The 104,760-nt window shown below is 45.0% G+C and overlaps 1 protein-coding gene across 7 annotated transcripts; it reads left to right on the forward strand.

Moving 5' to 3' along the window:
* Positions 1 to 9,401: 9,401 nt before the first annotated feature.
* On the forward strand, positions 9,402 to 88,343 carry LOC108703559 (disks large homolog 4). Of its 7 annotated transcripts, XM_041588988.1 has the most exons (23): positions 9,402 to 9,447; positions 9,846 to 9,962; positions 12,426 to 12,499; positions 56,626 to 56,790; positions 71,880 to 71,933; positions 72,661 to 72,711; positions 72,826 to 72,950; positions 74,288 to 74,457; positions 74,811 to 74,947; positions 75,074 to 75,218; positions 76,092 to 76,230; positions 77,239 to 77,395; positions 77,735 to 77,837; positions 79,545 to 79,665; positions 80,118 to 80,288; positions 80,771 to 80,801; positions 81,457 to 81,481; positions 84,140 to 84,187; positions 84,807 to 84,908; positions 84,995 to 85,167; positions 87,091 to 87,200; positions 87,323 to 87,414; positions 87,565 to 88,343. In XM_041588988.1, the coding sequence occupies exons 1-23, from the start codon at positions 9,429 to 9,431 to the stop codon at positions 87,669 to 87,671; spliced, it is 2,436 nt and encodes an 811-aa protein (XP_041444922.1). In that variant the 5' UTR covers positions 9,402 to 9,428; the 3' UTR covers positions 87,672 to 88,343. The 7 variants fall into 7 exon arrangements, with proteins under 7 accessions (XP_041444922.1, XP_018095238.1, XP_041444923.1 ...); XM_041588991.1 differs by lacking the exons at positions 9,402 to 9,447; positions 9,846 to 9,962; positions 12,426 to 12,499 and adding exons at positions 46,638 to 46,969; positions 48,241 to 48,923; XM_041588990.1 differs by lacking the exons at positions 9,402 to 9,447; positions 9,846 to 9,962; positions 12,426 to 12,499 and adding exons at positions 47,899 to 48,126; positions 48,241 to 48,923.
* The last annotated feature ends 16,417 nt before the right edge of the window (positions 88,344 to 104,760 follow it).

Genomic DNA, 104,760 nt, shown 5'->3' on the forward strand with positions numbered 1-104,760 from the left:
GATTGGCCAAGGTCAATTTTTTTGACGCGAGTCTTTTTTTTTTTTTTCGCACGACACCATACAAGTCTATGGGCGTCATTTCTGTGGCAAAAAATGTGCCCATCCCTAGTTCTAAATATGTTCTGGTACCTGGTTCTGATTGTGCAACCATGGGGGTTGTTGCAGTAAGGTTCTTCTCCGTGGTGAGGTCTTTTCTTCACAACCGTGTTGCCAGAGGAACTCATGGCCAGGCTGCAACAGAGGCTGGAGCTGATATAGAGCACATCGATTCCTGAATGCATCAGGCTGACCCGGAGGCTGAACAGCACATTATGCGGCAGGCCGGTCTTAGTGCGGCAGCCAACGAGAAGACTGAGGAGGTGACAACTCCAGATATAGAGGATACCCCTAGCATGACGAGCAAAATTAGGATAAAGAGAAAAAGTGCTTTAAATCGCTGAGCTTCACAAAACACTGCTAAAAGGAGAGTGAAATGGGCAGTTAAAACTCTAAGGGCAGAAACACACGTTCAGATTCAGGGAGATTAGTCACCCGACAACAAATCTGCTCTTCTTTGTGGCAACTAATCTCCCCGAACTGCCTTCCCACCAACTAGAATCTAAATTGCCATTGGGATGCCGATTCGCTTTCCGAAGTCGTCCGAAGTTTCCACATGAGGCAGGGGAAGGCAGTTCGGAGAGATTAGTCACCCCGGAGAAGAGGAGATTTGTTGCCGGGTGACTAATCTCCCCAAATCTGACCGTGTGTCTCTGCCCTAAATAGTAGGAGTTTTGGGCCACATATGTCTCCTCCTGTACCCAGTACTAGCAGAATATTGCAGCGGGAGTTATCAAGGCATGTTAATTTAAATGAGTCATTACACACAAATATATCATCATCCCCTTCACTGTCTGTGCAGCATGTACAAAGTGATACTGAGAGTCTGAAGTAAATGAATAAAACACAAATAAAGACGTTTTGGCATCCTTATCAGGAATGTTTAACAAGTTACAAGATAAAGAAGTGACTGAGGAAAGAGTATTGTCAAAAGGAGTATCTGAGAGCAGTTTAAAGGATGTAATTACAGGTGAATCTACCCATTAAATGCCAAGGAACAAATGGCAAAAAGCAACTGGCAAACTGGGAAAAAATGTTGCCTTGGCTAAACATATCTCCAAACAAACTGAAGGCAGACGTAGATAGGGCTGGATTTCAGTGTGGGCTTTGGATACCTACAGATAGAGTAAGAGCATCAGTAACTGTACCAGATAACTTACACTCGGTTTATGAACACCCGCAGGTTATTAGGGACAAAATTGCCAAAGAATTAGCATTAGGTAGAATAGGCCCTTTCCCCGAGTTCCCAGTTGAATACTTCAAGGTTTCACCGTTAGGTGTAGTTCCAAAAAAAGGAACCTGTTAGTTTTGTTTGATACATCACTTCCAGCTAGGAACTTGGTGAATGAAGTGTAGGGGATCAGACAAATCCTTCTCCTGTTTATCTGTCTATGACATCATCCAGCCCAGTTACAGGCTGGAGAGCCATCCGATTGGCCGGGTGCCCCAGTGCCTCCTTGGGAGAGAGGGAGTGCCTGACTTTGGAGCCTTTTGTACAGGGTCTCCAACAGAGCTTAACAGGGTTTGTATGCTGCAACATCCTGCCAGAACCAGTTCTTGTGAGACTGTCCAAGCTGCTGCATCTGTAGAAATACAGAGACAGCCCATTCCCTGCCAAGCTGCTAGAGACTCAGGAGGTGAAAGGTGCCACTGGTGAGATTGATCCTGCTGCAGAGCTGCCTGTAATCTCCAGTGTGAATTCCTCTGAGAGCACCCCGGTGAGTGAGCCACCCCAGGGAGGATACTGGCACGGATACAAGTGTGGGGCCCCAATTTGAGGACAGGTCTTGTGTATTTACCTGCAACATGGGAGTGGCTGCTAAGTTCAAAAGGGAGCGGTACTTTTGGGAAAGGTAATGCTACTGTGTGGTTCCAGAGTATTGGGACTTTGATAATAAAAAGGACTATGTTGGAGAAACAGTAAGGTACAAAATAGTGAGTTCGGTAGGTCCCACGTGTCCCCAGTGCAGGAGTGTATTGTGTATTGTGTTGGGCAGGTGTGGGGCTGCATTTGTACATTAGTATTGTGTATTAGATTGACCAAGTTCACTATTGTGTTTATATAAAGTTTAGATCTGTTTCATTTGCAAACTGTGTGTTTTATTTGTCCTGGTGGAACCCCCGCTGAGGTGTGCTCCTCAGTATCCCCTAGGTGGAGGCATTGCGCTGTAATTCCAAGTTCCCACTACTTTTCATACACAAAAGCAACTCAGAGCCCCTGGATTGCCAAGGGTTAATTTCTATTTAAAGAGACAGTAACCAAATAAGGGTTACAGAAGGAATTGATGTTGACCTCTGTACAGTTTTTTTTTCATCACTAGATGAGGCAGTAAAGTTACTTTGGATATGTGGTCAAGCAGCTTTAATGTCCAAATGTGACATACAGTCTGCCTTTCACCTTGTTGTTATTTATTGGGCTTTCATTTTGATGATGTTGGCGTGTGCCTATGGGGTGCTCACTTTCATGTTTTTATTTCAACGTTTTCTACTTTTATTGAATGGCCATTGAGATTTGAGTCTGGTTCCCATTTCGTCATACATTATCTTGATGATTTCTTATTTTTGGAGCCTGAAGGTACTGACACCTTCAATAGACTTCTTAATACCTTTAGGTGGCTTACGAGTCAATTTGGAGCTCCATTGGCCCCAGAAAAGACAGTAGAATCTACTACTGTAATACATTTTCTGGGAATAGAATTAAATTCAGTTCTCATGGAATTCAGATTACCCCCAGATAAAGTAATAACTAAGATATGTAAATATAACACTAGCTACATGGGCATCTGTCCAGCAACGAGGGAGATCTGGAAGTGTAGTGAATTAAAGCCATAGGGGCACATTAACCCATAGGATATAAATTTACCCATAGTATAGTGCGACATAGTATAGTGCAAACTGAATTAGGAAGGTCCCACCAATAACCAAACTTTATTTCAGCAGCATACCCCCCCCCCAATCTCCCATCAGTCAGTTGAGAGGTAGAATGCATAATTATGCTACTCAGCGAGTAGATAGTGGTAGAATGCATAATAAAGATGCTACTCAGTGAGTAGATAGAGGTAGAATGCATGATAAAGATGCTACTCAGTGAGTAGATAGAGGTAGAATGCATGATAAAGACGCTACTCAGTGAGTAGAAAGAAAGCATAATAAAGATGCTACTTAGCGAGTAGATAGAAGTAGAATGCATGATAAAGATGCTACTCATTGAGTAGATAGAGGTAGAATGCATAATAAAGATGCTACTCAGTGAGTAGATAGAGGTAGAATGCATGATAAAGTTGCTACTCAGCGAGTAGATAGAGGTAGAATGCATGATAAAGATGCTACTCAGTGAGTAGAAAGAAAGCATAATAAAGATGCTACTCAGCGAGTAGATAGAGGTAGAATGCATGATAATGATGCTACTCAGCGAGTAGATAGAGGTAGAATGCATGATAAAGATGCTACTCAGTGAGTAGAAAGAAAGCATAATAAAGATGCTACTCAGTCAGTAAATAGAAGTAGAATGCATGATAAAGTTGCTACTCAGCGAGTAGATAGAGGTGGAATGCATGATAAAGATGCTACTCAGCAAGTAGATAGAGGTAGAATGCATAATAAAGATGCTACTCAGCGAGTAGATAGAGGTAGAATGCATGATAAAGATGCTACTCAGCGAGTAGATAGAAGTAGAATGCATGATAAAGATGCTACTCAGCGAGTAGATAGAGGTAGAAAGCATAATAAAGATGCTACTCAGTGAGTAGATAGAGGTAGAATGCATAATAAAGATGCTACTCAGTGAGTAGATAGAGGTAGAATGCATGATAAAGTTGCTACTCAGCGAGTAGATAGAGGTAGAATGCATGATAAAGATGCTACTCAGTGAGTAGAAAGAAAGCATAATAAAGATACTACTCAGCGAGTAGATAGAGGTAGAATGCATGATAATGATGCTACTCAGCGAGTAGATAGGGAGGTAGAATGCATGATAATGATGCTACTCAGCGAGTAGATAGAGGTAGAATGCATGATAAAGATGCTACTCAGTGAGTAGAAAGAAAGCATAATAAAGATGCTACTCAGTCAGTAAATAGAAGTAGAATGCATGATAAAGATGCTACTCAGCGAGTAGATAGAGGTAGAAAGCATAATAAAGATGCTACTCAGTGAGTAGATAGAAGTAGAATGCATGATAAAGATGCTACTCAGTGAGTAGATTGAGTAGCATCTTTATCATGCATTCTACTTCTGTGAGTAGATAGAAGTAGAATGCATGATAAAGTTGCTACTCAGTGAGTAGATAGAAGTAGAATGCATGATAAAGATGCTACTCAGTGAGTAGATAGAAGTAGAATGCATAATAAAGATGCTACTCAGTGAGTAGATAGAGGTAGAAAGCATAATAAAGATGCTACTCAGTGAGTAGATAGAAGTAGAATGCATGATAAAGATGCTACTCAGTGAGTAGATAGAAGTAGAATGCATGATAAAGATGCTACTCAGCGAGTAGATAGAGGTAGAATGCATAATAAAGATGCTACTCAGTGAGTAGATAGAGGTAGAAAGCATAATAAAGATGCTACTCAGTGAGTAGATAGAAGTAGAATGCATGATAAAGATGCTACTCAGCGAGTAGATAGAGGTAGAAAGCATAATAAAGATGCTACTCAGTGAGTAGATAGAAGTAGAATGCATGATAAAGATGCTACTCAGTGAGTAGATAGAAGTAGAATGCATGATAAAGATGCTACTCAGCGAGTAGATAGAGGTAGAATGCATAATAAAGATGCTACTCAGTGAGTAGATAGAGGTAGAAAGCATAATAAAGATGCTACTCAGTGAGTAGATAGAAGTAGAATGCATGATAAAGATGCTACTCAGCGAGTAGATAGAGGTAGAAAGCATAATAAAGATGCTACTCAGTGAGTAGATAGAAGTAGAATGCATGATAAAGATGCTACTCAGTGAGTAGATAGAAGTAGAATGCATGATAAAGATGCTACTCAGCGAGTAGATAGAGGTAGAATGCATAATAAAGATGCTACTCAGTGAGTAGATAGAGGTAGAAAGCATAATAAAGATGCTACTCAGTGAGTAGATAGAAGTAGAATGCATGATAAAGATGCTACTCAGCGAGTAGATAGAGGTAGAAAGCATAATAAAGATGCTACTCAGTGAGTAGATAGAAGTAGAATGCATGATAAAGATGCTACTCAGTGAGTAGATAGAAGTAGAATGCATGATAAAGATGCTACTCAGTGAGTAGATAGAAGTAGAATGCATGATAAAGATGCTACTCAGTGAGTAGATAGAAGTAGAATGCATGATAAAGATGCTACTCAGTGAGTAGATAGAAGTAGAATGCATGATAAAGATGCTACTCAGTGAGTAGATAGAAGTAGAATGCATGATAAAGATGCTACTCAGTGAGTAGATAGAGGTAGAAAGCATAATAAAGATGCTACTCAGTGAGTAGATAGATGAGGATAAAGATGCTACTCACACTCATCCCAGACTGACACTCACCTCAGACCGACCCTCACACACTTCCTGTCCCACAGACTCACCAGCTGGGGACACAGAGGAGTTTACTACAGACTTTCATGTTGATTGTCACAAGGTGACGCCACTCTCTGACCCACGTGACCAGGAGCCGCTATTGGATTATGGGAAATGTAGTGCTGACAAACACGGAAGGAGCAAGTTACGTGATCCAAGGCGTCACTTCCAAGGGCTGCGCTCACACTTGTCACTCTTGTCATGTGACCCAGAGGCGTGTCCATTCCCGGGCAGCCAATGGAGCGCTCTTACTGACGCCTACGCGTGTGCTCTGTGTGTCTCCCGGGCATGAGGAGCAGTAACACAGTGCCACGCCTATAAATATACAGTGACACGCCCTCTGCTACCGAGGCCGTTATAAACAACGTGTCACGTGACAAGTGGCTGAGAGAAACCTCCCCATCCTGCTCAATGAACCTCTCTGGCTTTGTGGGAGGAACTATGTGGTTAGGGAAGCGGCTGGGCGGGGTTGCTTTGAAGAACCCACTGCGCTTCTATAGGACACTCTCACATAAGAGGAGTGCTCTTTCCCGAAACTCCAACCAATCAGCATTCTGCACTTCTGCTCCCTGACCACATCTGCTCTCTGATTGGCCCGCGCGGGTACCGAATGATAAAAGCGCTAACTAGGGATAGGGGCGGAGACTTCAGGACTTGGTTACACGGGGCGCTGTGATTGGTTCCCCCTCTCACCTGGGAGTACTGCTCTTAGAACTGACATTATTCCTGTCAGACTCAGCCCCGCCCTCCGTGTCACTGTCAGGCTTTATAAATGCAGCTGCTTCCTGCTTCCCTGCACTTTATTCTGACTGACGCGCTGCGCATTAATGTGTCTGTCCCACGCTGTAATTATATAAGTTCGTCATTATCTCTACACAAATATGTGTCCCGCCTTTATCCCCTGAGTATGTGTCACTTTGTGCTGCTTCCCCTCCCCCAGACTCCTCTCAGCCAGTCACAGCTGCCATACTGATTCCCCTGTCACACTCGTCTCACACTTCCTACTGCTGCTGCTGCTGGAGTCACAGTGTGAGGCGTTTATTGTGTTGTTTGTCAGTGACGATATGTCAGTCAGGTTACTGTCAGGTCTAATGTACAAATGCAGACCAACACCAGTCCAACACTAGCCCAATATCAGCCCAACACTAGCCCCACACTAGCCCCACACCAGCCCAACACTAGCCCAATAGCCCAACACCAGCCCAACATCAGCCCAACACTAGCCCAACACTAGCCCAATATCAGCCCAACACCAGCCCAACACTAGCCCCACACCAGCCCAACACTAGCCCCACCAGTCCAACACTAGCCCAATATCAGCCCAACACCAGCCCAACACTAGCCCAATATCAGTCCAACACTAGCCCAATATCAGCCCAACACCAGCCCAACACTAGCCCAATATCAGCCCAATATCAGCCCAACACCAGCCCAACACCAGCCCAATATCAGCCCAACACCAGCCCAATATCAGCCCAACACCAGCCCAACACTAGCCCAATATCAGCCCAACACTAGCCCAATATCAGCCCAACACTAGCTCCACACCAGCCCAACACTAGCCCCACACCAGCCCAACACTAGCCCCACCAGTCCAACACTAGCCCAATATCAGCCCAACACCAGCCCAACACTAGCCCAATATCAGCCCAACACTAGCCCAATATCAGCCCAACACGAGCCCAACACTAGCCCAATATCAGCCCAACACCAGTCCAACACCAGCCCAATATCAGCCCAACACCAGGCCAACACTAGCCCAACACTAGCCCAATATATGCAGTTAAAACAGTCTAATTACGTAATTTTTTCAACTTTTCATTGTTCTGCTAATGTTCCCTTGAAGTAAAATGGGACAGATTCACCCGTCACCAGGGGGGTAACTAGAGAGGGGCTGGGAGCTATAGGGGGTCCCTAATATATATATACAATTTCAATAAATATTGGGAAAACGGGAGGCCAGAAGATTTTGGCCCCAAAATTGTCTGAAAGTGAGGAAAGTCAGTGGAAAATATGAGACAGACGGGAGACTGGGGTACAGAGGCCAAAATCTGGTAAGTGCCGACTCCTACACAATTCAGTCCCATTGCATGCTGGGTATTGTAGTCTTACATTCAACTTGGCAGTGGGCAAATTGTTAAACAAAAACTACATGACCCAACATGCACTGGGAGTCACCGGCTTGGCACCAAAAAACTTTGGTTTCCAAAGTGCAAACCAGCCAAAGGCCCAAACAGTAGCCCAAATCTGTAGCTTGGCTAGTTTGTACTTTCCAAAACCCGCCCGGGCTTTAAATTAGTAGCCCAATTTGTCTGGAAACCCTCCAACCTGGCAACCCTGATGTCAGTTACTGTATGTTGTATCAGCATTCTCTTGCACCTCTGTAGGTGGAGCTAGAATTGTGGGCGTGTCTAATTAGGTTTAGCCACACCCACACCTGGTCCTGTATTTATTTACCTGCCGTATCCACTGCTACTCACTGTCCCCATCCCAATATATAATATACAGTATGAGTGTCTCATCCTTCATTCTGCCATTTAACTTTTAGTGTGTAATAGAATGGCCAATTTGTCGCAACCTTTCAATTGGTCTTCATTATTTTATATACATGTTAGATTATGTACCTTTTTTTCTGACTCTTTCCAGCTGTCAAATGGGGGTCACTGACCCCATCTAAAAAACAAATGCTCTGTAAGGATACACATGTATTATTATTGTTACTTTTTATTCCTAATCTTTTTATTCAGTCCCTCTCCTATTCATATCCCAGACTCCAGCATGGTTGCTAGGGTAGTTTGGAACCCTAGCAACCAGAGGGCTGAAATTACAAACTGGAGAGCTGCTGAATAAAAAGTTAAACCACAAATAATAAAAAATGAAAACCAATTACAAATTGTCTCAGACTATCCCTCTCTACATCGTACTAAGAGTTAACTCAAAGGTGAACAGCCCCTTTAAGAAGATGTCTGGCCAAAGGAGCATGCTGGGAGTTGTAGTCCAGTGTACAACGTGATATCAAATTGCCAGTGCTCCCTGGCGCTCTCTGCTGGTGACTGACAGTCATTGTGCCCGGGGGCAGCTGACCCTTCTATTAGTAGAAAAGGAATAAACACTATGAATATTATTATTATTATTATTAATAATAGTTATTATTAATGCACACAGCAACCTCGCATGGCATCTGGCCAATCAGCTGGTGGGCATGGTGCCAGTGCCACAATGATGTTCTATTAACTCCCAGAAACTCCCTGCCCGCTGTGTCCATCCCTGGGGTCCCTGTTCCTTATACTCCGGCTGAGCCCCTATTACATACATGTGGCACGGGCCCCGGGGCCCCAGCATTATATTGTATATGTATTAATAATCCTGCATTACTATTGTACTAATCAGGATCAGCATGTGCAGCTTGCGGCCCTCCTGCATCTCCCACAATCCCAACAACATTGGGGTCTTCCCAAAATGGCTTCTGCCCTCACTCTCTAGGGGGCACAAAGATAGGGTAGAACTACTGGGGAACAGACTAATAAAGGGCCCCACATATAAAAAGGACATAAAACACCCTAATACCCCACCCCATGGCAGAAATGTAACCCCCTGCACAGTGTATAGGCCCACCCTATGCTCCAGAGAAGCCCTTCCACCTCCCATCAGTGTTGTAGTCTCACAGGGTCACGGGAGTTGGACCACATTACCCAGAAGGCCACGGGGCCACAATCCGGGATAATGGGATTAGGGGCCCAGATTTTCCTGGGGGATTAAAGGATTACAGCGAGTCCCAGAGAGAAGCAATGTCTGCTAAAAAGCAAGGTACCTCCCTGCAGCCTCCTTCCTCCTTCTCCCGCCCCAGCGTCACACCCCAAAACACCTTATAGTCCAAAAGGCTGGGACCCCAAGAGCAGGGCTGGGACCCCGGGTGCTGTCACTGTTCCCCTTGGATGGGAAGGGGAGCCTCAATAGGAATCAGTAGGAAGAGCAGAGATTCATGCTGTATGCCGGGGGCGTAGGGTATCAAAAATCTTATTCTATGGGGATTGGGGTTCAGAAAGGGCAAAGGGGGTGAGGAGCTCAACTGTCGGGGGAAGTTTATGTTGTGGATTTTGTGTAATAGACTGTTCATGTGCTGTTGCTGTATTTTGGGGTCCCTATAAAGGAATTTAGGGGACAATTCTGGTGCTGTCTCAGTATGTGATTATTTCCCCCGGCAGATACAGTGACTTTGCTGCAGCTCATGGAGCCCATTCTCAGCCACGAGTCCAATCTCTATGTCAGAACCGAGACTCTCATCAACGTCTTTCAGAGCAACTTGTTTCAGGCTTTACTGGGTAAGAGAGTGGGGTGCATGGGGAGAGGTGTAAGAGAGTGGGGTGCATGGGGAGAGGTGTAAGAGAGTGGGGTGCATGGGGAGAGGTGTGAGAGAGTGGGGTGCATGGGGAGAGGTGTAAGAGAGTGGGGTGCATGGGGAGAGGTGTGAGAGAGTGGGGTGCATGGGGAGAGGTGTAAGAGAGTGGGGTGCATGGGGAGAGGTGTGAGAGAGTGGGGTGCATGGGGAGAGGCGTAAGAGAGTGGGGTGCATGGGGAGAGGTGTGAGAGAGTGGGGTACATGGGGAGAGGTTTAAGAGAGTGGGGTGCCTGGGGAGAGGTGTAAGAGAGTGGGGTGCATGGGGAGAGGTGTAAGAGAGTGGGGTGCATGGGGAGAGGTGTAAGAGAGTGGGGTACATGGGGAGAGGTGTAAGAAAGTGGGGTACATGTGGAGAGATTTAAGAGAGTGGGGTACATGGGGAGAGGTGTGAGAGAGTGGGGTACATGGGGAGAGGTGTAAGAGAGTGGGGTGCCTGGGGAGAGGTGTAAGAGAGTGGGGTGCATGGGGAGAGGTGTAAGAAAGTGGGGTACATGTGGAGAGGTGTAAGAGAGTGGGGTACATGGGGAGAGGTGTAAGAGAGTGGGGTGCATGGGGAGAGGTGTAAGAGAGTGGAGTGCATGGGGAGAGGTGTGAGAGAGTGGGGTACATGGGGAGAGGTGTAAGAGAGTGGGGTGCATGGGGAGAGGTGTAAGAGAGTGGGGTGCATGGGGAGAGGTGTGAGAGAGTGGGGTGCCTGGGGAGAGGTGTAAGAGAGTGGGGTGCATGGGGAGAGGTGTAAGAAAGTGGGGTACATGTGGAGAGGTGTAAGAGAGTGGGGTACATGGGGAGAGGTGTAAGAGAGTGGAGTGCATGGGGAGAGGTGTGAGAGAGTGGGGTGCATGTGGAGAGGTGTAAAAGAGTGGGGTACATGGGTAGAGGTGTAAGAGAGTGGGGTGCATGGGGAGAGGTGTGAGAGAGTGGGGTGCATGGGGAGAGGTGTAAGAGAGTGGGGTGCATGGGGAGAGGTGTGAGAGAGTGGGGTACATGGGGAGAGGTGTAAGAGAGTGGGGTGCCTGGGGAGAGGTGTAAGAGAGTGGGGTGCATGGGGAGAGGTGTAAGAGAGTGGGGTGCATGGGGAGAGGTGTAAGAGAGTGGGGTACATGGGGAGAGGTGTATGGGGTACATGGGGAGAGGTGTAAGAAAGTGGGGTACATGTGGAGAGGTTTAAGAGAGTGGGGTACATGGGGAGAGGTGTGAGAGAGTGGGGTACATGGGGAGAGGTGTAAGAGAGTGGGGTGCATGGGGAGAGGTGTAAGAGAGTGGGGTGCATGGGGAGAGGTGTGAGAGAGTGGGTACATGGGGAGAGGTGTAAGAGAGTGGGGTGCCTGGGGGAGAGGTGTAAGAGAGTGGGGTGCATGGGAGAGGTGTGAGAGAGTGGGGTACATGGGGAGAGGTGTAAGAGAGTGGGGTACATGGGGAGAGGTGTATGGGGTACATGGGGAGAGGTGTAAGAAAGTGGGGTACATGTGGAGAGGTTTAAGAGAGTGGGGTACATGGGGAGAGGTGTGAGAGAGTGGGGTACATGGGGAGAGGTGTAAGAGAGTGGGGTGCATGGGGAGAGGTGTAAGAAAGTGGGGTACATGTGTAAAGGTGTAAGAGAGTGGGGTACATGGGGAGAGGTGTAAGAGAGTGGGGTGCATGGGGAGAGGTGTGAGAGAGTGGGGTGCATGGGGAGAGGTGTAAGAGAGTGGGGTGCATGGGGAGAGGTGTGAGAGAGTGGGGTGCATGGGGAGAGGTATAGGAGAGTGGGGTGCATGGGGAGAGGTGTAAGAGAGTGGGGTGCATGGGGAGAGGTGTGAGAGAGTGGGGTACATGGGGAGAGGTGTGAGAGAGTGGGGTACATGGGGAGAGGTATAGGAGAGTGGGGTACATGGGGAGAGGTGTAAGAGAGTGGGGTGCATGGGGAGAGGTGTAAGAGAGTGGGGTACATGGGGAGAGGTGTGAGAGAGTGGGGTGCATGGGGAGAGGTGTAAGAGAGTGGGGTGCATGGGGAGAGGTGTGAGAGAGTGGGGTACATGGGGAGAGGTATAGGAGAGTGGGGTACATGGGGAGAGGTGTAAGAGAGTGGGGTACATGGGGAGAGGTGTGAGAGAGTGGGGTGCATGGGGAGAGGTGTGAGAGAGTGGGGTACATGGGGAGAGGTGTGAGAGAGTGGGGTACATGGGGAGAGGTATAGGAGAGTGGGGTACATGGGGAGAGGTGTAAGAGAGTGGGGTACATGGGGAGAGGTGTGAGAGAGTGGGGTGCATGGGGAGAGGTGTAAGAGAGTGGGGTGCATGGGGAGAGGTGGTTTAATTGGAGCTGCGGCTGTACCACATGTATAAGTTGAGGGGTGTACGAGTGTTAAGATCTGGGGCAATCGTAACCCCAACTCTTTCTCCCCCAGATATACAGGAATATTATGAGCTGATGCTGAGCTGCCCCCCTGTAGTTTCCGTGAGGCGGCTGCCCAGACAGAAGGTAAGGGGGGGCTGTAGCCCAGTAAATTGCCATGGGAAATACCTCTGGGGGGGGCAATTCCAGGGGCACAGGCTTATCCCACACTGTGGGTGAAATCAGTGGGAGTTGGGGCCAGGCTGGATGAGATGGCAGTGGAGGGGTTAATGTGTTACTGGCCCCATGCAGTTTGGCTGTGTACATTGTGTTTGTGGCTTGTTTGTGACTCAGGAGAGGTGCTGGGGTGCAACAATATACACTGGGAGAATTGCTGCCTCACCCCTTTAATCCCAGCCCTAGAGGAAATCCGCATGCTGCATGTATAATTGTGTGGCTTGCAGGACATATTAGTTTAGCCCACAGTCTGCAGTATGTCTGTGCCTGGATTGCACCCTACACGTGTCAGTCACTATGCACCCTGCAGCACCCGGCTGAGATCTGTGCAAGAGCTTACACTCACCGCTCCCCACTCGTTTGAATTACAGGCCCGGGGTAACTAGTGGGCAGTGCAGTCTGCAGCATGTAACTGAAACACCTGCTCACTAGTCATGTGGGGTTTATAGGAACTGGGGATTAAAGGGGAGACTAACAGGGGCCCCACGTGCTAATATTCCCTCTCCAACCTGGTCTACTGTGCTGACACTCAATTATATCTGGGCCTGACCCACTCTTGTAATGTTGCCGTATTGTGAATGTTGTAGGTACTGGAGGGAATGGGTGAGGGGCCCCGGTGTAAAAGAAGCAGCTCCTTGATCCTCTGCACCCCCAGGCTCTGGCACCAGAAGAGAAGTCATTGGGTTCAATGAAAAACAAGCAAAAGATGAAATTATGAGAGGGCAGGTCCCACCTACAATTATATCCTGCATCTACTAAACTGGGGGTGCTCAGCTCAAGGTTCCAATTGGTCATTTAAGCCCCGGATCCATGAGGGCAAGAGAAGTATGTGGCACTTCATTGTGCTGCCAGTATATTCGGGTGCCCAGACTGGGTGGGGTTAATAGTGGGAGGGCAGTAAGTGGCTGGGGCCCCCCTGTGACAGGGAGGGTCAGGGATTGAGGAGACTACATGGGGGGTCTAGACTTGCTGCTAATAACTGTCTGCTGGGTGTAAAGCTCCCCATAGACGCGACGATTCTTCTTGACCAATTTTAGGGAAGTCCGACCAATCCTTCAAAATTATCGTGCGGTTAGTGGGATTCAAATGATCGTACATCTTATGATTTTTCGGCCGACATCTGTCAGGAAATTGACGGGCAGGTTAATAAATCTTTGTGGGTCCCAGTGTATCTATGTCTGCAGCTCCCCTTTGTTTTCCTGACAAATTCCTGGTCTTTTTAGTTGATGGTAAATTCGTACGATCGTTGTGAGAAAATCGTGGTCTCACAATCAGGATCTGATCTTTTATAAATCTCAACATGTATGGGCAGCTCAAGTTCCTTGCACCCACTATGTCTCCGATAACACAATTCCCCCATCCTCACAACACTGACACTTGTGGCTAAATCTGGCGTCTGAGCTGAAGAGCTAGCACTCTCTTCCTATTGGTATAAAGACTGCCCTGTGCATGCGCCACTCATGGAAGAAAGAGGGTGGTGAGCGGGTGCCTAGGGTGGTGCCAACTGTGAATTCTGCTCCTGCCCAATTTCACTCATATCCCACTCTCTCTGTGACTCTCACCCACTCTCTCTGTGACTCTCCCACCCACTCTCTCTGACTCTCACCCACTCTCTCTGTGACTCTCCCACCCACTCTCTCTGTGACTCTCCCACCCACTCTCTCTGTGACTCTCACCCACTCTCTCTGTGACTCTCACCCACTCTCTCTGTGACTCTCCCACCCACTCTCTCTGTGACTCTCACCCACTCTCTCTGTGACTCTCACCCACTCTCTCTGTGACTCTCCCACCCACTCTCTCTGTGACTCTCACCCACTCTCTCTGTGACTCTCCCACCCACTCTCTCTGTGACTCTCACCCACTCTCTCTGTGACTCTCACCCACTCTCTCTGTGACTCTCACCCACTCTCTGTCAGTCTCACCCACTCTCTCTGTGACTCCTACCCACTCTCTCTGTGACTCTCCCATCCACTCTCTCTTCGATTCTCCCACCCACTCTCTCTGCGACTCTCACCCACTCTCTCTGTGACTCTCCCACCCACTCTCTGTGTGACTCTCTCCCACTCTATCTGTGAATCTCCAACCCACTCTGTGTGACTCTCACCCACTCTGTGACTCTCCCAACCATTCTCTCTGTGACTCTCTCCCATTCTCTCTGTGACTCTCTCTCAGTGACTCTCTCCCACTCTCTCTGTGACTCTCTCTGTGACTCTCTCCCACTCTCTCTGACTGTGTATGTGACTGTGTGTGAGTGATTAAGACTAATACCCGCAGTCATTGCCCCCCATTACTGTACAGCCGCTTGTTGTCCCATGTGTCTCCCCCTATAGTCTGTGACCTCCCTACAGCCCCGACCCCGACACGACCTCACCGGGCCCGACCCCACGGTAACTGCTCGCCGCAATCTCTGCCCCCACATCTCTCACCTGTCCCCCCAAACCCATCCCCCCGTGTACCTGTCCCCCTTCTCCTATCGGTGCGACTGTGCGACTGAGACTGAGGCTGCGGGTGAGTAAGAGCGAGTGGAAGAGAAGAAGAAGCAGCAGCAGTGAGAGTATCGCGTGGGCTCCGTGCGTCCCCTCCCCCCGCTCCTTCCCCGCATCTCTCCCTCCAGCAGCTGCAGCGCCTCTTCCCTCCCAGTCCCCCAGTGTCACCGAGAGCGGAGAGAGAGAGGCGGCCGGGCCCCGGGGAGGAGGAGGAGGAGGAGAAGGAGCTGCAGCAGCGACACTTACAGCACCGGGGCCATGGACTGTCTGTGTATTGTCACCACCAAGGTAATCGCTCCCTCCACTCACACTCACATCCACTGTACAACTCACACTCACCTGTACACTCATGACTGAGCGACTGCATATGAATTTATTCTATAGGCACACACACACACACACACACATATATATATAGACACACACAGATATACACACACATATATAGAGACACATATACACACATGCCCCAGTACAGACACACAATGAAACACACAGCTGATAATTAGAACCAAGAACAAAGGCAGTTGTGTAACAGATACATTATATACAAAGCCACACATACATCATTGCTACATATACACATATACACATATACACATATACACATAGTGCTCATTACTTCTATTTCCATGTTATCTGCCTGTGTGTGTAATAAGTGGCAGCTGTACAGTGTGTGTCTATACAATGGCAGCTTGGCTAGTGGATTTATATGCAGCGACTGAGAGCAATAGTGTATGTGGGGATTGTGTCAGGGCTGGGGCTTCAGCAGCAATAGAGCAATGCAGGGGCTACACACCGGGGGCTACTCACATCAGGCCTTTGTGTGTCCTCTGTCAGTGGGGCCACCAGACCTGCTTGTGCTTATAGCCACATCGGCTCTCATATGGCACATTCTTGGCAATGGGAAAATATGGTGAGTTAATAGCAGTGAGGAGATGTGGCAGGTAAGTGGCAGTTAGTGGGGAGATGTGGTAGGTAAGTGTCAGTTAGTGGGGAGATGTGGCAGGTAAGTGGCAGTTAGTGGGGGGTTGTGGCAGGTAAGTGGCAGTTAGTGGGGGGATATGGCAGGTAAGTGTCAGTTAGTGGGGAGATGTGGCAGGTAAGAGGCAGTTAGTGGAGGGTTGTGGCAGGTAAGTGTCAGTTAGTGGGGGGATATGGCAGGTAAGTGTCAGTTAGTGGGGAGATTTGGCAGGTAAGTGTCAGTTAGTGGGGAGATGTGGCAGGTAAGAGGCAGTTAATGGGGGGTTGTGGCAGGTAAGTGGCAGTTAGTGGGGAGATGTGGCAGGTAAGAGGCAGTTAATGGGGGGTTGTGGCAGGTAAGTGGCAGTTAGTGGGGAGATGTGGCAGGTAGAGCAGAGGTGCAGGGAGCTGACAATCATTGAGGCAGTAACACTTGGCTGCAGGGAGCCTGTAACTACCTGTGTCTGTACATCACACACACACATATATATAACACACTCGACTCACAATTGTAGCAAAGGGAGTAGGCACTGTGTCTGTATACAACTGTGTGTGTGTAGTCAAGGCTGGGCTTCTCACACTTACTGATGTGCTGTAATGGAGCCAACGTTTCTACTGCCAGAGATGTGCCTGTGTCATACTGTATAAGTGTGTGTATAAGTGTGTGTATAAGTGTGTGTATAAGTGTGTGTATAAGTGTGTGTATAAGTGTGTAGTTGTTCATCCACACTCCACCGGCAATTCACACCAGTCTGGCAAAATGTGCAGAAATATTATTCTTTTATTATTCCTAATATTGGGAGGCTCACCCTCATTCCAGTATCCCCTACCTGCTTGTGTCTATGTTCTATGGCTAAAATGTGTGCTGAGTTGTATTTGTCAATCCGTGTATTCTTAAATGTTACCTACCCTTATTGCTCCCTATAACTCCTTCTGCTCCATATACCCCTCCCTATAACTCCTCCTACTGCTCCATATACCCCTTCCTATAACTCCTCCTATTGCTCCATATACCCCTCCCTATAACTCCTCATACTGCTCCATATACCCCTCCCTATAACTCCTATTGCTCCATATACCCCTCCCTATAACTCCTCCTACTGCTCCATATACCCCTTCCTATAACTCCTCCTATTGCTCCATATACCCCTCCCTATAACTCCTCATACTGCTCCATATATCCCTCCCTATAACTCCTATTGCTCCATATACCCCTCCCTATAACTCCTCCTACTGCTCCATATAACCCTCCCTATAACTCCTCCTACTGCTCCATATACCCCTCCCTATAACTCCTCCTACTCCTCCATATAACCCTCCCTATATCCCCTCCTATTGCTCCATATACCCCTCCCTATAATCCCTCCTCCTGCTCCATATACCCCTCCCTATAACTCCTCCTACTGCTCCATATACCCCTCCCTATAACTCCTCCTATTGCTCCATATACCCCTCCCTATAACTCCTCCTACTGCTCCATATACTCCTCCCTATAACTCCTGCTCCATATACCCCTCCATATAACTCCTCCTATTTCTCCATATAACCCTCCCTATAACTCCTCCTATTTCTCATGGGTTGCCAATATGCACACCTATCACTGTATAATGTACCTGTGGTGCCAGTACACTCTGCCCTCACTTTTTATTGTGCAGGGGTTGCCAGTATGCATGTCTCTCACTGTATAATGTGGCTATGGTGCCAGTACACTCTGCTCTCACTTTTTATTGCGTTGGGGTAACCAATATGCATGTCTCTCACTGTATAATGTTCCTATGGTGTCAGTACACTCTGCTCTCACTTTTTATTGTGCAGGGTTTGCCAATACTCATGTCTCTCACTGTATAATGTGGCTATGGAGCCAGTTCACTCTGCTCTCACTTTTTATTGTACAGGGGTTGCCAGTATGCATGTCTCTCACTGTATAATGTGGCTATGGGGCCAGTACACTCTGCTCTCACTTTTTATTGTGCAGGGGTTGCCGATATGCATGTCTCTCACTGTATAATGTGGCTATGGGGCCAGTACACGCTGCTCTCACTTTTTATTGTGCAGGGGTTGCCAATACGCATGTCTCTCACTGTATAATGTGGCTATGGGGCCAGTCCACTCTACCCTCACTTTTTATTGTGCAGGGGTTGCCAGTATGCATGTCTCTCACTGTATAATGTTCCTATGGTGTCAGTACACTCTGCTCTCACTTTTTATTGTGCAGGGGTTGCCATTATGCATGTCTCTTACTGTATAATATACCTGTTGTGCCAGTACCCTCTGCTCTCACTTTTTATTGTGTAGGGGTTGCCAATATGCATGTCTCTCACTGTATAATATACCTGTTGTGCCAGTATACTCTGCCCTCACTTTTTATTGTGCAGGGGTTGCCAGAATGCATGTCTCTCACTGTATAATATACCTGTTGTGCCAGTATACTCTGCCCTCACTTTTTATTGTGTAGGGGTTGCCAATATGCATGTCTCTCACTGTATAATATACCTGTTGTGCCAGTACCCTCTGCCCTCACTTTTTATTGTGCATGGGTTGCCGATATGTGTCTCTCACTGTATAATTTGCCTATGGGGCCAGTACTCTCTGCTCTCACTTTTTATTGTGTAGGGGTTGCCAATATGCATGTCTCTCACTGTATAATGTTCCTATGGTGTCAGTACACTCTGCTCTCACTTTTTATTGTGCAGGGGTTGCCATTATGCATGTCTCTTACTGTATAATATACCTGTTGTGCCAGTACCCTCTGCTCTCACTTTTTATTGTGTAGGGGTTGCCAATATGCATGTCTCTCACTGTATAATTTGCCTATGGGGCCAGTACTCTCTGCTCTCACTTTTTATTGTGTAGGGGTTGCCAATATGCATGTCTCTCACTGTATAATATACCTGTTGTGCCAGTATACTCTGCCCTCACTTTTTATTGTGCAGGGGTTGCCAGAATGCATGTCTCTCACTGTATAATATACCTGTTGTGCCAGTATACTCTGCCCTCACTTTTTATTGTGTAGGGGTTGCCAATATGCATGTCTCTCACTGTATAATATACCTGTTGTGCCAGTACCCTCTGCCCTCACTTTTTATTGTGCATGGGTTGCCGATATGTGTCTCTCACTGTATAATGTGCCTATGGTGCCAGTACCCTCTGCCCTCACTTTTTATTGTGCATGGGTTGCCGATATGTGTCTCTCACTGTATAATGTGCCTATGGTGCCAGTACCCTCTGCCCTCACTTTTTATTGCGCTGAGGTTGTCAGTGTGCATATCTCTTACTGTATAATGTCTTTGTGGTTCCAGTACCCTCTGCTCTCACTTCATATTGTGCCAAAGTTGCCAGTTTGCAACATTTGCAGTTTCTCAATATATCATGTGTTGAGGGTTTTCAATGTATAAAGTCCAGGAATGCCGATACTCTTTGTGATCACTGTATATTCTATAATGTTCTTGGCGTACCCCTACTCCGTCTCTCACTGTATAATGTTCTTGGGATGTCAGCACTTGCTGCCTCTTCATGGCTAATGTACCTTTAGCCAATGGCTGTGTAATGTGTTGCAGGTACCAATACCTACTGCTCTCACCATTCTATTCTTCTGGGGTGCCGATAATGTCTGATCCCTTATGTTCTTGAGGTGCTTTTACCCACTGCTCTCCCTGTATTATGAGCTTGGAATAGCAGTACTCTCTTTCTCTTTCTGTATAATGTGCCCAGGTCAGGTCTGGAAGTGGCTGCTGTAGCTGTCAGTCCAGACTTAATGGGCTTCTACCCATTTATTTCAAGAGGGTTCCAGTACCCACTGTTCTCACTATATAAGATGATGGGGTGCCAATACCATATGATCCCATTGTATAGTGCATTCAGGGTTCAAGCAACCTCTGTCTCTCACTTTATAATGAGCTGATGGTGCGGGTATTCAGTCGATCTCTGTATGATATGAATGGGGTAGCAGCTCTTGCAGTCACAACAATGTGCAGAGTTGCCAGTACCCACTGCTCTCATTGTATAATGTGTTAGAGATCGTACTACTCACTTTATGTTACTACAGGTTTATTTCTATTGACTTCTCTTTCTCTATAATGTGGGGGTGCCACTTGCATGAAGCACGAGGTGCAAGAGGGGCAAAGTGCAACTCAATCTGTACTAGGGGTGCACCGAATCCACGATTAGGTTTGGGATTCGGCCTTTGTCGGCAGGATTAAGATTCAGCTGAATCCTTGTGCCTGGCCGAACCGGATCCGAATCCTAATTTGCACATGTAAATTAGGGTGGTAGGGATATCACATGACTTTACGACTCAAAAGAAGATTTTTTTCCACTTTATCCTTTCCTGCCCCTAATTTGCATATGCAAATTAGGATTCCGATTCTGTGCTGCATTTGGCTGAATTCCAAATAGTGGATTCATTGCATCTCTAATCTGTACCAAGGCATCTCTATACCCAACACCTGCCTATACCCACTGGTACATAGGGTTATAGTGTGTGTGTGTGTCAGTGTATAGGACACAGTCTCCCCATATATCCCATTTATACTATAGGACAGTTATAGGGTGTGTGTGTCAGTGTATAGGACACAGTCTCCCCATATATCCCATTTATACTATAGGACAGTTATAGTGTGTGTGTGTCAGTGTATAGGATACAGTCTCCCCATATATCCCATTTATACTATAGGACAGTTATAGTGTGTGTGTGTGTGTCAGTGTATAGGATACAGTCTCCCCATATATCCCATTTATACTATAGGACAGTTATAGTGTGTGTGTGTCAGTGTATAGGTACACAATTCCCCATATATCCCATTATACTATAGGACAGTTATAGTGTGTGTGTGTGTCAGTGTATAGGATACAGTCTCCCCATATATCCCATTTATACTATAGGACAGTTATAGTGTGTGTGTCAGTGTATAGGACACAGTCTCCCCATATATCCCATTTATACTATAGGACAGTTATAGTGTGTGTGTGTCAGTGTATAGGATACAGTCTCCCCATATATCCATTTATACTATAGGACAGTATATAGTGTGTGTGTGTGTGTGTGTCAGTGTATAGGATACAGTCTCCCCATATATCCCATTTATACTATAGGACAGTTATAGTGTGTGTGTGTCAGTGTATAGGATACAGTCTCCCCATATATCCCATTTATACTATAGGACAGTTATAGTGTGTGTGTGTGTGTGTGTCAGTGTATAGGACACAATCTCCCCATATATCCCATTTATACTATAGGACAGTTATAGTGTGTGTGTGTGTCAGTGTATAGGACACAGTCTCCCCATATATCCCATTTATACTATAGGACAGTTATAGTGTGTGTGTGTGTCAGTGTATAGGACACAGTCTCCCCATATATCCCATTTATACTATAGGACAGTTATAGTGTGTGTGTGTGTGTCAGTGTATAGGATACAGTCTCCCCATATATCCCATTTATACTATAGGACAGTTATAGTGGTGTGTGTGTCAGTGTATAGGATACAGTCTCCCCATATATCCCATTTATACTATAGGACAGTTATAGTGTGTGTGTGTGTCAGTGTATAGGATACAGTCTCCCCATATATCCCATTTATACTATAGGACAGTTATAGTGTGTGTGTGTGTCAGTGTATAGGACACAGTCTCCCCATATATCCCATTTATACGATAGGACAGTTATAGTGTGTGTGTGTGTCAGTGTATAGGACACAGTCTCCCCATATATCCCATTTATACTATAGGACAGTTATAGTGTGTGTGTCAGTGTATAGGATACAGTCTCCCCATATATCCCATTTATACTATAGGACAGTTATAGTGTGTGTGTGTCAGTGTATAGGATACAGTCTCCCCATATATCCCATTTATACTATAGGACAGTTATAGTGTGTGTGTGTGTCAGTGTATAGGACACAGTCTCCCCATATATCCCATTTATACGATAGGACAGTTATAGTGTGTGTGTCAGTGTATAGGATACAGTCTCCCCATATATCCCATTTATACGATAGGACAGTTATAGTGTGTGTGTCAGTGTATAGGATACAGTCTCCCCATATATCCCATTTATACTACAGGACAGTTATAGTGTGTGTGTGTGTCAGTGTATAGGATACAGTCTCCCCATATATCCCATTTATACTATAGGACAGTTATAGTGTGTGTGTCAGTGTATAGGATACAGTCTCCCCATATATCCCATTTATACTATAGGACAGTTATAGTGTGTGTGTGTCAGTGTATAGGATACAGTCTCCCCATATATCCCATTTATACTATAGGACAGTTATAGTGTGTGTGTGTGTCAGTGTATAGGACACAGTCTCCCCATATATCCCATTTATACGATAGGACAGTTATAGTGTGTGTGTCAGTGTATAGGATACAGTCTCCCCATATATCCCATTTATACGATAGGACAGTTATAGTGTGTGTGTCAGTGTATAGGATACAGTCTCCCCATATATCCCATTTATACTATAGGACAGTTATAGTGTGTGTGTGTGTCAGTGTATAGGATACAGTCTCCCCATATATCCCATTTATACTATAGGACAGTTATAGTGTGTGTGTCAGTGTATAGGATACAGTCTCCCCATATATCCCATTTATACTATAGGACAGTTATAGTGTGTGTGTGTGTCAGTGTATAGGATACAGTCTCCCCATATATCCCATTTATACTATAGGACAGTTATAGTGTGTGTGTGTCAGTGTATAGGACACAGTCTCCCCATATATCCCATTTATACTATAGGACAGTAGGGGTAGTTATTTTGGGGGTACAGGGCAGCGTCTCTTCACTTTAATATTGTGATATTTCCTGCATTTGGGACACAGACAGGAGACACAGGAATAAGAAGAGAATGTTACAGAGAAAAGCAGAAATACTCCCACGATTATCCATTTATATTCCTCCTTCACTCTCTCTTTCTCTCCTGGGTTTCTTTCTGTGAATTCCACAGGTCTCACTAATTACATTTAAAATGTGAAACAAATTAATTACTGTAACTGAGGAAGAGATAAATGAAGGAATAGAGAAAATATTATCACATAATTTTTTGTTTTTGATGAAATGGGATATAGGTCCCGCCCCCTGCAGGGTGATACAGTGACACAGACAGAAGGAGAGTCCCTCCCCCTGCAGGGTGATACAGACAGAAGAAGAGTCCCTCCCCCTGCAGGGTGATACTGTGACACAGACAGAAGGAGAGTCCCTCCCGCTGCAGGGTGATACAGTGACACAGACAGAAGGAGAGTCCCTCCCCCTGCAGGGTGATACAGTGACACAGACAGAAGGAGAGCCCCTCCCCCTGCAGGGTGATACAGTGACACAGACAGAAGGAGAGTCCCTCCCCCTGCAGGGTGATACAGTGACACAGACAGAAGGAGAGTCCCTCCCCCTGCAGGGTGATACAGTGACACAGACAGAAGGAGAGTCCCGCCCCCTGCAGGGTGATACAGTGAAACAGACAGAAGGAGAGTCCCTCCCCCTGCAGGGTGATACAGTGACACAGACAGAAGGAGAGCCCCTCCCCCTGCAGGGTGATACAGTGACACAGACAGAAGGAGAGTCCCTCCCCCTGCAGGGTGATACAGTGACACAGACAGAAGAAGAGTCCCTCCCCCTGCAGGGTGATACCGTGACACAGACAGAAGGAGAGTCCCTCCCCCTGCAGGGTGATACCGACAGAAGGAGAGTCCCTCCCCCTGCAGGGTGATAGAGTGACACAGACAGAAGGAGAATCCCTCCCCCTGCAGGGTGATACAGTGACACAGACAGAAGGAGAGTCCCTCCCCCTGCATGGTGATACAGTGACACAGACAGAAGGAGAGTCCCTCCCCCTGCAGGGTGATACAGTGACACAGACAGAAGGAGAGTCCCGCCCCCTGCAGGGTGATACAGTGAAACAGACAGAAGGAGAGTCCCTCCCCCTGCAGGGTGATACAGTGACACAGATAGAAGGAGAGCCCCTCCCCCTGCAGGGTGATACAGTGACACAGACAGAAGGAGAGTCCCTCCCCCTGCAGGGTGATACAGTGACACAGACAGAAGAAGAGTCCCTCCCCCTGCAGGGTGATACCGTGACACAGACAGAAGGAGAGTCCCTCCCCCTGCAGGGTGATACCGACAGAAGGAGAGTCCCTCCCCCTGCAGGGTGATACAGTGACACAGACAGAAGAAGAGTCCCTCCCCCTGCAGGGTGATACCGTGACACAGACAGAAGGAGAGTCCCTCCCCCTGCAGGGTGATACCGACAGAAGAAGAGTCCCTCCCCCTGCAGGGTGATACCGTGACACAGACAGAAGGAGAGTCCCTCCCCCTGCAGGGTGATACCGACAGAAGGAGAGTCCCTCCCCCTGCAGGGTGATACAGTGACACAGACAGAAGGAGAGTCCCTCCCCCTGCAGGGTGATACAGTGATACAGACAGAAGGAGAGTCCCTCCCCCTGCAGGGTGATACAGTGACACAGACAGGGCTGTAAGTCCCTCCCCCTGCAGGGCGTGAGGATGCCTCTACCCTTGTAGGGTGATTTCTCCCCAACTGTAGAGGTGGCAGTTGAAAGTGCAATAACAATTTGCAATTAGTCTTAAGTTTTTTATGTTTTGGGGTGTTATTAATATATAATATAATATTATTACTTCTGCAAGTTTCAGGCTTAGAAATGCAACCATCTGTTTTATAGGGCTTTATTACCCTAGCAACCAGTCAGCAAGCCAAGAAGATGAACTGGAGAGTGCCTAATAGAATGGGAAGAAGAGCAACTGGAGCTTTGCAGTCAGTGTGAGTTTTGGATCCCAAGCTCAGGACCCAAACAAGTAGGTCGTTTTCAGATGGAAAGAGGGTGAAGAGAAAGGCCAAATTATTTAGAAATCATTAAGAAAATTCTAATTGTTGAAGTGAAAAAGCAGAACTTTCCCTCTCAGTGTGAAAAGAAGTTTCTCCTCTGAAGGGACATTGCAATATTGGCTGAGGGTCCTTAAATGGAGTCTTGAAGCTCATCGAGTGGATCACATCCCCTGGTGCTGGAGATCATGGTCATGTAGAGGGACAACATCTAGAGGGACAACATGTAGAGTTAGAACATCCTTATTGGACTTGTTGCTTAGGAATGAGAAGGTCCTGACCAGTTGCTGCGACTGCCTGACTTGTGTCATTGGATCTGTGGGTATATTTGTGGTGTTGTATGGTCCAAAGCCCACCTAGAACTCATTGTGACACAGTAGGACCACTTCACAGAAGTGTTGTTCATTGGCTTGTTGGCCATGGCACACGTTTGGCTTGTCCTCCATAGTGGCCACATGTTCATGAGCCAAAGGTTTAAGCATTTAGAAAGTGATGGGAGCTCTTTTATGTGGTTGGTTCCACCCACATGGGTCTAGAAAAGCCTGATTGCTAAGGACTCTTGGGGGAACCTCCTCATTGACTTCTAGTAGGTGAAAAAGTGAGGGTTCAAAAACTCCCAGCGCTGGCCTGTATGGCTGAACTTCAGAGATGAAATGGTTTTAAGGCAATGCTCTTATGTCCATGCTGTTGTGATGGATGGTGGAGCAATTGGGACGTTGGTTAAGGCAGTCTCTCCCTCTTAAAAGCCGCTCAGCAGTTGGCGGGGGAGGATTTAGCACAGAGTTTGAAACCAAAGCACAGGAGATGTTTACATAAAGAATTGTTACTACACAGAGAGGTAATGTACCTTTTTTACTATGACTAAAGATAAATAAATTAGGGACCACCATGTGGGGTTTTACCTTGACGTGGTATGGTGGCTTATCAATATTATGATCATAACTTTGTAACAAAAAAACCCTGTTTCAAAATTACATGCACTTGTATATTTACTTGAATTACTTAGACAGGGCTTTATACTTTTTGAAATTGGCCTCAGGTGTGTACCCACAACCCCCCCATAGTTTTAGCAATTGGGACCAGAACATGGACTTTTTTATTGGCGAGGATTTCCAGTGGGAACCCCAGATAGTCCATCTCACCCAATATATTACAATTGTTGCCAGTTAAAGGGTCTCAGAAGTTGTCACTTTAATTGGTTAAACGATAATGGAAAGGCTTGGCTCATCTTATTTTAGGTTGTCCTGTTTAGTATTACCACCCACTCTAGTTCCTCCTGGGAAATTCCAAGATGTTATCAGGTTGTGTTTATATATATATATATGTATATATATATATATATATATATATATATATATAGCGCCCTGGAACTTGCCAGGGCATGCCCATTAGGGGAAAGGCCAATCCCCTTCTTCTGGACCTTCTTTCTCTGTGTTCATATATCTCCTGCATCCCCCATTATATCCCCCTTTCCCCCCATCTGTATCTCTTCTGCTTATTCTTCCTTCTTTGTCCCTATTCCAAAGCAGTTTGAAACATGTGCCCAGGGTAGGAGGCTTTTCTCTGAGGTCAAGGAGACTTTTTCTAAAGTCAAGGAGGCTTTTATCTGAGGCCAAGGAGGCTTTATATGAGGTCAAGGAGGATTTCTCTGAGGTCAAGGAGACATTTTCTAAAGTCAAGGAAGCCTTTATCTGATGTCAAGGAGGCTTTTCTCTGAGGTCAAGGAGACTTCTATATGAGGTCAATGAGGATTTCTCTGAGGTCAAGGAGGCTTTTCTCTAAAGTCAAGGAGGCTTTTCTTTGAGGTCAAGGAGGCTTTTCTTTGAGGTCAAGGAGAATTTCTTTGAGGTCAAGGAGAATTTCCTTGAGGTCAAGGAGGCTTTTCTTTCAGGTCAAGGAGGCTTTCCTTTGAGGTTGAGAAGTCTCACTCGGGAAAGAGGCAACTGATATATGAACTCCATTGAAAGCATGTACCCAATGTCTTAGTGTCCAAGAACTAAAACTTTGGTCTAACTCTAAACAAGAACAGCATACCATGACCCAATTGTTCAGGAACCACCCAAATTCAGATGAGGCAGTGCTGTGTGTGTGTGGCATTGAGTGTTCACAAACCCAATGAGCAAAGTACGGGGACAGTTTTTTCAGGGACCAATAGATATGCACCTGCATATTGGCAATAGGGTTTTACCTTCTACAATGAAATAACATGACCGTGCCCTGACCAGCACTTCTTTCCATTCCTCTACTCGCTGTTGTAGACATATTGTTATAGGGGAGAATCAAGGGGCTCTATAGGGCCCTTTCCCAGAGAACAGGGCAGGTGCTACTCTAGGACATCACAAAGGGTGGCACCACCTAGCTGTAGAAAAATAGACCAACCAGATAGTGTTGCCTCTCTGCTTTACCGCAATGTTGAACCTGATGCAGCAATAAGAACAGTGACACTGATAAAATAGAACATTTTAAAACATTTATAGCGATTCCATCTGCCCCAGGCCTATACAGTAAGTCCACCCACACAGGGAACGAAGCACGACTGCCCCCAAGCTCAAGCCTTGGAGATGCCTTGTGGATATTCTAGTTAACTGCTACTTGGGTTACCCGAGCATTGGCTTTGCTAAAGTTCTGCTCTTCTTTATTCCTTCACAACTGGCTGGACTTGTATATGAACAGTTGGACCAGTATATGAACAGTTGGACCAGTATATGAACAAATATGGACCGGGATGTTGAGCAGTTCCCAGGTCCAAAAGAGCCCAGGCACTGGTAATTCCCAAGTTTTCCACAGCAGGACCACTGATGCCATTGTGAGAATTGACAGGGCATTGGTCGTAATTATGAGAAATAGGGGCAGTTGTTTTTTCAGTTTTGGGGCATTATTTTGTGTTTATTATTAGGCAGATGAGTTGAACCTGCTAACTGGTCACTGCCCTATTCTATGATTGGGTGTAGGGCGGGGAACTGGTCTGATCTCCATGTTGAAAGGATTATTTGCCCTTTGTATGATAGATTGAAAGTAATAATGAGAACTGAGTACTGATCGGTCTCTCGCCCAACTCAGGTCGTATACTGTAGAACAGGAATTCTATGGGCAAAGGGCTGAACTTAATAGACCAGATGTGTTCCCACCTGTGTTATTAGGGGCCAAATTCAGTGGTCTAGTCCATCCTATGTCCCAGCTTCTTGTAACCCCAAGGAGGGAATTGTGGGTGTCTGAGGTGGGGCAGCAGTGAGGGTAGGCTGTGCAACAGCAGCAATGGGTGCTGAGTATGTTGGTGGGGCTTTGTGAGCATAAAATGGACTTGTAGGCAACATCTGTCCAAAATCTGATTCCATTGCTTAACATGCAACAAACTGTAATTGTGTGTAGCTTCCCCCATTGGAAACAATGGAACCCATTTTTACCAGGTGAGTATTGTTAGTCACAGTTGTGGCAAAAGGAGCTGTGAGTCTGCCCCTCCCTCTGACACAGAAATAGAAGTGGCCCCTCCCTCTGCAGGGTGACACAGAAATAGAAGAAGTTTCCCCCCCTCTGCAGGGTGACACAGAAATAGAAGAAGTGGCCCCTCCCTCTGCAGGGTGAAATGCCTGGAAGCAGAGGGACTGGTGAATTACCATAGAGAAGGGGGGGGGGATGTCTCGATGTTGTACTCAGAGTCCCTGAGGGGAGAGACTGTGGGTGGGGGGGAAGGGGACACTTCCGGGGGGAGCCCCATGTTCCCTTATTTTCCTTTCCTGTGTCTCTTCTGACTCGTGTCCCTATTCCTCTTACCCACGCTCCTCTCTTTACAAATCTCCCTCCCCCGCTCCCACCATCCTACGCCCCTCGTTGTCACTCTGTCAGTGTGATGTCACGCTGCTGTTGTCATGGATACTGCATCTCCTTTAAATAGCCAGACCCTGCCTCTCATTTAGTGCTCAGGATCTTACCTTATCTGTGCTTACTTCCTGTACTCACATTGTGACATCATCACCGCCTGTGATATCACCCCGGCTGTGGAACATGTGAGGTTACATAAAGGTGGTAGCCGTCACCTGAGTGCATGTGCTCTATCAGCCATGAGACAGCGCAACTCCCTGCACCCCCATCCTACCCCAAAACTAAGGAGAGACACCCAGGCTGGTTCCCAGCTATTCCTATTCCTGCAGCCCCTGCACTGCTGCCTGATTGGTACAGTCTGATTAAAGTGCTACTCCTGTGACTGCTCTGGGCTGAGATCATGAGAGACATCTAGAGACCCCCCGGTTGATGAGCTCAGAATGGTGACCCCCTCACTGCCTGGTGTTATGTCAAACTGTCAGAATAACTGCAGTGAGTGGATAGAGTGTCAGCCCCTGTGTCCCTGGGAGAGTGAGTCTAATTCAGACAGTAAGTCATGAGCTCATTGGGGTCTTTCACTAGCGCCAGACCCCGTCCCATTGTGACATGAGCCCCTCACTCTCTGCACTTACTCACAGCCCATTCCCTATAAGAGTCACTGAGAAAATCCATTCAACTTATTGATCCACGAGACCTCCAACAAACCTGAATTAACCCACTCCCTCCCACAATGTATTGACTAACTGAGACCTCCAACAAACCTGAATTAACCCACTCCCTCCCACAATGTATTGACTAACTGAGACCTCCAACAAACCTGAATTAACCCACTCCCTCCCACAATGTATTGACTAACTGAGACCTCCAACAAACCAGAATTAACTCACTCCCTCCCACAATGTATTGACTAACTGAGACCTCCAACAAACCAGAATTAACTCACTCCCTCCCACAATGTATTGAGTAACTGAGACCTCCAACAAACCAGAATTAACCCACTCCTTTCCACAATATATTGAGTAAATGAGACCTCCAACAAACCAGAATTAACCCACTCCCTCCAACAATGTATTGAGTAACTGAGACCTCCAACAAACCAGAATTAACCCACTCCCTCCCACAATGTATTGACTAACTGAGACCTCCAACAAACCAGAATTAACCCACTCCCTCCCACAATATATTGAGTAAGAGAGACCTCCAACAAACCAGAATTAACCCACTCCCTCCCACAATGTATTGAGTAACTTAGACCTCCAACAAACCAGAATTAACCCACTCACTCCCACAATGTATTGAGTAACTGAGACCTCCAACAAACCAGAATTAACCCACTTCCTCCCACAATGTATTGAGTAACTGAGTCCTCCAACAAACCAGAATTAACCCACTCCCTCCCACAATGTATGGAGTAACTGAGACCTCCAACAAACCAGAATTAACCCACTCCCTCCCACAATGTATTGAGTAACTGAGACCGCCAACAAACCAGAATTAACCCACTCCCTCCCACAATGTACTGAGTAACTGAGACCTCCAGCAAACCAGAATTAACCCACTCCCTCCCACAATGTATTGAGTAACTGAGACCTATAATTAACCCACTCCCTCCCACAATGTATTGAGTAACTGAGTCCTCCAACAAACCAGAATTAACCCACTCCCTCCAACAATATATTGACTAACTGAGACCTCCAACAAACCAGAATTAACCCACTCCTTTCCACAATATATTGAGTAAATGAGACCTCCAACAAACAAGAATTAACCCACTCCCTTCAACAATGTATTGACTAACTGAGACCTCCAACAAACCAGAATTAACCCACTCCTTTCCACAATATATTGAGTAAATGAGACCTCCAACAAACCAGAATTAACCCACTCCCTCCAACAATGTATTGAGTAACTGAGACCTCCAACAAATCAGAATTAACTCACTCCCTCCCACAATGTATTGAGTAACTGAGACCTCTAACAAACCAGAATTAACCCACTCCCTCCCACAATATATTGAGTAACTGAGACCTCCAACAAATCAGAATTAACCTACTCCCTCCCACAATGTATTGAGTAACTGAGACCTCCAACAAACAAGAATTAACCCACTCCCTTCAACAATGTATTGAGTAACTGAGACCTCCAACAAACCAGAATTAACCCACTCCCTCCCACAATGTATTGAGTAACTGAGACCTCCAACAAACTAGAATTAACCCACTCCCTCCAACAATATATTGACTAACTGAGACCTCCAACAAACCATAATTAACCCACTCCCTCCCACAATATATTGAGTAACTGAGACCTCCAACAAACCAGAATTAACCCACTCCCTCCCACAATATATTGAGTAAGAGAGACCTCCAACAAACCAGAATTAACCCACTCCCTCCCACAATGTATTGAGTAACTTAGACCTCCAACAAACCAGAATTAACCCACTCACTCCCACAATGTATTGAGTAACTGAGACCTCCAACAAACCAGAATTAACCTACTCCCTCCCACAATGTATTGAGTAACTGAGACCTCCAACAAACCATAATTAACCCACTCCCTCCCACAATATATTGAGTAACTGAGACCTCCAACAAACCAGAATTAACCCACTCCCTCCCACAATGTACTGAGTAACTGAGACCTCCAGCAAACCAGAATTAACCCACTCCCTCCCACAATGTATTGAGTAACTGAGACCTATAATTAACCCACTCCCTCCCACAATGTATTGAGTAACTGAGTCCTCCAACAAACCAGAATTAACCCACTCCCTCCCACAATGTATTGAGTAACTGAGACCTCCAACAAACCATAATTAACCCACTCCCTCCCACAATATATTGAGTAACTGAGACCTCCAACAAACCAGAATTAACCCACTCCCTCCCACAATGTATTGAGTAACTGAGACCGCCAACAAACCAGAATTAACCCACTCCCTCCCACAATGTACTGAGTAACTGAGACCTCCAGCAAACCAGAATTAACCCACTCCCTCCCACAATGTATTGAGTAACTGAGACCTCCAACAAACCAGAATTAACCTACTCCCTCCCACAATGTATTGAGTAACTGAGACCTCCAACAAACCAGAATTAACCTACTCCCTCCCACAATGTATTGAGTAACTGAGACCTCCAACAAACCATAATTAACCCACTCCCTCCCACAATATATTGAGTAACTGAGACCTCCAACAAACCAGAATTAACCCACTCCCTCCCACAATGTACTGAGTAACTGAGACCTCCAGCAAACCAGAATTAACCCACTCCCTCCCACAATGTATTGAGTAACTGAGACCTATAATTAACCCACTCCCTCCCACAATGTATTGAGTAACTGAGTCCTCCAACAAACCAGAATTAACCCACTCCCTCCCACAATGTATTGAGTAACTGAGACCTCCAACAAACCAGAATTAACCCACTCCCTCCAACAATATATTGACTAACTGAGACCTCCAACAAACCAGAATTAACCCACTCCTTTCCACAATATATTGAGTAAATGAGACCTCCAACAAACCAGAATTAACCCACTCCCTCCAACAATGTATTGAGTAACTGAGACCTCCAACAAATCAGAATTAACTCACTCCCTCCCACAATGTATTGAGTAACTGAGACCTCTAACAAACCAGAATTAACCCACTCCCTCCCACAATATATTGAGTAACTGAGACCTCCAACAAATCAGAATTAACCTACTCCCTCCCACAATGTATTGAGTAACTGAGACCTCCAACAAACAAGAATTAACCCACTCCCTTCAACAATGTATTGAGTAACTGAGACCTCCAACAAACCAGAATTAACCCACTCCCTCCCACAATGTATTGAGTAACTGAGACCTCCAACAAACTAGAATTAACCCACTCCCTCCAACAATATATTGACTAACTGAGACCTCCAACAAACCATAATTAACCCACTCCCTCCCACAATATATTGAGTAACTGAGACCTCCAACAAACCAGAATTAACCCACTCCCTCAAACAATATATTGAGTAACTGAGACCAGGCCCGGACTGGCAATCTGTGGGTTCTGACAAATGCCAGAGGGGCTGCTATAAGGTGCCATAGAAAGTCAGTATTTAGTGGGCTGGTGGGGGCTGATTGGGCCTCTGTGTACCTGAAATGCCAGGGCCTATTTTAATTCTCAGTCCAGACCTGACTTAGACTCCCTGCCAGAAGGTATTGAGGCACAGAGACTTCACACATAAAATTTAACCCACTCCCTGCCAGAAGATATTCTGGCCTTAAAACATTCCGCACATGGGAATTAACCCACTCCCTCCCACAACGTATTGAGTAACTGAGACTCCCTGCCAGAAGGTATTGAGGCACAGAGACTTCACGCATAAAATTTAACCCACTCCCTGCTAAAAGATATTCCAGCCTTAAAACATTCCGCACATGGGAATTAACTCATTCTCTGCCAAAAGATATTGAGGCCTTAAGAGTAGACATCCCCACATGGGAATTAACCTGAAACCTCCCCAGAAAGTATTGAACCACTGAGATCACCCCACATGGGAATTAACCCCTCCCTGTCAAAAGCTATTGAGGCACTAAGAGCTCTTACATAAGGGAATTCACCCTTTACTTGCAAAAAGGCGTTGAGGCACTCAGACCCCCATACATAGGATTTAACCCACTCCCTGCCAGAAGGTATTGAGGCACTGTGGGTGGGCTGTGTCCATCTACTCACCCCCAAACTTGCACATAAAGACACTCACAATTTATTGGGCCTGTCGGGGGCTGTTTTGGCCTCTGTGTACATGCAATGCCAGGGACTATTTGGAATCTCAGTCCAGACCTGTTGGAGACAAGGTGTTGCTAAACTATATCCCTCAGGTATAGACAGTAAGTTTGGCTGCCAGTGATTCTTGAACTTAAACCGTAAAGACTAAATCCATGATATTTATATATATACTCACAAACGCAAGCATTCAGCTCTATGTTTCTCAGGGTCAGACATTGAACAGAGAATTATTACACCCCCAGTTTTCAGGAGTCTTCTCAAGTGAACCCTAGACTAGTCCCTAAGTCTGTACTCTTGGTCCCTACTCTGGGCAGTAGCGCACCTAGGAATCTAATCCTAATTCAGTCTCCTCGGGGGAGCTCGGACTGCTCCACTAACTAGCCCTGCTCCTGTCTATCATTCCTATTGTGATCTATGTCAGGTATATCCTAACACTTACTGGGCTGTATTTAACCTGTAATCTGGACACAACTGCCTGCTCTATAGAACAGCAACACCCAGTCTCTCAACTGCCAGGAACATGCTTTAATATAGGAACTTTGCTCCCTTCTATACTAAGGACCCCCTAAACTGTCTAACGATTGACTGGAAAAAGGGGTAACTATTTTACCTGTGCCTTGCAAAACAATCTCTAGGCAGTTCCATAAAACTACCAGTAGGGGGAAGCAATGGGAATAAGAGTGAGGGGAGAGGAGAAAAGGGAGAGAAGCAGGGCCGGGCCAAGCCGATTGGGCCACCTCGGGGGTAGATGGGGAGGGCAGAGTTGGCTATCATGTCAGTAGCAGGGGCTGTCTGCCTGGGGCATTTCTATACTGCTTTTACAAATAACTCCCATAGTACTTATATTACATACAAGTACACTCATCTACAGTAGGTGCATGCTGCAGACACCACTGATTTCTGTGCAGCCATGCAAAATATATGAATTTATTTTGTTCACATTTGTGTCTGGTTGGAGGGTGATGGGACAGCCTTAATTGGCCTGTGTGTGTGTTCACCTTAACACAGGGCATTTGGCCAAACTGTCAGAAACAAAGACCCGTCAGGTCTGAGCTGCCACATTGCATTGTGCGGAACCAACAGAAAGCGAAATATCTGCCCTTGTCCGTCTTCATTGGCTGGAAATAACCATAGCAACAGTAACTAAATAAATCTATAAAGGCAGCTGACCATTAGACCACTAGATCACTAGGGCAAGCGATGAATGGGATCAGTGCTTGGCTCCTATGGATGGGCCAGAACAGCTGCTCATGGTAACACTACTGTATAATATATAATATTGATATATAATATAATGTATAACCCACATACATATGTATATATAGACTGGATCATGTGCCCTGGGCCCTTGCTCCTGTCACTACACAAACCAGCAAGGAAATGATCTTTTATTTACAAATAATCAGCATATGTTGTGTCGCTGTACATGTACTATAAATAAAGGTATTACATGGACAGATGGCTCTGCACACAAGAGCTTACAATCTAAAGAAGCTGGAGTGAGAACAGCATTGAAGAAAATGTCACTAATGTGAGGTGATTTTTATGGGGGGAGAGGGTGATGCAGTGGAGTGGGTGATGTACTGTAGGAATGGCTTGGGAAGTGGATGATGAAGGAGAGGGATGAGTTGGAGTGGGTTGGGAAGTGGATGATGAAGGAGAGGGATGAGTTGGAGTGGGTTGGGAAGTGGAGGATGTAGGAGAGGGATGAGTTGGAGTGGGTTGGGAAGTGGATGATGAAGGAGAGGGGATGAGTTGGAGTGGGGTTGGGAAGTGAGGATGTAGGAGAGGGATGAGTTGGAGTGGGTGGGAAGTGGATGATGAAGGAGAGGGATGAGTTGGAGTGGGTTGGGAAGTGGATGATGAGGAGAGGATGAGTTGGAGTGGGTTGGGAAGTGGATGATGAAGGAGAGGGATGAGTTGGAGTGGGTTGGGAAGTGGATGATGTAGGAGAGGGATGAGTTGGAGTGGGTTGGGAAGTGGATGATGAAGGAGAGGGATGAGTTGGAGTGGGTTGGGAAGTGGATGATGAAGGAGAGGGATGAGTTGGAGTGGGTTGGGAAGTGGATGATGAAGGAGAGGGATGAGTTGGAGTGGGTTGGGAAGTGGAGGATGTAGGAGAGGGATGAGTTGGAGTGGGTTGGGAAGTGGATGATGAAGGAGAGGGATGCGTTGGAGTGGGTTGGGAAGTGGATGATGAAGGAGAGGGATGAGTTGGAGTGGGTTGGGAAGTGGATGATGAGGAGAGGATGAGTTGGAGTGGGTTGGGGAAGTGGAGGATGTAGGAGAGGGATGAGTTGAGTGGGTTGGGAAGTGGATGATGAAGGAGAGGGATGAGTTGGGTGGGTTGGGAAGTGTGATGAAGGAGGGATGAGTTGGAGTGGTGGGGAATGGATGATGTAGGGAGGGATGAGTTGGAGTGGGTTGGGAAGGGATGATGAAGGAGAGGGATGAGTTGGAGTGGGTTGGGAGTGGAGGATGTAGGAGAGGATGAGTTGATGAGTTGTGGGTTGGGAATGAATGATGAATGAAGTGGAGAAGTGGATGATGAAGGAGAGGATGAGTTGGAGTGGGTTGGGAAGTGGATGATGTAGGAGAGGGATGAGTTGGAGTGGGTTGGGAAGTGGATGATGTAGGAGAGGGATGATTTGGAGTGGGTTGGGAAGTGGATGATGTAGGAGAGGGATGAGTTGGAGTGGGTTGGGAAGTGGATGATGTAGGAGAGGGATGAGTTGGAGTGGGCTGGGAAGTGGATGATGTAGGAGAGGGATGAGTTGGAGTGGGTTGGGAAGTGGTTGATGTAGGGGAGGGATGAGTTGGAGTGGGTTGGGAAGTGGAGGATGTGAGTGGAGGCTGGGAAGTGGAGGATATGTGGGAGTGGGAGTTAAAGATTGGGAGGTAGAGTTTGAATTAGTTTTACTGAAAAGGGAGTTGTTTGGGGAGTTCCACCCACTCCTCTAACTTCCCAAACCATTCTATTTCACCCCACACATCCTTCCAGTAACCTTATTTTTGACCTCTTCATGTTTTATAGGATGTACATAATTCCTGCTTTACTCCTCAAGGCACAGCTCCCAGCACTATCCTTAATTTGAGCCCATCACAAGCCCCTTTCACATCAGCCTCCATCCCAAGGCAACTGCTGCCTCATCACTGCCTCCAAGCTCTAAACCCTCCATGGCTGAGCTTACTCAGGGGCTGCGTACCCCAAGCCCTCCAGGGCCTCTCAGATTCCTCAGGACCATGGCCAAGCCCTAGGCACCCCGTCGGCTACCCCGTCCATCCCCTGTGTGCGCACGTACTCCATGAGAAGGGAGGGAGGGGAGAGTGATGAGGGGAGGGGAGGAGAGAGGCGAGAGCAGCAGGGGGGCAAACCCACCCAGACTAGGGGTTGAGAGAAAACTTTTCAACAGGTTCCTGCCCATAGCCCCCAAATCTTTGAGCCCTAGGCAGGTGCCTCTTCTGCCTAACCCCAGTTCTGGCCCTGCTCAGCCCCCTCACATCTTTGCTTCATTTACTCTCGCTGAAGTGAAACTGAAAGAAGAGACTGAGCACATGGCATCTCCACATTTTAAACTCCTTGTGCAACAGTGACACCTTCTGGCCAGATCTGGAATCTGCCAGGGGTCTCTGTACATGGGACACTCACTCCCCCTCCCACATCCAATTTAGGTCCAACACTGCCCAAAGCAGGGCATTTCCAACCATGTGAAGTTTTTTATACCATAGGGGAACATAACCCTATGGGTCCTTACATTCCCTTCCCAATCTATTAAATCTCAAACCCCTCCCACATACTCCACTTTGCAACCCACTTCCTTCCCACCGGCCTATACTCAGGAGGGGTGTGAGTTTGAGTGGTTGGGAACTGAACAATGTGGGGGGATTGAGTGTATGTGAATGGTAAGTGTAGGATTTGGGCGAGTAGGTGGGTTGGAAGTAGAGGGAAGGTATGTGCTTTGGTTGTGTTTGGTACAAGGAGACAGTAAGTGGTGGTTATTGAGAGCTCTGTGTGGGGATCACGGTGGAGGTAAAGCTGCCGATGGAAGTGGAGGGTAGGGTTGACTTGGGCAGAAGACAGTTGCAGAAGTGGCAGTTTAAATGAAGGAGAGTAATAGATGGAGCAGGTTGGTTGTTGCTTGTGGGGTCTTTGAGGTTTTTGCTGTTTTGGAATGGGGATTAGAACAAGAAATGAGAAGGTTTGGCTGGGAGCAAAGACTAGTGCTGGACCCCCTACAATCTGGTTTTAAGCCACAACACTCCACTGAAACTGCCCTGACTCAACTAACTAATGACCTTTTAACCGCTAAAGCCAACAATCATTTCTCACTACTAATACTGCTTGATCTCTCAGCCGCATTTGACACTGTAGATCACCCTCTCCTCCTCCAGTCCCTCCAGTCGCTTGGCCTTCGTGACACAGCCCTGTCCTGGTTCTCTTCTTACATCTCCAATCGTTCCTTCAGTGTCTCCTACAATGGAGTATCATCTTCTCCTCTACCTCTTTCTGTTGGAGTTCCTCAAGGCTCTGTCCTGGGACCATTACTATTCTCCCTCTATACTCCCTCCCTCGGCAAATTAATCAACACGTATGGTTTCCACTACCACTTCTATGCTGACGATACTCAGATCTATCTCTCATCTCCTGATCTCAACCCAGAACTCCTAACTCGCGTCTCCTCCTGCCTCTCCGCTATCTCTACCTGGATGTCACAACGCTACCTTAAATTAAACCTCTCTAAAACTGAAATGGTTCTCTTTCCTCCAACTAACACCAGTAACATCCCGGAAGTATCCATCATAGTTACAATTCCCACTATCACCCCCTCTCCCCAGGCCCGGTGCCTTGGGGTTATCCTAGATTCTGCCCTGTCATTCACTCCTCATATCCAGTCACTTATTAAATCATGTCACTTCCACCTAAGGAACATATCCAAAATACCATCATTTATCACCCAAGACGCGGCCAAAATTCATATTAACTCTCTCATCATATCACGTCTAGACTACTGTAACTCTCTATTAATTGGCCTCCCCCTCCAGAGACTGTCAGCTCTCCAGTCCATAATGAACACTGCTGCGAGGCTCATACACCTCAGCAACCGCTCCTCCTCTGCCTCGCCATTCTGTCAATCCCTGCACTGGCTTCCGTTACCTTTCAGAATCAAATTCAAATTAATGACACTGACTTTCAAAGCACTTCACAACTCTGCCCCACCCTACATCTCTGAACTCATCTCTATATACTCACCCACTCGCTTACTACGCTCCTCTACTGACCTGCTCCTCAACTCTTCTCTCATTACCTCCTCACATGCTCCCATTCAAGACTTTGCAAGGGCTGCACCCCTCCTCTGGAACTCTCTCCCACCGTCTGTCCCACTTTCTCCCAACCTTTCTGCTTTCAAGAAATCTCTGAAAACGCACTTCTTTCGAGAAGCCTCCCCTCACTCTGCTTAACTACCAAACGCAACACCACATACAGTACCACATTTCTCACCCACTTAATTCGATCTTGCCCACTCCCACACCTTGTGTATTACTCCCTTCCCTTTAGAGTGTAAGCTCTTTCTGCATAGAGCCTTCCTCACCTTTTGTACCTGTATTGATTGTGATGTTTGTTACTCCATATGTTCTATGTATAGAATTCATGTGATTTAGTTGTATAATCACATTTACTTTACAGTGCTACGCAATATGTTGGCGCTATATAAATACATGTTAATAATAATAATAATAGTGTCAAATAATAGTGCCATGTAAGTATTGTAGCACTGGTATCTTACTAAGTATTCTGTAGGGAGGAGGGAATAAGACAGGGGTCCCCAATCTTTTTTACCCGTGAGCCTCATTCAACTGTAAAAAGAGTTGGGTAACAACACAAGCATGAAAAAAGTTCCTGGAGGTGCCAAATAAAGGCTGTTGGTAGCCCCTGTGAGTACTGGCAGCTACAGGAGGTTCTTTATGTCAGTACAACAACCAAAACTTGCCCCCAAGCCTGGAATTCAAAAATAAGCCCCTGCTTTGAGGCCACTGGGAGCAACATGTTACTCAAGTTGGGGAGCACTGCTGTAAGGCAACCGATTGATATTTCCCTGTTGTGTTTATAGGGTCACAGAACTCCTGTAGGAATGAGCTGAATAGTTATTTTTATTTTACAGAGAAAAAACTCCCATAGATGGATATTAAAAAATGTTGCACAGCTTGAGAAATTGATGTGCGAAAAAACACCCAATGCGCTTGACACATTTTTTGATGTTTGGGGAAGCAAAATGGATCAGATTCTCCCATCACTACTCTTCAGTCATTTCCAATATCCTTATCATTTACAGTAGGGGGTACATTATCCCTTATAATACATGAGTGATACTCAGAGTTCCCTGTATAACTCAGCCTGCAGCCTTGTGCCTTTATATGGTCACAGAACAACCCCTCAGTGACTTCTAATATCCTTATCATTTACAGTAGGGGGTACATTATCCCTTATAATACATGAGTGATACTCAGAGTTCCCTGTATAACTCAGCCTGCAGCCTTGTGCCTTTATATGGTCACAGAACAACCCCTCAGTGACTTCTAATATCCTTATCATTTACAGTAGGGGGTACATTATCCCTTATAATACATGAGTGATACTCAGAGTTCCCTGTATAACTCAGCCTGCAGCCTTGTGCCTTTATATGGTCACAGAACAACCCCTCAGTGACTTCTAATATCCTTATCATTTACAGTAGGGGGTACATTATCCCTTATAATACATGAGTGATACTCAGAGTTCCCTGTATAACTCAGCCTGCAGCCTTGTGCCTTTATATGGTCATAGAACAACCCCTCAGTGACTTCTAATATCCTTATCATTTACAGTAGGGGGTACATTATCCCTTATAATACATGAGTGATACTCAGAGTTCCCTGTATAACTCAGCCTGCAGCCTTGTGTCTTTATATGGTCACAGAACAACCCCTCAGTGACTTCTAATATCCTTATCATTTACAGTAGGGGGTACATTATCCCTTAAAATACATGAGTGATACTCAGAGTTCCCTGTATAACTCAGCCTGCAGCCTTGTGTCTTTATATGGTCATAGAACAACCCCTCAGTGACTTCTAATATCCTTATCATTTACAGTAGGGGGTACATTATCCCTTATAATACATGAGTGATACTCAGAGTTCCCTGTATAACTCAGCCTGCAGCCTTGTGCCTTTATATGGTCACAGAACAACCCCTCAGTGACTTCTAATATCCTTATCATTTACAGTAGGGGGTACATTATCCCTTATCATACATGAGTGATACTCAGAGTTCCCTGTATAACTCAGCCTGCAGCCTTGTGCCTTTATATGGTCACAGAACAACCCCTCAGTGACTTCTAATATCCTTATCATTTACAGTAGGGGGTACATTATCCCTTATAATACATGAGTGATACTCAGAGTTCCCTGTATAACTCAGCCTGCAGCCTTGTGCCTTTATATGGTCACAGAACAACCCCTCAGTGACTTCTAATATCCTTATCATTTACAGTAGGGGGTACATTATCCCTTATAATACATGAGTGATACTCAGAGTTCCCTGTATAACTCAGCCTGCAGCCTTGTGCCTTATATGGTCACAGAACAACCCCTCAGTGACTTCTAATATCCTTATCATTTACAGTAGGGGGTACATTATCCCTTAAAATACATGAGTGATACTCAGAGTTCCCTGTATAACTCAGCCTGCAGCCTTGTGTCTTTATATGGTCATAGAACAACCCCTCAGTGACTTCTAATATCCTTATCATTTACAGTAGGGGTACATTATCCCTTATAATACATGAGTGATACTCAGAGTTCCCTGTATAACTCAGCCTGCAGCCTTGTGCCTTTATATGGTCACAGAACAACCCCTCAGTGACTTCTAATATCCTTATCATTTACAGTAGGGGGTACATTATCCCTTATAATACATGAGTGATACGCAGAGTTCCCTGTATAACTCAGCCTTCAGCCTTGTGCCTTTATATGGTCACAGAACAACCCCTCAGTGACTTCTAATATCCTTATCATTTACAGTAGGGGGTACATTATCCCTTATAATACATGAGTGATACTCAGAGTTCCCTGTATAACTCAGCCTGCAGCCTTGTGCCTTTATATGGTCACAGAACAACCCCTCAGTGACTTCTAATATCCTTATCATTTACAGTAGGGGGTACATTATCCCTTATAATACATGAGTGATACGCAGAGTTCCCTGTATAACTCAGCCTTCAGCCTTGTGCCTTTATATGGTCACAGAACAACCCCTCAGTGACTTCTAATATCCTTATCATTTACAGTAGGGGTACATTATCCCTTATAATACATGAGTGATACGCAGAGTTCCCTGTATAACTCAGCCTGCAGCCTTGTGCCTTTATATGGTCACAGAACAACCCCTCAGTGACTTCTAATATCCTTATCATTTACAGTAGGGGGTACATTATCCCTTATAATACATGAGTGATACTCAGAGTTCCCTGTATAACTCAGCCTGCAGCCTTGTGCCTTTATATGGTCACAGAACAACCCCTCAGTGACTTCTAATATCCTTATCATTTACAGTAGGGGGTACATTATCCCTTATAATACATGAGTGATACTCAGAGTTCCCTGTATAACTCAACCTGCAGTCTTGTGCCTTTATATGGTCACAGAACAACCCCTCAGTGACTTCTAATATCCTTATCATTTACAGTAGGGGGTACATTATCCCTTATAATACATGAGTGATACTCAGAGTTCCCTGTATAACTCAGCCTGCAGCCTTGTGTCTTTATATGGTCACAGACCCCTCAGTGACTTCTAATATCCTTATCATTTACAGTAGGGGGTACATTATTCCTTATAATACATGAGTGATACTCAGAGTTCCCTGTATAACTCAGCCTGCAGCCTTGTGTCTTTATATGGTCACAGAACAACCCCTCAGTGACTTCTAATATCCTTATCATTTACAGTAGGGGGTACATTATCCCTTATAATACATGAGTGATACTCAGAGTTCCCTGTATAACTCAGCCTGCAGCCTTGTGCCTTTATATGGTCACAGAACAACCCCTCAGTGACTTCTAATATCCTTATCATTTACAGTAGGGGGTACATTATCCCTTATAATACATGAGTGATACTCAGAGTTCCTTGTATAACTCAGCCTGCAGCCTTGTGTCTATATATGGTCACAGATAATAAGATGTAGCGTTGCACTGGGCTGTGTGTAGAACTGATATTCTGGGTGTTGAGAGTCAGTGAGGCTGAAGACCTGTTGGTGCCGGAGTCGGATTTGGCTGGAATCTTAGGTCCCCGCATTGGACAATTCCCACCTGGCTCAAGATTAGGGTTTAAGAGTAAAGTTGATGCTCATTCCGGTGTCACGTCCCTTCCTCCATCTGTTGTGGTCTCAGCACCATATGTTGTGTCTTCTGTGCTGCTGAAGTCAAACTCCGTGCCCTCGCTCCCCCAACCCGGGTCCCCCGATGATCCTCTCAGAACCTATTGTCCCCCTCCCGGCTCCTCTTCTAATGTTCCTCTCCAGTTTGTCTCCAAGGTGAGCGATTGCTCAGTGACATGGTCCAACTAACTCTCTCAAGCTTCTCATAACCTGAGCACTTTATAGAAGGACCTGCTGAGCCATGAGCCCCTCGTGCGGCTGAACTGTTTGGCTCCACTCTCTCACCAATTATCTCCTCCACCCTCCCTCCACTCTCTTGTCTTTTCAATCAATTGGTTTGGGGAACTGGCAAAGGTCACTTTTTCTCTTCTAATTCCCCGAAATATCATCAGGTCATCTAGAGCTGGAGTCTCGTGAACATGGGGCAATCTCAGGATAGGGTATCCACATGGTATCACAGGGATTCCCTTGGGTCTCCAAGCCAGCGCTCTCATTCAGCAAAGTCTGCGTTCACACACAAGAGACAGGTCCAGTTTGGAGTGGAGAGAGGGGCCTTTGATACTCAGTGACTGTAAGCTCCTCAGCTGAAAGAAGGGTGAGCAGAGAGACTGGCAGTTACTGCGGTTCCTCTATGTTAAATCCACGAAATATTCCGAGAGCTGTCGGCTTCCGGCACTGCTGCACTCCAGGAACACTGCTGCGCCCAAACAAGCAACGTGCCCCCCAAAACTGTAGTAAACAGACATTAAAGTCACTTGCAGAAGTTTTCCTAAATAACTCAGAAACGGTAGAAAACAAAGAATAAAGCAAATTGCTGAAGTGGTGGCAGAACCTCTCAGGAACAGTGGGGAAGAGAAATTAAAGGCAATTGCAGAAGAAGAGCTCGGAGAAGCATTGGGAGAAAATTGACCTTCATTTGCATCTTTGGTAACAATATAAACCAATTTCATTTTCCAGGGGGTTTAGTTTAACTCTCGTTGTCAGAGCCCCCTCCTTTCATTCCCCAAAACAGCTTCCCAGAATCTCTCTATGGAACGGGCAGTCCCCCTCATGCCTTTTACTGTGGATGTTCACTGTTGCTCAAAATATGTCTCCTTTTTCTCTCTCATGTTTTGGGGCACCCTCACCCACAGATTCGCGGTGGGCTCAGGTGTCAGTGGCCCCTCTTGCTTCTCAGCATTTGGCCTATTTCATGGTCATTCCCTATTTCTTTATAGTAAAAATGAAGCATAATAATGGAAGAGTAAAGTATAGTAAGTAGATATAATATATAATGAGTATAAAGAGGCGAGTGAGGAGAAGAATAATAGTTTGGAAAGTGGGCCCCTGCTCTATTGTTTTCTGGTGGCCCCTGGCATCCCAGTCCGACACTATTTGTGGGTGGGTTAGAGCTTTACTTTTGGGGTTGGGTCAGAGAGGTAAGATTGGGGAGGACAGATGGGACTGTATGTTTGGGGGTGAAGGTTACAGTTGTATGTTTGGGGGGGAGGTTACAGCTGTAGATTTGGGGTTGGGTCAGAGAGGTAAGATTGGGGAGGACAGATGGGACTGTATGTTTGGGGGTAAAGGTTACAGTTGTATGTTTGGGGGGAGGTTAGAGCTGTAGATTTGGGGTTGGGTCAGAGAGGTAAGATTGGGGAGGACAGATGGGACTGTATGTTTGGGGGTGAAGGTTACAGTTGTATGTTTGGGGGAGAGGTTAGAGCTGGAGTTTTGGGGTTGGGTCAGAGAGGTAAGATTGGGGAGGACAGATGGGACTGTATGTTTGAGGGTGAAGGTTACAGTTGTATATTTGAGGGGGAGTTTAGAGCTGTAGTTTTGGGGTTGGGTCAGAGAGGTAAGATTGGGGAGGACAGATGGGACTGTATGTTTGGGGGTGAAGGTTAGAGTTGTATGTTTGTGGGGAGGTTACAGCTGTAGATTTGGGGTCAGAGAGGTAAGATTGGGGAGGACAGATGGGACTGTATGTTTGAGGGTGAAGGTTACAGTTGTATGTTTGGGGGGGAGGTTAGAGCTGGAGTTTTGGGGTTGGGTCAGAGAGGTAAGATTGGGGAGGACAGATGGGACTGTATGTTTGGGGGTGAAGGTTACAGTTGTATGTTTGGGGGGGAGGTTAGAGCTGGAGTTGTAGGGGTTGGGTCAGAGAGGTAAGATTGGGGAGGACAGATGGGACTGTATGTTTGGGGTGAAGGTTAGAGTTGTATATTTGGGGGGAGGTTACAGCTGTAGATTTGGGGTCAGAGAGGTAAGATTGGGGAGGACAGATGGGACTGTATGTTTGGGGGTGAAGGTTACAGTTGTATGTTTGGGGGGGAGGTTAGAGCTGTAGATTTGGGGTCAGAGAGGTAAGATTGGGGAGGACAGATGGGACTGTATGTTTGAGGGTGAAGGTTACAGTTGTATATTTGGGGGGGAGGTTAGAGCTGTAGATTTGGGGTTGGGTCAGAGAGGTAAGATTGGGGAGGACAGATGAGACTGTATGTTTGGGGGTGAAGGTTACAGTTGTATGTTTGGGGGGAGGTTAGAGCTGGAGTTTTGGGGTTGGGTCAGAGAGGTAAGATTGGGGAGGACAGATGGGACTGTATGTTTGTGGTGAAGGTTAGAGTTGTATGTTTGGGGGGGAGGTTACAGCTGTAGATTTGGGGTCAGAGAGGTAAGATTGGGGAGGACAGATGGGACTGTATGTTTGAGGGTGAAGGTTACAGTCAGTGGCGGAACTACCAGGGGAGCAGGGGGTGCGAGCGGGCCAGGGCCCGCACCCCCTCAGGGCCCCCAGGCAGTCCGTTCGCCATTGAAAATGTGGCCAAATGCGGCCGCACGGAGGGGGGCGGGGCCCGGCTGCGCGTCACGCACCAGGGCTCGCCCTCCAAAACGAACGCTACTGGTTACAGTTGTATATTTGTAGGGGAGGTTAGAGCTGTAGATTTGGGGTTGGGTCAGAGAGGTAAGATTGGGGAACATAGGACTGTATGTTTATGTGGGGGCAGTATAAGTAGGGTTTGTTGGGAGGATTATGACTGTATGTTTGGAGGAGGGGTAAAGCTGTTTGGGGGACAGTATTAGAGCTGTATGTGTTATAGCAATATTTTGGGGTGAAGTGTTGTATTTTAAGTAGGGATGCAACGAATCCACTATTTTGGATTCGGCCGACCCCCGAATCCTTTGCGAAAGATTCGGCCCAATACCGAACTGAATCCGAATCCTAATTTGCATATGCAAATTAGGGGTGGCAAGGGGAAAACATTTTTTACTTCCTTGTTTTGTGACAGATTTTCCTCCCCGCCCTAATTTGCATGTTCATCTGGGCAGAAGGATTCGGCTGAATCCGAATCCTGGACAAATCCCGAACCGAATCCTGGATTTGGTTCATCCCTGATTTAAGAGGGCGTGTATTTGGGATTTCCTGTGTTTGGGGGAGTTTCTCTTTCTCTGTCTCTCCTCCCTTATATTCCTTTCCTGCATTCTCAGTCTCACACTGCTGCCCCCTCTCTCCCTGCAGGCGCTCTCTCTCTCTCTCTCTCTCTCTCTCTCTCTCTCTCTCTCTCGCTGCTCCTCTCCATCCCTCCCGCTCCCTTCACTTATTTTCCTGCGTTTCTGTCTTGGTTCCTCTCTGATCCCTTTTGCCCCCCCCCCTGGTCCCCCCTGTGCAATAGCCGTGGGCTGTCTCCTGTAGATCTGTCTCATTATGAAGAATAAGTCTCGCCTGAAGTCTGTCTGTCTGTGTGTGGTAGGTGATCTCTTTCTCTCTATACGTCTGTCTGTCTCTGTGTTCCCAGCTTCCAGCAGAGATGTGGTGTGAATGTTAAACACACAGGCTGTCTGCACTCCCTCCTCACTGTCACTTTCCTTGCATAGGGCACAGGCCCTGATTTATAACATTGCAAACACTCTATCTATCTATCTATCTATCTATCTATCTATCTATCTATCTATCTATCTATCTATCTATCTATCTATCTATCAGTGTGAGGATGCCTGCATGTCTAGACTGTAAGCTTCTGGGTTTAGAGGAGCCTTTCCCAGCATTTTGCACGATTTGAGTGAAAATGTATTTGCAATGCAGAGGATGATTCTGCAAAATCTATAGTCAGGTAACTTAATGGGCAATACACATATATGTTTTTATCCCTTTCATCTTGTTTATATGTTCTGTTAACTGTCTATAACTCTTCATTACTCCATATAACCCTCCCTATAACTCCTCTTCCTGCTCCTTATAACCCTCCCTATAACTCCTCCTACTGCTCCATATAACCCTCCCTATAACTCCTCCTATTGCTCCATATAACTCCTCTTACTGCTCCATATAAGCCTCCCTATAACTCCTCCTTATTGCTCCTTATACACCTCCCTATAACTCCTCCTACTGCTCCATATAACCCTCCCTATAACTCCTCCTACTGCTCCATATATCCCTCCCTATAACTCCTACTGCTCCATATAACCCTCCCTATAACTTCTCCTACTGCTCCATATAACCCTCCCTATAACTCCTACTGCTCCATATAACCCTCCCTATAACTTCTCCTACTGCTCCATATAACCCTCCCTATAACTCCTACTGCTCCATATAACCCTCCCTATAACTCCTCCTACTGCTCCATATAACCCTCCCTATAACTCCTCCTATTGCTCCATATAACTCCTCCTACTGCTCCATATAACCCTCCCTATAACTCCTCCTATTGCTCCATATACCCCTCCCTATAACTCCTCCTATTGCTCCATATACCTCTCCCTATAACTCCTCCTATTGCTCCATATAACTCCTCCTACTGCTCCATATAACCCTCCCTATAACTCCTCCTATTGCTCCATATAACCCTCCCTATAACTCCTCCTACTGCTCCATATAACCCTCCCTATAACTCCTCCTATTGCTCCATATACCCCTCCCTATAACTCCTCCTATTGCTCCATATACCCCTCCCCTATTAACTCCTCCTATTGCTCCATATAACCCTCCCTATAACTCCTCCTATTGCTCCATATACCCCTCCCTATAACTCCTCCTATTGCTCCATATACCCCTCCCTATAACTCCTCCTATTGCTCCATATACCCCTCCCTATAACTCCTCCTATTGCTCTATATAACCCTTCCTATAATTCCTCCTATTGCTCCCTAAAACCCCTCCTACTGCTTCATACATCTGTCTTCCCAAAATAATGCCCCACATACCCGTCACTATGGTACATCTCTGCCCCTAGCTGGCTGTGCTGTGTTTCGGACATATTGGGGTTACAAGGTATGTGCTGCTGTGGGTCATTTCTTTAGCAACTGCCCTAAAGCTTCTCATAAGCTGGAAGAAGATCTGGATCTCGATAACCTAATGAACGAGGCATTTCATGAATTCCAACAGACAGAACCTGAGGAAAGCAGAGATTTGGCACCAGCTGATGTTGTCTCCCAAAGTATCCAGGAGACTGATGAAGCAGAGGATTCTGTGATGGAAGTTGCAGAGGTGCCATCTACACAAGAGCAGCCTCAGACACCAGCAGTCACAGTAGAAGATGGGTTCCAGGTTGTGCAGAAGAAAAAAAATCAAATAAAAGAAATATCAATGTGCAGGAGAAAAGGAAAAGCACCAGTGATGATGTAGGTCAGTTACCCTATAAAATCACCTCTGGCAGGTTTGAAGTTTTTGAATCCTGTACTGAAGAGAAAGGTGAACATGAACTTGAGAGATCACAGTATTGGAGGAACTGCCTGAGAGACATGATGAACCCCTGTCCTCTTCAGTTAAAAGATGGGACTCACAAGGTGACAATGTTGGCAAGCGGAAAAAAAAATCTTTTTGAGTTAACAGGTTCCAATGACCCTAAGGATCAGCTCACTTATATGTGAACAGTGTAAGGTCCATTGGTAGGAGGGAGCTGATCTATAGTGCCCTAAAGACTGTGTCCTTTCTTTTATACAGTAAACAAGGCTTAAAGACAATAATGATGAGTTTTGTGCTAAAAGTTGGGGCCTTCCTTTAGGTCCTTTGGACTGGATGAGTATGACATGATTTGTCATTGGATAAGATAATTGAGATCTATCCTGGTAGGTGTCTCCTATTAGATCTGACCAAAAATGGTACCAGCTATCGTATTATTAATGTTTATGGGCCTCAAAAAATATCTGATAGGAAAGATTTCTTTTCTAAAATCAAGCCACATCCAAAGTGTTGGTGGTAGGAGGAGATTGTAACTGTGTGGTCAACAATACCGACAGGACCAGAAAGCCTGTCCTACAGTGTGAGCAAAATTTCCTTAAAACACTTGTGGGCTTATTGATAGTTTCTCCCACTTTCATCCAACAAGGTGTGGATTTACCTACTATAAAGCCAATTATGCCAGTCGTATAGACAGATTATATATAAATAAACAGTCTGTGCTGAGTGCATTTAGACTTGTTCCTATGGAGGTTTCAGACCATGATATGATTGTCATGTCAATATCCCTAGACAATCCCAAGCCATATGGTAGGGGGACACTTTGTATGATGAGAAATTGAAGCAGGAATTGAAAACAAATTCTATGATGATCGTAGGACCACTCAGTGCCTCTATGATAATATCTCAGACTGGTGGGAAGATGTTAAATCTGATATTAGACGTTTCTTTAAATGTAGAACAAAGAGAATTGGCAGTGCAAAGTATATGAGATACATGGCATTAAAGCGAAGCAGGATTAATATTGGGGAAACTGTAGATGCTGATTGTGTTGCTTGTGTTCAGAATGAGATGAAAGCCCCTCAGTATGAGCGCATGGATTCTCTCAAAGCCAACAATACATTTCATAGTTGGGGGTTTTTAGGACCTGACCCGTTTGAAGCTTCTAAACAAAGGGTAAGTAAGAAAGTGATTTCCAGTCTAAAGGATAGTGATGGTATCCTTAGGACTAAACATGAGCAAATTAAAAACATAATCACTTTGTATTATAAAGATAAGTTTCATGGACATGAAATTGATAATGGGAGGATAGAGCAGTATTTGGAGGATGGGTCTAACCCTATATTAGATCCAGAGAGTGAAATGGCATTGCCTATATCAGAAGAGGAGGTGAGATTGATAATAAAAGTCCTGGTACTGATGGACTAACTAGTAAATTCTACAAGGTTTTCTCTGGACTTTTAGTGCCTGATCTTGTGGCATTATATAATGAAGTGCTGGGAGCTGGGAAGCTTACGGGTTCCCAGTATGGACTATTAGTTCTTCTGGCCAAGAAAGGGAACCTGAATGAGCTAAAAAATTGGAGTGAGTGGGGCAGCTGAGTGTGAGTGGGGCAGCTGAGTGATCCAGGGGCAGATTCCTGAGTATGAGTGGGGCAGCTGAGTGATCCAGGGGCAGATTCCTGAGTGTGAGTGGGGCAGCTGAGTGTGAGTGGGGCAGATTCCTGAGTGTGTGTGGCAGCTGAGTGATCCAGGGGCAGATTCCTGAGTGTGAGTGGGGCAGCTGAGTGTGAGTGGGGCAGATTCCTGAGTGTGTGTGGGGCAGCTGAGTGATCCAGGGGCAGATTCCTGAGTGTGAGTGGGGCAGATCTGTTCCAATTGGCTGATCCATTTCTCAGTCAGATCTATGGGGAATATAAGTGCAACTATTGTATCAAGTCTAACAGCTGCCTTTAATGTCACTCAGGGATTCTGCTCAGCAGGGACAAACACATGGATCAATTCAGAACAGTTTAGAGGGTCGGCGACCCCCCTCCCAGAGCCGCTTTAGAAGGTGGAAAATTAAACTTACACTTCAATATTAGAAAAATGATCACAAATAGAAAGTAGAAAGTAATTGGAAAAAGTCTTTATTTCTGGTGAACTATCTGAAACCAAAGGAACTGAAACAAGTGCTGGAAGCTGAACATCTGCTCCTCCCATAGGCATTAATAGAATCAGCCATCACCCCCCAGCAGGGCATTCCCCAACCTCAATGACCTCACCGTGAACGACCCCCTACTCTCCTTCAAGTCTGTGCTGTCCAACTTCTGTGGGATCAAGGGCTGGAATTTTCCTGGCCTACGTGGGAGCAGGTTGATAATGGGGTAATAGGTAATGGGAGTATTGGCCACTCCCTGGTTTTAAACCATGCCCACTTTAAACCACACCCACATTAACACAAGAACTTGTAAGACCATATCCATATTAATGTTGGTAACACACCAAAAAATGGTTGGTTGGTGCTCATTGCAGGGATGTCACTCATCACTATATGAGGAAGAAGTTCAATAAATTCCAGAAGTCTTCTCCTCCCCTATGGACTGAGAGATAAGGATGATTCAACTTGCTTATCTTTTCTTCTATACACTAGGGATGCACCAAATCCAGGATTCGGCCTTTTTCAGTAGGATTCAGATTCGGCCGAACCAATCTGAATCCTAATTTGCATATGTAAATTAGGGGCGGGGTTAGAAATTGCGTGACTTTTTGTCACAAAACAAGGAAGTAAAAAAACGCCCCCCTTCCCACCCCTAATTTGGTTCGGTATTCTGCCGAATCTCTCGCGAAGACAGTGGATTCAGTGCATCCCTAATATTAAATGATATAAGAATACAGACACATAAACAAATCTGTAAGGTGTAAATCACCAAATCCACTATTTTGGATTCGGCCGAACGCCTGAATCCTTCGCGAAAGTTTCGGCAGAATACCAAACCAAATCCGAATCCTAATTTGCATATGCAAATTATGGATGGGGAGGGAAATCTTGTGACTTTTCAGAAAGCAAGGAAGTAAAAAATGCATATGCAAATTAGGATTCAGATTCGGTTCGATATTCTGGCGAACCTTTCGCGAAGTATTCGGGGGTTCGGCCGAATCCAAAATAGTGGATTTGGTGCATCCCTACTTTACACCTTACAGATTTGTTTATGTGTCTGTATTCTTATATCATTTAATATTAGGGATGCACTGTATCCACTATTTTGGATTCGGCCGAACCCTTTGCAAAGATTCAGCCGGATACTGAATCCTAATTTGCATATGCAAATTAGATATAGGAAGGGGAAAATATTTTTTACTCCCTTGTTTTGTGACAAAAAGTCACGTGATTTCCATCCCCACCCCTAATTTGCATATGCAAATTAGGATTCGGATTTGGTTCGGCCTGGCAGAAAGATTCGGCCGAATCCGAATCCTACTTAAAAAGGCCAAATCCGGAACTGATTCCTGGATTTGGTGCATCCCTGTTTGTTCTTTCCGTGTCTGTGGGGCAACTGCTTGAATATCACTAAGGAATTGGGGTGTATCTGGGAATTCTGGGTCCTGAACTGTTTTTTATCTTTTGTCTATGTCTAAAAACAGAAAAGGACAGATAGGGGGTTCTGTTCAAAAAAGCAAATGAATTCTTCAGAGTTTGGGTCAATGGAGATAAAATCAAGAGGATGGTTGTGCCAGGGACGCTCAGCAATGTATCATATATTATATATTATTAACTGGCAGATATTGTATCAGATATTCTAGCCGTCTGATAGGAAGAAATTGTATAATTGTTGCTTATGTAGATATTACACTGCTGAGCTGGCATTAAAGGAGAAGTAAAGCCTAACTAAAGAAGTAGCTAGAAATGTTGTACATGATGTTTTGTGCTCAAGGCTACCACAGCCCTTTAGCAGTAAAGATCTATGTCTCCAAAGATGCCCCAGTAGCTCCCCATCTTCTTTTCTGCTGATTCACTGATTCACATGCTCTGTGCTGCTGTCACTTACTGAGCTTAGGGAGCCACTCACAATATACAGTACACATAGAATAGAAATGTCACAATATAAGGCTGATTAGTAATTAATACACATAATTACTACATGGCAGCACAGAAACCAGTGCAATTAGCATCAGAATTGAATAATCAGCAAACCTGTAGCATCAGCTTATATTACAGCCAGGGAAGCTCATTTTCTGCTGGATAATTAGTGACGAGCCCTAAGCTTAGCTTCTCAACAGCCAATCAGAGCCCACTGAGCATGTGAGTGTCACAGACACTTTCCAAGATGGTGACCCCCTGTGACAAGTTTGAAGTCCTGGATCATTGCTGCTATTGACAAGCTCAAACTTTAGCCTCGTGCAATACGTTCACTATATAAAATAGGACATTTTTAGTCATATTCATTTTTAGGGTTTAGTTGCCCTTTAAAGGACTGCCCTTCCTCCATGGTACCCGGTGCTGTTGGGAATACAAAGAGGCCTAGAGTCCAGGGTAAGAAGAGATAGAATTTGGCTCTGTTTCTATGGGGAGCAAATGGAAAGGCAGGAATGAAATGAGCTGAGACAGTGAACCTCTTTCTCTATAAGACTCTATTTAGCAGGAGAGTCTGGGGGAAATGGCAAAAGATTTATAATGGCCCCAAATGAAAAGTCAGCCTTGTGGCCAGTTAGTATAAAAAATAAAAATAAAAAAGTACCTTATACTAAATGATATAGTGGAACCCTAGGAAAACCTGCAAACGAAATACTTCTGTCTACTGAATCCGTAAATAGGTTGATATTTAATGATCTAAAGAAGTTTATATGAAAGAGGCAGAAACAGATTACTGGAAAAATATGGATTTGTCTTTTGTGTTTTAAGATTAGTTTGATGTCATTTATTTGAATTGTTTTTCTAAATTTGTTGCAAGAATTTTTAATAAAAATGTTCCTCCTACTGCTCCATATACCCCTCCCTATAACCCCTCCTACTGCTCTATATACCCCTCCCTATAACCCCTCCTACTGCCTCCATATACCCCTCCCTATAATCCTCCTACTCTCCCTTACCCCTCCCTAATAACTCCTCCTGCTGTTCCATATACCCCTCCTTCAACGCTCCTACCTGCTCAAACCCCCCTCACTTTACCTGCTCCATATAACCCCTCCTATAACTCTCCTACTGCTCCCAGATTATCCCCTCCCTATAACTCCTCCTACTGAATATGTTCCCTCCCATATTACTCCTTCTTGCTGCATAACCCTTCTTCTAATCCTCCTTATACTGCTTTCATATTCCCTCCCTATTTACTCCTCCTACTGCTCCATTTATACCCCCCTATAAGTTCTTCCTACTGTGTCCATATTACCCTCCATAACTCCTCCTGCTCCATATACCCCTCCTATAACTCCTCCTACATAATACCTCCCTATAACCCTCCTTTGCTCCATTATAACCTCCCTATAACTCCTCCTGCTGTTCCATATACCCCTCCCTATAACTCCTCCTACTGCTCCATATACCAATCCCTATAACTCCTCCTATTGCTCCATATAACCCTCCCTATAACTCCTCCTGCTGTTCCATATACCCCTCCCTATAACTCCTCCTACTGCTCCATATACCCCTCCCTATAATTCCTCCTGCTGTTCCATATACCCCTCCCTATAACTCCTCCTATTGCTCCATATACCCCTCCCTATAACTCCTCCTGCTCCACATACCCCTCCTTATAACTCCTCCTATTGCTCCATATACCAATCCCTATAACTCCTCCTATTGCTCCATATAACCCTCCCTATAACTCCTCCTATTTCTCCATATACCCCTCCTTATAACTCCTCCCACTGCCCCATGTACCCCTCCCTATAATTTGTTACTTGCCTGTGGATTTCCCCTCTGGTCACATGACCTGTCCATACATTCCCCAGACTGGCAGTGTTGGATGTTGAATACTTTGTATTGTGTTTTCCACTGATTTTCAGACACTTTTTGCATAACTTGGCACCAGAGGTGTCACTTCACACAAACTAAAATAAACTTCTTTATGAGCAGCTGTATCATCACTGTGTCGCACTAACACACACCCTTATTCTTTATATTTATGTGATTGGCTAAGGAGGCAAGTCACTGTGATTGCTCCGCCCAAAAGATGTCGCTGCCCTTGTTGTCCCTTTAAGTGCACTTTCTGAAACAGATCTGAATGCCATTAAAACTTTCCTTTCCAACTCTTGATTGAGTTGAATTACTGGCAGCCAGAGGATCAGGCAGTAGAAATGTTGATTCCATTTTTGGGATGTGGATAGAGTTGCCCCTGCCCATTTCTGACCCAGGTCTGGTCGGGTTTTAGCTAATTCTCATTTAGTTGCTTACAGTAATATGCAAATATACCCCCCATGAGTAATAAACATTCTCCTATAATAAACGTTCTCCTATAATAAACGTTCTCCTTTAATAAACATTCTCCTATAATAAACGTTTTCCTATAATAAACGTTCTCCTATAATAAACGTTCTCCTATAATAAACGTTCTCCTTTAATAAACGTTCTCCTATAATAAACATTCACCTATAATAAACATTTTCCTATAATAAACGTTCTCCTTTAATAAACATTCTCCTTTAATAAACGTTCTCCTATAATAAACGTTCTACTGTTATAAACGTTCTCCGATAGTAAACATTCTCCTATAATAATCATTCTCCTATAATAAATGTTCTCCTATAATAAACATACAGCTCCATGCTGCCCTCTGCTGGCCGTGTCAGTGAAATCAACCCTTATTGCTCCTCTTCTGATTGGTCTGACAGTGAATGGACACAGTTATTTGATTACAGTGATGATATATGTCATTGATTCTATGGTTGTATTTGGGGGAGGGGGTATAATGTATATTCTGTATATTATGTGCCTGGAAGGCCAATCAGATTATCAGCCGTTTAAGATCTATGGGGAAAAAAGCTTGAATTGGATAATGATAGGGCATTAGTTAATTACTAGTTATTGATTGCCTGATGTGACCTAATTAATGATTGTGCAATAACCATCTGGTATTGTTAGTAAGTGACTAGTCATTGATTGCCCGACATTATATTCAGAATAATTAAAGGGGAAGTAAACGTACCGTACAGTGAAATAAATTGTCATGCTCCGAAGCTTTATTACAAACTATGGATTATATTTGGGTGATTTACCAGTCAATGGTTGTCTGACAGCAAGACCAGAATAAAAGGTACATACCCCCCAATCATATGGGACAGGGCAGGCTTCAAATCAATTCCCAGCCTGAGGCCATGTCGAGCTTAGGTTAATAGAGGGTCTGGTCTGGGTGGGGGGAAGGGAGGGGGTGTCAGAAAATTCTGCATCACTACTGGACAAACAGACCTGAACTAATGTAACTAAGGTAGCAGGCATCTCTTGCTGCTTATCTGCTCACTTCTATTGCTCCTGCTGCACTGAGCACAGAAACATCAGGAGATGCTTCCTGTATCAGTAACTTTAGCTTTTGCCATTCTGTGGGACCCTGTTACACATCCATGATGTTCACAATGTAAATCTACTAATATCATCAAATGGAAAAAAGAATCTTTTAAATTGCAGTGTGATTTCAGTGGATATCAGTTTCTCATCATGGGATATGCCAAGATTATATCCATTGATTACCTGTAGGTCGCTGACCCCACTGTCTGGGAAACTGTGACCTAATTCTAAGTTATTGATTAAAATATTAAATGAACAGACAAGCTGATGATCATCATATAATACGCGTCATCGGCTGTGATGTCAGAGGGATGAAGTCGTGTCATATGACAGTTGTGACATCACTTAGCTGCAAGATTATTCATTAGCGATAATAAGCAAAAAGGTGATTGGATTGAATCAAACGATGTTGATAGTTTTATTTGGAGAATTATTTCACTGTGAGTAATAAAAGTGAACAGCAAACAGCCAATAACCATCATTTGTTGGAGAATAAATATAATATTTTGATTGATTGGACAACAATTGATACGAAGCCTGGACACAAGGTCCACCTAATGCTAAAGTGAGAATTTCTATTAATCAATATCATTTTCCTTTGTTTTGTTTTAGAAATATCGTTACCAGGATGATGACTCTCCGCCCCTAGAACACAGTCCTGCCCACCTGGCAAATCCCATGAAAGCTCCTGAGCTTGTTCATGTGTCCGAAAAAAACCTTTCCCAGATCGAGAACGTGCATGGATACGTGTCCCACTCACATATCTCCCCAATGAAGGTAAGTGTCCCTCTAGGGCAGTGAAGGACAATGTATAGGTCTCCCCATATATCCTATTTATAATATAGGACAGGTATTTGACCTATGTTTAATAAACGAGACTTAGTTTTGCTAGAAGTTTAGAACATATCTGTTTTTTTTATATACGGTTGGAATCTCTTCATCCTGTCACACTTGTGGGCATTTGTGTTTCTGCTCCAGAAGTAACAATGATCTCTCCTACCTTTTGGGTCCTTCTCAGACCCTTGTTAAAGACTCAAGGTTTTGAGTTAAAGGCTGATGGTTGGGAAGGTTAGGGGAGACTGATCATTGAGAAATTTAGCATTAATTACAGGGGAGAAGATCTGAGACTGATGATTGGGAAGGTGAAAAGAGACTAATGGTTAGGGATTTGAGGAGAGACTTGTGGTTGAGGATTTGAGGAGAGACCAAAGACGGAATGAGAAGAGAGAAAGATGGTTGGGGTGGTGAGGCTGATCGGAGAGGTGTGGAGACACTAATGGTTGGGAAGGTAAGGAGAGACTTATGTTTAGGACGGTTAGAAGAGGCTTATGGCTGGGATATTGAGGAAAGACTTATTGTTTGGGAGGTCGGAAGAGACTGATGCCAAATAGTTGAGGCAAGACCTATGGCAGGGGAAGAGGTGGTTGGGGAGGTCAGGGGAGATGTATTTTTGGGCAAGTGATGATAGATGGATGATGTTGAAGTTGGGGAAAAACTGATGGCAGGGGAAGAGAAGAGAGATTGATGGTTGGGGAGGTGGGGAGGGACTGGTTGGGGAGGTGAGGAAAGAATCATGGGTGAGGAGAGACTTATGTTAAGTGATTTATTTTTTGGAGATGTGGGAAGAGACTGCGAGTTGGACAGTTGAGGAGAGACCAATGGCAAGGGGAAGAGAGACTGTTGCTTTGGGAGGCGAGACCTATTGTTGGGAAGGACTGATGATTGGGGATGTTAGACTGATGGTTGGGGAGCAGAGGACAGACTGATGATAGAGAAGAAAAGGAGAGACTGATGGTTCAGAAGGTGGGGAAGGACTAATGGTCGGAGAGGTGATTCGAAATTTATGCTTGGGGAGAGTACAGATGGCAGGTGAGGAGAGTAAAGACTGATGGCGGTGGAAGCGAGTAGAGACTGATGGCCGGAGGGGGGGGGGGTGAGCCTAATGGGAGGGGAGTTAGAAAGAGACTTATGGTTGGGAGGTGGGAAGAGTCAGATGGTTGGGGAGTTGAGAAGAGACCAATGTCAGGGAAAGAGAGAGACTGATAGTCAGGAAGGTGAGGAGAGGCTTATGGTTGTGGAGGTGACGATAGAATGATGGTCGGTGATCTGAGCAGAGACTGATAGTTGGAAAGATGAGGAGATACTTATGGTTGTGAAGTTGAAGATATTGAGTTGTAAGGGGAGGAGAGAAAAGACTAGTGGTTGGGGAGTAAGGAGAGACTGATGGTTGGGGAGGTGAGTAGATATGTATGGCTGGGGAATTGAGGCATTTCTTATTTTTGGGGAGGTAAAGAGAGACTGATGATTGTGGAAGTGAGGAGATATTGATGGATAATGAGTTAAAGGGGTTGTTCACTTTTGAGATAATTTTTAGTATGATGTAGAGACTGATATTCTGAGACAATTTGCAATTGGTTTTCATTTTTTATTATTGAAGGTTTTTGAGTTTTGAAGGTATCTAGTTTTTCATTCAGCAGCTCTTCAGTTTGCATTTTAAGCAATCTGTTAACTATGGCCAAAATTGCCCTAGCAACCATGCATTTATTTGAATAAGATATGAATTAATATGAATAGGAGAGGCCTGAATAAAAGGATCGGTAATAAAAAGTAGCAATAAAATTTAAATGTGTAGCCTTATAGAGCATTTGTTTTTTAGAAGGGAGCCAGCGACGCCCATTTGAAAGCTGCAAAGAGTCAGAAGAAAAAGGCAAATAACTATAAAAAATAAACAATGAAAACCAATTGCTTAGAATTGGTCATTCTATAACATAATACAAGTTACCTTAATGGTGAACCACCCCTTTAAGGAGTGGTTCGTAATTGGGGAACTGAGGATATGCTGATGGTTGGGGAGTTGAGGAGTGACTAATAATTGAGGAGCGATGGTTAGACTATTGGTTAGGGACGTAAAGTGAGACTGATGGTTGGGGAGTTGAAGGGAGACTGATAGCAAAGGAGGAAAGAAGAGACTGATGGTTGGGAAGGCAAGGAAAGACTAATGTTTAGGTAGATGAAGAGACACTGGTGGTTGGGGAGGTGAGACGATACTTATGGGATGTTGGAGAGAGTGACGGCAGGGGAGGAGTGGAGTGACTGATGGAAGTTGAAGAAAGACTGAAGGTTGGGGAGTTGAGGAGAGACTGATGGCAGGGAAGGAGGGGAGAGACTGATGGATGGAGAGTTAAGGAGAGACTGATGGTTGGGGAGGTGAATAAAGAAGGCTGATCAAGGAAGTTAAGAGATACCTAGCTGTAAAGGCTAGGTGAAACATGTCTGGGTAGATGAGGTGAGACATGGTTGGGTAGATGAGGTGAGACATGGTTGGATAGATGAGGTGAGACATGGTGGGGTAGATGAGGTGAGACATGGTTGGGAAGATGAGGTGAGACATGGTAGGGTAGATGAGGTGAGACATGGTGGGGTAGATGAGGCGAGACATGGTTGGGTAGATGAGGTGAGACATGGTTGGGTAGATGAGGTGAGACATGGTTGGATAGATGAGGTGAGACATGGTTGGGTAGATGAGGTGAGACATGGTAGGGTAGATGAGGTGAGACATGGTGGGGTAGATGAGGCGAGACATGGTTGGGTAGATGAGGTGAGACATGGTTGGATAGATGAGGTGAGACATGGTTGGGTAGATGAGGTGAGACATGGTTGGATAGATGAGGTGAGACATGGTTGGGTAGATGAGGTGAGACATGGTTGGATAGATGAGGTGAGACATGGTTGGGTAGATGAGGTGAGACATGGTTGGATAGATGAGGTGAGACATGGTTGGATAGATGAGGTGAGACATGGTTGGGTAGATGAGGTGCTTTTCTAAGCAGTGTAACAGTCTGGGGATCACCTTTGCTTTCCAGTGAGCCCTGTCTGTGTGGTTTTATTATAACTGTGTTATTAATTTTATGCACAAGGTGGCGCTGTGCTACTTCTCATTTTCTATATGTTACTGTGTATCAGCTCCGCCCACTTCTCTCTCTCAGTGAATGATAAAGCAGTGCTGCAGCAGGGTCAGCAAATCACCACTAAAAGAGAATGACTGTAAGTGTAATGTCATTTATTATGCAAATAGAAAACTTTCTGTAATTACTTTTATTAGATAATGATTTTCAGCCCCAGCAGCAGCAATGGGGGGGACGGGCTAAATGTTAATATCTTGGAAACAATTAGGAATACTTAATGGAATAAAAATATAAAATTCGAATGGGCCCAAACTACGTTGTAATGCAATTAAAGGGTGCAGTTCTATTGAGCAGGACAGGAATGGTTCTGTGGGTCAGGAGAAGGTTCTGTAGTGCTCTGGTGGGACAGGGAACATTCTCTTACTCTACTGGAACTGGTACTGCTCCTCAGTGGTTTACTGGGACAGGCATAGTTCCTCAGTGTTTTACTGGGATGATTCTGTGGTGCTCTGGTGGGACAGGGGAGGTTCTGTATTACACTTTGACAAGTATTGTTCCTCAGGGGTTTGGTGGGACAGAGATAGTTCCCCAGTGATTTGGCAGGTTGAGATTGGTTCTGCAGTGCTCTGGTGGGACAGTGGAGGTTCTGTAGCACTCTACTGGGATAAGTATTGTTCCTCTGGGTTCTGGTGGGGTGGAGATAGTTCCCCAGTGGTTTGGTGGGTTGAGATTGTTTCTGCAGTGCTCTGGTGGGACAGTCAAGGTTCTGTAGCACTCTACTGGGACAGTTATTATTCCTCAGGGGTCTGGTGGGTTGAGATAGTTCCCCAGGGATTTGGTGGGTTGAGATTGGTTCTGCAGTACTCTGGTGGGACATGGGAGGTTCTGTAGCACTCTACTGGGACAGGTATTATTCATCAGGGGTCTGGTGGGGCAGAGATAGTCCCACGGTGATTTGGTGGGATGATATATTGGTTCTGCAGTGCTCAGGTGGGACAGGGGAGGTCCTGTAGCACTCTACTCGGACAGGTATTGCTCCTCAGTCATCTGGTGGGGCAGGAATAGTCCCCCAGTGGTTTAGTGGGATGAGATTGGTTCTGCAGTACTCTGGTGGGACAGAAGAGGTTCTGTAGCACTCTACTGGGAAAGATATTGCTACTCCGTGGTCTGGTGGGACAGGGATATTTTCCCAGTGATTTGGTGTGATGAGGTTGGTTCTGTAGTGCTCTAGTGGGACAGGGGAGGTTCTGTAGTACACTACTTGGACAGGTATTGCTCCTCAGTGGTCTGGTGGGACAGGGATAATTCCCCAGCAATTTGGTGGGACCAGGTTGGTGCTGCAGTGCTCTGGTGGGACAGGGGATGTTCTGTAGCACTCTACTGTGACAGGTATTGTTCCTCAGGGGTCTGGTGGGGCAGAGATAGTTCCCCAATGATTTGGTGGGTTGAGATTGGTTCTGCAGTGCTCTGGTGGGACAGGGGAGTTTCTGTAGCACTCTACCGGGACAGGTATTGTTCCTCTGGGGTCTGGTGGGGCAGAGATAGTTTCCCATTGATTTGGTGGGTTGAGGTTGGTTCTGCAGTGCTCTGGTGGGACAGTGGGGGTTCTGTAGCACTCTGCTGTGACAGCTATTGTTCCTCAGGGGTCTGGTAGGGCAGAGATAGTTCCCCAGTGATTTGGTGGGTTGAGATTGGTTCTGCAGTACTCTGGTGAGACATGGGAGGTTCTGTAGCACTTTACTGGAACAGGTATTGTTCCACAGAGATAGTTCCACAGTGATTTTGTGGGATGATATATTGGTTCTGCAGTGCTCAGGTGGTACAGGGGAGGTCCTGTAGCACTCTACTCGGACAGGTATTGCTCCTCAGTCATCTGGTGGGGCAGGAATAGTCCCCCAGTGGTTTAGTGGGATGAGATTCGTTCTGCAGTGCTCTGGTGGGACAGAGGGGGTTCTGTAGCACTCTACTGGGAAAGATATTGCTCCTCAGTGGTCTGGTGGGACAGGGATAATTCCCCAGTGATTTGGTAGGATGAGGTTGGTGCTGCAGTGCTCTGGTGGGATAGGGGAGGTTCTGTAGCACTCTACTGGGACAGCTATTTTCCTCAGTGGTTTACTGGGACAGGGATAGTTTCTCTGTGATTTGGTGGGATGAGATTTTGGTGCTGCAGTCCTCTGGTGGGAACGGGAAGGTTCTGTTGCACTCTACTGGGACAGGTATTGTTCTACAGTGGTCTACTGTGACACAGATAGTTCCCCAGTGATTTGGTGGGATGTGGTTGGTTCTGCAGTGCTTTGGCGGGACACAGAAGGTTCCAGAGCACTATACCGGGACATGTATTGTTCCTCAGTGGTCTAGTGGGACAATTATAGTTCCTTGGTGATTTGGTGGGATGAGAATTTGGTTCTTTGGTTCTGCAGTGTTATGGTGGGACAGGGAGGTCTTGTAACACTCTACTGGGACAGGTATTGTTCCTCAAGGTCTGGTGGGGCAGAGCTAGTTCCACAGTGATTTGGTGGGATGATATATTGGTTCTGCAGTGCTCAGGTGGGACAGGGGAGGTCCTGTAGCACTCTACTGGGAAAGATATTGCTCCTCAGTGGTCTGGTGGGACATTGATATTTCCCCAGGGATTTGGTTGGATGAGGTTGGTTCTGCAGTGCTCTGGTGGGACAGGGGAGGTTCTGTAGTACACTACTTGGAGAGATATTGCTCCTCTGGGTTCTGGTGGGGCAGACATAGTTCCCCAGTGATTTGGTGGGTTGAGGTTGGTTCTGCAGTACTCTGGTAGGACAGTGGAGGTTCTGTATCACTCTACAGAGACAAATATTGTTCCTCTGGGTTTGGTGGGGCAGAGATAGTTCCACAGTGATTTGGTGGGAAGATATTGTAGTTTGGCAGTGCTCAAGTAGGACATGGTAGGTTTTGTAGCACTCTGCTGGGACAGGTATTTTTCCTCAGGGGTCTGGTGGGGCAGAGATAGTTCCCCAGTGATTTGGTGGGTTGATATTGGTTCTGCAGTACTCTGGTGGGACAGGGAAGGATCTGTAGCACTCTACTGGAACAGGTATTGTTCCTCAGGGGTCTGCTGGGGCAGAGATAGTTCCCCAGTGATTTGGTGGGTTGATATTGGTTCTGCAGTGCTCTGGTGGGACAGGGAAGGATCTGTAGCACTCTACTGGAACAGGTATTGTTCCTCAGGGGTCTGCTGGGGCAGAGATAGTTCCCCAGTGATTTGGTGGGTTGATATTGGTTCTGCAGTACTCTGGTGGGACAGGGAAGGATCTGTAGCACTCTACTGGAACAGGTATTGTTCCTCAGGGGTCTGCTGGGGCAGAGATAATTCCCCAATGATTTGTTGGGTTGAGATTGGATCTGCAGTGCTCTGGAGGGACAGGGGAGGTTCTGTGGCACTCTACTGTGACAGGTATTGTTCCTCAGGGGTCTAGTGGGACAGACATGGTTACCCAGTGATTTGGTGGGTTGAGATTTTGGTTCTGCAGTGCTCTGGAGGGACAGGGAGGTTCTGTACACTACTGGGACAGGTATTGTTCCTCTGGGTTTGGTGGGGCAGAGATAGTTCCCAAGTGATTTGGTGGGTTGAGATTCGTTCTGCAGTGCTGTGGGGGGACAAGGGAGGTTCTGTAGCACTCTACTGTGAGGTAGCGATCTGGTGGGAGAGGGGAGGTCCCAAGATGACCCCCTCCTCCAGGAAACCCCCCATCTTGCAGGTAGGTTCCTTCTGCTATTTACTCACTAGGGGGTGCCAACACATAAATCAACCCAGAATACCCCTCATGAAGGTGCAGTATCACTCCTGGGGATTCACTGCACTCCACCTCAGTAGGGGGCGGTCACACACCTTGCAGGAGTGGCCGTTGAACTTACCTTCCTCTGTTAATACTGGAAATAACCTAAGATTGGATCTTGGCTCTGTATATACTGGGTTACTCGCTAACACTCTAACACACTAGAGAATTGTAGAACAGGAGTGCCCACCTCATTCATGGGGTCCCTTATCCCAGATTTCACTTGAAATTCATTAGGGCTCTGTCTTGTTACTGAGTTCTACATGTGAGCCTGTAGTCCCTCCATCTAGCCAATAGTGGTGCAGCATGCCTGAGATTGATGTTTGAGGCGGAGCTACTCAAGGGTTCATTATCAGTGAGTAGCTCCACCCCTCCAGCTAGCCTATGGTGGGGGTGTTGGTTATATTGGGAAGGCACAGGGGAGCTAAGCTTGACGCTGGTGTACATGTGCAGAGATACAGCAGCTCATTACAATAGGAGATGTGTCATGTATGACAGTAACATTATCAACATTCCCTCTGGGGTTTCTCCCATAGACTTGAGTCCTGGAAAGTCAAACTGACAGTTTAAAGGTTTTAGTAACTGTGTACCCCCCCCCCCCTTAGGAAAATATCTCAGTACAAAGGCATCAGGGTTATTCACCCAGTGACCATTAACTGGCAGTTGAAGTTACTGCAAGACATCACTGTTCAACTACAGGCTCATTAGGGGTCTGGGAGGTGATGGGTTAACAAAGTGATCCCTATAGGATTATGGCTGAGAGTGATGCTGTGCAGGGCTCTGGGAGAAGAAGGGTTAAGTGATTTGCAGGGCTCTGGGAGAAGAAGGGTTAAGTGTTGTGCAGGGCTCTGGGAGAAGAAGGGTTAAGTGATGCACAGAGCTCTGGGAGAAGAAGGCTTAAGTGATGCACAGGGCTCTGGGAGAAGAAGGGTTAAGTGATGCACAGGGCTCTGGGAGAAGAAGGGTTAAGTGATGCACAGGGCTCTGGGAGAAGAAGGGTTAAGTGATGCACAGGGCTCTGGGAAAAGAAGGGTTAAGTGATGCACAGGGCTCTGGGAGAAGAAGGGTTAAGTGATGCACAGGGCTCTGGGAGAAGAAGGGTTAAGTGATGCACAGGGCTCTGGGAGAAGAAGGGTTAAGTGATGCACAGGGCTCTGGGAGAAGAAGGGTTAAGGGATGCTCAGGGCTCTGGGAGAAGAAGGGTTAAGTGATGCACAGGGCTCTGGGAGAAGAAGGGTTAAGTGATGCACAGGGCTCTGGGAGAAGAAGGGTTAAGTGATGCACAGGGCTTTATAGAGGTGGGAAGGTGACACAGGGGGTACCAAGGAGAGATGCTCTGCAGTAGAAGTGGTACAGGGGTTATGGTTTCTGGCAGGGAGGGATGCTGTGCGAAAGGGGTGCAGTGGTGATGGTACCAGGGAGAAATGCTCTGCAGGAGAGGGGGTACAGGGGTGAAACAGGGAGTACCAGGAAAATAAGCTGTGCAGGAGAGGGGGTACAGGGGTGAAACAGGGGTTACCAGGGAGAGAAGCTGTGCAGGAGAGGGGGTACTGGGGTGAAACAGGGGGTGGAGAGAAGCTGTGCAGGAGATGGGGTACTGGGGTGAAATAGGGGGTACCAGGAAAATAAGCTGTGCAGTAGAGGGGGTACAGGGGTGAAACAGGGGGTATCAGGGAGAGAAGCTGTGCAGAAGAGGTGGTACAGGGGTGAAATAGGGGGTATCAGGGAGAGAAGCTGTGCAGGAGAGGGGGTACAGGGGTGGAGAGAAGCTGTGCAGGTGGAGCTGAGTGACAGTTGCAGTTCTGGAAGTCTCTGTGCGGTACTTTACCTTATTCTACTCCCACTGGTCTCTCATCCCCCCCCCTCCACATTCCTTTTTCCAACAAAACAATCCTGCCCCCCTGACTGACTCCATCCCCTCCATCCCTTCCCACTCACCTCCAAATTCTCTCTATTCCCTCCTCCTCCTCCTGCTCCTCCTGCTTCTCTCCCCCCTCCATCCCTCCATCTCTCCATCTCTCCTCCCTCAGCTCTGCTGCCTCTCATGTCTGTCCATCCCCAGTCTGTGTGTGTGTGAGACAGGAGCCCCCCATATCCCCCCCCCATATCCCCCAGCTGATATTAGTGAGGGGCAGACGCTGGAGGACAAGGGGGAGCAGCAGTCACATTACTGACAGGAGAGAGAACTGAACCCCTGCCAGACACATCTTCCTCTCTCTCTCCTCTCTCTCTGCTACTGCAGCTGTCTCTCTCTCCCTCTCTCTCTCTCCCTCCCACTCTCCCTCCCTCTCTCCCTCCCGCTCTCTCTCCCAGTCTCTCTGTGGATAGGGGGGAGCGATGTTTGTGTCAGTCTGGTACGCAAAGAAAATGGGGAGACGCTTTATCAGCAACGTCAGAAAGGCAAAGAAACAGAGGGAGCCGGTGAGTGTGGAGCTGGGAGTCAGTCAGTGTGTGCCGGGGGTGTGTAACGTTACTCGTGTGCCCATTGAGTGTGTAAGATCTTATTGTTACAGTGTGTGTGCCCAGTGAGTGTGTAACATTACTATTGTGCCCAGTGAGTGTGTAACATTACTATTATGCCCAGTGAGTGTGTAACATTACTATTGTGCCCAGTGAGTGTGTAACATTACTATTGTGCCCAGTGAGTGTGTAACATTACTATTGTGCCCAGTGAGTGTGTAAGGGTCTTATTGTAACAGTGTGTGTGCCCAGTGAGTGTGTAACATTACTATTGTGCCCAGTGAGTGTGTAACATTACTATTGTGCCCAGTGAGTGTGTAACATTACTATTGTGCCCAGTGAGTGTGTAACATTACTATTGTGCCCAGTGAGTGTGTAACATTACTATTGTGCCCAGTGAGTGTGTAACATTACTATTGTGCCCAGTGAGTGTGTAACATTACTATTGTGCCCAGTGAGTGTGTAACATTACTATTGTGCCCAGTGAGTGTGTAACATTACTATTGTGCCCAGTGAGTGTGTAAGGGTCTTATTGTTACAGTGTGTGTGCCCAGTGAGTGTGCAATATTAGTATTGTGCCCAGTTGGTGTGTAACATTACTATTGTGCCCAGTGAGTGTGTGACACAAGTATTGTGCCAGTGAGTGGAAATGCAGAGTTGTGTTAGTAGGTGCATCTGACTGTATAAGCAAGTTAGTGCAATATTGTGTCAGTGATTGTGTAAGGATGTACAGGAATTAATTGTACTATTCTGTGAGTTGTTAAGTGTGTAAGTAAATCAGTTTTTGCTTATGTGAGTTGTGAGTGCATGGGAATCAGTGTACATTGCTATCACAGTGCAATAGTGTGTGACAGTGTGATGATTGTGCATTTGTAAATTAGTGTAAGTAATCGTGTGCCTGTAACTATGAGTGTGAGCTGATGAGTGTGTATTACAATACTATAAGTGAGTCAGTGAGTGTATTGTTTGTGTACATATAAGTGTGTATAGAGATGCAGACAGATGGCTCACGTGTGTTGGTGTAAAGATGCTGCTGGGAGGGGGCACGGGGGGGATCTCTATAGTGGGGGGAGGTACCTGGGGAAACATTGTGTCGGGCGTGTGTTGCACAAGCAGATTGTGGCCCCGTGTAGTAGTGAGGGTTGTGCATGTTGGGGGAATAAACTGTATATCACTACTAAGGACTGGGGGTCACACACGTCACACACACTATTTACACTTTGTGAATAATCCCCCGGGGTATAGAGACCTCAGGCTTAGGGACCTCTTATCCACAATCTCCATAACTTTCCTCTGCTTCAAATCATTTAAAGGGCAAGTCAAGCCGTAAATACAAATGTGCCAAATAAAAGAAAAGCTAATTCTAAGCAACTTTCCAATGTGCGTTTATTAAAAACGTTCAGTGATTCTGAGGTTGTTTGTAAAACCATTTGCTCTTTACTTTCTAATAATGTTCTGAAGTGTCAGTTCCTCTGCACCACAGACAGGTGAGCGAATCAGCCTCCTCGTCCTTCATTGTATCAACAGCCTGGAAGGATTGTCCCTAAGGCAAATTGCAACAATGCTTAGAATTAGCTTTTCTTTTATTCTGAAAAACATTCTTTTGGTTGACTTTCCTTTTAAACATGAACTAAAGCCAATAGGTTGGTTCTGCCTCCAATAGGGATTAATTATATCTTAGTTGGGATCACGTACACACTACTTTCTCATAATTTGCCACTTGCTGGATAATGGGATTCCTGATAACAGACCCCATAACTGTACTGGGATGTGATGATATTTTAAGAGAATTATTGGGATACAAAGTGCAGTATTGGGCTATACTGGGATAGACTGGGATATAAAGTATTGGGCTATACTGGGATGGACTGGGATATAAAGTATTGGGCTATACTGGGATGGACTGGGATATAAAGTATTGGGCTATACTGGGATGGACTGGGATATATAAAGTATGGGCTATACTGGGATGACTGGGATATAAAGTATTGGGCTTACTGGGATGGACTGGGCTATAAAGTATTGGGCTATACTGGCGATGGACTGGGATATAAAGTATTGGGGCTATACTGGGATGGACTGGGATATAAAGTATTGGACTATATGGGATAGACTGGGATATAAAGTATTGGGCTATACTGGGATGGACTGGGATATAAAGTATTGGGCTATACTGGATGACTGGGATATTAAGTATTGGGCTATACTGGGATAGACTGGGAAATTAAAGCATTGTTACTATACTGGGATGGACTGGGATATAAAGTATTGGCTATACTGGATGGACTGGGATATAAAGTACTGGGGCTATACTGGATGGACTGGGATATAAAGTACTGGGCTATACTGAGATAGACTGGGCTATAAGTATTGGGCTATACTGGGATGGACTGGGATATAAAGTATTGGGCTATACTGGGAGGACTGGGATATAAAGTATTGGACGTATTACTGGGATGGACTTGGGATATTAAAAGTATTGGGCTATACTGGGATGGACTGGGATATTAAGTATTGGGCTATACTGGGATAGACTGGGAAATAAAGCATTGTACTATACTGGGATGGACTGGGATATAAAGTATTGGGCTATACTGGAATGGACTGGGATATAAAGTACTGGGCTATACTGGGATGGACTGGGATATAAAGTACTGGGCTATACTGGGATGGACTGGGATATAAAGTATTGTGCTATATTGGGATGGACTGGGATATAAAAGTATTGGACTATACTGGGATGGTCTGGGATATAAAGTATTGGGCTATACTGAGATGGACTGGGATATACAGTGGATTGGGCTATACTGGGATGGACTGGGATATGAAGTATTGGGCTATACTGGGATGGACTGGGATATAGAGTATTGTGCTATACTGGAATGGACTGGGATATAAAGTATTGGGCTATACTGGGATGGACTGGGATATAAAGTACTGGGCTATACTGGGATGGACTGGGATATAAAGTATTGTGCTATATTGGGATGGACTGAGATATAAAAGTATTGGACTATACTGGGATGGACTGGGATATAAAGTATTGGGCTATACTGGGATGGACTGGGATATAAAGTATTGGACTATACTGGGATAGACTGGGATATAAAGTATTGGGCTATACTGGGATGGACTGGGATATAAAGTATTGGGCTATACTGGGATGGACTGGGATATTAAGTATTGGGCTATACTGGGATAGACTGGGAAATAAAGCATTGTACTATACTGGGATGGACTGGGATATAAAGTATTGGGCTATACTGGAATGGACTGGGATATAAAGTACTGGGCTATACTGGGATGGACTGGGATATAAAGTACTGGGCTATACTGAGATAGACTGGGCTATAAAGTATTGGGCTATACTGGGATGGACTGGGATATAAAGTATTGGGCTATACTGGGATGGACTGGGATATAAAGTATTGGACTATACTGGGATAGACTGGGATATAAAGTATTGGGCTATACTGGGATGGACTGGGATATAAAGTATTGGGCTATACTGGGATGGACTGGGATATTAAGTATTGGGCTATACTGGGATAGACTGGGAAATAAAGCATTGTACTATACTGGGATGGACTGGGATATAAAGTATTGGGCTATACTGGAATGGACTGGGATATAAAGTACTGGGCTATACTGGGATGGACTGGGATATAAAGTACTGGGCTATACTGGGATGGACTGGGATATAAAGTATTGTGCTATATTGGGATGGACTGGGATATAAAAGTATTGGACTATACTGGGATGGTCTGGGATATAAAGTATTGGGCTATACTGAGATGGACTGGGATATACAGTGGATTGGGCTATACTGGGATGGACTGGGATATGAAGTATTGGCTATACTGGGATGGACTGGGATATAGAGTATTGTGCTATACTGGAATGGACTGGGATATAAAGTATTGGGCTATACTGGGATGGACTGGGATATAAAGTACTGGGCTATACTGGGATGGACTGGGATATAAAGTATTGTGCTATATTGGGATGGACTGAGATATAAAAGTATTGGACTATACTGGGATGGACTGGGATATAAAGTATTGAGCTATACTTAGATGGACTGGGATATACAGTGGATTGGGCTATACTGGGATGGACTGGGATATAAAGTATTGGGCTATACTGGGATACACTGGGATATAAAGTATTGGGCTATACTGGGATAGACTGGGATATAAAGTATTGGGCTATACTGGGATGGACTGGGATGGACTGGGATATAAAGTATTGGGCTATACTGGAATGGACTGGGATATAAAGTACTGGGCTATACTGGGATGGACTGGGATATAAAGTACTGGGCTATACTGGGATGGACTGGGATATAAAGTATTGGGCTATACTGAGATGGACTGGGATATACAGTGGATTGGGCTATACTGGGATGGACTGGGATAAAGAGTATTGTGCTATACTGGAATGGACTGGGATATAAAGTATTGGGCTATACTGAGATGGACTGGGATATAAAGTATTGGGCTATACTGGAATGGACTGGGATATAAAGTATTGGGCTATACTGGAATGGACTGGGATATAAAGTATTGGGATATACTGGAATGGACTGGGATATAAAGTACTGGGCTATACTGGGATGGACTGGGATATAAAGTACTGGGCTATACTGGGATGGACTGGGATATAAAGTATTGGGCTATACTGGGATGGACTGGGATATAAAGTACTGGGCTATACTGGGATGGACTGGGATATAAAGTACTGGGCTATACTGGGATGGACTGGGATATAAAGTACTGGGCTATACTGAGATGGACTGGGATATAAAGTATTGAACTATACTGAGATGGACTGGGATATACAGTGGATTGGGCTATACTGGGATGGACTGGGATATAAAGTATTGGGCTATACTGGGATGGACTGGGATATAAAGTATTGGGCTATACTGGGATATAATTGTATGCAGTGGATTGTGATTGGCCAGAGAAATGTCGGGGAGACAAGGCGATTTGTCGATCTAAACGTTTATTTACGGGGCCCGTGCACCTCCCACCTGTTCCCACTACAGTTTAATCTCCATATTTATTTCCGTATCCATGGCAACTGCCTCTGTTCTGTTCCTTGGCGACTCATCTTGTCCCTGTGACGTATCCGGGGGGATCCAGTGCAACATCACCCAGTGGCGTCATCTCAGTATTTCACCGTATCCTGGGGGTCCCCCAGTCAGTAGGGGTTAATATTTGGGCACGAATGTTTCATTTTGATGGAATATATTGTGATATGCGTGTCTATAATTACTGGGAAACACATACTGACATATACTTGCCTCGTCTGACATGTACAATTATTCATATCCACAAACCCGTTATCCAGAAAGCTCTGAATTACAGAAAGGCTGTCTCCCATAGACTCCATTTTATAGAAATAATCCAAATACTGACAGACATAGAAACAAATAGAGAGACAGACACATACAGACAGAGAAATAGACAGACGGAGGATTACAGACAGACAGACAGACACAGACAGACACAGACAGACAGACAGACGGATAGATGCTGCTGCAGAGAGCAGGTCTCACAATAGACATGAGGTTTGTGTGCGACTACGTGAGTCGAATGCTGATTTGTCACTAGAGTTGCCACTGGGCCGGTATTTTATTGGCCTGGCCAATAGGCCATAGTAACGCTCTGAATTTCTCTTTCTCTAGGCCAGTTCTCCCCCTGTCATTGTAAATGCAGATACACTGGAAGCACCGGCATATGTGAGTAATACCAATGTAATCTATCTGCCCCGCCCCCTGCAGGGTGATACAGTGACACAGACAGAAGGAGAGTCCCTCCCCCTGCAGGGTGATACAGTGACACAGACAGAAGGAGAGTCCCGCCCCCTGCAGGGTGATACAGTGACACAGACAGAAGGAGAGTCCCGCCCCCTGCAGGGTGATACAGTGACACAGACAGAAGGAGGGTCCCTCCCCCTGCAGGGTGATACAGTGACACAGACAGAAGGAGAGTCCCTCCCCCTGCAGGGTGATACAGTGACACAGACAGAAGGAGACTCCCTCCCCCTGCAGGGTGATACAGTGACACAGACAGAAGGAGAGTCCCTCCCCTTGCAGGGTGATACAGTGACACAGACAGAAGGAGAGTCCCTCCCCCTGCAGGGTGATACAGTGAGATAGACAGAAGGAGAGTCCCGCCCCCTGCAGGGTGATACAGTGACACAGACAGAAGGAGAGTCCCTCCCCCTGCAGGGTGATACAGTGACACAGACAGAAGGAGAGTCCCTCCCCCTGCAGGGTGATACAGTGACACAGACAGAAGGAGAGTCCCTCCCCCTGCAGGGTGATACAGTGACACAGACAGAAGGAGAGTCCCTCCCCCTGCAGGGTGATATATTGACACAGACAGAAGGAGTCCCGCCCCCTGCAGGGTGATACAGAATAGAGAATAAATATATTTAATACGTTTATTCTTTTGTGTTTACAGGTGAATGGAACAGAAGCTGAAATGGAATATGAAGAGATCACATTAGAGAGAGTGAGAGTCCCATATATTATATATATTCCTCTAGTCTCACCCTCTCACTGTCACATCCCCATTCTCTCCTTCCCACTTTCTTTTATCATTTCTTCCCTCTCATTCCTCCTCTAGGGTAATTCAGGTTTAGGGTTCAGCATCGCTGGCGGCACCGATAATCCCCATGTAGGGGACGACCCCAGTATCTTCATCACCAAGATCATTCCAGGGGGAGCTGCTGCTCAGGACGGGCGTCTCAGGTAACTGATACTAAATTAACCTGCAGCCTTGTGTCTTTATATGGTCACAGAACAACCCCTCAGTGACTTCTAATATCCTTATCATTTACAGTAGGGGGTACATTATCCCTTATAATACATGAGTGATACTCAGAGTTCCCTGTATAACTCAGCCTGCAGCCTTGTGCCTTTATATGGTCACAGAACAACCCTCAGTGACTTCTAATATCCTTATCATTTACAGTAGGGGGTACATTATCCCTTATAATACATGAGTGATACTCAGAGTTCCCTGTATAACTCAGCCTGCAGCCTGTGTCCTATATATGGTCACAGAACAACCCCTCAGTGACTTCTAATATCCTTATCATTTACAGTAGGGGGTACATTATCCCTTATAATACATGAGTGATACTCAGAGTTCCCTGTATAACTCAGCCTGCAGCCTTGTGCCTTTATATGGTCACAGAACAACCCCTCAGTGACTTCTAATATCCTTATCATTTACAGTAGGGGGTACATTATCCCTTATAATACATGAGTGATACTCAGAGTTCCCTGTATAACTCAGCCTGCAGCCTTGTGCCTTTATATGGTCACAGAACAACCCCTCAGTGACTTCTAATATCCTTATCATTTACAGTAGGGGGGTACATTATCCCTTATAATACATGAGTGATACTCAGAGTTCCCTGTATAACTCAGCCTGCAGCCTTGTGTCTTATATGGTCACAGAACAACCCCTCAGTGACTTCTAATATCCTTATCATTTACAGTAGGGGGTACATTATCCCTTATAATACATGAGTGATACTCAGAGTTCCCTGTATAACTCAGCCTGCAGCCTTGTGCCTTTATATGGTCACAGAACAACCCCTCAGTGACTTCTAATATCCTTATCATTTACAGTAGGGGGTACATTATCCCTTATAATACATGAGTGATACTCAGAGTTCCCTGTATAACTCAGCCTGCAGCCTTGTGTCTTTATATGGTCACAGAACAACCCCTCAGTGACTTCTAATATCCTTATCATTACAGTAGGGGGTACATTATCCCTTATAATACATGAGTGATACTCAGAGTTCCCTGTATAACTCAGCCTGCAGCCTTGTGCCTTTATATGGTCACAGAACAACCCCTCAGTGACTTCTAATATCCTTATCATTTACAGTAGGGGGTACATTATCCCTTATAATACATGAGTGATACTCAGAGTTCCCTGTATAACTCAGCCTGCAGTCTTGTGCCTTTATATGGTCACAGAACCCCTCAGTGACTTCTAATATCCTAATCATTTACAGTAGGGGGTTCACTATATACTCATGCAATTACCCCTCTTGCTGTTGCCCCATTAGGGTGAATGACAGCATACTGTTTGTGAATGACGTGGATGTGAGGGAGGTTACTCACAGTATTGCGGTGGAAGCTCTGAAGGACGCCGGATCCATCGTGCGTCTATACGTGATGCGCAGAAAACCCGCTTCTGAGAAAATCATCGAGATCAAACTTATCAAGGGACCCAAAGGTGGGGGACATAGAAATAGTGGCACTAATATAACTGTTGAATGTTCTGTGTCTCTTGGTTGGGATTCTTGTCCGACTGTTCCAACATGATCTGCTCAATGGGGTGAAAACACAACAGCTCTTTGACTTGGAATGTTCCAGAAGTCCCCCATGATGGTCAGGTGCTGGTTGCTTGGGGCCCTAGTCTTTATGGTTGGAATGTTCCATCACGATGGACCAAAGGGGTTATTAACTAATCACAATTGGTTCCCTGGACACTGTCTTTATTGAGGAGGTGGGAGATGATTTAAGAAGGCTTGAGACTCTCTCCAACATCTCTAGTGTGTGGTATAATCTTCTGCGTTCCTCCTGCAGGTCTGGGCTTTAGCATTGCTGGGGGAGTGGGCAATCAGCACATCCCAGGGGATAACAGTATCTACGTCACCAAGATCATTGAGGGGGGAGCGGCACACAAGGACCTGCGCCTACAAATCGGAGACAAGATCCTTGCGGTGAGAACTTTTCTCTATTCGTCTCATCACTTCTCCCAAATAATTGTTTTCTTCTCAGTATCCCCCCCTTCCAGAACTCCATGCCCCCCATCCCTAGTACTCAGAGCCTGTGTTTTACGTGAGCAGGTGAATAACGTGGGTTTAGAAGATGTCATGCATGAGGATGCGGTGGCTGCTCTGAAGAACACCTCGGATATTGTGTACCTCAAGGTGGCCAAGCCAACCAACGTCTATCTCAATGATTCCTACGCTCCACCTGATATCACCACCTGTAAGGGCCTGTCTGTCCATATGTCTCTTTGTCCTTCTCTTTCCTCACTCTGTCTCTTCCCTTGGGTGCCTCTAGCACCCACTCATTCTTCCTACACCCCCTCTCTCATTGGTCGCTTGTCAGAGAGCCATTCTAACGTCCTTTGCCCAATTCTGCTCCTCCCCTTTTATTTTGTGCTCCATCCCTTTTATTTTGTGCCCCTCCCTTTTATTTTGTGCCCCTCCCTTTTATTTTGTGCCCCATCCCTTTTATTTTGTGCCCTCGCATTTTATTTTGTGCCCCTCACCTTTTATTTTGTGCCCTCCCCTTTTATTTTGTACCCCATCCCTTTTAATTTGTGCCCCATCCCTTTTAATTTGTGCCCTCCCCTTTTATTTTGTGCCCTGCTCTTTTATTTTGTGCCCCTCCCCTTTTATTTTATGTCCCTCCCTTTTATTTTGTGCACCTCCCCTTTTATTGTGTGCCCCTCCCCTTTTAGTTGGTGCCCTCCCCTTTTTTGGTGCCCTCCCTTTTTGTTGTATGTCCCTCCCCTTTTATTTTATTCCAACTCCCCTTTTATTTTGTGTCCCTCCCCTTTTATTTGGTGCCCCATCCCTTTTATTTGGTGCCCCATCCCTTTTATTTTGTGACCCTCCCCTTTTGTTGTGTGTCCCTCCCCTTTTATTTTGTTCCAACTCCCCTTTTATTTTGTGTCCCTCCCCTTTTATTTGGTGCCCCTCCCCTTTTGTTGTGTGTCTCTTCCTATTTATTTTGTTCCAACTCCCCTTTTATTTGGTGCCCCTCCTCTTTTATTTGGTGCCCCTCCCCTTTTATTTTGTGCCCTTCTCTGCCCCTCTTTGCTGTTTTTTCATTTTCCCCATTATTTGTCTCCAGCCTACTCCCAGCAGTTGGACAGTGACCTCTGTCACCCGAGTTACCTGGGCCCTGAATATGCACCGATAATGACCCCGACGTCCCCCAGGCGGTATTCCCCCATTCCCAAGGAGCTGATGGGAGAAGAGGAGGTTCCCAGGTGAGCAATAGGACAGACAGGGGGAGGGGCCATGTCATTTAAAGGGATATTGCCCAGGAAAACGTGTTTTTTTCCAAACACATCAGTTAATATTGCTGCTCCAGCAGAATTCAAAAAAGCAAATGGTTTAGTTTAGTTTTGAAATCTTACATGGGGCTAGAAACATTGTCATATTGTTTCCCAGCTGCCCCTAGTTATGTGACTTGTGCTCTGATAAACTTCAGTTGAAGTCATATGACACCCCCCCAAGCAGCCTAACAACTAGGGATGCACCAAATCCACTATTTTGGATTTGGCCACCCCCCAAATCCTTTGTGAATGATTCGGCTGAATACCAAACCATTCAGAATCCTAATTTGCATACGCATATGCAAATTAGAGGTGAGAAGGGGAAAACATTTTTTACTTCCTTGATTTGTGACAAAAAGTAATGCGATTTCCCACTCACCCCTAATTTGCATATGCAAATATGCAAATTAGGATTCGGTTCGGCCGGCCAAATCTGAATCCTGCTGAAAAAAGCTGAATTCTGGCCGAATCCCAAACCGAATCCTGGATTCAGTGCATCCTTACTAACAACAGAACAATGGGAAGGTAACCAGATAGCAGCTCCCTAACACAAGATAACAGCTGCCTGGTAGATCTAAGAACAACACTCAATAGTAAAATCCAGGTCCCACTGAGACACATTGTTACATTGAGTAGGAGAAACAACAGCCTGCCAGAAAGCAGTTCCATCCTAAAGTGCTGTCTCTTTCTGAAATCACATGACCAGGCAAAATGACCTGAGATGCACCTACACACCAATATTACAACTAAATACACTTGCTGCTTCAGGAATGACATTTTATATTGTACAGTGAATTATTTGCAGTGTAAACAGTGTTATATAGAAATAAAAACTACATCATAATAATCATCACATAATCCCTTTAAGGACCACGGGTCACTGGTTACTTGGTGGCCCCTCTGTGTAACTATTGCTGAACCTTTTTGTGGTTCTTACAGGGAACCTCGCAGAATTGTCATACACCGTGGATCTACTGGCCTGGGATTTAATATTGTCGGAGGAGAAGATGGAGAAGGGATCTTTATCTCATTTATTCTGGCCGGGGGACCAGCCGACCTTAGCGGAGCCCTTAGAAAGGGAGACCAGATCATGTCTGTAAGTAACTAAACTATAGTTGAGCAGTTACATCATTTCTTGAGGTGTGAACTACAACTATGAACCAGAAACAGTAGATACAAGAGAAGATACAAGTGTCTTTCCCACTATAGTCCTGATCTACAGTATGTCTCTATCATCTGCCTCAGCCTTATTTCCTTCCTCAGTCTGTTATGTTGGTTCCATCTAGTCTTCTCTAAAGGGCCCAGACTCATTCCTTCTCCTGTACAACCTTCCCCTACATCTACATAAAGAACTCAAGCTTATCCCCCAGTACAGTCTTATGTCTGTCCCTTCCCCTATCTACTTAAAGAGCTCAGGCTTATGTTGTCCCATCAGGTGAATGGAGTAGACTTGAGGAGTGCTACACATGAACAGGCTGCACTTGCTTTGAAGAACGCAGGACAGACAGTTACTATCATAGCCCAATATAAACCAGAAGGTAAGTGCTTGTTGTCTTGCTGACTATTTGGCTGTGGCCAAACTCTAACTCTTCTGACCTTTATAAAGTCCATTGAGTTCTTACTAGACATATTTTGTATGTGAGTTGACCCAGTACAAATATTGTTTGAGATTTTCCTCCATGAGTGGAAAGGATTCCCAAAAACCCCAAAGACTTTTCCAGTCTTTTCTTCTGACTCTACAGCACACAAGTCTCTTTGGGTTTGAATTCCTTACTGAGTTAGTGCTCATCATATCCTAAAGGATAATCCCTCCTGAATTGTTCCATTTCAACTCATTTTTAGGGCTTTTCCTTCTCTATAGCTGGGAAATCAGTAAAGGATAAATCTAAGCTGCACCCCTGATCTAATGCAGAGAGCAGTTATATTATTATTGTAGGGCAGTAGCTCCGGGATGTACCGGGAATTAAATGGTTTAAACTGCTGTATCATCGGCCTTTAATGTCCTTGTCCAACCCACAGGGTATTGAACTAGGCCAGCGATTTAAGCAAAAGAAACAGGATGGATTTCAAGAATAAATTCCAGTGAAATCCATGCTGCTCTGGTTTGAACTCTCATTAGTGCGCTCACATTCATGCGTTGGCCATAAAATGATGGGACCCCAGCTATAAGTGATACATTTAATCAGTAGCAAGAAGGGCAGTTATTTAAGGAAAGAAGATGAGATGAATCTAGGAATGATGGTGCTTGAGGCCCACATGAGTATCCACCTCCAGGGAACACTGACCCTTTTTTGAGTTTGTCATTAGATCACATATTCTCCATTTCTAAACTGAGTTTAGGTCAAACTCATGACATGGGTGCCATTATCTTTACAATGTAGGGATTTTCGAAAACAAAATGGACATAAGTTGCTGTCCCTATCTGGTGTTACCTCGGAAAGGGGAAGAAGAAGGGTTGGATTGTAAAGAGGCTCCTTTCCTGCACTGTTACCTTCTGAAAAATAAGGTCTATGTATAGACCTGCTGAAAGACTATTCTTTATCAGCTACTAGTGTATCCCATCCAGTGATGTTAGTCCCTGTGCCAAGTGTCTACCTCCATAGGTTTAAAGTGTTGGGGTGAACTTACAGACTTTTTCATGAATCCCCCTCATGAAGAGGTTTGGTGCAGGTCTGGACTGAGAATTAAAATAGGCCCTAGCATTTCAGGTACATGAAGGCCCAATCAGCCCACATAGAGGCCCAAACAGCCCCCACCAGCCCACTAAATACTGACTTTCTATGGGACCTTATAGCAGCCTCTCTGGCATTTGCCAGAACCCGCAGATTGCCAGTCTGGGCCTGGTTGGGCGTGAGCTAGAGTCTGGGGGTGAGGAAACCTAGAGGTTGGAGACGAAGTGAGAAACCATGGATGAGGATTAGCTAGTGGATCATAAAGTAGATCCTATATGAAGATACTCTAAGGGTTCATAATCGTGGGGCTAACAGCTTTGGGATCCACCAAGGCGTGTAGGGGGTTACTACCTAGAGTAGTCTTTTGAGTTGCTCTAGGATGCTGTGTTATGTACTTCATTATTCTAACACAAAATTGAATTTCATACAAACTGGATCATTTAATGACTTAGAAATGGTTTGGAGACCATTTCCCCATTTATTTATAAAGTACTGAATGATCAACCCAAAGCAGGGACTGACCTAACTTATATTGGGTACCGAAATCACAGGACTTCCATGTTTTGTCCCCAGAGTACAGCAGGTTTGAAGCCAAAATTCACGATCTACGGGAGCAGCTGATGAACAGCAGTCTGGGCTCTGGAAGTGCTTCTCTGCACAATGCCAATGGTGCAAAGAGAGGCTTCTACATCAGGTGAGACACCATCCATGGGCCATCTAAAGATGTTTGTCAGGAAGGAGGATTAGATGTAAGAGGGGCTGGTGAGATACACTAGAAGGTTGGTTGGTTGGGAGGTTGGTGAATGGCCACCCAGGGCAGCTAGTTGCCATAAAGGAGGGTTGTGGTAGTCAGAAGCAGTGATGATGGGTTAGATAGGAGTGTTGTGTTGGTCACACAGATGCATCAGAAGGTAGTGGGAGTGGTGTTACAATTCACTAAAAGATGTCTTTTATGTTATCCCCCATTACCTCGGTGGTCTTCCTCTCTTTGCTCCCATCAGTGCGCCTCTAATAGACCTGGATCTTGGTACATCTTAGTTTATTATACTTTTCTTCTTGCACGCAGACATCTGATTGCCTTATGTGTATCCCTTCTCTCCACCATCCTTATATCCTCCTTTTTCCTTCCCCATGGGGCTCTTGCAGGGCACTTTTTGACTATGACAAGACCCGGGACTGTGGCTTCCTGAGCCAGGCTCTCAGCTTTAAGTTTGGGGACATCCTCCAAGTCATCGATGCGACAGATGAAGAGTGGTGGCAAGCCCGCCGTGTTCTGCCAGAGGGGGAGGAGATTGGATTCATCCCCAGCAAGAACAGGTGGGTAGAACTAAGTACATTTCGGCTTCAATCCGGCATAGAATGGAACAGTCCCAAGCAAAGGCTACAATCAAGAGAAATGGCAGTAGGTCATTGTAGCTACTATGGAGGCCTCTTCAGAACTTAGTTCAGGTAGTTATGGACCTCACCAGAATGCAAAGTCTTCTACAGCAAACTAACTTGATAAACATCTGGATTGCAGCCCAATAAACAATACTTAAGGTTGTTCAACTTATTTCAATAATATCTGGTTCTACAGAACATTATCCATCATGTCTAACACTGCCCAGAAATCAACAATAGGCCACACTTGCCAAGTCTCCTTGACAATATCTGACACTTGTGCAACTTGTCAATAGCCAATGCAACTTACTGTTCAACACAACTTATGTTAATGTTACAACCCAGTTACTCATACAACACAATGCTGTGCTACCCTTCTGCGTGTCCCTTACACCCATTTCTTTCTCCTAATGTTATAGGGTTGAGAGGAGAGAATGGTCTCGACTGAAGGTAAGATGTGTATTATGTTGTGGTATTTTGTGTTTATGTAGTTGTGTTGGGAGACATTGGGGGCTGCTGCCTCACTGCATTCTGCCTTATGTACATTGAAAGAACGCTCTGTGCTTATTTAGTTATACCATCATAATATCATATTAGGGTACAATAATTAAAGGCAGAGATAAACTCTGCACCAAACAGCCATGTTTTCCCTATAATGGGGCAATATACACCGTGCAGAACAGTAACACTAAAAGTACCTTCATTTTTCTGACTTCCTTTGTCCTTCAGAGCAAATGTGGGAGGACGATACGTTATTAATCCTATTAACAGTCACATATACAGTACACCCCTGTATAATGGACTCTTCCTTATCTGTAAACCTGAAACAAAGGCAGCAACTCAGGGAAGATATTGTTTATACTGATTTTTTAGTATTTTAAAATAAAATAATAAGCAGAAAACATTTCACGAGTGTATGCTGCCCTTTTAAACTGTTATGACAAGGTCTACTGCAAATATCGGTGTTTTCAACGTTAATGTGTGCCTGTTCCCACAGTTCTCTCTGCATGCTTGGTCTGTCTGTCTTTCTGTCTCTGTTGTATCTGTCTGTCCCTTTCATTCTCTTTCCTTTGCTCTCTCTGTATTTTACTTTCTTGCTGCACAGGACCGAAGCTCAGGAGGGTCTCAGAGTAGGTATCTTCTGCTGCTCCCTCATCCCAAGCCTATGTCCTCCTCCTTCTCCTGTTCTCCTGCTACCAACCCTCCCATTCAGCTGTTCCCTTCTTGTTCCTCCCCAGCTATGGATGTTCAGTCTAGGAACACAACTCTTTCCCTACTTTTCAATGGCACAAATGCAAATGGACTGCTGAGATACCTGAGGCCAATGGTAACTGTGATAGAGTTAACGACCATGATAGAGCCCCAGGAGTTCTCACAGTTCCCTTAGCATGTACATGGGATACTGCCATTGAATTATGCTACTGGCTTGACCAAGTCTATGATCAGCTACAAATTTGAGATTCTTTATAGTAGTAATGTGCATACAAGCTTTTGTTATTCAGGCATTGTTGGGATCCCATGAGCAAATAAAGTTGACATTGTCCATGTCCCTGGCCTAGAACCTACTGGTGGAGCAGTGCTGTTGCCTAAATATAATGCACATTGTAGCCTTGTTTCCCACAAGTCTTTTATTGGCCGGGATTAGTGTTTTGTTGTAATTGGATGATCATTCTGTGGTCCTTTCCATAAGTGTGGCACATCAAGGACAATGTGTGGGTTCTCTAAACTCTGGGATAGATGGTCTTCATTCCTCTTCATATTATATAGAGGTTCATAGACATAGTCTTCATATTGTCTACAGTTATGTACCTGTGTAATAATTCTGATAAATTGAGACTTTAGAATCTTGTAAATAATACTAAATATATATTATTTCCTGTCATTGTTTCCCAATGGCAGTTTGCAGATCCCCCTCATGATGCAGTACTTGGCATCTCCCAGCCCTTTATAGTCATCTCCTTGGGCCAAATTATTTAAAGCAAGGAACATACTGAGATTATCTTGTCATTGGGAAAATTGAGACCTAAGTGTCTGTATGTCATACTCAATGATTCAAGCTTTATCTTCTTCACTTACTGGGACTCATCGATGGGCTTCACTATAGCACCGGACATGGTGTCAACCCACCTTCTCTAGATATTTTCGTGGCTTTATCATATGGATATGACCCTTTACGAAGTACATTCAAGGAATATGTTTCTGTTGGTTTTCTACAACAGTTGTACCTTAATATGAAATCTTTTGAATAGGTTTTATGTTGGGTCATCTTTATCATTATCTAAAATACTGAATGGCTTTCTCAAACGTAGATTAAATGAATGATTCCTTTTGCCAAAGTAACATACCATAACTAAATATTTAACATATATTGTTAAGGGTTAACAATAAATAAATAAAAATAATACTGAATGTGATCCCTTAGTAAAATTTCAATTAAATTGCCCCTCCCTCAGATGTCAGACTTACTGGCCTATAATTGCCAGGCTGACATTGTTTAAATATAGGAATTACATGAACTTTCCTCCAATCCACAAATACCATACCAGATGAAAGCAAGTCTATAAAAATCAACTAAACAGAACTTTCTAAATACCCAAAGGCTGTATTTCATCTGGCTCCATTGCCTTGTTCACATCATTTTTGTACACAGTAATTTTGCATACCACATACTGATTTCATTTACCACTGACTAGATTAAGCAGAGCCATCAGTCCCCTTATCAGGTCGGTGTTGAAGCTCTGATTTCTCAGTAGTATACAGTGAAGAAAATAAATGATTAAGCACATTTGTCTTTTTTGCATCCTTATAAACAAATTATTGCCAATATTTAATGGAGCCACGCTCTCAACTTGCATCTTTTCACTATTATTATACTTACAAATAGTTTTGTGGTTAGTCTTAGCCTGTGTTGCAATCAGCTCCTCATTTTCTGTGTTTGACTGTGGGTGACTAACAACATCAAAGCCTCTTCCTTAGTATCACAAGAACCTGAAGCCAGTCTTAGCTCAACCCTCTAATGGTGCATCTCTACTCTCTCCTGCACGACTATTACCAACCTGTTGTATGGTGTGAATTGCACTTTTTCTTGTTAGAAAATGCTGAGTAACTGTATTATGGGGACTCTTTGAGAAACTTTTGATCTCTCGGCAGCCCATTTGTGTTACCACCATCTCTGCTATTCCTTATTATATTAATTACTTAGCTTCCTTAAAGAGTCTCAACTGTCCAGTGCTCCTATCTTCAACTGCCATTTCTGCTATTCCTCTACTGTCCATTGCTCCTATCCCCAACTGCCAACTCTGCTTTTCCTCTACTGTCCAGTGCTCCTATCCCCAACTGCTAGTTCTGCTATTCCTCTGTTGTCCAGTGCTCCTATCCCCAACTGTCAACTCTGCTTTTCCTATACTGTCCAGTGCTTCTATCCCCAACTGCCATCTCTGCTATTTCTCTACTGTCCAGTGCTCCTATCCCCAACTGCCAACTCTGCTTTTCCTATATTGCCCAGTGCTCCTATCCCCAACTGCCATCTCTGCTTTTCCTCCACTGTCCGGTGCTCCTATTCCCAACTGCCATCTCTGCTATTCCCATACTGTCCGGTGCTCCTATCCCCAACTGCCATCTCTGCTATCCCTCTACCGTCCAGTGCTCCTATCCCCAACTGTCATCTCTGCTTTTCCTCTACTGTTTAGTGCTCCTATCCCCAACTGCCATCTCTGCTTTTCCTATACTGTCCAGTGCTCCTACCCCCAAGTAGTTCATACTCACTAACAGCTCTTACTTTCCAATAGGTCGAGAGGAGACAGTGCTGAGCTATGAGGTTGTGGTTCAAATGGAAGGTACATGTTCCTTTATCTGTCAGTCTGTCTGTCTATATAAGGGTCAGGGGTCCCCAACAAGTTTAGGAGCAACACAAGCATGAAAATAATTCTTGGAGATGCTAAATAAGGGCTGTGATTGGCTATTGGTAGCCCATATGTGGACTGGCAGCTACAGGAGGCTCTGGCCGTACATCTGTTATTATACAACAAAACTTGCCTCCAAGCCTGGAATTCAATAATAATCTCCTGCTTTGAGACCACTGAGAGTAACATCCAAGGGGTTGGAGAGTAACATGTTACTCACGAGTTACTGGTTAAATGACACACCCTCAGGGTTTTAGGTGCTCCCGGCCATTGAGTATCTTGAGTCCGGCCTTAGTAGCCTTAGAGTATCTTTGTGTATCTCCAGTATGTTTGTAGATCAGCCAATAGTTACAGGTATAGCTCTAGCCCCACCCACTATAACCAAACTACCGCCAGCATGTCCATGTCCAACCCAAACACCGGCATTTCATCCTGACCAGTTATAGTTAGACTTTCCCAGAAACACTTGTCTTCTTCTGTCCTTGTTCCAACTAAATGAATTCTTATTAATGGCGGAATATGTCACTAATCCCCCTGTCTCTGTCCACCCCAGTGCATTATGCTCGTCCTATTATAATCCTGGGCCCAGGGAAGGACAGGGTTAATGATGACCTGCTCTCCGAATTCCCTGACAAGTTTGGCTCCTGTGTCCCACGTACGTATCTTCCACTCACCTGGGAAATGGGCGGGGACTATTGGGGTAACTCAGGTACTTACTGTCCTCCTCTCATTGGCTCACAGACACGACCCGCCCCAAGAGGGATTATGAAGTGGACGGGAGAGATTATCACTTTGTTTCTTCTCGGGAGAAAATGGAAAAGGACATTCAGAGCCACAAATTCATTGAGGCGGGACAGTATAATGGGCACCTGTATGGCACCAGTGTGCAGAGCGTCAGGGAGGTGGCCGAGCAGGTAACTACTACTCCTTATGTCTACTGACACTTCCACTCATCATACTCCTCCTATTAACCCTTCCACTCATCATACTCCTCCTCCTCCTATTAACCCTTCCACTCATCATACTCCTCCTCCTATTAACCCTTCCACTCATCATACTCCTCCTCCTATTAACCCTTCCACTCATCATACGCCTCCTATTAACCCTTCCACTCATCATACTCCTCCTCCTATTAACCCTTCCACTCATCATACTCCTCCTCCTATTAACCCTTCCACTCATCATACGCCTCCTATTAACCCTTCCACTCATCATACTCCTCCTATTAACCCTTCCACTCATCATACTCGTCCTCCTATTAACCCTTCCACTCATCATACTCCTCCTATTAACCCTTCCACTCATCCTCCCCCTCCTATTAACCCTTCCACTAATCCTCCTCCTTCTATTAACCCTTCCACTCATCATCTTCCTCCTATTAACCCTTCCACTCATCATACTGATTATATTTAACCCTTTGACTCATCATACTCATCCTATTAACCCTTCCACTCATCATACTCATCCTCCTCCTATTAAACCTTTGACTCATCATACTCATCCTATTAACCCTTCCTCGCATCATACTCATCCTCCTCCTATTAACCCTTCGATTCAGCATACTCATCCTATTAACCCTTCCACTCATCATACTCATCCTTCTCCTATTAACCCTTTGACTCATCATACTTATCCTATTAACCCTTCCACTCATCATACTCATCCTTCTCCTATTAACCCTTTGACTCATCATACTCATCCTATTAACCCTTCCACTCATTATACTCATCCTCCTATTAACCCATTGACTCATCATACTCATCCTATGAACCCTTCCATTCATCATACTCATCCTCCTATTAACCCTTTGACTCATCATACTCATCCTATTAATCCTTCCACTCATCATACTCATCCTCCTCCTATTAACCCTTTGACTCATCATACTAATCCTTCCACTCATCATACTCATCCTCCTCCTATTAACCCTTTGACTCATCATACTCATCCTATTAACCCTTCCACTCATCATACTCATCCTCCTCCTATTAACCCTTCGACTCATCATACTCATCCTATTAACCCTTCCACTTATCATCCACCTCTTCCTCCTATTAACCCTTTGACTCATCATATTAACTCTTCCACTCATCATACTCCTCCTCCTCCTATTAACCATTTGACTCATCATACTCATCCTTCCTCTCACTGCCCTACTCATCCTCCTCCTAATAACCCTTCATTTCACAGCCCTACTGATTCTCCTTCTATTAACCCTTCCTCTCTATGCCCTACTCATTCTTCTCCTATTAACCCTTCCTCTCTGTGCCCTACTCGTCCTTCTTCTATTAACCCTTCCTCTCAAAGCCCTACTCATCCTCCTCCTATTAACCCTTACTCTGATAGAACTACTACACTTCCTTCTATTAACCCTTCCTCGGAATCCTACTGATCCTCCTGATATAAACCCTTAATCAGAGTTCTTACTTATCCTCCAATTTACCCTTTCCTTCTCAGAGCTCTGTGGATCTCCCTCCCCACTGCCAGTATTAATTCTTGTTCTGTTAAGTAGAACTCTTAACCCTTCCCGTTTCTGAGCCCAGTAGTTATTTTAACCCTTTCTTTGTGAATCCTATGTCTAGTAAACATGCCCCTTCTAGAGTCTATTACCTCACACTAGTCCAACTTCAATTAACTCTTGCTCTTCCAGCCCTAATTCAATTAACCCTTCCCCATCAACTATTCACTAGTTATATTAACCATTTCCCTGCCATCACAGGTCTAGTAACCATCCTCCTTCCAGAGTCCTAGTTCTATTCCAGACCCCTATGAGTCGAAGTTTTGTTAACCCTTTCCAGATTTTTCCCAGATTCATTCATCTTCTTCTCTTGTAACAGGGGAAGCACTGCATTCTGGATGTATCCGCTAACGCAGTAAGGCGCCTGCAGGCTGCACAGCTCCAAGCAATTGCCATTTTTATACGGCCCAAATCTCTGGAGAATATCCTGTAAGTACCCCCTGCTGTCTTGTGCCTCCTCCTCTCGCTGCTCTCACTGTGTTGCCTTATGGTCCCTCTCTCTCTCTTTCCGGTGGTCTCTAACCCCCAGTCTGTCTCTTTTTTCACCACAGAGAAATTAACAAACGTTTAACAGAGGAACAAGCCAGAAAAACCTACGAGAGAGCCACCAAGCTTGAGCAGGACTTCACAGAGTGTTTCTCAGGTGAGAGACTGCTGGCGATATATATATATATGTATATAATAGTGTATATATAATAATATTGGGGTCAAGCCTCAGTTCCTCTCCCTTGGCCTCACTCTCTGTTCTTTTGTTTCCCCCCTTTCCTATTGCCCTTCCTTTCTCTCCTTTCAGCGGTGGTGGAGGGGGATAGCTTTGAAGAGGTCTACCATAAAGTTAAGGGGATTATCGAGGACCTCTCAGGGCCCTACATTTGGGTTCCATCTCGTGAGAGACTTTAAAATCTGCCTCCACCTTCAAACCCACCAGAAACCAGCGGAGTGTCCCCTTCCCTCGGAGCGTGTTACATCGGGGGACAGTAAGGCACTTTGGATGCCCCCCAAGGCCTTTACAACTTGCCGCCCTTCTCCAGGGTGCCTTATCTCTAAACGTGGGTGAAATCCTCCACTCCTGCTCTTCTGATTTTACACAGCTCCTTGGGGGAGTGGTTTCCTTCTGACTTTCCCCTGCGGTATGAAGTGGGTGGGGCTTTCTCTGGCCTCGCCCAGTGCAGTGGGTGGGGCCTGGTGTACAAAGAGACTTTAGTCCAGTTTTTTATCTCGCTGTCTGCGTTTATCTTGTGCATGCGTCTTACACTGGAGGAGGGGGTCTAGATTAATGGACAGAGACCCCGTTATCGCCCCCATACTGCACACAGAAGAAGTGAGGTTCAGTTTGGACAAGATTGCCGCAGTATGTGGCGGGAGATTCTCAAATGTCTCAGAGCTTTTCTTTCCTCCCCTTTCATAATGAGAATAAAATCTCTCACCTCTCATAAGGGGGAGAATCAAATAGTCACACAAGGGAGAGGAGTAAGGGGAAGGGGAATTCTGGCTCGGGCAGAAGAGAACATTCAGTACAGTAATAAAAAAATAAAACTATTTTATGTGGATAAATAAAATGTTATATATTTACTCGCTGTCTTTGGTTTTCTTTCACTTAATTAAAACATTTCCCCCGGTCTTGCCCTTTGTGTTGATTAAATAACCCCCCGCCCATCTGATGCTCTTTAGAAGTAGTTTGCACCAAGCGGAGCAACCTAAAATGATTTCTGATGGTCAACATAAAAAATAGACCTCTGGAATGACCAACAAATCAACTCAAGGATTCTCAAGTAGGGACCTCTAAGATCTTTTAAAAGGAACCACAGATGGAAAATGGGAAGTCTCAGTGTAGAATGAAACTAGAGTGTCTGAATAGAAGCATAAGGGATCCAATGGAAGGGACTATGAGGCTTGGTGCCCCATAACCACCACCGTCCATCTGATTTACTTTAGAATTAGTTTGCACAAAGCAGAACTACCTAAAAGGATTTCTAGATTTTTTTTCTAGATATTTTCTAAAAAAAAATAGACCCCTTTGGAATGACCAACCAATCAACTCAAGGAGCATCAAGTAGGGACCTCTAAGACCTTCTTAAAGGAACCATAGATGGAATCAATTGAAAGGGACAATTGGGTCTTTAGGTATTTTTGTTTTGATGTAATGTATTCATGAGAACATGTCATCCTCAGGATTTCTGTGCTTTCCAATTACTCTCTGGTGTTCCTCTGGTTGTCCTCCTATGGGGTCTTTAGGTATTTTTGTTTTGATGTAACAGATCAATCTAGAAGTCAAGATACATACTAAGGAACTTATAGTAAGCAGGAGGATGTATCCCTAGAAGAAGTTCTTGAAGGGCTTAAATGTATTCATGAGAACATGTCAACCTCAGGATTTTTGTGCTTTCCAATTACTCGCTGGTGTTCCTCTGGTTGTCCTCCTATGGGGTCTTTGGGTATTTTTGTTTTGATGTAACAACTCAATCTAAAAGTCAAGATACATACTAAGGAACTTATAGTAAGCAGAGTTGGATGTATCCCTAGAAGAAGTTTTTGAAGGGCTTAAATGTATTCATGAGAACATGTCAACCTCAGGATTTTTGTGCTTTCCAATTACTCTCTGGTGTTCCTCTGGTTGTCCTCCACGAGCATATAAAATTTCAGATGGAGAAGGCTAAGCAGAAAGGCAAATTTGGTAGGTTGGGTACCACAGTGTATGTTATATGGAGCAAAGCGTTAAGTTGAAGGCAAAGTGTCCTTTTGTTTCGTGTAAGAGGACAAATAAATATTAGGAACGGATTGTTCTCCTGGCACCCCATGTACAACAGCGATGGAATAAGTCTGCAACTGATGAAATACCTGCCCATGGTGGCATCTACCCACGTGTCCTGAGTCAGTTAAGCAAAATATCTCTAGTATTTAGAAAAGGTACGTTGCATAACAATCTCAGCATTGGGGTCAGTAACAAGATTGTCCCTTTATAAGGGTTTCATTCCCCGTGTTGTACAAATAGATGGATCCCTAATAGCCATATTGGGAGTGCGGCTAATGAACCTTCATTCACTAAGGTAGAGCAGGTACAAGGAAGACTGGACTAACATGGGGTTTCATCTTTACTCTAGGAAGGGCCTTCTGTAGCCAAATGAGAGATTCAGTTTAGTATTTGGACTGGTATTGGGCTGAACCCCAAAATATAAGATTTGTTGCATGCCTTTAATTAAGTCTGCACATTACCAGCTATTCTAACTTACTCAAAGTCCCTGGGGGCACCTTGAGCCTAAAGATGGTTGGGCTGCATTTAGGGTTAATTTATCAACACTGGGCAGAGCAGAAACCCATAGCAAACAGTGATTGGCTTTTTTCTGCTGGCTGATGGTGGGACAAGAAAACAAAATGTGTTTGGTTGCCATGGGTTACTGCCCAGGTGCAAATAAGTACTGTACATACCAATCTTTCTCTTGCCTGATACTATAGAGACACCCAAAATCTGTGTCCCTTCCCTTATCCACTGCCATCTGTGTAACATGAATATACACAATATATATATATACACATGCCATTTACATTATATCCACCAGCCACATACACTGCCACCTCTCATACATCTCAATTCTCTTTATCTTTTAGAGTAGGAATATATCACTTGCCTGCAGCCTTGTGCCTTTATATGGTCACAGAACAACCCCTCAGTGACTTCTAATATCCTTATCATTTACAGTAGGGGGTACATTATCCCTTATAATACATGAGTGATACTCAGAGTTCCCTGTATAACTCAGCCTGCAGCCTTGTGCCTTTATATGGTCACAGAACAACCCCTCAGTGACTTCTAATATCCTTATCATTTACAGTAGGGGGTACATTATCCCTTATAATACATGAGTGATACTCAGAGTTCCCTGTATAACTCAGCCTGCAGCCTTGTGCCTTTATATGGTCACAGAACAACCCCTCAGTGACTTCTAATATCCTTATCATTTACAGTAGGGGGTACATTATCCCTTATAATACATGAGTGATACTCAGAGTTCCCTGTATAACTCAGCCTGCAGCCTTGTGCCTTTATATGGTCACAGAACAACCCCTCAGTGACTTCTAATATCCTTATCATTTACAGTAGGGGGTACATTATCCCTTATAATACATGAGTGATACTCAGAGTTCCCTGTATAACTCAGCCTGCAGCCTTGTGCCTTTATATGGTCACAGAACAACCCCTCAGTGACTTCTAATATCCTTATCATTTACAGTAGGGGGTACATTATCCCTTATAATACATGAGTGATACTCAGAGTTCCCTGTATAACTCAGCCTGCAGCCTTGTGCCTTTATATGGTCACAGAACAACCCCTCAGTGACTTCTAACATCCTTATCATTTACAGTAGGGGGTACATTATCCCTTATAATACATGAGTGATACTCAGAGTTCCCTGTATAACTCAGCCTGCAGCCTTGTGCCTTTATATGGTCACAGAACAACCCCTCAGTGACTTCTAATATCCTTATCATTTACAGTAGGGGGTACATTATAGGTTTTTTCTACTTGACACCTTTATATGAAATAAAAATGTTTGCTTTTTTATTAAAAAATCCAAATGTAAAAAAATGTGAGTGAAAAAAACTAAATACCTTGATTTTTTTTACGTTCAAGTATTTGAAAGCATAATTAGAATTTTAGAAAAGATTTGAATTACGGCACAAATTTAAATTCTAATGTTGATCGGCCCTAATCCAACCTCCTGAATGAACAGATTTTGGGTATTTCCTTGAGTTTCAGGGTGACCCTGTATAATTATTTATAGTCCGTCAGTGGAATTGTGGGTAAAAGTGATGTGTCATTTGCATAAATGAGCCCTAAAGTCTCTCTGATCTATTTTCTTACCTGTTTGGGAACAATTTCATGTTTTTCTCTTAATTTTGTGATGTAGAAAGAGCCAGGAGAAAACCCAACAGAATTCTTGTTTGTGATTGGATCAGGCACAGCCGTTAATAATAATTGATTGTTGTTGTTGTTACAGTTTATCAGAAACTCATTAAGTTGGAGCCAGACTCGTAGTTGTGCCCAGTCACTTGCCAAGTTTTTGTTTCAACTCAAAAAAGTAAAAATCTTTGCTAATTGCTGTGGCAGGAGAGGGTTTGGCAGGTAACGAAGGTAAATATGTAATTAAACGCTGGTGGGTAAAGTGTGAATAAGCCTCTAATTAATGAGTCAGGAGTAACTTAACTGCTTTGTTCTTGTGTTAAAGGGCAAGTAAGACCCTGAGATAGCCTTAGTCATGGTAGGTATTTGGGGCCTCCCAATCCATTACCAATGAAACCAGAAAGATATAGAGGGGTTTTCGGTGGTGCAGCGAGGGTCTGACTGCCCTGGGCTTCACATGGAGTGGGGAATGACAGACAGACATAATGACATCATCATGAATTGTTTCTGCATCACACAGACTGACATGTAAATCTGTAAAATCAAGATGACTATAGTAGAGCAAGATGGAAACAGTAGGATGAGATCATTATAGAAGAGCAAGATGGAGACAGTAGGACAAGTTGACTTTAATAGAGCAAGATGGAGACAGTCGGATGAGATCATTATAGAAAAGCAAGATGGAGACAGTAGGACAAGATGACTATGGTAGAGCAAGATGGAGACAGTAGGACAAGATGACTATGGTAGAGCAAGATGGATGATTGCAGAACTCCCTGCAGCCCCCAATGGCAATCCCATGTACCCCTGTATCATGTAGTGACCGGTGTTGTACGTTATGGAAATGCCACTTAACTCTCAAAGAACCTGTACATTTTGTTTGTCTATAAAAAGCAGCTTCTGCCTAAATGTATTACTTGGTCATGTAAAGCAGTGCAGCAGGAGGAATAAAGAGCGAGTGCTTGTGGGAGACTCAGTGCCCCCAGATAAATAAAGCTCTCGGCCACTTATTGTCGGGGTGCCCGCGGGTGAACTTGTGTTCTGACAAGTGGAGCCAGGAATGGATTGTGGGGAGTGTGGGAAATGCACTTGTATATAATTTACCCAGTGTGACGTCTGCAGTCGCTTGTTGCTGTGCAGGAGGGGCAGTGATAGTGGAGCCCGGGACAATAACAAGATCCTCCCCCTCTGCCCAAAATGTGTCCCTTGTGTAAATGTGACTTTTATGGGAAAATTCTGCTCAAACTCCAAAATATAACAAAGTGCAGCGTTGCCTGATCACTGGGGTCTCCTGCACCTCAACCTGATGTAAAGGGGAAGCTTTCCCTTCAAACTGCTCATTTTCTAATTATTCACTGAAAATGATTATTTCTTTAAATCTGTTTCTTTTATATTTTTATACTTTTATCAGCGAATTACTTTCCCTTTGTGTAAGTCACACTGCTGAACTGCAAAACTGTCCATTTCCCAGCAGCCCCTACTGAGCATGCTCCCTGAGTGTTACTAACGTCTGTCCCATAGCAACTGTTACAGTCAGTACATGAGTGGCTCCATTTCCCAGCAGCCCCTACTGAGCATGCTCCCTGAGTGTTACTAACGTCTGTCCCATAGCAACTGTTACAGTCAGTACATGAGTGGCTCCATTTCCCAGCAGCCCCTACTGAGCATGCTCCCTGAGTGTTACTAACGTCTGTCCCATAGCAACTATTACAGTCAGTACATGAGTGGCTCCATTTCCCAGCAGCCCCTACTGAGCATGCTCCCTGAGTGTTACTAACGTCTGTCCCATAGCAACTGTTACAGTCAGTACATGAGTGGCTCCATTTCCCAGCAGCCCCTACTGAGCATGCTCCCTGAGTGTTACTAACGTCTGTCCCATAGCAACTGTTACAGTCAGTACATGAGTGGCTTCATTTCCCAGCAGCCCCTACTGAGCATGCTCCCTGAGTGTTACTAACGTCTGTCCCATAGCAACTGTTACAGTCAGTACATGAGTGGCTCCATTTCCCAGCAGGAGATTGAAGTTCACACCCTTTTTACAGAAGGGATTTATGTGATTGGCTAAGGAGACAAGTCACTGTGATTGCTCCTCCCAAAAGATGTCGCTGCCCATGTTGTCCCTTTAAGTGCACTTTCTGATCTGAATGCCATTTAAACGTTCCCTCCCCAATCTTTTCCATCTCTTATTATTTTGTTCCCCCCTCCCCCGGGTGAGACCGAGCAACTGTCGCCTGGAGAACTGGCCATCCAGCTGGGGGCACTTTAACTTGTTATTATTTAGGCTGAAGCGGGGGAGTTTGTTTCTCTCTCTGAGGCTGTGACCGGCCTCTCTCATTGGCTAATTAGTTGCTTAGCAACCAGACTCCACAAGCACCAGAGAGACTGAAGATTTTGTCAGTTGGGAGGAAGTAAAGCGAAAGGTGAAACAAGAGAGAGAGAACATTGCTCCGCCCCCTCCCTTACCTCATTCCTCTACTGGGGCACCAATCACAATTTGCCCAACTGCCCAGCCCCAGTGCCACTTAACTCTCAAAGAACCTGACAGAATTGCCTCAGCATCCCTGCACCCATCTCCACTGCCAGCCTACTAACTGCCAATCAGTGCTAGTCCAATAAGTGCCAGCTTACTAACTGCCAGACTAAGTGCTAGTCCAATAAGTGCCAGAATACTAACTGCCAGACTAATTAGTGCTAGTCCAATAAGTGCCAGCCTACTAACTGCCAGACTAAGTGCCAGCCTACTAACTGCCAGACTAAGTGCTAGTCCAATAAGTGCCAGAATACTAACTGCCAGACTAAGTGCTAGTCCAATAAGTGCCAGTCTACTAACTGCCAGACTAATTAGTGCTAGTCCAATAAGTGCCAGTCTACTAACTGCCAGACTAATTAGTGCTAGTCCAATAAGTGCCAGTCTACTAACTGCCAGACTAAGTGCCAGCCTACTAACTGCCAGACTAAGTGCCAGCCTACTAACTGCCAGACTAAGTGCCAGCCTACTAACTGCCAGACTAAGTGCTAGTCCAATAAGTGCCAGCCTACTAACTGCCAGACTAATAAGTGCTACTCCAATAAGTGCCAGCCTACTAACTGCCAGACTAATAAGTGCTACTCCAATAAGTGCCAGCCTACTAACTGCCAGACTAATAAGTGCTAGTCCAATAAGTGCCAGTCTACTAACTGCCAGACTAATAAGTGCTAGTCCAATAAGTGCCAGCCTACTAACTGCCAGACTAATAAGTGCTAGTCCAATAAGTGCCAGCCTACTAACTGCCAGACTAAGTGCTAGTCCAATAAGTGCCAGCCTACTAACTGCCAGACTAATAAGTGCTAGTCCAATAAGTGCCAGCCTACTAACTGCCAGACTAATAAGTGCTAGTCCAATAAGTGCCAGCCTACTAACTGCAAGACTAAAAAGTGATAGTCCAATAAGTGCCAGCCTACTAACTGCCAGACTAATAAGTGCTAGTCCAATAAGTGCCAGTCTACTAACTGCCAGACTAATAAGTGCTAGTCCAATAAGTGCCAGCCTACTAACTGCCAGACTAATAAGTGCTAGTCCAATAAGTGCCAGCCTACTAACTGCCAGACTAATAAGTGCTAGTCCAATAAGTGCCAGCCTACTAACTGCCAGACTAAGTGCTAGTCCAATAAGTGCCAGCCTACTAACTGCCAGACTAATAAGTGCTAGTCCAATAAGTGCCAGCCTACTAACTGCCAGACTAATAAGTGCTAGTCCAATAAGTGCCAGCCTACTAACTGCAAGACTAAAAAGTGATAGTCCAATAAGTGCCAGCCTACTAACTGCCAGACTAATAAGTGCCAGCCTAAGTGTCAGCCTTCTAACTGGCAGCCAACTAATTACCAGCTTCCGGGGTCACGGTGCCACACCCCACACTTGCCAACCCTCTATCCACTCTCAGTAGCACCAACCTCCAGACCACCTCAGCTCCACCCTTTGATTCTAGGGGTTACAGTGCCACCCAAGGCTGGTATTGGGGTTCACCAGACAGGTCTGTTCTGCTAAACCCACAGGAACCGCAGTTTATTTGATCTGTAGCTAAACCTGGGCACCATCTGTGCCACACACTCACTCTCTGCTGATATCAACAGTCTAACGAGGAGCCCCCCAATATCCAAACACCAACCCACCAGCAATGTACCCCCTCTGTCTATATATATATATATGCTCACCTGCAGGGGTTAAACTTCAATACTTCCCCCATGATCAGGTTATTCATTAGATCCACTGCTGCTGCTTGTTCAGCCAATCAGAATTATTTATTGTTAATACAACATCCAACCTCCTCTTGAGCTTCACAATGAATCACTCATTCCCCTCTCTTGGTAGTGAATCCCATAACCTGACTGCCCTTACAGTAAAGAACCCCTTCCTATGCTGATGGTGAGATCTCCTTTCCTCCCCACCAATGAATCACTCATTCCCCTCTCTTGGTAGTGAATCCCATAACCTGACTGTCCTTACAGTAAAGAACCCCTTCCTATGCTGATGGTGAGATCTCCTTTCCTCCCCACCAATGAATCACTCATTCCCCTCTCTTGGTAGGGAATCCCATAACCTGACTGCCCTTACAGTAAAGAACCCCTTCCTATGCTGATGGTGAGATCTCCTTTCCTCCCCACCAATGAATCACTCATTCCCCTCTCTTGGTAGTGAATCCCATAACCTGACTATCCTTACAGTAAAGAACCCCTTCCTATGCTGATGGTGAGATCTCCTTTCCTCCCCACCAATGAATCACTCATTCCCCCTCTCTTGGTAGGGAATCCCATAACCTGACTGCCCTTACAGTAAAGAACCCCTTCCTATGCTGATGGTGAGATCTCCTTTCCTCCCCACCAATGAATCACTCATTCCCCTCTCTTGGTAGTGAATCCCATAACCTGACTATCCTTACAGTAAAGAACCCCTTCCTATGCTGATGGTGAGATCTCCTTTCCTCCCCACCAATGAATCACTCATTCCCCCTCTCTTGGTAGGGAATCCCATAACCTGACTGTCCTTACAGTAAAGAACCCCTTCCTATGCTGATGGTGAGATCTCCTTTCCTCCCCACCAATGAATCACTCCTTCCCCCTCTCTTGGTAGTGAATCCCATAACCTGACTGTCCTTACAGTAAAGAACCCCTTCCTATGCTGATGGTGAGATCTCCTTTCCTCCCCACCAATGAATTACTCATTCCCCTCTCTTGGTAGTGAATCCAATAACCTGACTGTCCTTACAGTAAAGAACCCCTTCCTATGCTGATGGTGAGATCTCCTTTCCTCCCCACCAATGAATCACTCATTCCCCCTCTCTTGGTAGGGAATCCTATAACCTGACTGCCCTTACAGTAAAGAACCCCTTCCTATGCTGATGGTGAGATCTCCTTTCCTCCCCACCAATGAATCACTCCTTCCCCCTCTCTTGGTACTGAATCCCATAACCTGACTGCCCTTACAGTAAAGAACCCCTTCCTATGCTGATGGTGAGATCTCCTTTCCTCCCCACCAATGAATCACTTATTCCCCCTCTCTTAGTAGGGAATCCCATAACCTGACTGTCCTTACAGTAAAGAACCCCTTCCTATGCTGATGGTGAGATCTCCTTTCCTCCCCACCAATGAATCACTCCTTCCCCCTCTCTTGGTAGGGAATCCCATAACCTGACTGCCCTTACAGTAAAGAACCCCTTCCTATGCTGATGGTGAGATCTCCTTTTCTCCCCACCAATGAATCACTCATTCCCCCCTCTCTTGGTAGGGAATCCCATAACCTGACTGCCCTTACAGTAAAGAACCCCTTCCTATGCTGATGGTGAGATCTCCTTTCCTCCCCACCAATGAATCACTCATTCCCCTCTCTTGGTAGGGAATCTCATAATCTGACTGCCCTTACAGTAAAGAACCCCTTCCTATGCTGATGGTGAGATCCCCTGTCTCTCTTCATATTTTAGTTTTTTTTACTTTTAATTGGCATTAAGCATTTTCTTTTACCCTCTTGGCTCGTCATGTGAGCACACACTCTGTTAGTGAGGAGGCCACACAATATGGGGCTGCAGCCATTGTATCCCTACTGTACCCTGATATTTATACTGACAATGTTCCTCTCATGTGTCACTTCTTCCTAACCTGCTACAAGTAGAAACAAACTGCACTTCCACTAAATAAACCACCAAAAATCTCATGATTTACAATAAAAGGAAAAAGGAATGTGGATGATAACACAATAGGAGGATTAGGGGGAGATTATGGAGATCATTCAGCGACGAGCATTAACCCCTCCACTGCTGGACACTCTCTTAATGTAACTTCTCCATTTTCCCCTGAATTAACATTATTTGCTGTTAGTCTGGCACTTTATATCTCTATGTAACCAGTTATTGGCTGCACAGCGACCCCTACAGGCTGGATATACAAATACACCACACGGGAGACACATTCACATTTCGTTTTTCAGATGGTTTAGACTTTGGCTGAATTTGTACAAAACTGTTTGTATGAAATGTCCTCCCTTAGTGACTGGTCCAGCATCTGCCACTCATATAACCCCTTCTTATACCTATCTAATGTATCAGTCTGTACCCCTGATTCACTTCCCAGCTCTCCCTGTAACACCCCTTTCCCTTCTCTAATCTCATTGGCTCCCTCCTGTCTGCTGGGAGGAGCTACTGGTGAATAAAGCATCCGACCCTTCCTTGTACCTATCTAATGTATCAGCCTGTACCCCTGATTCACTTCCCAGCTCTCCCTGTAACACCCCTTTCCCTCCTCTAATCTCATTGGCTCCCTCCTGTCTGCTGGGAGGAGCTACTGGTGAATAAAGCATCCGACCCTTCCTTGTACCTATCTAATGTATCAGCCTGTACCCCTGATTCACTTCCCAGCTCTCCCTGTAACACCCCTTTCCCTCCTCTAATCTCATTGGCTCCCTCCTGTCTGCTGGGAGGAGCTACTGGTGAATAAAGCATCCGACCCTTCCTTGTACCTATCTAATGTATCAGCCTGTACCACTGATTCACTTCCCAGCTCAACATTCCAGGGTATCGTATTTATTCCCAAAAGTTCCTATTTACAAATCATTCTGAATTGAGAAAGCCAGTTGGATGACTGGTGAAACCTCTTCAAGGAAAAAACACATTATGTTCTAGAATGGCCAATTCTAAGCTACTTTTCAATTGGTTTTCATTATTTATTTTTTTATAATTTTATTAGTTATTTGCCTTTTTCTTCTGACACTGTGCAGCTTTCAAACGGGGGTCACTGACCCCATCTAAAAACAAATGCTCTGTAAGGCTACACATGTATTGTTACTTTTTATTTCTATTCAGGCCTCTCCTATTCATATTCCAGTCTCTTATTCATATAAATGCATGGTTACTAGGGGAATTTGGGCCCTAGCAACCAGATGGCTGAAACTACAAACTGAAGAGCTGCTGAATAAAAAGCTAAATAAGTCAATAACCACAAATAAAAAAAAAATTGAAACCAATTGCAAATTGTCTCAGATTATCCCTCTGTACATTATACTAACAGTTAATTTAAACACTGGTTTAAAGATCCCTTTAAGAAAATCTACATAATCCCAAACCAATCGCAAAATTGGTTCCCAGGTAGAAATCCTCAGGGATAATAATTTAGTCTCAGACAGGGACAATTTTATTTGGGACAAACCACTTGCCATTTAGGAAACAGGAGACACTTTACTAAAGTCCAGAATAAGCCATAACCAAGTGCCCCCGAAACCCCTCAGAGAAATGACCCTGATGCTGTAGCTTTCTGCTCCTCCTCCTCCTACCTATCCCTAGTCCCAAGAGCTCACCTACCTCTATCTACATTCCTCCTTCATGTGTCCCTGTTCCCTGACTTCTCCAAGGGCCAAACTTCCTTGGGGCGTTTCCTTTACTGGGACTTAAGTCCCAGGCTCCCCAGCACCAGTTACCTCCAGCACCAGTTACCTCCAGCACCAGTTACCTCCAGCACCAGTTACCTCCAGCACCAGTTACCCCCAGCACCAGTTACCTCCAGCACCAGTTACCCCCAGCACCAGTTACCTCCAGCACCAGTTACCTCCAGCACCAGTTACCTCCAGCACCAGTTACCCCCAACACCAGTTACCCCCAGCACCAGTTTCCTCCAGTGTTTAACAGCCAATCAGATCAATAGGACTCACACCTCACTCAGGTATCCAGGTAAGTGGCAAGAAGATTTCCTTGAGAAAAAAAGAGGAAAAACCTTATTGGGGATTTCACAAGCCGGGGGGGAATTTAACCCCTTGTATTCACTTAACATTAAAACTCCACTGAGTCCCTTATACCAATTGTCATGATACAGGCCTGTAATAGTTAATAAAACAAGGGATCATGAGAAATATTTGTGCCAACATCTATATCAGACACATAACAGGTCTCTTCTCACTATGGTCAGAGGGGTCAGAGCTGTAATGCCCTCCTGTAAGTCCTGGCTGATAAGAGCCATTCCATGGGGAGGGGAAGCCCAAGGAGGGAGAACTCACAGGTGAAGTGAAGGTCACATATAAGGTATACTCAAATATATTTATCCTTACAGAACCCAGACCTGTTGTCACACAGTATTGATGTTTAGTATCTATGGAATCCCTGAGAGAATTAATAACCAATGAATATAATATCATCTCTCTCCTATGTTCCTATAAGGAGTTATGGTCATTATATTCTTGGTCCAGTTCCTACTCACAGGAGCTCATACTCATTCAATCTCTGTCCTGCTAGGCCACACCCCTTACATTCCTGAGGGAGGGGGGAGTGTGCAGTTACCTGATGCCCTGAAATCACTAATAAATAGTCAGCTCTTCTGACTAAACTTTGGATTTACTTTGGAGGACCAATTGCAATTGGAAGTTATCCCGTTTGTTTCCCCTTGCCTCCAGGACCAGGAATTCTATATGTTTGGAGTTAAGTTTAGGTTTTCCATGTTTTCCCTTTTACTTTACAACTGTTTGTAATCGTATTATTGAATGTCTGTCTCTTTTTGTAACATCTTTTTGTATATTGCACTGTTATACCTTTTATAATATGAAAGAGAATTAGGTTTCTATCGCCTGTGAATGATAGATGGTGGCAGCCAATGAGTTTTGTGGGTGTTGGTTGGTGTTTGGGGGGCTGTTGTGTTAGTCTAAGGTGGGTGAGAGACTGAGAGACCCCTGATAGTCCCACCTAAAGTCATGTGACACCAATGTTTTTTTCCACTGGTTCCCCAGATTACCCTGAGAAATGGCGTCAGTTCAGCAGAAGCTGTTACTATATCTCCAGTTTTTTAAAATCCTGGGATGGAGCTAAATCAGCCTGTGAGTAGAAGAACTCTCATTTGCTCAACAGTCTGGAAGAACAGGTGAGTGACGGGGATTATTTGGGCACCAAACAGGGCTGGAGTTGAACTGGGACATATAGTAGAGAGTGGTGGATAAGGTTTGAGAGACATGTAGGACACCCCAAGATTATGCAAGAAGTCAGGGACAGTATGATGAGTCCAAATAGAGAAGTTAGGGACCAACAGAAAAGCTTAATATGAGAGCTCAGTGAGGAGGGAGGAGTAGGAGAACTGCAGTAGTTGTTGTCTCGTTAGTCTGGTGAAATGGGGTAGGGATCCATAACCCAAGTTCATGCAATAGAGATTGAGTCTTAGTTTCATCCACCAGGACTTTGCTGCTGAAATTTCCTCAGGCCTGGGAGCCTGGATCGGACTTACTGAGGCTGATGGAGAATGGAAGTGGGTGGACAAAAGCCTGTATGACTAGAACCAAACGTGAGATCCACATTCCCTCTCTGTACAAATAGATAAACAGACAGAGCTGAGGTAAGTCCTTCTGGTACCAACATGTCACATGTCAAACAGTATGTTCTTCACCTGGTGTCCTACATGTGGTCAAGTCTTCTAGAGGTGGAGGAACTGGTATGGAACAGAGGGGCTCAATGTCATAAATCATCTAAGGATGTCCTCAGTCCTCTGATTTTAGCTAAATCTGACAAAGACACCATTTCAGCTGTATTCATAGTCCAGTCTTCTGCCTATTTGGTCAATTGGATCAGTGGCCAATATTTGGTCATTTTAGCACAGTTCATTGAGCAGAAGAATGAACCATATTATCCTAAAGGAGAACCTTGACAAACTGCCAATTTGAGCTTGTAAGCAGAACACTGCATGAATGCAAGGTTAGCTCTTTGGCAACCCTCTCCCTAGCTGGACAATGATACTGCTGAATTGTAACTCTCAACCTGTATACAATATGAGCAATAATTAAGCAACAATAACCAAAAACATAGTTTATTTACCCACAGTAATAAGGTAATTCCTGAGAACAGAAGAATGGAAGAAAATAGCCTGAATTATTTTCCAGGCTGTGGTCCCTAGACTTAGGCAGATGTCACCTACTACTACTACTACTACTACTACTACTACTACTACTACTACTACTACTACTACTACTACTACTACTACTAATACTCAACACTACTTCTCCTCAGTAAAGAGGATGCTGCTCTTTCTCAGCTGACCTGTCTGACTGTCAGCTCATATGATTACTATGATAGAGCTGAGTAAATCCACCTCATTCACAGGTTCCCTGCTTCCAACGTCTCCAAGGTTGTTGGCCACTTTAAGGTTCAAAGCTTGATACTTTATGCTGCAGGCTCCACCCCTGATACTGGTACCTGACCAATGAGAATGAGCTATCTGCTCCCTCCTTTCCTTCTAAGAACCGGAATAAGTTGCAAAACCCTGGGTCAATGAAGGAAACATTTCTCCAACAGGTCATAGTTGGAGACATTCTGAGCAGTAAGGGATATAAATCTTTTGCAACCCCTATTTATATAACAAATAATAGAAAACCCTTCATGGAAAAGGACCAAGGAGAACTTTTGGACAAGTAACTTACCTGTGGGAAGCAAGAAAGTACCACCCAGATGTTTTCTGATGTTAAAGTGGATTTATATCCTAATCCACACAAACACTTTAACCTTCTACTGCTGTTCTCTCCAGCCAGTTGGGCAGAATGTAAGAAGCTTCTGCTGTAGATACAGGGCATCTCTTGATGCTTTAACATTGGGTAATATATGTGAGTAACTTCTGCATCTATAAATGTCTGGGGAGTAATGCTCAGTGGACATTGTTGGTCCAAGGACTGGTCTGGTCGCCATTCTGAATTTAGGAAGCTTCTTCTATTTCTCTAACTGTGGGTTAGACAGAATGTAGGTAGGACATTTGTGCATGAGACTGAACTTGCCTGATATGACTTTAAACTGCTCCTCCTTTAACTAAAACTCTCTTCTTCTGAACTCTTCTCTAAGGTCTACTGGTGACTCCAGCCCTGGGATACCAGAAATACAACCTGGAATTCTGAGATTGCTCCTATCTTCTCTAATGATAACGTTACAACATGTTAACAAATATTTTTTCATTGTAGATATTGGAGACAACCCGATGACTGGACTGGCCATGGGAAAGGCTGAGGAGAAGACTGTGCCCACGTCTCTAACCTTGGAAAGTGGAATGATGACCATTGCGGCCAGGAATATCATTATATTTGGGAGAAATTGATATGAAAATGAAGAAAGTGATGGAAAGAATTGCAAGAGCCTTTGTGTATCAGACCTTTATTATTGATTCTCTGAAACAAGATGTTGCTCTGAGAGTGAAATAGAAGCTTTTCATGCCAAACCCCAGACATTTCTCATTATTGTGATTTTTTGCTCTGCTCTCTCCTGAGCTTTAACTTCTCACTTGGATTTCTTGGAGAAACAAAAACAGAGCTCGGAGCAAAAGTAGTTCCCCTACTTACTGTGGGTTAATAAGATTGGTAAATTCAGGCTGTGCGGCTGTAACGTGTCCAATCAGTGAATGTTATGGATCCACATCTGCTTCTTGGCCTTAGATGCAGATCTACTAGGTGGTCCTTAAAGGGGCAAGAGAACATTAATAGAGAAACTCTCATCCCTATGCACATGACCTGCTATCTAGAATGCTCAGGGTTTTGTGGAAATGAGTCTTTCCGTAATTTGGATCTCTATATTTGAAATCTACTTGAAAATAATTGAAACTTAAACCCCGTAGGATTGTTTTGCCTCCAATAAGGATTAGTTATATCTTATTGGAGATTAAAGAAAATCCGTTTTAACAATTTCTATTATTTGCTTAAAATGGAGTCTATGGGAGACGGCCCTCCAGTAATTCGGAGCTTTCTGGATAATGGGTTTCTGGATAATGGATTCCATTACTAATTATTTATCCAGCCATTCACCTTAAAGATCACCAAGCAAAATTGGTTATAGTAAACTTACTAAAAGTTCTATGTTGTTCTTGCTACTGCCCAGGGCATAGTTGGGAAATTGATGAAACATGGAGGCCACAAGGAACTGTGAGTCTCTACCAAAAGTGCCTCATGAAGGTTTTCAGGAAGAACGAGTTTGCCCGGAGGTAAGTTAGAAGGTAAGTTCACCTGAACTTCAGCCAAAGATCTGAGCCAGGGCTGCTACAATCACTTCCTTAGAGACAATAGAATCACATTCAGATTTCTTCTAGAGATAAAAGTTCTAGAGAGGACATCTGCTTTAGCATTTCCCCCCAGACCTGGATGTAATGAGAAAGTGGGTAAAAATAAAGCCCACCGGTCCTGTCTGTGATTGAAGCACAAAAGATGTCCATTTAATGGCTAACAATTCCCTGTTATCAACGTCAATATCAATGTGGGATTGTGACTATGAACCAGTTGTGCTGACACTGGCAGTTGTATGAGATAAAGTCAAGGAAGGGTTTGGATGGGAAAGTGAAAAAACAACACATTATTCTCCCATTATATTTTCTATTCAGAGGAACGACATCTTTTGTTTTCTTCATGACGTTGCTGTTGGAGTTTAGGAACTGGAACTTTTTTCATTCAGGATCTGATCTGAGGTCAGGGGAAGGCCAGTTCTGGAAAAACATGTCAAGTTATGAGATAGAAAGACGAAATAAAGAAAAACAATCAATTGGGCCACTGGGTGCTGAGATTATTGTTTTTTTTTTCTTACTTACTGAATATCTCCTGACTCAATCCTTATAGAGACTGTTTCTTTCGT

Source organism: Xenopus laevis, chromosome 3S, assembly GCF_017654675.1.
Source record: "Xenopus laevis strain J_2021 chromosome 3S, Xenopus_laevis_v10.1, whole genome shotgun sequence".
Classification (NCBI taxonomy): domain Eukaryota; kingdom Metazoa; phylum Chordata; class Amphibia; order Anura; family Pipidae; genus Xenopus; species Xenopus laevis.

Excerpts from the sequence above, each read along its gene's own strand:
- LOC108703559 (XM_041588988.1), top strand. Across the intron at positions 71,934-72,660 it reads CACTGGAAGCACCGGCATAT|GTGAATGGAACAGAAGCTGA; the intron begins GTGAGTAATACC and ends TTGTGTTTACAG. Across the intron at positions 72,951-74,287 it reads GCTCAGGACGGGCGTCTCAG|GGTGAATGACAGCATACTGT; the intron begins GTAACTGATACT and ends TTGCCCCATTAG.